The following is a 144,179-nucleotide window of genomic DNA, read 5'->3' as shown; positions in this document are numbered from 1 at the left end:
CCAGCCTCCTTTTTCATCCCAAGTATCACTGCATGTTAATCCTACCCAAATTAGTTGTACATGTTGATTTCCAGTACTCTCCTACACCCGCTAAATTTCCATAGGAATTCATAACTTTTGTTGTCTTATGTAATCTTGTCATTATTTATGCTTAGAATACCCTCCCATGATCAGTAGCTCTCAGAGTCCTTTAAGATCTGCATCCATGAAATCATCCCCAGTCAGAGGTGATCTTCTCCTTCCCTAAACTGCCTAAGAATTTCCAGAGAATCATTATCAGATCTTGAATTATAATTATTCATGTACATGGACTCAAAGCTTGAGTTGAGAGGACTATCAGAGCCTGTCTAGGACAAGCCTCTCACTTCCAAGATGTGGGCACTTATACCTACAGAGGTGAAGTGATCATTGAAATACCAAATTAGAAGTATACCTTCTCTAACCCTCCATGCAAAGGATAATACCTACTGTCAAGATGGTCCTATGTCACAAAGACAGTAATGGAATAGAGCCCTGGTTCATGTTTACCCTTGGCCCACAATGTGTTTTCTCATTATTAATCAATTGGAGAATGCTTTCTCATGTCCTGTGCAAAGTTGGAGCATAATGCAACATTTACCTCTAAGCTTAATGAAAATGTGTACAGTTCTGTGATGGTTAGGTTCTGGTGTCAGCTTGGCCAAGTGATTATGTCCAGTTGTCTGTTCAGGGCAAGCACTGGCCTGAGCATTTCTGCAAGGATATTTTGTGGCTGGTTGATTAAATCATCAATCAGTTGATTGCATCTATCTGTGATTTACTAAGGCATGTCTCCCACAGTGAGATAATACAATCAGTTGAGGGCTTTTAAGGAAGAAGAGAGACTCACTGTTTCTTCAGCTGGTGAGTCTCTACCATGGAATTTGTCCAGACCCTTCATCAGCAATGCCAACTTCCCAGCCTGCCCTATGGATTATGGATTCTTCGATTCCCACAGTTGCAAGAGACACCTTCATGAATTTCATATTTAGAGATCTCTCCTGTTGGTTCTGTTTCTCTAGAGAACCCTGACTAACACAGCTTACTACCAGGAGTGGTCCTTGAGAAACAGATTCTTAAAAATGGGTTTTACATTTGGTTTTCTACTCTGACTGAACCCAGAGGCACTAATGACTCTGTTTCCAATAATCAGCATGGCACTCACAGTCCATGGGGTGAGCTGGCAAAAGAGAGCATCAAAATATCACCACTAGATTCTGCTAATTGTACGCTTATACAAGGCAAAGCTCTGGATGAGAATGTTATTGACACATTTACAGAGTTTTGTGGAATTAAGAGGCATAATTATGTTGGCTGGTTGTTGCTAGATGCTCTGGATACAGTGATGAGGAAAGGAGATGAGCTGAAAGCTTCAAATTTACACGTTAAGTCCCATATGAATGATGTAAAAGTTTTCATGTGTGCCCTGAAAGAAAATCTTATTTCATGTGGTTGTAGACTTGAGATCACTGAAAAACGGACACAGAGACTCATTGTGAGAGGACAGATTTACAACATAAACTAAACTCTCAAACTTGCAGAGTGTCCACTGTTAAAGTAAGGGCTTTGATTGGAAAAGAATGGGATTCTGAAATGTGGGATGGTGATATATATGGCTTGAAAATGATGGTGGTTGACAGATGGAATCCCTAGAAGCTGCTGAGCCTTTGCTAGATAGACCTGAGAAAAGAGCTTAGTGACTTCCAGACTGCCTTGAGGAAACAGCCTCCCAGCCTTCAGTCTCCCCAGAGGAGTCTGCCACCAACCTCCACCTAACAAGATTACCCTCCAGTATTCGCTCTCCTAGAGAAACAGCCCTCACTCCTCTGTCTGGAGCAACTAATCCTGTTTCACCAGATGAAACTGCAATTTTCCGAGTGAGGTACTTGTCTTGAAAGACACCTCTATTTCTTTTTATGACCTATCCCCATCACCCCTTGTTTCTTCAAGTACTATAACTAGACTGAAGTCCCAACAAGGCCTGAAAGGTGAGGTACAAAGTGCAACCCAGGAGGAGGTATATTATTCTCCAAAAGAACTGTGTGAGTCTTCCAATTTATATAATCAGAAACAAGGGGAATGTGTGTAGAAATGGATGTTAAGTGTGTGGGATAATGATGGAAAGAACATAAAGTTTGATCAAAATGAATCTATTGATATGGGCCCACTAAACAGAGGTTCTGCCTTCAATGTTGTAGCTCATGGGGTTCAAAAGAGCATTAACGGTTGGTTTGGATGGTTGGATGAAACATGGATCAAAAGATGGATTACCTGAGAAAACTGCCCTGGTAAAATGCAGGTGAGGGGATCCAGAGACTTAGAGGGATTGGAATATTGGAGAGGATTTATCATGGAAGACCTGGTCACACACACCAGGAATATCCAGAGGACACATTTTTCACCTTAACCTTGAGAAATAAATTCATGAGATTAGCTCCATCATCCCTGAAGAACTCTATAATCAACCTTCTCTGTAGGTCAGATATTACTGTGGAAACTGCTGTCACTGAGCTGGAACCCTTAAACACAATAGGAATGATTGGATCCTGAGTTGGCAAAAGCCATATGACAACAGTTAATCAACATAAACAAGGTTGGCATGGCCACCATAATGGAGAGCAATAGCAGTCAAAATAATCTGACTCACAGAGACTTGTTGCATCACAAGTAGTATAGATCAAACAGGTTACTAAATTCTTATTTGAGCTGTATAAGCAGAAGAATTCTACGTCAAGTGAACAGAAGTCTAACTCGAATTACAAAAACAGAGTCGGGGCCTCTTAATCAACTCCCAGACTTGAAGCAGTTTACAGACCCAGAATCCCTCAAATGAGGGGAAGTGTGAGTATCCTTGGGGAAAGACCCTTTCACACTGCTCAAAATTTACATTGTTATCCATCCTCCCAGGCTTTCTCAAGGACACCTATGGCCTTTTGCCAGGGTGACCATGCACTGGGGAAAAGGAAATGGTTAGCTATTTCAGGGATTATTGGTCACTGACTCAGAAGTGACATAATTCAGGAGACCCACAGTGTCACTCTGGTCCACCACTCAGAGTAGGGGTTTACAGAGGTCAGGTGATTGATGGAGTTTTAGGCCAGGTCCATCTCACAGTGGGCCTAGTAGGTCACTAGACTCATTCTGTGGTCATTTCCCCAGTTCCAGAATGTATAATTGGAATCAACATGCTCAGCAAACGGCAGAATCCTCACATTGACTCTATGACTCATGGAGTGAGGGCTATTATGGTAGGAAAGACCAAGTGGAAGCCACTAGAACTGCTTCTACTTAGCAAAATGGTCTTACCATGTCCCCCATCATCCAGAGGCAGCTGGGTTGATAGAACAGTGAAATGGTCTTTTGAAGACCCAATTATGTTGTCAATTAGGTGTCAAATTTGCAGGGCTGGGGCAACGTTCTCCAGGAGGTTGTGTATGGTCTGAATCAGTGTCCACTGTATGGTGCTGTTTCTCCCATAGCCAGGATTCATGGCTCCAGGAAATCTAGGAATGTAAATGGGAATGATACCACTCACCATCACCCCTAGTGATTCACTAGGAAAATTTTTGCTTCCTGGCCCAGAAACCCTAAACTCTACTGGTTTACAGGTCTTAGTTCCAAAAGAAGGAATGCTCCTGTCAGGAGACACAACAATGATTCCATTGAACTGGAAGTTAGAACTGCCATCTGGTTGCTTTGGGCTGCCCATGCCACTGAATCAAAAGGCATGAAAGGGAATTACTGTTCTCTCTGGGGTGGTTGATCCTGACTATCAAGGGGAAATATGACTGCAACTACACAATGGGGGTAAAGAGGAATTTTCCTGGAATACAGGAGATCTCCTCGGGCGTCTCTTAGTACTAACAGGTCCTGTGGTTAAAGTCAATAGAAAACTGTAACAACCCAGTACAGTAGGACTACGAATGGCCCAGAAACTTCAGGAATGAAGGTTTAGATTACCCCAGCTGGAGAAGAAGCATGGCCAGCTAAAGTACTTGGTGAGGGTAAAGGAAACACGGAATGGGTAGTAGAAGAAAGTAGTGATAAATATGAACTATGACCACGTGACCAGCAACAGAAAATGAGGACTGTAATTATACAAATATTTCCTCCCTGTTTTGTTATGAGTATATTTGCATTTGTACATAATCAGGTTACATCTGCAATCAACTGGGCCTGCCTCCCACTGCAAGATAATCCAATCAGATGAGGCTTTTAAGGAAAAAAGAGAGATTCATTGTTTCTTCGACCAACAAGCCTCTCCTGTGGAGTTCATCCAGACCTTTCTTTGGAGCCGCCAGCTTCACAGCCTGTCCTACAGATTTTGTGTTCTTCCATTCCCACGGTTGCACGAGACCCTTTTATAGATCTCATATTTAGAGATTTCTCCTGTTGGTTCTCATTCTGTAGAGAACACTAGCACAAGTTCTACTCCTCTAAATTAAAAAAACAAACACACAAACAGAAATTGAGTTTCATAGACAGTGCAGCTAAATAAAGTATTCCTTCTTTCTACAACAGCTTTGAAGTCAAATATTGCATTACTATCTTCTTGAAAAAATTCATGCTTCACTTATAAACCAAGATCCCTGGTTGATAAATCCACTTTAACTTCTATTATATATGCTGCTCTTATGTAAGTCCATGTTACATTCATTTTTTAGTCCTCTGTTACATGTAACATTATTCCTTAAAAAAAACAGGTACACTAAAATATTTATTAAACATACATTATGTGCCATAATAAGTGATAAGTGATACTTTCTGGATCTATATAAACACATTGATACATTTAAATATGAAATTACTAGTTCATATATGATTGACCCTGAGTGGGTAGATTCATTCTCATGAAATATTGTAAATTAAAGGAAGATGATGATCAGCATTCATTTAATTAAATACTGTTTCAGACAATGAGATATTTTAGCAAGACTAAGAAGAGTATGAGGCTGTTTCCACATTCCAGGAATGTAGTTGAACTGTAAAGTTTTGCAAGAAAGGAGAGGGTGTCACAGGGGCCAGAAAATGAAAGGTGACATTCTATACCCAGAATAGATTAGGTTGCCTTATGCAGATTTATAAGCTATATACATGAATCGTATAATTACCGAAATTTAGAGCTGGAAGGAATCCATAAACCAACTAAAACAGAACGTACCAGAGACCTCTGAAACTCTAAAAGTAAAAGTTTATAGGTCTGCCTTTTCTTAGGAGAACATTCTTCAGCTAGTCAAGTGATGTGTGTACAAAAAAGAAGGAACAGAGACTAGTTCAATATAATCATTTTATGCGGAACAGAATTGAGATTTGAAGTGAATTGTCTAACTATGTGTGTGTATGTGTGTTTGTGTATGTATGTACACATGTACACACACATATACACAATTCGATCACATTGATGTCATATCCAGGAATCTTCATAAGTTCGTTTATTATAAGCGCTTATTTGAACTCTATCTTAGATTTTCTACATATACAAGTTTGTTATCTGCAAATAAATTGCATTTATTTATTACTCTTCAAGTCATATTTTTAAAATGTCTCTTTTTCTCCACTTTATAATCCTATCATGCATTTCCTAAGAAAATATTACATGAAAGTGGAAATATTGGACCTTTTTGTCCATTCTTGATTTCAGGGAAAAAGTTATAAAATTTACCTGCTGATAGAATGTTCATGTATCTTGTAGATACTATTTTTCAGATTCAAAAGGTAGATTTTACTTGTAGTTGAATAAATGAATTTTTTTATCATTAATGGGGCTAGAGTTTAGCATATGCTTTTTCTGCATCTATTGAAATTATATATATATTTAATCTTATATTTTGTTGTGTTAGTTATATTATTTGCTTTGTGAATGTCAAACCCTTCTTGCCTTTGAAAAAAAGCTCTATAATCATGATATACTTTTCATATAACACTGGAACTATTTTCTTAATATTTTGGTCTATAGTTTATATATATATTCATATATTGATTAGACATGTCAATTTTCCTCATCATAATGCCCTTTTGAATTTTTTTTGGAAAGGTTGTCCTTGAAAAGGCTGGGAAGTAGTCCATGTTTTCCTGTTTTATGGGAGAAATTGTTTATGATTTTGTTATCACCTTCCTAACTATTTGTAAGAATTCATTGGTAAAGGCATCTGGGACTGAGATATTCTTTGTAGGAAGATTTTAATTGATTGCAGTTCTATTTTTACCAATATATATAGGACTATTCAGATTTTCTCTGGTGTTTTTTTTGTTTTTTTTTTTTTAGGTCAATTTTAGATTTACTTTCCTAAACTTTTTTTTTCCTTCTTCATAATGATGCTCTTAGTATCCTCTTATTAACGTTCTAATATTTCAGGATATATTGTGCTTTTTTAAAATTTTTTGACACTAAAAATTTGTGCCTCTTCTCCATCTTTTTCAAGCTCCTTTTTGATATTGATAGTGTGTTTAATTTTTTAATTGCATAATATATTTATGCTCTATCTTATTAACTTCAGCGTTGTATAATTTCCTTCTACACTTGGATTTACTTCGCTCTTCCTTTTCATGAAATATGTTTTTCAGTCTTATTCTGTGTTACTCTAAGGCTTTGTGAGCACTTAAAGAATGTAAATAGTAGCTTTTTTGGTTATAGATTTTTATGAATAACTATAAAATATCAAATTGGAAGATACCAGTTTTGAGTTTCCTTGAATGTAGAGTGTATTTCAAAGAGGTATTTTCCTTGCAGGGACCTAGAAACTAGGACCAAGACTTCTTATATGGAGTCTATGGCCTCTAAGATGAAGTTGTTCCCATATTATTTATGTTGCCTTATACCTAATATCTCACTTGATAGGCTAAAAAATTGGCCTAAATTTTTACGAGAGCTCACTGAACAGACAGGTCTGAATATTCCCTGCTGGCTTGTTATGTCGCCAATGATATATCTTCCTTCATAGCTGAGTAAACTATGCTAGGGTGGCCTATTCATACCTAGAGTATAAATTGTCTTGCGAATCATGTTTCTGCACAGTGGCCATTGCAGGTGTTACCCCATATATTATAAGGGTCCTTGCCTTAAAATACTTAATAACACCACATCTCAGATAACACTATGTCCACGGAACACTTTAACTCCATTGACGCTGTCTATCCTTTTGCTGATATTTAATGCATTTTAATTATGCGTTTATTTTAAACCATAAAAACATTGTTATATTGTTACTTAAAGCCAGTATTATTTTTTACTCATTATTACTTCCCACATTTCCATGTTTCTCTCTTGATTGTTGTCCCTTTGTTTCTTAAGATCTTGATTCAGTATTAGTCAATTTTCCAAAAAATTGAATTCTCTCAATTTTTTGCTTATCTGAAAACATTTTCGTTTATTTTTTTACTTCTTAAGAATATTTTTTTGCTGAATATAGAATTGTATGCTTGCCATGATTTTATTTTAGCCTATTAAAGTTACCATTCCATTGTTTTCTGGATTTATTTCCCTTAATAAGTCACCCATAAGTCTAATTTTGCATCCTGGTTCTGGATCATAGCCCTTAGTCTTTCTTTGCATAAAGAATCTTCAAATGCTGAGAGGACTTGTGGTAAGTAGAATATTTGCTCACTTCTCTACGGTTTCTTTCTCTCTTGGATCTTGGCTGGTCATTCCTGATGGCCTCGACTCTCTAAAGCCTTGAAACAGATGTTTCTTTTTGTTTCATCAGTTTCTTTTTATTTATTTTAGATGATAGTAGTAGTCTGATGTAAGATAATTCTTCATTCATCATACCTGAAAGTGAAAATCTGTTTTCAATGATATTTGACTTATGAGCAAATTCTACCCCAATTTTTTTTTTTTTTTGTAACTTGGCCACTTAAAGTCATGGTTGGCTAATGAAATATTTAAATTAAATTAAAGGAAAAGAAAGAGCCACCAGCATAACCTTTGCCTTGCTTCAGTTGCTATTTTCAGATAAATAATTTTTGTGTCAAATCATTTGTAATATTTCCTTAGTAGATACACACTCACAAATGTATATATGGGTCTAGTACTATTAGTTTTGTGACACTGGCCAATTTTTCTTACTAACCCTGTGTTTCAATTTGTTCAAATGTAAATTAAGGATGCTAATAATTTTTATATCATACAGTTTTTATGAGAGTTAAATGATACAATCCTTACTATTAGCTATGCTGATGATATTATCATAATTCAAATATTAACACCCCTTGACATTACATACATAACATTCAAGTTAATTTTATCATACATAACATATTTATCATATATATAGTGCAAATACATACACTTGTTCAAGCACATATATTGTAGCAGCTAATGTCTATAAATAATTTTGTAATGAACCTACAAAGAATACACTTTCACCCCAACCAAAGATTAGAACTAATATTTCTATATATCATGCTTTCCTGTATTTTCAGTCTATTTAGCACTACTGTTGTGTAATGTTACTTTTGGGTTGGTTATTAATTCTACATTTCCAGGAGAAGAAATTTCTGTGTGTCTGAACTTTATATCTTAAGTCAAAAGCACCCATTTTAGTGTTTATTGTATATTTTCACTAACAGATTTCTCTGTTATCTGTTTTAGCTGTTTTCTTCACTCAATATTTGATATTTAAGTAGAATTGCTGAGTTATGAATTATAGTCTCTGGTATCATTATGAAGTTCGGTGGTATAAAAATATCAATTCAGTGCAGCAGTTAAGCAATTTCTATGCATTGAGCATGAAGTAGCAGCTTTCATTAGCAGGTTTTCACAGTCAAAACTGTTATTTCTCTACCAACATCTCTAATTCAAAATGCAAGCTGCTTGTTTCCAAACAGAGAAAAAAGAACTTGCCAATTATGTTAATCATCAGTTATAAAAATCTCTTGAATGTCTCATAATCTAAGAACAATTGAAAACTCATTTTTTTGCCTTGTCAACAACCATCTATCTGATCTATCCTACTTTTTCAATCATTTTGATTTAATTATGAAGACAATTTTTAAAGTAATTCTTTTCAGTCAATTAAGTGAGTATAACTTTAGCTATTTGGTGCCCCTGAATCAAATCACTTTAAAAGCTCTACATATGAGGATAAGTGATAGATTATTCTGCACAAACTTAGGTTACTTTGTACCATAGTCTGCAACGTTTGGTCTAGAAATTCTGGAAGCACATTTATTTCATTAGCAATTCTCCAGAATCCTTTAAGTGGTTTAAAGTTCAAGTCACCAATATTGTGGAAGTTTTTTATTAATTTTCTTTTATATAGGGTCAATACAACTTAATAGTTTACTAATTTGTTCACATTAATGATGTCAATTCTTACCTTAAAGGTTGCTATACATAAAATATCAGTATAGAAATATATTACTTTTATCATTTCATAGCAATGAATTTTATAGTTTTGTTGTTGTATATAGTTTTTATACAAAGTTTCAAAAAGCTTTGTCAAAGCAACATTTATATATGCACATGTGATATTTTATTATAGCTCAATGCTGGTTTTAATTCTTTATGAAAAAATAAATTATTAAAATATGAATTCAAGGGAGACTATTACATTTTGCTGCTTTCCTAGAAAATAAACATAACCAGAAAAACAATGCAGGTTTGAAAATAAAACCTTTTTGTAAATTACTCCCTATTTCTTTGTATTAAAAATACTGTCATCTACCTTTTTTATTTTCTATAAAGTTTGTATTGTTGGGATGATCTTTAAAGGTACTATCAATAAACCCTGCTTCTTGTATAGCATTCAAAATTGCACCTTCCACATACCATTTTAAGGGAAACAGAAAGTTGCTGTATCACTGAATATGGTGCAGTGAAGGGATATTAATATTTGCGCAAGTCCACTTCCTCCAGACCATTGAGTCTCAGTGCTCTTTTAAGAGCTTTGTTGAAATATTAGTACACCCCCCAAATATCACATAAATGAAACCCTATATTTCAGTGCTAATGTATAATATATTTGCTATAACTGGGGATATATCACTTCTCAATACATATAGGATTCTGGTCCACAGTCCCCTGGAAGGCAGGACTTAAATGCAGCAGCCATATTTTTATGCAGCAGCCATATTCAGCCTTGCATGCCCTGTACCAAACAGAAGCACATTTAGAAGCTGGTGCACATACTAGTAAAGGGATATGCTGATCTATATTTTCATTGCACGGAGAGTCTCCACATGTTTTTGGCCTCTATTTTGTAGTTTCTGCACATCTAGAAAAAATATCCTTACAAATGGTCCGAGGGTCTGTGCACATATTTTTTGTCCCTAGCAAAGAAGGAGAAGTAGTGAAAGATGACATCACAAAGCAAGGTAAAGCTAGAGATTGGCAGTTTTCATTTACCCACTCATGGCATGGAAAATAAGCAAGGATTGTAGATGAGTTAAGTTACAAAAGAAAAGATCTAGGAGGATGATTCATCCTATTTCCTTATTACCTGTTTAGATATTTCCTAAATATTTATATAGGCTGAGCACCAGATAGAGGTTAAAAAGGCAAACTAGATGTGCCTTTACTAGAAATTGGAGAGTGCTGCACTAGAATTCTATGATTTGGCTCAATTAACAGTAAGGATGGATTGTCCTACATAAGAAAATTTCTGTTGCACTGTTGACAAATAATAATGTCTAGAAAAGTCCTTCAATCTTACTATGCTTCAATTACTCCATTTTGAAAATGTCAGTGTAGCATACACATGTAAAACACTTACTTCCACAGTGTGACAAAATTTATAGGAGACAAACATGGAGATAATTGTAAAGAAAAATAAGACATTTAAGAAGTGAGAAAACCTCTTTGAATTCCTTGAGATCTTTTTTTTTCTTTTTAAAGTAAAGGAAGGTCAGAAAAAAAAATGCAATCATGACTCCTTCTGCAAATATGTAATGTCAGTTGATAACTTTCAACTAACATAAAAGAATGTTTTCACTAAAAATAAACATTGCAGGATTAAACTTCCTTATCTTCTGTAAGGACAGAAATGGGGAAAGGAAGAAAAATTACGATACTCTTTTCTGCTTTCAGTTTAGAAGTAATGGCCTGAGATGAGAAAGCATGATATCAGACCCTCATAATGTATATATTTAGGTTCAGTAAAGTGTCATAAAGACCAGTGGTACAATAGATGTGTTAATTAGTTGATAATCAAAAATCACAAGACAAAGGGTTGCCACATAAAGGGACAGTTCTCTTAAGGCTGAATAGTGCCAAGATTGGATAAAAAATTAGGCCCATTTCTATTAAAATTATTAATACATTCAAAGAAAGAATATGCCTATCAATTAAAAAGCTGATGTTTTATAAAATCAGAAAAAAGAAATGTTCAAAAAGCAACTTTATGAATGCTTTCCCACCACTGCCCATCATGGATGATCCTATGTCCGAAGAGCCAGTTATATTTTACATTAGCAATATATATTCCATGTCATTGGTGTAGGCAAACCAATGCAAGCATTAAAAAATCAGTTCCCCATATTCTGGTATATATTCTATACCAAGGAATGAACAGATTATGATCTGGCTCCCCTTATGTCTTGTCTGAAATCAGTGTTAGTTTTCTCTCACTCTGGAAGTTAGATTTTAAAGCATACATCAGTATTATTATACATTTGAGCCTCTGATTATTGTAATTATAATCAATATTACTCAATATTCAAATAATAGTCACATCTGGAGCTTGATCACATGAAGTCCATGGACAAGTTGAAGTGAAGTGAATCAATTCATACTAGGTATTCTGTATTCTGTTTGTAAGGCACTGGGGTAAAAGATGAGAGGAAATATTCAGGGAAGTTGATATTGTGTGCACCTGTATTACTACTTTGTCTTTAGAATCCTTCTAATAATTAATGTTAAAACTTTAATCTAGGGTGGTGTGATGGTAACTCAGTGGCAAGAATTCTCGCCTTCTGAGCTGGAGACCCGGGTTCAATTTCCAGAGCCTGCCCATGCAAAAAAAAAAAAGCAAAACAAAAAAAACAACTTTAATCTAATCTTATCATCATGGATTTATATTCTTATTCATACTGTGAGTTGTACTGAGGCAACCCCATTACATTCAGTAAGAACACCTGTAAGAAAGGAAGATAGGACATACCACAGTGAGTTTAAATAAGTGACATTGTGTTCCAAACCATCAAACTTGTTAATTCTCTAGAAGAGTCTTAGAGTTCATAGGTCATAATGAATACTTATATTGATGAGAAAGATTTACAGAAAATCACTACCTGAGCACGGGGACTCCAGTATTACATAAAACAGAACATATTTTATGTTACCGCAAATCAGATTCACTGGGATTCTTTCTTGTTATTTTGCTTGCTTTTGAGGTATACATCAATTTGATCCTGTTCAGAAAGGAAATCAAATCTCTCAGTACTTACATAGGAAAGAAGAGGCACTAGAAGTTCTCCAGAGAAATTAAATGACAAGTAAATATCAATAAATCTCCTTCAAAAGAAAATGTTCTGAATGTAATAACTTTATTAAGATACAGTCCGTTTACCATGCCTTCTCATGTTTACATGAACTTATATATAATATCACTAAACACTTTATTGACCTGGTTCTATCTTTGTTTGAAGATTATTCATGTCCTCTCTTTATAATCTGTCATCAAAATGAATTGATTTCATTTCAAAACGTAAAGAAAAAAACATGGATAACAAATCACTATTGAAATTTATATGTTAATAGACCTTTTCATTTTGGTTTTGTTAATAACAACTAAAGACATTAAATTCCATGAAAATGTCTTCTCAGAAACGCTTTCACATAAGCTTATAGTATAGAGTGTATGTTTGCATAGATAAGACACATGCCATTTTCACACTCAGCCATTTTTTATTGATTTTGTATTTTTAGCTTAAATGACAGTTCGTCATGCCTTGAAACTGTAATGTGTGTCAGAAGACATATTAATATTTTGACAACACTTACCAGGCCAGTAGGGAAGGTGACAAGATAAACAGGACTAGGCAAAACCCCACTCAATAAATACATGATGAGTTTGAGGCCTTTTAACCCCATTACCGAGGCTGGTAATGGCTTGAATCCTTGAGGATTTATCCAGTACAGAATAGAGGCAAATCCCTGATGCTTTCAAATATTGAACAATAAGATGGGCATTAATCTGGATTCGGAGAGATCTTTGCAGAAGACAAATTAGGAACAGATGCCAGTGTGGGGTATGCTGGAGCCACCACTGGAAGAACTAGTAGTTTATTAGTGTCTGGTCAAGTATTCTGATGTTAAGGTAACTGCGTATACCATGGTGGGTACTGGGGCATTAGCATAGGAAATTAGGACAGTTGCAGACCAAGTACCAAGGTACAGCGTGGGAGCATCTGCAGTTAGCCTTAGACTCGTGCACAAATACTGAGGTAAAGCACATTGTCTCTCCTGATGTCACCATCCTTTTCCATGGTGCTCTGTTGGCAATTGCCCTGATGGATCTTACTCTTGCTTCAGCTCTAACTGGCAAAAGAAAAGTTAAGGAGTATTTATGTTACTGATAAGAACAGCAGCACTGGATACAATCAATTTGCAGTGACATTGCACTTCTTTTGTCTGACTTTTCTATAGCGTATACAATAAAAGGCTGATGGTAGGATTGATACAGCACAATGTATGCTTGGTCCAGTAGATATAACAAAAGGGGACATAATTGATGGTACATTTGTTAGTGGAAGGTCTCACCTCCTGTTCAACCAATATCAGGCTCTGGTGAAAAGGTAGATTGTTAATAGACTTCTACCAGAAAGCATATAACTAAATTGTTAAGATATATTGAAGACATTTGGTGTCTCTCTGTAATGTATGACAATTTAGGCGATGCAGGAGGATAACTTTCCTCTTTTTAGAACTTCTAAAATTTGGTAAAAGTGGACACCATCAGGGAAAAACAATTGCAAAAGTCTCTGCTGTACATATTTTTTTCTATTTTGTTTTGTAAACTGTTAATACTACAGAGTTTGGAATTTAGTCTTGAAAATGTTTAAATTAACTTTTATAATATGTTCTGAACAATGCTGGGATGGCAAAATTCCAAGTGATGAATAGGTTTTTTCAAAGGTAAAAAATTAAAACAATTAAGTGTATCCTTGGGATGAGCTATTTAGATAGGAAATTACTTTTTAATCTACCTTCCCTTCTTAATAGTTTATTACTTTAAATCTCTTGTACATCACTTAAGAAAAATACTGCTTTCCAAAATTGTCATGATAAAATTAATACTATTTTAAATGTTTCCAATGTACCATGTTTCTCTTTCGAGGAGTAAATATAATTCAATTTACAAAAAAAAAAAATAATTTAAAGGTCACAGATTCAGCTTTTTTTTTCTCTTTGACACCTTTGTGCATTCATCTCATTGTCTGAGACTGTTTACCTCTTGCATTCAGTAATATAAATTCCTTGGCATTTAGCTGGATCTTTTTTCCCCTTGTGGTTTGAAGTTCTTTCCAGCTTTTAATTAGATTGACCTTTTGGTTCACTTGAATGCCCTCAGCCTGACAAAGAATAACTGTTCTTTTCTAAGGCAACTAGAAATGAACAGAGAAGGAGTGAAAACACTGACATAAAATGAAAATTTTGATACATTTTGATCTGGGAAATATAACTACATAATCGTTATTGTTTCATAGTCACTAACAGACAGAAATATTCAGGCCCGCACAATTCTCAGAGATTTAATGTGATGAGCCGGTTCTTATTTTTTGGAATGAACTCTTTTATAGTGCTCTGTAAGACTAATGTCTTCAAAGCAGTTTTGAGATGTCCAGCTAACAACTGACCTGTCTTATCTTTCTAAGGCCCAGTGAGAAAAATTGAAGTAATAAAAATGTGAACCCCCTTCAGGGTCATTCTGTCATTGTGTATATGCACATATGAAACGAATCCATACAAACACATTTATGTCTATGTATGTGTGTACAAATAAACTAATTTGTGTCTTCGTAAAAGTGGACTTTGGAGAATATCTGGTACTACTGTTGTTAGGGTTGAAAATACACTGCCCAACTCATCCAACAAACACTATAAGTTTAAAACCTATATTATATATTCTTCTACACGCAGATATACATGAATCACAATAGGCAAACTTTTCTTTTTATTAGAGAAGTTGTGGATTTGCAGAGCAATAATGCATAAATACAGGATTCCTATATACCTCCCTATTATTACACTTTGCATTAGTGGAGTATATTTTTTACAATTGATGAAAATGCATTTTACTAATTGTACTATTAACTGTGGTCCATTGTTTAATTTAGGATACACTAATTATGTTGCACAGTTCCATGAATTTTTTTTAGTTAAACAGTGATATGACTGTGACGTGATAATAACCAACTGATTTTGACTAGCATACTTTTGGGGCAGAGTTTGAGTTGTAGTGTAGGCAAAAAACTTTGACTGAAAATTCATGTTGAATACAACAGAGCCATAGTTATTTTTCTATAACAACCTACATAACTGTCCTTAGCCAGTTACTTCTAATTTTTCTAAGCCGCCACTTTTGTTTTCCCAAGAGAGAGAAAACATCATTTAAAAATATCTAAGATTGGAAAGAAATGACTGATACACATAACAGTTGTTTCTGAGCCATCAAATGACAATTTAAATGGATGCTTGGTCAATACTGGCATGAATACAGTGAAATATTATAATGTCTAACAGTGAAATTTGAATATGATACTAGCTAAAACAATTATAAGAGAACACCAAGGTAAAGGTATCCTGTTCAAATTTCTTTGTTTGAGCAAATTTTCTGGAATTTGAAATGAAGTTAGAAGATATATCAGGAAACCAAGGAAATAATCTAATCATTTTCTAAGCCACCACTTTTGTAATCTAATTATTTTTAAAGGTATGCAGGTTTGAAGCTATTTGGTACCCCAGAAAAGCCATGTCCCTTAATCCTCATTCAGTATTGCTGGGTGGGATCTTTTTGACTGTTTCCGTGGAGACAACTCAATTGTGAATGGTAACTTCTGATTAGACAGTTTCCATGGAGATGTTTCTCTACACATTCAAGGTGGGGTTGCTTCCTGCATCCCTTTGGGTGAGGACAATTTTGGAAAAAGCTTCAGAACCAACAGAGCCCATATAGCCAGAGAACTTTTGGAGATGCAGAAGAAAAACGTTCCCAGAGGAGCGTCACGAAACTGGAAGCTGGAAGAGTAAGCTAGCAGAGCTTGCTGTGCACCTTTCCAGCTGAGACAGAAACTCTGAATGTCATTGGCCTTCTTGAGTCAAAGTATTTTTCTTGGATGCCTTAGTTTGGATATTTTTATAGCCTTGCTTTAATTTGGACATTTTCATGGCCTTACAGCTGCAAACTTGCAACTTAATAAATTCCCTTTTTAAAAGCAATTCCATTTCTGGTATATTGCATTCCAGCAACTTACAAACTATAAGAGGGGGTATCTAGACACTGGTGCCAGAAAAAAAATTTTCTGTAATAGAAAATTAATAAGATCTTATTGCAAGTGCCACATTGTGCAGCACAGTGCTGCCACAAAAGTAATTTTCATGAAGACTAGTGACAAGTACTTATAAGTGAAAAGAATGTAAACAGGATACAGGATACATGACAATATGAGATGGTCCCTGTATGGGTGTGTAAATAGGTATAGACTCAATGCAGGCATTTATTCTACCATTACTCATAATTTAAATAGATAAAATGAGTTTAAACACTTAGGTAACATTGTATCATATGGACAGCTTTTGATTATAAAAGAATAATAAACCAAAACTTACTTTGAGTTTGGAAAATATTTTTGAATTGCTTTGTTGGTGGCAAACAAAAATAATTGGTGATGAAATTAATGAGTCCGTATAAGATCTCTGCAATAAGTTAAGATGCTGAAGAGTAATAAAAGTTAGGTATAATAAAATTAATCGCAAAGCAGCAATACAATGACAAAATAATGATAATATATGCCTGCTTATTTAATGGTTTTTAGGAATATTTAGTTTTCTGCTTAACAATTTTATGACCTATATAATTTATTCTTCTTAAGATAGTACCAGAAAAATGTTTTGTCATTGATAGTCAGAACTCTTTAGTTTCTATCCATTTAATCTTCTTGTAATAATATTTAATAAAAATATCTCTACTGATATAAGTAACATGATAAAATAGAAATAAATGAAGAATGTGATAATTTGGGAATAGAGGGATTCCAGCTAAGAGAAAGATATACCTCTGCTTTAGTTTGACAAGGCTGCTGGAATGCAGTACACCAGAGTTGGATTGTCTTATACAGGGGATTTATTTAGTTATAAATTTACAGTTTCTGCAGGAAAGCAGTTTTCTTTCCTCTGGGCTTCTCTGTCACATGGACATTGTCCATGGCAATGTCTTCTGGTCCTCTCGCCTGGCCTCTGGGTTCAAATGACTTTCCCTGGGGTGATTTCTTTCTGCAACTCTAAACTTCTGGGTCTGTGCTGACTCTGAGCTTTGAGCTGAATTGCACTGTGCTGTGCTGAACTGTGCTGAGCTACCTCTCTCTCCTCTAACTCTTCCTTTTAAGCATCCAGATGATCAAATTAAAACATTATTCATTGCAGAAGGCACTCCCCTTAGCCAACCACAGATGTAATTGGCCATAGAAGAATTTCACATGCTGATAATTTAAGTCCACAGTCACAGAACAACTGGGCACCAACACCTGGCTAAGTTGACACCTGAAAATAACTTCTACAACCTTCTATTGCAATGAATAGGAAAGAAATTTGTTGGAGATTTTCCAATTGTACGTCACTTCTGGGATTTCATGTAAATATTTGAGGTTATGTTCTCACAAATAGTCATAGCCTTTATATGGGAAGTATTTTATTGATATCTATTTAATTAAGTTAGCCAAATTTTTATATTTACTATTTTTATATTTTATTTTAATTGCATTTAATTATATTAATCAAAAATATTAATAAAGGGAAACAGACTTAATTTGATTATCCAGGAGCAGCACATGTTCAATAAGAATGAATTCCAAGGAAAATCATAGTTTCTATGTGCCATACATGGTAAGATGCTCTTTATATGCATGGTCACACATAAACTATGTACGACCTTTAAGATAAATACATTTCTTTTTTTACATTTTGCCGATGACTTCTTAAAGTCATCGGCAAAATGTGAAAATTTAAAACTTGTACTTCTAAAGATGTTAGTGAGAAAATGAAAATACAAATCAGAGACTGGGAAAATAGTCACAAATATTATATCTGCTAAAGGACTTGCATCTAGGATATATAAAGAACTCATAAATTAAGATGAAGATGAGTAACCACATTTAAAAATGGGGAAAAGATTTTAAATGACATTTCACCAAAAAAACTCATATTTTCAATAAAGAAATAGAAAAGCTCAAAATCATTGGTCATTCAGGAAATGTAAATGAAAATCAGAATGAGATAACACTTCACTCTGACTAAAATTGCTATAATTAAAAAGATAGACAAAAACAAATATTGGTCATAATGTGAGAAATGTTCTAAAATTGGAATACAGTTATTATTGCACACTTTGAAAAACTTATTACAAATAATTGCATTATACAACTTAATGTGAATTTCATAGTTTGGAAATTATACCTAAAAATAGTTGTTAAAAAAGAGTAATTTAAATTTTTCTGTGCGCTTATCTGATAATGATAACTGTAATCACCACTTTCATAACCGCATTGCAATAGAAGTTATAGCCTTTGCAATGAGGCAAGAAAAATTAATAAGATAAGATTAAAGACTAAAAAGGAAGTAATAAAATATAATATTAAAAATGGCATGATTGGAATGACATCAGAGAAAATGGAGGAGTAGAGAAGTACAGACTCAGTCCCTCCACAGAAGCAATGGATACTCTGGAGAAAACTTTCAGAATTACTTTTTCTTTTAACACTGGAAACTAATTTAAAAATGACAACAACCAGGAGACTGTTCAATGAAGAAAATAATAGCTGTGGTGTTTTAACTTACCTTATTATCAGAGCTCATTCCTCAACTTGGGAGTACCCATGACTATAACAGCCCACATTCCTATTACAGATTGCTGGTACCAGAGAAAGCAATATAAACTTTTTCTCATAGAGCTGTGGTTTTGCATTTTGAACTCTCTGATTAATTCCTGAAGGAACCTTGAAGGTTTTGCCTTTGTTTTACCACCTTAAAGCTTTGCCTAGGCTGAGGCTTATTCTTGTAGGGCATAGGTTAGTAGCATTTACAGGCAAACATACTGGCCAGTGCAGCCTGGGGTTAGGGGAAAATTGTGGAATAAGAAATAGATGCACCAAAATCTTTGGAATGAAGATTCTGGAGAGATCATACTTGGAAGAATAAAGATTTTACAAAACTACTGCATATTATGAGAAATCTAGAACCCCATGCACATGTCCAGGGCTGGATAAATGTTCAAAAAATACCTGAAAAGACCTTCAGCCACCATCTCTAACTGTCCATCAGTTCAATGTAGCAAAAAAAGATTAACTCAGGATTGCAAACTGCCTAGATAAGCATTGAAGGAGTGCCACAACATAGAATCCATTTTCAAATACTGGGAGAATTTTTGTTGTTCATCTAGTTGGTTCCAGACATTAAGGAAATCTGAATCATATGACTTCTTGACCAATAAACTAGCAGAATATGACATCAGTGGCCATACATGCCAAAGGCTGCAGATTTTAAAAACCAGCTCAGAAAAGGCACTAAACAAACAAAGAAACAACCACAAAAAGCAGTCACAGCAAACTCTGGTGAGTTGGAATAATCTGATTTCCAGAATTTCCACATTATATTATTAAAAATATCCAGATTTCTGGTGCTGCACTAATGGTATACTCACATGGAAAAAGAATGAAAGGTGACCCCATCATACAGCATACAAAAAAAAATCCAGATTTCTACAAAAAAATTGTGAAATATGCAATGAAACAAAAATGGGTGAGCCAATTCACAATAAAAAAAACAATTAATAAAAACTTTTCTTAAGGAAATCCAAACATTGGACTTAACAGACAAATATTTTAAGAGAGCTGTTTCAAATATGTTCAAATATCTAAAGGAAACCATAAACAAAGAACTAAAGGAAATCAGGAGAAAGATGTTTCACCAACTACAGAATATCAATAAAGAGTTAAAAAATATGAAAAGGCACCAAATAGTCATGGTAGAATTAAAAGTACAGTAATTACAATGAAAAACTCACTGAAGGGTTCAATAACGAATTTGAGCACCAATTAACTTGAAAATAAATCAATTGAGAGCATCCTGTCTGAGTAACAGAAAGAAAAACAAATAAAAAATGTATAAAAAGAAAAAACCTATACCTCTCAAATCCCTTATTATTGACACTTAACATTGGTGTGGTACTGTTGTTATAACTGATCAAAAATATTAAAATATTACTACCTATAGTCCATAGTTTATATTAGGTCTATTTTTCCCATACAGCACCTGTCATTAACACCTTGTAATTGTGTTGTATACTTGTTTTAGTTCATGAAAGAACATACTTATATTTTTACTACGAATCATAGTCATCATCCAATACAAGGTTCACTAGGGACTAATGAAAATTTCCTAAAATTGATTGTAGTGATGAATATATAGCTCTGTGAATATCCTGTGAGCCATTGATTGTAAACTTTGGATGAAATGCATGGTGTGTGAATGTGAATATTTCTCAAAAAAATATTGCTTTTAAAAAATGTACAAAACTTAAGAGACCTGGGAGTACCAACGAGAGCACCGACATGTTCTGGGAACATCATAGATGTACTTAGCTGCCATAACCCAGACCTCATCTACTCCTTTTTCTATCATTTCTGTATGTTTCCTTTACAACCTAGGGGAGATGTTAGGTCAAATTGAATGGCCTGGCCATACCTTCACACTAAAACTGAGGACAATAAACTCCAGCTGCATATCTAAGTGGGAACTCTCAGTGCCAGGGTCCCCTCCCCCTGGGGCTGTATAAATACTCTGCCTTCTGGAAGCACATATTTGGCTCTCATTCTCAAACCCAAATTGGGCATGAATATCTGCCAACAACTGACCCTGACCTAAGCAGTTGGCCTTTCCAGGAGAATAGACATGATAGGATCTTTTCCTCCACTCTTTGGGAACCTTTATGCAGTAGGAATACTAAAACAGTGAATTCATTTTAACCAGGACCTTTTGATGAGGTTACCTCAGTTAAGGTGTGGCCTACGATGGGTCTTACTCCTATTACTGTGGTCGTTTTTAAGAGAATATAATTCAGAACAAGTGAAAGAAAAGCCACAGAAGCAAGAAGTTGAAATCAATGAAAACTGGAAGAGAAGGGAAAGACCAGAAGATGCTGTCATGTTGCTGTCCTGTGGCAGAGAAGTCAAGGATTGCCAGGAGCTGATCTTTAAGAAGAAAGTATTGCCTTGATGATACCTTCATTTGGACATTTTCTCAGCCTCAAAACTCTACAGGCAAATAAATTCCCATTGTTCAAGTTGAACCATTTCATGCATTTGCTTAAAGAAGCCTAGGGAATTAAGAAATCATAATAGATTCAGATAAAGCAAAGGCACAAAAATCAGCACTCATTCATAATTAAAACTCCCAGCAAACTAGCATTTTCCTAAATGCATAAATAACGTCTGAAAAATTGCTACAGGTAACATATTACTGAATGAGGAAACATTGCTAATTGTTCCTTAAAATTAACTTTTCTCAACATTTCTACTTAAATGCATGGTATAATCAAAGCAAAAGAAATGATACATGCAATTTGGGAAGGAAAGAAATGTGAAACAGTCTCATTCTTATACTATATGACCACATACCAAGAAAATTCTAATGAAACTATTTAAAACTTATTAAAACTATTAAATGATTTTAGCAACCCCAAAGCATGTTCTTAGACTTGGTCCATCCCTTTGGTCTGTACTCTTGTAAATGAGACCTATTGTTAAGGTTACTTGGATTAAGGTATGGCCTAGGTGAGATGGGACGGAGCTTGCTCCTATGACTGAAGGCTTTACAGGGAAGTTCATAGAAAGAGAAAGAGAGTGTCAGAGTGACCAATGAGAAGGTGACAGCCAATGGTGTCTGGAAGAGAAAGGAGAAGCCACCAGGTCCATTGCCATATGACCCAGAAAAGCCAAAGAGCAAAGATTGCTGGCAGCCAGTCCCAGAATACCCCAGTTTTCTGGGAGAAAGCACTGTCATTATGACATTTGATTTGGACTTCTGCTATCCTTAAAAGTGTGAGCTAACAAATTCCCATTGCTTAAGCTAACTCATTGCATGGTATTTGCTTTAGGGAAACTAAAAAAAATTTATAAGATCAATACAATAATAATTAATTGATTTATTGACAGCAATATGAAAATTAAATAATAATTCTCTTTACAATTGCCTAGAAAGTACCAAATAATCAGAGTTAAATTTGACATAAACTGTATAAAGACATCTCTCCTGAAGGCTAGGAAACATTTCTGACAAATATTTAATCATATCTATTTAAGTGGATAGATATGCCATATTCATGGATTGGAAGACAAAATTGTTAACGCATCAATTCTCCCAAACTTTTTCTAAAAGGTGTATTATAATTCCAAACAAAAATCAGGCAGACTGTTTGCAGGAGCTGAAGAAGTATTTTGCAAATTTTTTATGTTAATACAAAGGACAAACAGTCTTGATAATTAAGAACAAAGTTGGATAACATGCATTATTTGATCTCAAGATTTGCAATTCAATAAATACAGTTATTGACCAACAGACTATATCAAGCATTTCCAAACATTAGCAAAGCTGCGGCTAACTGAAACTCTAATATAACTCTAGTATCTCTGCAAGTCTGTACGACTACTTTGGAAAGCTATTTGGTGGTATCTTTCAAAGATGAACACATTTATATCCTGTGACCCAAAAATTGAATGCCAACAGAATCCAACAGAAATGCATACATATTCTTATAAAAGACAAGTACACAAATATCTGGTTGTTCCAGCAATATTTGCTGAAAAGACAATTCTTTCTCAATGGAATTGCTTTTGCACCTTTACTGAAAACCACTTGATTTCATGGTACTTATTCTGGTTTGCTAATGCTACTGGAAATGCAATATACTAGAAATGAGTTGGCTTGTATAAAGGGAACTGATTAAGGTACAAGTTTGCATTCCAAGACCATAAAAATGTTCAAATTAAAGCATCCAGAGAAATGTACCTTGACTCAAGAAAGGGCAGATGATATTTGAGGTTTCTCTGTCAGCCGGGAACGCACATGGCAACATCTGCCAGCTTTCTCTCCCAGCTTCTCCTTCAAACAGCTTCTCCAGGGGCATTTACTTTCTGCATCTCCAAAGGTCTCTGGCTGTGTGGGCTCTGAAGTTTCTTCCAAAATGGTTCCCTCTTAAAGGACTCTAGCAGATGCATTTCAGACCCACTGTGAATGGGCAGAGATGCATCTCCATGGAAACCACCTATTCAAAAGGTCCCACCCACAATTGGAAACAACTTAATCAAAAAGATCCCACCCAACAATATTGAATTAGGATTAAATAGCATGGCTTTTCTGGGGTACATAACAGTTTCAAACCGGCATAGTAGTATTGTTCATAACAGCTCCAATCTAAAAACTATATAAATAATTTAAAATGGATATATAAATCAAAGTATTTGCAAAATGGAATAATGTGGAACATTGAAAATAAGTAATATAATCAGGGTTGTCTACCATTTTCTGCAAATTGTCAGACAGTACAGATTTTAGATTTTGTAGGACATACAGTCTCCATTGCAACTGCTTAACTTTGCAAAAGCCTGAAAGCAACCATAAACAATATGTAAACTTGTGAACATAAGTGTTCTCTACTATATCTTTACAAATGATGTGTTGGGCTATAGTTGGTTGACCCTTGATCCAAACTAAATGGGTAAGTTCAAGCTAAGAACTAATAACTAAAGACCATACAATCAACTCAATTGATGCGTAAAAAAGTATTTGACACAATTCAACATTCATCTCTGATGAAAATTCTCAGGAAAATAGATACAGAATGGAACTTCTACAACCTCATAAAGGACAGCTGTGTAAAACTTACAACTGACATCATACTCAACTGGGAACACTGAATCTTTTTCCCCTAAGATTGGAGAGAAGACAGAGATGACCGGTGGTTACATCTATTCAATACCATACTGGAGTTTCTGCTCAGCAAACAAAAAACTAGAAAAAGAAATAAAATGCAACAGATTATAAAGAAATGAGTAAAAATGTCTTTATTCACAGGTGATGTGATTTACTACATGGACAATCCTAAGGAATTTACAAAAAGAAAAAACTGTATTAAGTGAGTCTAGCAGAGTTGCAGTATATAAGATGAATACAAAATTGTCAATTGCATTTTATGTACTACAATGAACAAAGAGAGATTGAAATTAAAATATAATTGCAATAGCACCAAAAATGCTAAATACTTAGGAATAAGTATGACAGAAGTTGAACACTGAAAACTAAAAAACATTGCTCAGAGAAATTAATATCTAAATAAATGGAGAAATAAAATATATCCATGTATTGAAAATTCAACTTTATTAAAATGATCATTCTCTCCAAATTTATTTATAGCTTCAATGCAAACCCGATGAAAATCTCATTAGTATTTATGTGGAAATTGACAAACAGATTCTAAAATCTATCTTGAAATTCACAGTGCCCAGAATAGCCATAGCAATTATAAGATATTTGTAAAGTTAAAGCAATAAAATCTTCAAGATAGGGAAATAGATCAATTACCTTAATAATGTGTCCAGAAATAAACTCACACGTGTATAATCAAGTGGTTTTCAATAAAGGTGCAAAAAACAATTCCATTGAGAAAGATGAATCCCAGAGTGATTTGATCAGTGAGTGGAAAAGTATTTGCAAACCTCTTTCGGGGAATGGTGAGAGCGGGGAGAAATTCAACCTCCCCAAGTCAAATTCTTGATATTCTCACAAGCAGTGTGGACAACCAAAGCTACAGGCTGAGCCCCCGGTCTTGGGTTTGTTCATATGAAACTTAACCCCACAAAGGATAGATCAAGTCTACTTAAAATTTAGGCCTAAGAGTCACCCCCAAGAGAGCCTCTTTTGTTCCTCAGATGTGGCCTCTCTCTCCAGCCAACATGACGAGCAGTCTCACCGCCCTCCCCCTCTCTGCGTGGGACATGATTCCCAGGGGTGTGGACCTTCCTGGCAACATGGGACAGAGATCCTGGAATGAGCTGAGACTCAGCATCAAGGGACTGAGAAAAACCCTAGAATGAGCTGAGAATTAACATCAAGGGATTGAGAGAAACTTCTCGACCAAAGGGGGAAGAGTGAAATGAGACAAAGTGTCAATGGCTGAGAGATTCCAAACAGAGTCGAGAGGTTATCCTGAAGGTTATTCTTACGCATTAAATAGATATCACCTTGTTGTTCAAGATGTAGTGGAGTGGCTGGAGGGAACTGCCTGAAAATGTAGAGCTGTGTTCCAGTAGCCATGTTTCTTAAAAAAAAAAAGAATTGTCTTTTCAATAACTATTGCTGGAACAACTAGGTACCCATATACAAAAATATAAAAATGAACATTTTGTACTTCACACCATTTACGAAATGAACTCAATGGATATTAAATCTAAATGTAAATCTTAAAACTATCAAAAGTCTGAAGAAAACGTCTGACATTGGATTAAGCAAACATTTCTTAAATAAAACACCAAAAGCACAATGATAAAAGAAAAAATCTCACAGTTTTGGACTTCCTCAATTTAGGACTTTCTGATCTTTTAAAGATACTTCTAAGAGAATGAAAAGACAAGCCATGGATTGGGAGAACATTTAAATATCACTTAACTGATAATTTACTTTTATCCAGATTTATATAGAACTCTCAAATACAGCATAAAATAAAATTCAAACAATCAGATTAAACATAGGCAAAATATTTGAACAACTACTTCATCAAAAGTGACATAAGAACTGCAAATAATCATAAGAAAGGATGGTCAACATTATCTTTATTCATTAAAGTAATACAAAATAAACACAATGAGATACCACTATATTACTACTAGAAGGACTAAAATTAAAAAGGTTTGATATATATGGAAAATGTGACTTAATTTCGCATCTAGTTTGACAACTTCTTAAAGAGTTAAACCTAGACCTACCATGTGACCCAATCATTCTGCCCCTAGGTATTTACCCAACAGAAATAAGATATATATTCACGTGAAAACCTGTACACAAATATTTGTACAAACATTTTTTTTACTAACTCCAAGCTGGAAACAATCCAGAAGACCACCAGGAGGTGAATGAATCAACACTGTAGTATATATATCCGTATAATAGAATACTACTTAGCAATAAGAGAGAATAAACCATTGATATGAATAAATCTCAAACTAATCATATTGAATGAAAGAACACAGAAACAGTTTATACTATATGATTACACTTTTAGAAATTATAGAAAATGCAAACTAACCTATTATGACAAGAAGCAAATGAGTAGTGTACGGGTATGAGGGAGATGGAAAGAAGGGATTATAAATTCCATGAGGAAATTGGGGTGAAGGATATATTAATTATCTTCATTATGGTAATAGAATGCAGGTGAAAACTTATTAAATTGTATAATGTTAACATATTCAATTTATATTTTGTCAGTTGTGTCTCAATAAAACTGTTAAAGAATCAATGTAACATTGTTTTATTGCGCGTCCTAAAATATAGGGATAACTTGATTACAGCCCTAACTTGAGGATCAAGATATCATTCTTAGAGCAATCTCATCTGAATTCTTTTAATATAGTGTTCCTGTTACTTTATTTTCTTTTAAATTCCCTAAGCCTTTCAGGTGAAATATACCAGTCAAATAGTTTATGATTGAATTTATTGATAGCTTTAAAAGTTTAACTCTTGCAATGATATATTCCAAGTGTTATGCTACAATCAATAGTTGATATTCAACAAAGGCCTTCAGTCTTTTCCTCTACTTAAAGTTACATTGACCCATTTGTATTAGGCCTCATTGAGTCACAATCTAGTGGAGATACTAATGATCTAAAGTTAGGCAAGTAGAGAGTGATAAAGGCAAAGGAGCCCAGACGGAACCCATGATGGATGCACTGTGGTTAAACTATTATTATATTGATCAGCTGCATTCATATTAGATGATTAATTTCCTCTCCTGAGGGTAAAGATACAAGCAAAGCTGCAAGAAAGACTGCATATTTCAGAACACAGCTGAAAGGAACACCAAAGTCAGTTACAGAAATAAAAATTTCTACATTTCTACCTATGCTCAAACTAGTAGGCAATGCTTTTACTTCATCAGAAAAAATAAAGGTGGATAGAAATTGTAATACTAGTATAGCACAGGTTACTTCTATCCAACGTAAGCATGGTTAGTTTTTTGAAATCTCTTTCACTGTGATAAAGCTCATATTACTTGGCAAATGTTTATTTTATTCTTTTTTTTTTTTTACACAAACAAGGAACCATTAAGTCTAGTCTAGTTCTGATATCGCGTACTGTATTTTAGGTTCTCTGCTGAATGAAATATGGTTGCATTTCCCTTTTTATGACATCTATGTAATTCACTGCTGCAATACTTAGCAGTTATCAGAATGAGGTATAAATGGAAATGACAGTGATTAACTTCCTTGCTTGGCTACACTGAGGCTTTGGTATCATGCTAGGATGCTTTCCATGATATTCTTGACTACCAGGAACACATGTTAATTGAACTTCATATCCAATCCCAACTACATGCATTAGGAGAGCATTAGCTTATTAAAAATCTGAAAATAATTTTTTTAAAGGTAGAACCCTTATTTGGAGATTACATAAAAATACAATTATTTTTAAAGTCATTTTAGAAAAAAATAGAGAAATATATGCCCACTACTTTTTCATTTCAAAACTTTTCTTGGCATTCATGATCTATACATCATTTTACCTAAGACACAAGAAATCTATTTGACATTAAAATAGACAGAAAACATTGCCTGGGAAAGACTTGTTCATTTAATATATGTATGTCTATATAAATTCCTTTTCACTTTTGCAATTTTGTAATTTTACAGACTTGTCTTTCCTTTCTTAGTTTTTTCTGTGTCTCTCCTTCTCCCCAGGAATAATTTCCTGCTTATATTATCAATCACACAAATTACAAAGTGAAAATTGTGCAATGTTTTGGGGAAAATAATACACATTATGTGCATGTTTAATTAGTGCTTCCCTTGGCTAGACTATAAAATGTTACAAGAAAGTAAGTTTTATTATTCTTTTTAGTCTTATTTACCTCATTACCTTACATTTTTACATCACTAAATCTGATGCTGCCAGATGCCTTTCTAATTTTCATCCTCAGAAACCTTTTCCTACTTTCTAAAAGGAAACCCATTTGTTTGAATGCTCCTCTTCCTCCTTATAGCCTATGCCTCAGGGGAAGCTGGCACAATCCCCACTCCAGGGGTATGTCCTTAGTGGTTTAAAGTAATCATGGTGGGCCCTGCCTCCTGCTACTGATTGGCATATAATAGTCTAGCTGATGAGACATGTTTGGCATACCACTCCAAAGACAAATATACAGAAACCATTGTTTCTCTAGTTTTGTTTTGTTTTTTTCCCTGTACAGGACAAATAGAAATTGCCAAGTTTGTTCAGTCTGAGAACACACATACGAGTCTAAAAACATACCAAATGGGGAGTCTCCATGATATTTTTGAGCACTAGTTACCCTGGAATAGTATGTTTGCTGAAAAAGTAGAGCCCTAATGGGTGAAGAAAAAAAGCATGAATTTATATTCCAATAATTTTATAAGTGTCTCTGGGTTATTTGAATAGATTCTTGACAATACTTATGGGATATCTCCATTTATCGGTAATAATGTGATGAAACATAGACTTGGATTTAGTCTTTTTTGGTGTATATGGAGAAGCAAATGTTAAAAAAGCCAAAAAAAGTAAAACTATAAATTATCATAGTTGTGAAAATTGCTGTGAAGAAACAGCTTATTGCACTTCGAAAGCATCCAACCAAAAGAATATGGAGTGAACAGTGGATCAAGAGGCTGTCCGTGAAAATTGAATCAAAATCCACCTCGTAGTGGAATGGGTGGGGTTGAACTGAACAATTACAGCTTAAGGGAACAGACTTCATGAAGGTCTTGGGACAAGAAGGAACAAGGTATACTCAAGAAACTAAAAGCAAGATTGCCAGGTTTTAGTTTGGCGATGATGTGGTCACAGGATGTCAGAGAAGGAACCACATAAATTGCCTTCAAAAGCAGTGGAGTCTGCCCAGAACAGCCTACCACTTTCATGCATTCATGTGGTTCCAATCTTATCCCTCATCCAGACATGAAATAAGTTTATATTCTTTTCTATCAGAACTATCACAGGTCTACATAATACACGGTAAGACTGGTTTGATTGTACCTTGCCAAAAGCCAGTGCATGTTTGTCTGCAAAACAGGGAAAAAGAATCTGAAACAAAGATGAATCCCAGCAACTGATTGGACAGCAGCTCATATAGATGCACTGCTCATGACAAAGATATTTTTATTTTTACCCTCATATTGATAGAATATTGCCTAATTTCTTAGAATTAGAGATAGGGTGGGAGTAAGTTAGGTGTTTCAATGAGATAATTATCAAAATTAAAGTTACTTTTAAAATATCCAATATTAATAACACCACATTCATTTTTTTCATCCTAAACAACTTAATCATTCATTAGAATTGAACTTTGATCAAAATATTGAATTCTTTGATGAATATTAGTTTAAAAATTATTTCACTGAAATGATATTTTAACTGGACTGTTTCCTCATTTCAACTAAAATGACTTTGTGAGTTATCATTGGATTGAGAAACATAGGAACTCCAGCGTGGAGAGTTATAAATTTGTCTTAGAGACAAAAATGTATAATAGAAATCATATCTGTATGTTGTATTACGTGTTTTTGAAGGTAAAACACAGGCAAAACAGCTGGTTTAAGGGGAGACAATCTGAGTGGCAACAGCTACAATTAGATAACTTCATGTTTTCAAGGTGGCTTATCCTTGCTTAATTCCAAGGCTCCTACCCGTGATCTAGGTAAAACAATGGCATGTGAGAAGTCCGTAGATTGGATGTGGATCTTGAAAGGAATTCTGTGAAATTAAATTGGGAAAGCATTTGCATATAGCTTCTCATACAGCATAGTTAGGGGTGTGTCATTTATCAAATGCATAAAGGAGGTTCAAACATGAGGTATATAGTTGAGCAGGATCTTTTCTGAGCTTATTAAATATAATAATCCATTGAGAGAATAGAAAATAAATTAAGTAATGTCATGAATTTTTAATTTGAGGATGCATTTTTCCCTTACAATTAGGAACATTACTGGAAGGATGACAGTAATGGTATTTGATAGGTATCAACTATGTACTATAGATACATCAGAGAATCTGAAAGAAGGATGAAAAGATGTTCTCTGTACTCTGGCCATAAGAATGGAAATCATGGAATCTTTGCACTAAACTGTTCAGAGATGAGAGGCTGAGTGCTTTTCAAAAGTATTCTGTGTGTGTGTGTGTGTGTGTGTGTGTGTGAATTAAAACAGTAATACAATTGTTTTCCTTTTTCACTGATATCTGAAATATCAACATAATATCTGGAGAATTTTCCATTTCAGTTAAATCAAGGTAAGAATTACAAGACTGCAGTGATATTTCTTTGAAGAACACTATCAAAGGGCAGCTAACATGAGTTTATCCATTTATTTTGAAAATTAATTTAAGTAACATGAAAAAGTTCCTTGATAGTATTTGCAGGAGAGGTTGAGTGTTATGGGAGAATATGAATGATAGGAATAGATGATACGGCTTTCAACTGATAATTTTGGAAATGAAAGTACAAATTCACTTAAAAATAACCAGTACATAAAAGAGATCAAATGTATTCTCCAAAGAAGACTAGTAAATAAAGCTCTGATGGAAAATATAATATATTTTTCTGTAAAGTGATCATTTGAAATGAAAAAAGTAGCATGTCTGAATCCATTAGTTTATTCTTAATTATGTCTGGAATGCAATCACCTCAAAAGCTTGCAGAATGATATCAGAGAAACACTATTTTATAAATTGTGACAGACTGAACACCCAGCAGAATGCTGAGTAAAACAATGTAGAACTAATTTTGCTCTAGATCCTTTGCAAAAGTGGTGGAAATTGTTCTTTCTTTTAAAAGAACAATCCCCCAACCTTAGGTTCTATTTTCTCTTTTAAGTACAGAAACATTTCACATCTTGCTTTTACCTTATCTGATATAATGAGAGTACAGCAAATGCTCAGTGGAATGCATCATTGCTTAGAGAGTTTAAAATTCATGGAAGAGAATGTGACAGATAGTTGTGATTCCTCTATGAAATATATTTGTGCAACTTTCTGAGTGGAGAAATAAATGTTTTAAATATGTCTTTTAGAACCATTGAGGTTGGGTTTTTAATTTTAAAATGGAGTCATTTCATCAGAGAGAAATAGAATCATTCCAAAATTCAGGTTCCTAGAATGTATGTATTATGCATATGTATAAATTTGAATTAGTTTCCAAAAAGATCCAGAAAAACTTTGTCATATAAGACTATGCACTAAACAGTTCAAAGATCTCAGTTATTAACCATTTATAATAAAGTTAATAAATCTTTGAAAATGTTTCAGCAAGGGAAGAACATTTTTGAAAAACTAAAATCAATGAAATAATTCATTTCAAGTAAGAAATATCACAATGCTAATCTCTAAAGATGAGGAAATGAATTTACAACATGGATGAATTTAGTACTGCTTTTAAAATGGCATCTGAATATTTGAGTAATTGTAATTATTATGCTTAAGGAAGCATCAATATTTAAAAGATTAATATCAATGCATCATTAACACAAAAGCATGACAAAGGAAATCAAATGCTAATAAAATTTTAAAACATATTAGAAATGAAATCCAAGTTCCCTAAAATAATCTAATGATATAGGTTTATATCATGAATACCCATTAAAATAATGATGGTAGTTTTGTTTCTTAAAATTTTCATTTCATTTTTATGTTTTAATCTAGGCCCCAAAGAGTCCTTTTCTTAAAGAATATTGTTTTATTTTATTAACATATCTATGAAAAAGCCCATAAGGCTAAACTTTAATTGGGTTTTATATGCCCTATTCACAGTATATCAGAACAGAAATGAGGAAAATGAAAATATGTATTAGAATTGTTTTTAAAGTGTAGAACTCTCTGAGTCTGTTCAGTATTTTAATAAAGCTGACTCCTCTACATGAGAAAAAATTTGTAAACTAATAGTTTTGCATTAAATTTATCTTAGCTTCTTTCTTTTATCAGCAAGTGGCCTTTATTGTATGGTTCTTGGCATCTTCTCTGACATGAATAACCTTACACCGTTTTCTATCCTATTTAATTACCCTCTCTTGCTTAAAGTATAATCAGCATTAAACCAGCTGTGCAACCTTGAATGAACACCATTTCAATAATACATTGATTTAAAAAAAGCACAAGGTGGCTATTAATTTTACTCACAACCCTCCCTCCTGACTATTGCCTGTACACACTTCCATTTGCTGCTAAGTAGTACTATCCCTAGTGCACTCATTAGAGCAATGGATTCTCGCACATTCTGACACTATGATTGGCCAGACAACTATTAACAGGCAGGAAGGTCACCTTTTGGGGAGCAGGCATCCTTATTATTATGACTGACTGGATCTGTCTAGTAGCAGAAACAGACTAATTTCTTGAAAGAGAGAGGAAGAAAAAAATTCGGAAAATCCTTTCTACTAGGATAATAGTCTATGTTTTCAGACAACCTGCATGTAGAGAACCCGCCATCCTGATTGAGGGGTGTTGATAATTCATTCCATGAATAGCAAGGTTAGAGTGCTAGCACAAAAGCCTGAGACACTCCAAAAAGAAGCACATTAATCGTGAATATGCAATGTCTAGGTCTGAATCTTAGCCAGACATGAAGCACAGGGTTTGCAGTAAATGAAGTACATGGGTTTGGGCATGACTGCTAAATATAAAAGTACACGGTGGATGACCCATGCTGCTTTACAGAATTATTAAGTCCTAAAAAGTAATGTATGTCACTATTCTTTCCAAAAGAGAATGCCATAAAATCACTCACTATTGGTGCTGGAAAGAACTTTCATTGTTCAGTCCAATTATTTAATTAAACAACAAAAAAATGAAGTTGGAGAGCTCAAGGGACTTGCCGACTATGTAAAGTCTATATCTTCTTGTAATATTTTTTCTGTTGTCACTATCATTGTTCCTGTCATTTTTAACCTTGAATAAATCTCATCGTTTGTCACAGTATGGATCATTATCTATTAATATAAATCATGTCCATTGATAGCAAATAACCCTAAATTTCTATGCCTTAACACAAAATGGGCTTCTTTTTCCCTTACAGAATATTCAACTCAGGTATGTCTAGTTATTGCTAGACCTTCAGTTTGGTCATTCAGGAACCAAAGTTCATTTTCTCTACCGTCTGTTGTATCAACTGCAAGAGGCGATATGTTTGTAGAGTATGGAGGATCGTGCCAGTCCTGGAAACTGGTATCTACATTGGTCAGAGCTGTCCTGTATATACACCTGACTGGAGGAGTAGCTGGAAAATGTAGAGTTTTCTTTGTGCTTTAAGGTGTTGTGGATGCTGTGGTGTCTTGCTCAGATCCCCCATTAGGACTTAACATCTTGTTTCTCCAGTTGCTTGGAGTACTGGTAGGTAAGGCTTTCTGCTAAATCATTCTCTGGGAATTAAAATCAGGTGAAGAGATCTGACACAGCTAAGGTGTTGCCCCATCCCTAGAGGCAGCTCACTTCCATGACTCGTCAGTGTAAAGTCCTTGTCTGCTTGACACAAGGAAGAACAATTCTGAAGGACCATCCCAGCTCCAGTGCTCCCCAGGAGATGGCCGAGGGCTTGGTTGTAACCTTATGATCATTCAGCAACTCCCTCTGCAGAATTTACTGCCTCCACCTTTGCACAATGGAGAAACAGAAATCGGCCTACAAATCTGCATCTCAGAGTTTGTTTCTTGGGGAACTCAAGTTAAGAAAGAAAGGTAGAAGGAAAAGCAGTCTCTGTGAAGCCTAACTTTTGATCCACAAGCATTTGATTCACATTTCCTCCTGCATATAAGACACACTAACCCCAGAGGACATCCGAACATACTATCAGCCATTACATCCAGCTTAAATTAAAGCTTTTCTGGTGATGCAGTAGCCTGTACAGGAGACCTAGACATATCTGCCTAGTCAGGCAATCAACGAACCAAAAAAGACAAGTTATCTGTCCCTACCGTACATTAAACAGACAATGGTGGCGAAGGTTTAGAATAACAAAAGAATATATGGAAACTTAAAGACAGTCATAAGACAGATATGTTAAAGTTTGATATCCAGTTGGGTATCATGAAGGCTCATATTTGATGTTCAGTTTGGTAGGAAAATTCCTTGATTACAGTATGATTTTAATCTCTGGAAGAAACATCCTTGTTTTCCTTGTCCATTGGGACTTGGCTCCACTGTTTGTGAGACTCCTTCCTATTTATTACTTTGCAAATATGCCCTATTCTGAGCTTCCTTAGCTCGAAGTAATCTCTCAACTTAATGGCAGCTCGCTTGAGGTGGTTTAAAATAAAGACAGATTGGAAAGAGCACCACCAAGATAAGTCACATTTTTTTTTAAACTAAGAAATTTCACAGAGCATTTTTCTTGTCCAAGTATTTTTTTAAATATATTTATCACTTTCTAAAGGATAGTATAGTAATAGTTGCCTTTCCAATCCTCAAAGTCTTTTGACCTCTGGATATGCTCCATTTCCTTTGAAACTCTGTAACATACATATTTTTAAAATTGCTAAAGGCATTCAATGGGAACTAACAAACATTATCACTCTGCTTTTACAGAATCAATTTCCCTAGATCAATAGAATCATTGCTTATATAACTTGACTTCTAAGTTATGGCAGAAGGAAGTTTTGCCACAGCTCAACAGAACTCCTTAGGTTTCCAACTTGCAATATAGGATTTTGTTGTTGTTGTTGTTGATTTCCATTCCCAGTCTGTTAGCAAATGCCACATATTTAATTTCAAAGTGCTTTCTTTACTACCACCTCAAAGTTCTGTTTTCTGTATTATTTAGAGTAAGGAATGTTGTGCATTTTAGCAAATACAACCCCCACAGCCACGCCCTGAATTTCAGTGTCTTAATACAATAAAAGTTTATTGCTTGTCCCAAAGTCTAATGTGAATATTTCTAGTCTTTGGGCACTCTTGACTTTGGTCATTCAGACACATAGGTTCCTTTCATCTTTTGTCTCTGCTATGCCTAGGACATTAGAGACTTCCAATGGATCACCTGCATCTTCTTGGCAGTTAGGAGAAGAGAGATTATGGAGAGAACTTGGAGGAGTTCTTTTGGGCCAGGCCTGGCACTTTAAACAAAACCTTTGGCCAATATGCATCATGTGAAACTGGTCACATCCTGCCAAAAAATCATTCTGAATCAATGGTGCAACTTTATCAATTGGTTAAGGAGAAGGACAAGCAATGCACTCATCTAAAGAAAATGACTTTGGGAAAATAACTATTAACTCCAAGAATATATAGATATGCAAAATCAAATTTCACTTTGTTTCCATTCTCCTAAAATGCACCCTATAATTACATTTAATAGTCCCTAAGGAAATATCATGTAAACTGGAGTCTTCTTTAAAAGAGAGAAGCAATCACATATTCGCACTGTAATGATGGGGTATTTACATGGCAATTACTAAGCCATTATATTGTCTTTCCCTTAATTTAGTAAACTCTATCTCCTAAATCTTGCTCAGTCAGAGTGGTTGAGCTAAATAACTTCTAACTACCAAAGTGTATATTTCTAGAATCATTTGTCATTGGTATTTTTGCAATTATTCTTATATGTGGTTTATAAGTTTTAGTAATTTTGGAAAAAGATGTTTAAGAGAACAGTTAAATATATATGTAAATAGTTGCCTAAACTGGCTGTTTTTAAATATTCTTATTAAAATATTATGCCCATTCACCATATAAAAAATTGAATAATAATTACAAATAAAGAATGCAATAAGATTATTTCAAAACACAAGCTTATATGAGAGTGAAATTCAAGATTAAATTATAAAATGATTCTTTTAGTTCTTATTTTTGAAAGCATTGTGAATATATTTGCTTCACTTCTTGCTTTGGAAAGTACCAGTGTCTGTATGTCATGTTACTTTTTAAAGTAAATTTATAATTGAAATATAATATATATTCAAAATGCACAATTTTGAACTTTACATTTTGAGGACTTTTCATCAATTGGATTTGCCTTTGTAATTAATTACTCTTCAGATCACAAAATGAAACTTTACCAACATCACACAAGCTCCTTTTCTACCCTATCTCAGTTATTTCCTCCTGAAAGTTAACTATCCTGATTTCTATTACCATAGATTAGTTTTGCCTCCTTTAAAGTTGCATAAAATTTGTATTATATAAACTATAATACAGGGAAATCTGGATTATGCTACTTGATCCCCTTCTCAAGACTAAGGCATTTATTCTCCCTGCTGCTAGGAATGTTGGCAGCTGACAGTTCACAGATGTGTCCTTCTCACTTGATCATGCGCCAGGAAACTTCGTTCATGAAAATCTTAACCTCAGAGACTGTTCCAGAGAACCAACCAAATACAAAGTGTTACTGGGAGTGTTCCTAGAAAGAATGCTCTAAAAATGTTGTGTGTTTTTTTTTTTTTTTTTTTTTTTTTTAATTTGGATTACCTGCAGCAGGCTGACAATGAGAACCATTATGAAAGGTGTATAGAATAGGGATAGCTCCTGGGATGCTGTAATCGTGCAATTGTGAAAGTTTTCGCCAGGCTTGAACAGAGATGGCAGAGAATGCAGTGGGTAACCAAACTTGAGATGTTAGAAAAATATGGGGGAAGATCTAATTTAAAGTACTATGAAATTGAATCACAATTGTTGGGTTTTATCAAGGTTTGAATGAAGACAATAGAAGTATGAGTTTGATTATCAATCACCAATTAAAGGTGGAGTACAAAAAGCCAGAAGGCCTCTTTGACAGCATAAAAAGAAATTCATGGCGGGCAACCGTGGCTCAGTGGCAGAGTTCTCACTTGCAGTTCCAGAGACCCGGGGTCGATTCCCATGGCTGCCCATATGAAAAATAAAAGAAAGAAAAGAAATTCATTTCTTGCAGTTGAGTGCAGAAAGAACTGAGGGTAAACATAGGGCTTAATTATAAGGGAAGCAGAGATCCCTATAGGGTGAATTCTCAACCCCCTAAAAGTCATCTCTTATTGGGAAGTATAGGGACCCTGAAACCTGGCATAAAATTTCTGGGTGAATTTAACTGGGAAACTTTAAAATAAGGAGCTCATTAACTTTATCAGTTAGCAGAAATAGCCTAATCTTTTCTCTTAAAGGAAACCACTTCTCCTCTTTAGAATACTGATGAAATCTGGAGTCAAAAGACAAGACCCATATATCTCAGTATCTATTCTTGGCCTGAACCTTATATTCAGAACAATAACAGGGTTCAACTCATAACCTTTCATTGGCCTGAAAAGGGAGGAAAAGAACTATATTCTAAATTAGCTACATGATTTAGATAAATTTATTTGCATTTGTGGCTGTTTTCAATGTTCTCATAAAAATAAATATATTCTTGTGGTGAGAGAGAGAGAAAGAACACAAAGCCATCAATCCTGATATCAATATAGATAATTAGACTTTAACCCCACAATGAAACTCTGGAAAATGGTGTCAAATGCTAGTCTGAGATTAATCATACTTGAGAGTAATTAAGTGAGGCATTTATTTACCAATCCAATATCATTGGTTATGAGTGTCAGAGAAGTGTTAATTATCTGGCACTTTGGCATGCTATCATATTGGTAGAACTTCCTTCCATGATTTTGAATGTTTCTACTCAAATACTTGTAGATACTGGCAGTTGGAGGTTAGCCAGAGGACCTTAAAGTTATAACTTATGGAAGACATGAGTCAGTTGCCAAGAAAGCCTGCTACAATGATTTCTTTCCTTGTTGTTCTAAAATAGTATTCCTGAAGAACTGTATTGAGTATGGGCATGTGCGTGAGTGTGTGCAGATGAAGGATAGGCAGATACGCACAGATAAAGTACAAAGCCATTGGTGACAAACTATCTAATTTTTTTAATCTAAATTTCACCATTGAAAGATATGATTGTTGAGAGCAGATTATGATTTGGCAACTCTTTTCTATAAGTGCTTTAAAGATATCAATCCATTCCACTCTGCTGAGAAATCATTTTTCACACTCTTTCACTGTTTTGAATTTTATGTATTTTGTCACGTTTTTAAAGATTCTCTCCCATTCTCCATCCTTTCTCTCTCTCTCTCTCTCTCTCTCCACTCCCCTTACTGTGATTTTCTGTACATGCATTTTTGTTTTTCTTGGTTTTTATTTTGCATGCTTTCTATTTTAGGATCAAGATTCCTCTTGAATCTGTGGCCCATAAGCTTTTATCAGTTTTGGACAATTTTTGGCCTTTTTTTCTTCAAATATTATTCCAGCTTTGTGCTCACTCCAATTTCATGTAAGTTGTATTATTTCACTTTAGCTCATATGCTACCCAGGCTTTTTAACATGTTTTTGCTACCTTTTTGTAATCCATGTCTCAGATTGAATTTTTTTTATTGGCCTTTCTTCTGCTTTTATCAAAAATACTAAATTAATCTATTGAGCCCTCAATTTCAGTCATTATATTTTCAATTACTAGAATCTTCATGTGTGTATTATAAATTATTTTCTGATGAAATTCTCCTTTGTCATATGTTGGAAATAAATCACATATTGAGTTTTTCAGTTGGTCATTTGTCATTTTTAATCTCCATATTAAATAATACCAATAACTAGGTTGCTTGTGGGTCATTAGTTAACTTTACATTCCATGACCTGCCTGCAGTCTTCGTGCAATCTTGCCAATGTCTGTTTTGCCCAGTAAAACAATATACCCTTAGAGGTTTTCCAACTTTCTCTGTGGTATTTTTAAGGATTGCTTTTGTATTCCAATTTTTGACTCCTAAGAATGGTGAAACTGCTGAAATGTTCCCTGGTTTTAATTATACAGATCTAATAAGAAACTAAAGCTCTGCTGGCTGTGATTTCCTTAGCAGTAGCCTTCTGCCGAGGTTTGCCAAAAAGAGGCAAGATTAAAGGTAAATCAACTTATTCTTATTTAATTCTCTTTTCTCTAAGATCTTATCCTTTTAATTTTTTTTTTTTTACCTCACCAGCTCCACAAGGCTTTTATTATGTCTACAATTATCTATATCTATATACTTAAGACTATATATCTGGTGTTTCAGAATGTGTTGGATTTCTGCAATTTATGCTATTTTCATTAGAAAATCAAGTCTCTTATTGGAATTTTGACATTAAAATTTCTCATTAAACCCTAGATATGGAGAGAGATACGAGAAGAAATAGTAATGGTATAAAATACGAGTAAACACATATAATATTTACATTAGGTATGATTATGTCTGGGAGATTGTGAATTTTTATGTCATATTATTTCTCCATTTTGATCATGGTGCTAGATATTGCAGTTTTACCCATTTTGTAAAAAAATTCAATTTAATCCCGAACTAAGTGATTTTTAGATAACAGCACGATGCTTCTATTGCTTGAAATCAGTTCAAATTTGCACTCTATGTTTTGTATTTTAGCATTATTTACAGTTAGAGGAATCATCATATTTAAGATATTTTTGCCCTACACTTTTTCATCATGAGAATTAATGAATATGTTTGTCTAATTTTGTAATTCCAGTGGGTTTGTCAACTCTACAACTCATTTTGTTTACCATGTTGTAAAACATTTGAACTTATAATCTTCTCATGTCTTAATTGGAAATAAATTTTATATTGGAACTAAAGGATTTGCCTTTTTTACTGGGAGAAACAGATCTGCTAATTTTTACAAACTTTCATTTCAAGTAAAGTTTGTCATATGTTCCTTTAAAGAACATTAGATCTAAATCAGTAGAATCAGCTCCTCCTTAATATTTAGTTATTTGCACCAGAAAGCTATTTTGCTGGGATCCTCTTTTATATTTAAAATAGAAACAACAATAGAGCACTAACTGTTAGTATATAGGAATTTTAGAAGTACTTTCTGGATCTTCTGCTTTGAGGTGAAAACTTGCCAAAAATTCTCTGATATTTTTAAGCTTACAGCTTTTTTTTTTTTGACTGATTTTATACACTGAGAACGTGACATTATTTTAAGATCTACATTTCTGCAATTTGCAAATTTTATAAATTTATACTAAATATTATCAATGTTTAGAAAAACCCAATAAGACCAGCGAGTGAAATCCAAGAAATTGGTAGAAGGTTTGATTTTTTTGTTTATGTTTTTCCCCTTTCATTATTTTTACTTATTTACTTTTATTATTATTTCCATTTTTGGAATTGAGATCGAGGCATAGGTATTCCATCCTGTTGTTCCACCTAGAAAATCAAGCTTTGTTTTTAAGCCTTGAAAATAAAGTGGGAAGAATAAATTTAAAAGCTGCAGGGTACTATTAGAAACAAACAGAGGAATACGGAATGTTGATTAAAGATCAAAGAATAGTAGCAGAATTAATTATCTAGAAGCTGTGAAATTACTTACAAACTGCATAAAGCCAAGGCAAGGGAACTGAAAACTTATTACTAATTAATTCTTATAAATACCTTAATAAAAAAGATGAGGTATATCTTAATATTTTAGTGGAAATGTGGCTGTCATGACCAAAATGCCTCTGGAAGGTGTATGTTTCAATTGGTCCTGTGTTAACAAATTGACTTCAGATATAGGCATATATGTGCACGTGGAAGATGGGTTGCAATATAACTATTAAGTGCTACAGAGTCATTAGGTTTAGGACACAGAGATCATGAGGGCCTTAAAGTACATGACTGTAATAGTACAGTTTTAATAAAGTGCGCCTAGTCAAAATAACTCTGTAGAGAAAGTGAAATAATTCTAATGCAACTAACAATTACACAGAAAGTGATATAGAGCAAAATGCAATGCGCTTTCAAATATATACAGCTATTATAATACCATGTATTTAGACGATTTACATGTCTCTTTTTATTACATAAGCTCCAAACACATATTTACCATGTAGTTATAAATTATGTTTTATGTTAGGTGAAAAATTTGCAGAAGCACAAAAATTATCTATACAGTTTACAAGTTTCTGATTCCAGGACTTTAATGAATGGGTTATAATTGGTCATTGTGGTGATTTGAAGCTGTATGTACCCGACAAAACATGCTCTTAAATTTAATCCTTTTGATGAGGTTATTTGAGTTAAGATGTGACCCACCTCTTTAAGGATACGTCTCAATCTCTTAACTGGGGTCCTTTATAAATGGAATGAATACAGAGAGTGGAAGAGAGGAAACTATGGAGGCAAGACCCTGAAATCAATGAAACTTGGTAGAGAAGAGAGAGATCAGCAGATGCTACCATGTACCTTGTCATATGGGAGAGGAGCCAAGAATCTCCGGCAATGAGTTTTTGGACAGAAAAGCATTGCTTGATGATGTCTTGATTTGGACATATTCTTGGCCTCAATTGTAAGCCAATAAATTGCCGTTATTTAAGCCAACCCATTTTATAGCATTGATTTGAGCAGCCTAGGAAACTAAAAAAGTCATGTCATATTTATTACTTATCATTTAAAATTTATTCTGAAGAAATTGTAGAATATTAAACTTTACTCTTCTGGAATGCTTTCAAACTATACTTCAATGGCACCACTTAAATTATATAGCTGGGGGCGGGCCGCGGTGGCTCAGCGGGCAAGAGTGCTTGCCTGCCATGCCGGAGGACCCCGGTTCGATTCCCGGCCCCAGCCCATGTAAAAAAAACAAACAAACAAACAAAATATAATAAAACAAGAAAATGTTTAAAGATGTTTCCCTTTCTTCCTCCCTTCCTTCCTTCCATCCTTCCTTCCTTCTCTCTGTCTTTCCTTCCCTTCCTCCCTCTCTCTTTAAAAAAAAAAAAAAAAAAAAAAAATTATATAGCTGGACCTCAGCAAATTTATAAAAACCAAGAGCCCTGTAGTATGGGCTTTTACTTTATAAATATAATATTTTAATACACATATAAACATTTCTTGTGAAGTTAGAAGAACTAAATAACAATAATAGTAAAAATGCTATTGAAAGGATTACACATAAAACTAATATTTATAAAAATACTATCAATAATAATTATAAGCACTATCAATTAACTATAATTTTAAAGAGTCACAAAAGTGTAATAGCCATCAATCATCTGTGGTATGGTTGATTGTGCCAGAAGTGTGAGCAAATCATGTGCAGGATACCTTGTAGATTGAATCTACTGCAGACCACATGGATCCAAGTCTCTGTCTAGTTGCCACGTATTAAGAATCTGGTTTCTCTGGAAGACAATGGAATGGTGGTATGGGAAGTAGATTCCTTTTCTTTGTTTGAGTTGTGAAAACTGTGGAGTGACTATTAAGGGGCTGTCTACCAGGATGTATCTTATAGCAAAGTGGAGGTTACTTAGGAAAATGACAAAGTAAAATTTTCATATCCTGAAATGGAAAATCAGTGTCAAAGCAAAATGTATGCCAAGTACATAGGAGTAGTCAATATCCAGGGAATAATTTTAAATCAACTATGTCATAATAACCAGTAAAGTTTTAATTTATGCCTCCTGGATTAATGAAATGTGATTATGAACACATTTAAACTCATTGAGCTTTTCTTATGGCACATGGGAATGTAAAAAAAAAAAAAATTACTTTCAATTTTTTTCTGCAAGTTGAAGTATCTAAATTCTTTCATTCAATGAATATTTATTGAGCTATTCTATACCAGACATTGTTCTAGGTTCTGAGTTATAGTGGTGGAAATATATGGACAATAGAATCTAGTAGGGAGGCAGATATTAAAGACATAAAAATAAATTTTAAAAAAACATTTAAATTTTGACAGGTGCTAGCAGAACATAAAATAGTGAGATGTGACAGAGGACAGCATATTCTTGCCAAATAGGCCCTAACTTAGAGATGCTTATAAAATAGTAGCTGTCTTCCCCCAGAGCCTGTGATGAGAAAGAGAGAGGGAGAGGGAGAGGGAGAAAATTAGAACAATGTAAGTCTCAGTTTTCTTCATAACACATCATTTCAGGAGTGGTGCACCATCACTTCTGCTACATTCTGTTGGTCACCAAGGCTAATCCGGGGTAGGTTTAGGAAGGGGCTACACAAAGCTATGAATACCAAAAGAAGGAGGTCATCAAGGACCATATTGCAATAAGATGTTAAGGATAATGGAAAGTGTTAAAAAAAAGTAGGGATTTTTTTGAAAACTGAAATTGATTCTGAAATGCAAATCAGAAGCAAGACTAAATTACCACAGGGGCTGAATATGTCATCAAGACATGGCAACTACATATAAATTGTGAAATGTGAGGGAGAAGGGCCAAGTGGAAAGCTAATGGAAACTTGCAGATAAAGAAAAAAAAACAAAACATGAGGAATCTGTCTACAAATATCTGAAACCACAAGTGAAAAGTATATGGGAAGCAAAAGATTAAAGATGTTTATGAGAATGGGGAAGATGAGGGAATGAAGTCCCTTAAAGGAGGTGTGGCACATTTCAGAGAACACAGAGGTAAAAGATTTAGACAGGGATGGAAAGGTCAGTACTACTCCTTGTGAGACAGCAGGGATAGTTTAAAAGGCAGACAAAAAGACTAAAGTGTTTCAATACAGAAAATGTGATTTATGCAGGAAATCATACACTGTGGTATTTAAGTGAATAATAGCTCTCTGATTAAGTACTGTCCAATCTGGCCACTATGCTTAATTCCTACAGAAATACTTTTTCATAAGACTATCAATTGTTTCAACCTAAAGTTTTTTTTTTTTTTTTTGATGTGGTTGACAGTCCAAACACTGAAAGAAACAAATCATTCACTTTTATCTTTATTGTTTCAACACAGCTTGATATTGCTGAAAAACAAGTGTGCAGCATTGAAGACTGGAGCAAAAACCCATACTTTGCAGGCTGATCTAGGTTCTAACACTTCCTAAAGCTCCTCAGACAGCAAAACCAGTTCCCTAATAAAACCCGTAGCAATCATTTTTAATCTATAGAAACCTGACTTCTTATGAAGGCAATATTAATTGCTCATATTTCAGAAATAAAGAATAATGGTACAGAAAAATCCGCAACTTTTGTGCCCTTTAGTAACTAAATATATTGATGCTCTTTCTTCATTCTGCTATAAAGATTGAATTTTGATTTTTCAAACCTCATGTCTATACATGGGAAAGGAATACACCTTTTTTTTTTTTCCTTTGCCTCCTACACTCTTTGTCAGGAATCTTACACGCCTTAGTATCCTTATGCCTTATCATCTCATTTTTCAAATTTCTTCCTATCTCATTCCCTCTCCCTTTATTTTCCCTCCATTGCTTTCCTTTGTCTCTCTGATCTCACTCTTTCTTTCCACCAATTTCTGTCTAGAAATATTCTCGTATCTCCATAATTAAAGCAACCAAAAACCAACCAAGAAAAATACTATTTTAATCCTAATCAGAAAATTATTCTCCCCTTTATCCATATCATCTTGAAATAAGGCTTTGTGCTTTTCTTTCTTTCAGTTTTCTCAATATCATACATTTCTTAAGGCATTGCTCTCTGGCTCTTAAGTTCTTTTATTCAATCTTCTTTTATTATGTTCAATATCACCTCAGGATTTGGGGCTTATATAACATTATACTTCTTGGCTTAACCATATTTTATCACTTTGCAGTATCTGGTAACGGTGACCATCCTTTAAGTTTCAAAATATGTCTTTTTTGACTTCTATGTATTTCTTCTGGTAGCACTGTTTTCTCCAACTATATTTGTGACAAACTAAGCTTTTGTTTGACTAGGTCTTTCTCAACTACCCACACACTAACACTGAGCTTCCTAACAGTTCAATTTCATTATCTTATATATTTTACTTAAATTTTTGCTGGAATTTTATAAGCTTCCATAATTTTATGTATCATTTCCAAGTTGGGGACTATCAGATCCGTATATCTATCTCTAAACTTTCTACTTAATTTCAGGCTGACATTTCTGAAAGTTCATGCAAATATTTTCATTTAGAATTTCCATGTTGAAATAATTCAACCCAAATATATTGTGTGGGACCTATGATCTACCTTCCCCCAAATATTATATAATAGTGAGTTACCCTGTCAACAAATTTCATTTTCATTTATTCTTTCTCATCTTTACTTTATTGCCAGAATACAACTTAATACACATGTATAGTCTTGTTACAATATCTGCTGAGAATTTGCTCTTAAATCAAGAATCTTCTCTGTATTTCACTGCCACTGCTTCATTGAATATAGGAATTAACCTGCCCTTGGACCATTCCAAGAGAATTATCTGTTCTCTCTATGAATAATCTCTCTTCAAACTCGTTCCCATTTCTGTATGGGCAGTTTCATCTTTAAAGTCCAGATGTGTTCATACCAGTCTTGCATTTATAAACTTATCTATACCATAAAAGTTTCATTCTTTCTCTAACCCTTTGTACTTTTACTATTTTAAACTATTTCTGAGATGCAAATGGCCCTTTAATAACTATGTTGTTTCTGGTTTCTATTCCAGAATGCTCTTCTAGATTTTGCTTTTCAACTTGGAAAACTTGGGTGTGTCCAAAAGTCTTATTCAAATTTTTCTCTTCTGCTTTTTTCTCCAAACATATTACCTTCTCCTATCCTTTCTACTCCCATTGCACTTTGCTTTTCCTTGCCTTGTAAGAAACGTGATTGAGAATCAAGACATGCTTTCAAATGAATTCACCTGGGGATGTCTGAATAACTGATGGTTCATATTTAGTCAGTATCAATTTATATGAGTATTAAGGGCTTCCAAACGAATAATCCATTTAAAAAGAGAAAAAAAAAGCAGCACACATTTAGAATGCTGCATAAGATCATTTTCCAATCCAATCTTAAACCTGAGCTATTGCTCTGGTTAAAAATCTATGTAGCAGAAAACAAGGATGATCTATCTGTTTGATAAATTCCTTAATTACCTCTGTCCTAAAGTTCTAAAATGCAGCATTATGTTTTTATATGCCAGCTCTGTATTTCCATGACTGTTTCCTTTGTCATATTATTCTTTGGAAAATCACTACTCTGGATAGACTGAGTTTATCTAAATATTATTAATAATGAAAGCATAAAATAAAATTCATCCACTGATAAGTCAGTAGGGAAAACAAATATAAATGAATAATTGAACAAAGTTAGGTAAATTATAAAAATAATAAATGAATTTTATATAATAAAATCAGTTAAATTACAGAAATAGAGAGTATGGCACTTAGGAAAATCAATGAACTGAAAAGTATTTGATAAACAATACAAAGAAATATGATAATAGAAAGTGACAGAAACTTTCAGCTACAATGAAAGAAACCTGTTTTAAACAAAGACATGAAGGATATGAAACAAATGAGAAGTAGTAAGGATTATCATCGATATAGCTGAGAAGAGTATTAGGGAAGTGGATGTCAAGTTTGAAAAAAATACATGCAATTTGCAATAGATGTGAATATGTTTACAAATAAATAAATGCAACCGCCAAGATAGTGGCAGATTGAAGTTAGGCAAAGTAGTTCCAACATATGCTTGACTGATGCACCTAAAAATACCAAACAATCTAAAAAAGACATTAGACAGAAACCCAAATATCTGAGAGAAATGCCATATTACAAGAGAAATTAATAGTTTCTTGCAAATATTAACTGGTATCCTTGAATAGTGATAGAATTGGTATGGTTAAGAAAGTATCCTATGGGAATTTTGGAGATTTTTGTTTTTAGTTATAACCAAGATAGAGAGTTCTATGGGTAGTAATGCAAAGAGGTGTGTTTCAGTTTGTAAGCTGCTGGAATTCAATATCACAGAAATGGAATGGCTTTTTAATTTACTAAGTTGCAAGTTTACAGTTTTAAGGCTGTGAAAATGTCCAAACTAAGGCATCCAGGGAAGGATACCTTGCCTCAAGAAAGCCGATGATATTCAGGGTTTCTATCTCAGCTGGAAAGGCACAAGGCAATGTCTGCTAGCTTTCCCTCAAGGCTTCTTCAGCAGCTTCCCTGGGGGTGTTTTATTTCTGCAAAGGTCTCTGGCTATGTGCGCTCTGTTGGTTCTAAAGCTTTTCCCCAAATGGTTCCCTTTTAAAGGGCTCTAGCACACAACCCCACCTGGAATAGGTGAAGATTCATCTCCATGGAAACCAACTAATCAGAAGTTACCACCCACAATTGGGTGCCTCATATCTCCATGGAAACAATAAAAAGATCCACCCAGCAATATTGAATGAGGATTAAAGGACATGGCTTTTCTGGAGTACATAATACCTTCAAATCAACACAATGTATTAAACAAATAGAAAAAATATGATTTGTTTAGATTTTGTAAACCGTAACATACAGAATATGACTGAGGAGCAATGTCTTCTGGTCTTAAGGGGAAATGAGTTTTCATCACTAATTTTTGATCCAGCCAAGTTCTTGTTCAAGTATAAAGAAAACAAAGAAAAATCTCAAATGTATAAAATACTCAGAGAATATTATATCTAATGAATCTTTAAAAAATGAATTAATAAAAAAACTCGATGTCAAAATTCAGCCAACCAATGACATATGAGTGAATATAAAACTGAAATGATTTAAACCTTCAGAAAATTATTTTGTTAAGCATTGATTAAATTTATTTAAATATATAATAAAATGAAATATAATATGTCCTGTCAATGGGAAATTGGTGAAATAAAATATGACAAAATGAAATATTATGCAGTCATTTAAACACTTAAAGAATTTTTTTAGTCATTAAAAATTACTTAAAAACAATTAAGTAAATGTTTTCATGCCAATGTGCAAAGATGCCTAGGATTTATTGCTAAATAAATTTTCCTCTGTCTATAACTGAGGATATCTGAGATTCCACCTTAGATTTATCTTCTCTATAAGCATCTATGTTAGATAAAGTGACATTATCTGCTGAAACATAGAGACCAGAATGTGGATAATAGATCAAACAGAATATAATTTTATGTTTTGCTGTGTAACTATATATAGCAGTAAGGGTTCTTCAAAGGAATGTGTGTGTATGTGTGTGTGTGTGTGTGTGTAAATATCATGAAATTCATTATAGAAAATAGCCTATGTGATTGTGGGTTTGAGAAGTCCAAATTCTACAGAGTAGGTTGCAATTTGGGAACTCCAATGAAGGATTCAATGAATTCCCCAGAACAAGCTGGCTGGCTGAAGCAGAGAAGAAAATTCTTTCTGACAGCTAAAATAATCTCTCTTCCTTAACAACTTTCAGCTGATTGGACAAAACTTCTCTCACTGCTGAAGACAATTTCCTTTGTAGATTGTAAATGTAATCTGCCATAGAGGCATTCAACTGGCTAATTGTTTAAATCCAAAAAATACCGTATTCATACCAATCAGGCCAGTGGCTCCTTGACCAAACAGCTGGACACCATAATCTAGTCAAGTTGACACATGAACTGAACCATCACATTCTCCAGAGTAGAAGTTCTAGCTCAGCTGCATGTATCCTTCTTCACTAGTCATCCAGGGAGGCAAGCTGATAGAGTCTCTGCCTTCATTAAAGTGTTCCCTCCAAGGTCACTATGAGCATTTCTATCTGCTCTTCCAGACAGCAGAAGAGCACAAAAGAAATCAAATGCACTTCCACTAAGTAAACAGTTTGTAATAAGGCACATGGCTACACTTAACTACTGAACACAGTGGACCCTGTGAATTTCTTCTATGTTATTCATTTAGATGGAAATGAGTTAATAACTTGAGGATTAAAATATTAGTTATGGAAATCTCATTTGAACGCATTTAACAGATTTTCCTTTCATGATTAGAGGGGAAGAGTAATGGATAGAAGAAATAAAGGGGTAGAATTCTGGAGACTCTGATAGAGTAGATGGGAGTGAGAACTTGAATGAAGAGCTCAATGAAAAAAATATATGTATTCTGAAGGATTGCTCATAGCTTATCAAAGGAACTTTCAAATGCCTTAGACCATTATATAAATAATTATTGTATATGTATAATTGTATGAATTATTTCAATCATTTTACTAAGTGAGAAGGGGAATTATTTCATCATTTGTATATTACAAACAAAAATTCTGAAATAAAAACATTAAAATGTATCCAAATCTGCGTTGATCTTCAGAACGACAAATGTCACTTTTCCCTTCCACTTGAGGAGTTCCTTCTTTTGTATTGATTTTCCCAAATGCAATGATCATATATCAGGTTTGGCTCCTCACTACACTGAGAACATCGCCGTGTAGGGTGATAATTCTGTCTCTTCAGCTCATCTTATGATAGTATTGCATAATTGCAGGCAGTATGCCTAATGTTTGACCTCCCCATTTCTTTAGTCTTTTCTTTGTCTTTTAGTCCACATTTCCAGAAAAGTAATATTATTAAATAAAGTTCAAGTCCTATTTGTTTAAATGCAAGATACCTGTTTGAAAATTTTAGTTTAAGGTGGAGCATCATCTCAAGATTTTTTAAAAAGGCAGTAATGCATTTTACATTTCATCTTGTTTTATCACTGCCAGTACCTTAGTTACAATAAAAATAATGAGTTGTAGGGATATCTATTAAGGGATTTCATAAGAAATGACTTCATTCTCACTGTGAGACTAAATGTAGGCAGCAGCACGGCATTGTTCAGGATAAATGACTGTTTGATAGGATGATTATACCTGAAGGGATAACCTTCTCTGTGGTGTAAAAGATTCTCAAACTCAGAAATCCAGCCAAGTACAAGGAGGGATATCCCTGAGAGACCTTTTCTAAAAATGCATGAGAGTTTTCTTTTCTTTTAGGACGTTCAGAGGTCAGTGCTTTCAGTGTCAGTGGTAACCAATGTCTATTTAAAATGTCCCTTGTCAGAGAAATGATGGGGATATAGATTCCTCACAAATTGAATTCCAAAGCACTGTCAAGAACAAGCTAAAAGAATGTGGAAACTATATATATGAAAGCATAAAACTGAGCACTAGTTATTCTTCTATATACCTAAAAGTGAAGTTTTTGCAAATAAAAATGAATATGGTTGTTAAGTGGAAATCACGACACAAAGCTTAATGCTAGATAATATACTGCATGCTGAGAAACATCTTCCACCTTTCATTTCCAAAAGTAACCCTACACGTTGCATACCCCTGAAGGATTATTTTTCAAGTTTCTCTGTAAATTCTCTTAATCTCAGACATTGGAGTATTAATAAACAGCAGAGCTGAGGATGAATAGGAGAATGCATACAGTGGCAAATTTAGGCACAATAAACTGTACTATGATAATAATAATTTTGAAAAACTTTACTATCAAAATCCACGTGCGTGTAATTCCAGATCATTTTAAAAGTCGAATTTAGCTTGCTTATACCTTAGGGGAACTATGGGACAAACAGGTTTTTGGTTTTTTTTTCCCCTGAAACTTCTTAGGAGATACATTTATGCATATTTTGAGGATTGAAGAAGAGCAGTAAGGGAATTTGCAAAGGCTTGTTAATACTCAAGAGCTACTGCACAATGCATTATAAATGGGGTGGCTTCAAACAACGGAAATTCATTCTCTCAGTTCTGGAAGATAGAAGTCTGAAATCAAGGTGTCTTGGATCCATGCGCCCTCCAAATCTTCTAGGGGACGATCCTTCCTTGTTTCTTCCAGCTTCTGATAATCCCACACATTCCTTGGCTTGTGGCAGAGTCACACAAATATCTGCGTCCCTCCTTACATTCCCTCTGTTGCTGTGTGGCTGTGTCTGCATTCCCCTCCTCTTACAGGGACACCAGTCGTATCGGACTGGGGTCTTTTCTAATCCAGTTTGGCCCCATTAGATTAATTCCAGCTTCAAAGCCTGTAGGGACTAGGGCTTCAATGTGGCTTATTGGGAGCGACAATCAATCATAATAGATGGAACCGAGGTTAGTAATATGAAAAGGATTTGGCCGTGTTTCGAGGGCTTAAGGATCTTACTTCGTGCAGTATTGAGTTCAAGGGCTGTGCTACAGAGAATTGGGATAGTCTCCTTGGGTAACATGAAATTATTTTAATTATAGGTTTCCCTTTTTCTTGGTGTCATATAAGGAACAGATAGAGTGTGTATACATAAAATACAAAGTAATATTAATTTCCAAGTGAATGGTGATTGGAAAAGCTAAAGGTAACAAATATATCCTGTGAGTGTTTGGCAGTAAGTGTCTCCAATGTCGTTAATAATAAAGACTTTCTGAATTAAATATAGGTATCTACCTTACTTGGTGGCAGTGTAGTTTCTGAATGATGATTCTTCAAACCCACATATTCTTTAATGCTGTGACTATTACGATGAGATATTTTACATTGTCTTCCTCTTGCTCCCATGCTGGGAACTGAATGAACGTTTGCCAAGTAGCAGCAGAATATTACATTATAAATGTCTATAAGAATACATAAAATCTTTTACTACAGGGTTATGCATATTCTCTCTCTCTCCTTACACACACACACTTTGTCTGTCTGTCTGCCTCTCTGTCTATGTCTCTCTGTCTCTCCTTTCCTCTCTCCTTTTGTCTCTTTCTCTCTGGACTTCCTCTATGCCCTCTACATCCAAGTGAATCTATTTTAAATAATTGGGCCAGGCACATTTTCAAGCTGCTTATTCTCTCTCTCTGTGTATTCTTTATTTAGTAGAGTAAAATAGACTTTTGTCTACCCTTGCAAAACAGGTTTAAATTAGAATGTTCTCTCTGTTTATATGAGGAATGGCCCAAATTGCTCAGAAAAAAATCCAGAAATTTCACAAAATAGCTAATTCTTTAGAGCATTTCAAACTGTATTATCCCTCATCACATACATGCAGTCAGGAATACATGAACCTCTAGTTCAGATTGCTAAGACTTCTCTGAATTTTGTGAGACATCTCACAATAAACACAGGAAAATGAAAATTTTTTCTCTTTTAATAAATAGAAATTTCCTGCTTCACAAAACTAAATTCATATACTCAAGAGATGCTCTTTTTATAGAGAAATTTGACTCAGTAAGTCTCCATTTTTTTTTTTTTAGTTTTCATAGGTAGCTGTTTTAAATGCATATTCGCCTTCCAAACTTTAAATATTTTACAATCTTGATACAGTTTCATTACAGATTTTCTTTTTCCCTTGTAACAAGTTTGAGAATTAGAAAGGCAAATAGCATTCTCTCCACTTTTCAGATTAAAAACTAGAAGACTTAGCTCGAGAAGATTGTTCCTAATCACATAGCTAGAAAGCATTTGTCCTGCTATCTATCATTTCATATTGGGGATCCTAATTATTCAGGCTCAACCACAGATAATTTTTTGGAAAAATATTTAAAATACTTTGAGTCATTGAAAAGTAAATGTGTCTCCTGTGTGTGGTGAACTGTGAAGAAATAAATACAAGACAAAGTAGGATATAGATTGATTCTGGTTAAGATATCTTTCAATTAAACAGAAGACATGGAGGCCCTTTAGGAAATTTCTATCATCCTCTTTGTCCATATCCCCTTATTATAGTATTCAACACTCACACTGTGTAGACACCTTGTTTGAGGGCTCTGGTAAAGTTAAACAGCAGAAGAGGGAGTGACAGATGCCAGTTTAGCCTTAAACTAAATGTCCTTGCTGAGCAAAATTCATTTTATCTGTTATTTTGTTTTTGTTTTATAGACTCTTTACAGTTTCTTTTTACCATTTAAATTTTTCAAAGTTGAGATATATGTTAGCCCATTTTGTACATTTCAGCATTATACATGCTCTGAGGCTTTCAGTCATGTCATGTTGTCCATGAAATGCTTGATAGATGTGCTCTTTCCTTGGGCATCCTATTTGCTTCTACAAACATATCTCAAAGTATAAAGAATTTGTAATTTTCAAAATAACTCACAGGCATGGCAAACACTTCTCTCAATTGACTAGAATGTTTTGATGTACGTAAATTATGAGTGCATCTTTTTTTTAAAAAAAAAAGTAATTTTACTTTTCAAAGCTGCACAATGGATTATAGCGTGGACTTCTTCAAAATTAAATTATAAGATTAGTTTAGAGTGAAACACTTCACATTTTATTCTAGGAAGTTGAATTTTATTTGAAGCAACAAAAAACGACGCAGGTTACAAAAAATAGCTGGTTAACACAGTATGTTTAATTAACGATTTGTGTCAATAGTCAGTGAACACACTGCCTTCTACAGCCATTTCTGTGCTGCCTTACAAACCAAAGAGTGTTCTGCTTTGCAGATCCAATGTACTAAATCACTTTGTGTTTTAAATTTCACATTGTGCGAATTGAATTAGCCAAGTTGCAAAATAAACTTTATAACAGAAGTGATAACTGACCACTAACTACTATGCAACAGTGTAAACATGACCCTATTATGTACTACAAGGCTGCCTGCTCTGGAACATGACAAACTGTTAGGAGCAACAGGAGAAGTCAGTGTATGTGCCACTAGGAAGCAGAAAGATAAAAAGAACATGATCTTTTGCTGTTTCATTGTTTTCTTCACAATTTTAAGACATGCACTATGCTTTTAATGGCAAATGCCTAGAGGTATGGTGCCTTCATTCTAAATTACAGCTTTGTATGTTTAAGAGATTGTATCGGCATTTTCAAGGAGTTGCTTCTCTATATTAGATATTTTGTTTTAAGTGCAGCAAAAGGCCAGGCTCAAATTCATTCCTAATGAGCCATGTGTTAATGTCAAAGTCTCTGCTGTCCACTCAAATGCCAAAGAACACATCTGACTTTATAATGAGCCAAACAGTTGTCTCTTCATAATCTCAGTTAGCCTTCTGTTAGATAGCTGCATCCAAAATTTATAACACAGTGGTGGAGGTTGTCGCTATGATGGCTGAAATCCAGTCAAAGATGTAAAACTTCTCATATTTTGTCAATATTATTGCCAACTCTTTACCATCCTATCTCCATGTAGAATAAACTGACCCAAATTTCAGATGGCAATTTGCCCGATTTTGATCTCCTCTCTACGGTAATGGGAGAGAGATCAAAACCAGATGACAGGTTTCAAGGCAATCAGCCAGTCGCGGGGTGGTTGGAATGCAGGCAAAACTCTGAAATGGTACTGGCAAAACTTTCTTTGCTTCAGAAGACAGTGTTTCTTATTAACCATTTATTTTCTTATATTTCAAGTATATTCTACCTTTTGTTTTCTAATTTAACACTTGTTAACATTCAAAAATCTCAACATTTGTCATTTCTGTTCTTTAGGTAATATATTATACGTGATTGACATGAAAATGAATGCTTTCACGTAGCCATGATAAATGAAAAAGCTATCTAGAACTAAGGGGATTCTAGAATATTTTGAAGCATTATACATCCATCTTAAAGCTGTAAGTTGCTTACATTTTTGTTCCATTTCCTAGTGAGTCAATCTTTACTAAACTCAGTTCTAAGATACATTTTTCAAGTATTTACTCTTAAGTGTAATAGAGGAATTGGAATATTCATATGTTAATTTGAAAAAAATTAATGTTACTTTAGTGAAATACATAAAAACATATCAAATAAAAATAAATGATATTTAGAAAAAGTAAAATTAAAAATATAATTGACTGTTAAGTGGTTGTTTTTGATTGATGAGACTATGAGGCTGTTTATCTACTTTATTTGATTTTTCAAATTATCTACAAACAGGCTGCTTTTTTCTTTAAAATTTTCAATTGAAACAGATGAATACTCCATTTTTAGCATCAGAGAAATGAGGTTCTGCTCGCTTAAAGAAGAGGGAGCAAGTACATTAAAAATATCATTCTCTGAATAACTTTGCTACATTCTTCATGGTCTATTTTAACTTTTGCTTTTAACCAACACCTTCCAGTAACAGATTTAACAACTAAAGCAGTATCTTAAAAATATTCAGGATCACTTAATATTATTGGCAAAATATGATTTAAAATGACATCAAATGCCTCAAATATTGGGAACTAATACAACAAAAGATTTATAAAACTTGCACAGGGAATTTGTAGAAACTCAGAAGCTAATTCTAAAATTAGTATGAAAATTAAATAGCAAGGGTGGTTTTGAAGAAACAGACTTAAACTAGAGGACTTACATTATCAGGTAGAATCAATTACACTATAATAATTCGACATTGTTGGCAAAGTATAGAATATAATGAATCGACAGATCAATTTACCTCAAAGTGAAAAGTAAGTTGTGAGTCGTGATCAACTGGGAATAAGAACAAAAGATTAAGAGAACAAGAGAAAGAGGAGGATGAGGAGAAGGCAGAGGAAGTGAAGAAAGGTGATGAGGAAAAATGAGGAGAGGCAAAAGGAGAGGAAGGAGAAAGAAAACGCAGTACAAAGTGGGATAACGTCCTAGTCTTTTCAGAATGCGTTTGTTTCTGAGTTTTAGAAACGAATATTTGTGTGGGTCACTACTTGGGGACTTGTTCTCTTCTCTACAGATGTGCCAAGTTGATCCCAAACCCTCCTTGGTGTTAAAGGAAGCCCATGTGTCAGTGCCTCGCAAATTTCTATCTCTGGCTTTGACCTCTCGCTGAAATTCAGGTAACCAATTTTATAATAGCATATGCTCTTTGTTTGCTAATATTTATCTCAAATTTATTGTGCTCTGAAGAGAAATCTTGATTTTGTATAGCCCTCTTAACTGTATTTATCTTTCACTCAGTAGATGGTTTCTCCATCTCAATCACCAAAAAATATGGGTATTATTCTGATCTCTTCTGTCTTCCTAGTCCATTTCATATCTATTTCTCTTTTCTCCACCATTGCCACTGTAGACCAAATTACTTTTTTTTTTTTTTAATTTTTTATCTTTTTACTGGCATGACAGGTGGAAATCCAGCCACTGAGACACCGTCGCACTGCCCTAGACCAAACTACTTTTACCTCTTGCATAATGCAAAGCAATAGTTCCTTCCTGGCTCTCTGATTCCATTCTTGCCTACTTCTTTACAATCAGTCCTCAGGACAAAAGACTCACCTTTAAAAACATAAAAAATGTCATACCTTTGCTGAAACAGAAAACAAGAAAACAAAGGCTTTCTCACCAGTCAAGTCTCCCAACCTTCCCAGCTCGCATCACCCTTCCCCTTATTGACTGAGTTGTCCTAGGTTCTCTGAACACATTCAGCTTTTGCTCTCATCTTAGAAGCTTTAGAACAAGGAATAACTTTTGCCTGGATTATCCTTTCACTTGATCTTTGTTTGGCTGTCCCCTTATCATTCTGACCACAGATTTCATGTTACTTCCTCTACCTGGCCAATCACTTTAAAATAAGGTCTCAGTATGCTTAGGCAATTTAAGTTTTTGTTTGTTTGTTTGTTTGTTTGCACAGGCAGGCACTTGGAATCAAGCCCAGGTCTCCAGCATGGCAGGCGAGAACTCTGCCTGCTGAGCCACTGTGGCCTGCATTAGGCAATTTAATTTTTAACATAATACTTTTCTATGGTTTAGTTATTTTGTTATTTACATAACACTCAGCAGTATAAAAACTCTTCATTAGAAGAAAAGCCTTGTTCTTAGCTGTATCCCCAACAATTTAAGTAGTTCTAGCCTTTGTAAGTGATTAATATTTTTTGCAAATGATAGGCAAGGATGAAAAGGCATTTGAGAAAATCAATGAGCTCAGGGCTGGAACTTTTGTCCTGGGATAAACAAGAAAATGGACCACACCAGACAAAATATTGGATTAGCCCCATTGAGAAGAATTAATAAAAAACCCTAAGCCAGAAGTGGTATATAACAAAGATACACAGTAAGAACATCTTTCTTGAAACTGTGAAAGGAGGCACTTTAATTGAATCTCCTTTAAAACTTTGGTAATGAAAATTGTATTCCTAAGAAGGCACTACTTATTTATTTTATTTTCATTGCGAAAACCATGGCCGGTTTAAACAATATGGCATCACTTATTGCCTGTGTTGTTTCTAGTACTAATATGAAAACTTAAAGAGTATGGATATTATATTTCAAACCACTTGCACCCGCATATCTATCTTCTAAACCACTAAGGTTGCTGGAAAATTAAATTAAGGGATATCAAACTGGACTTGGTCTCACTGGTGTACTGGATGATTTCTTGGATAAGGAGAGAAGTATTGATAAATATATTACTTATAGAACAAGTTATTTAAGACCCTTATTTTTAAATAATGTTTAAATTGAAGACCTCAGTACTTAGTAGGCCCTAATACTTCTAAATGTCAGGTAAGATGTCCCAACTCTTAAGTTTGAGCCTTAGTCTTATAGAATGTGAATGGAGGTAAAAAAAATAATCTAAGTGGAGACAAGTCTATTGTGAAATTGGTTTGATTGGTTGATTACCAGCTGATTCACAAAAGCATACATGGAATTGTATTTTAGTATTTTGATCAGGGTAATTTTAACATTTTTGTGAAATCCATCAAATATATATTTGACAAACTATATAGAATTCACAATGACTTCTCTGCTGACTGATATTTTTTCTGTGAAGAGAATTTTTGCATCTGCCAAAGGGAGAGTTCATTTATAATATTTTTCCTCCTTTAGAAATGTGTCTGAGATTGGAATAAAAATAATTGCAAGTTTTTCACGTATATTGATAAATGCATTGGTATAAGGCCTTAATGCCTGTACAATTTTACCACCAGCTTAATTTGAGTCCCTTGTATTAGGATCCTGAATTGTTCTCTTGTATAAACCTAAAGAGGTATAAGAAGTACCGGCTGTTCATTCTCACTGGATTTCAGAGAGTCAGGACACTTTGCCTATGTTGCCACTAAGTAAGTAATTCTAAGAATTTCTGATGAACCAATATTTCAGCAATAGAAAAACAAATGTTTTAAGATAAGCATCATTCTAGTTATAATTCAAAATTACAATTCATTTCCATAAATAATAATTTTCCCTCTAGTAAAAAAAGAGTTCTGTTGTATAATAATTATACAAATGTAAATCAAATTAAATATGTAGCTTAGATTTAGATCTAATGAATGACTTTTGATAGAAGATAATTGGATAACCCAAATGAATGTTTACCTTCAGTGATGAAAGTGGAAGAAAGGATAACAGTTTAATCCACAGTTTATCTCTTTCCTGTCTCACTTCACTATAAACTCCAGGGAGAAAGAAGGCTGTACTTCTACACTTAGCTTGGAAATGTCCTCAGCTAAATATGCAAGTTCATTTTTTTCAAGCTCTACCTTCCATCCAATATCATAATTCAATTTCAGTTTCTCTTCCACTTTATTACAGGATCACTTTCTTCCAATTTCCAAGAACCTTTCCTTCTAAGACCTCACCAGAAGTTCCTTTAACATCCACATTTCTGCCAACGTTCTGTTCATGATGAATTTACACCCTCTAAGACAATACAAATTTTCTCTACAGCTCTCACTTATTTTTAAGCCCTCACAATTTTTCCAGCCTCCTTCTATTACCCAATTAAAAAGCCATTTCTACATTTTTTAGGCATTTGTAATAACATTATCTCACTCTCTGGTACCAAGAATTGTGTTAGTTTTCTAACTGCTAAAACAAATACCAAAGGGTTGCTTGAGAGCAGGAATTCATTGGCTGTTGGTTTCAGCAGTAGGAAGCTTGCTTTCTCCCAGAATCGTATCTTTTAGCTAGCAGGCAATCTTTCGGGTTCCTTGTTCCATGGCTTTTCAATTACATGGCAACACACATAGCATAACAGTAATTTCTCTTTCCTCTTCTCAATTCCAAGGACCTCCAGCTTCTGGTTGCTCTCTGTGTCTTACTTCCTTTCCTTATAAAGATTTCAGAATTATTGGATTGAACGTCACCCTCATTTACTTTGGGCACACTTTATCGAATAAGATCTTCAAAGTTCCTACTTGCCAATGGGTTCACATCTACAGTACCAGTGGTTGAGAACTGAACATGCTTTTGGAGGATATAATTCAGTTCCCAATACTGGGCCTCTGTGATATAATCATCATAAGAAAGCCATAAATTCTAGCTATCATATCAATTCAGCAACTATCATTGAAGCTATGACACTTAACTCCCATGTCTTTATCAACTGGTACCTAGAATTGGTATGACAATGTTCTGGAACTAACCCACTAGTGTCAAAGAAATGAAATACTACCATATCCACCAAATGACTTTTAGAACTAGCAAACATATGACAACAGCAAGGAATAATTTACCTCATTGTCTTGATGCCAACAAAGCAAAACAAAGCTGGCAAATAAACAAAACAACAACAGAAACACAAACATATATTTTAAACACCATGTCATTCATTTTTATGAAGAAGCAAACATTCAGTCATTAATTTGTTAACTCTTTAAATATTTATTCTGCCAAGTATATTATACACACATTTCTCACTGTTAACGAAAGAAGTGCCAAATAAGGACAGGAATAAGGACGTATTTTACCCCTGTAGATTCCGACAGAATCTAAGGAATCTGTAGGAACCCATAGCTTTAAGTTACATATTGTGCAAAAGATAGACACCAAGCTATAGTTAGTGTTTGGGTTAATATTCATATATTCTCTAACTCTGTTCATTGAGAGGGATGAGGAACAATGACAACCCAGTAATACACATTGATCTAGTGTACACATCTTACTCTCTAAACACCATTTTCAAATAAAAGGTACTTAATTGCAGTGAATAGAAAATACAAGATGAACCTGATAACAACTTGGGATGTCAAAAAGTAAAGGAGAGGGTGGTGAGGCAAGATAGTGGCGTAGTGAGTTGTGGAATTTAGTTTGTCCTCCAGAGCAGCTAGTACATAGCCAGGTATAAGAACAAACAACTTCTGGGGGGAAATCAGTGACCAGACACAGATCATACATCAGTCTAGAATGGGGGGAACATATGAGATCCCACACAGAACTGAATCTCTTCCAAGCTGTGTAAGCTGGCACCCATTCCCCATGGGCAGGACAAGCTTGTTCCCTAGGGGAAAGGAAACAGACTTTATTAGTAGCAAGGAGTTAGGGAAACTAAGCTCCAATTTGTGAATGTTAATTAATAAATTCTAACACTGAAAACAGGCCCCAAGTACAAGAAACCTGGAGTAAGCACTAAAAGAACCAGGAGTTTTCACCCTGGTGAAGAGGGGGTGGGGTTGATAGGGAAAAAAAAGGTTTTTGAAGTTGGGGAGCAAAAATACTAGAAAAAAGCTGGACACCAAGAAAAAGGAGCACATACAATCTGGGGACACACAGCCCTATACCAACTCCAGCTTTGATTGGCAAACCCAGGGAGCAGGTGTCTGGTTCTGAAAAGGCTTTTTATTTCAACTTCTTACATAGCTCATAAGGTAGAACTGCTGATCACTCTCAGCCTCCAGCATTGCCCCAGGTAAAGGCAGAATTAAGTAAATAGTCAGGTGGATGGGGACAATTTCGTAAAGGGAGTATATTCCCCAAGAAAAGGAGGTCTGGCTCAAGTGGAGGCCCTTTCTCAGTGAATTCAGGCCCCAGGGGCTGGAAAACAGAAGCAATCAAAGCTCACCTACTACCTAGCCTCTGTCTCAACCATACCACTGACAGGGAAAGGCTACTGAAATTAAAGTCACCACATGACTTTACACTGGTGTGAAACTGTGGCCAGACAAGTGTCACATGATGGGTAGGATAGGAAAACACAGAGTCTAGTGACTCCTTAGGACTGTCTGACAATCTGCTGGGCTTCACCTTAGGGAGGCTTGATGCTGGCTACTCTTTCCCCCGAAGACATGGGCCTATCTGGTCTAGAAAAATCTGAACTGGAGTCTTTCATATTTAAGGAGAAGCTCCTCAAAAAATAAGCTTCAGATAGGCATGACAAGAAATAGAAAAGAAAGAACTGAAAAATTCTGATCAATTAAAGGGAACTTATGTTAGAGTCTAGAATAAGTTGAACTGAATGTCAAAGAAGAGGTAGAGAACAAATCCATCCAATAAGAAAACCCTAGGTAAAAGTGTGAAAACAGCCTCCAGAATAAACTAATTAAGGAAACCGATTTCTAGGTGCCAGCAAAAAATAACGAGCCATACTAGGAAAATAGAAGATATAGCCCATTCAAAGGAAAAAAAAAAAAAAAAACAACAGTCCAAATGAGATACAGGAGTTGAAACAACTAATTCAGAATGTTTGAACAGATATCCAAAATCTTATGAAAAATCAAATAAGATTTCAGGTAGGATACAAAGACACTGAAAGAACATAAAGAACTCAAAAATTTTAAAAGAAAATTATAGAACTTATGGAATGAAAGGCAGAATAGAAGAGATTAATAAACAATGGGGACTTAAAACAATAGACTTGAAGAAGCAGAAGAAAGGATTAGCGAACTAGAGAATAGAACATCTGAAATCCTACACTAAAAAGAACATATAGTGAAATGAATGGAAAAATATGAGCAGGGTCTCAGGGAACTGAAGGACAACAAAGAAGTGCATGAAAATATATGTTATGGGTGTACCAGAAGAAGAAAAGAAGGGAAAAAGAGCAGAAATAATAATGGAAGGAATATTCCCATCTCTTATGAAAGAAATAAAATTACAGATCCAAAAATGTAGCATATCACAAAAACAATAGAGCCAAACAGTTGTAGTATAAGTCACTTACTAATTAGACTGTCAACTGCCTAAGAAAATGAAAGAATTTTGAAAGCAGCAAGAAAAAACCAATTCATCAAGGGAAGCTCAATAGGACTGTGTTGATTTCTCAGCAGAAACCAGGGAGGTGAGAGGCAGTAGAATGATATATTTAAGATTCTGCAAGATAAAAACTGCCAAGCAAGAATTCTATACCCAGCAAAACTGTCCTTCAAAATCAAGGGGGTTATTAAAATATTTTCAGATAGTCACTGAGAGAATTTGTGACTAAAAGACTGGCTCTACAAAAAAATGCTAAATGGAGCACTATATGCAGATAGGAAAGACAGGAGAGAGAGGTCTGGAGAAGAGTGTAGAAATGAATACTATCAGTAAAGGTAAAAAGAGAAAAAAAATAGATTTGACATATAAAATCCAAAAGACAAAATGATAGAGGACAGTACTGCCTTTACAGTAATAACATTAAATGTTAATGGATTAAATTCCCCAACCCAAAGACATAGACTGACAGAATGGATTAAAAAATAGGGCTTATTTATATATATAGGGGTAGTTATACTAATATCCAATAAATTAGACTTTAAATGTAAAACAATTAAAAGAGACAGAGAAGGATGCTATATATTAATAAAAGGAATAATTCAACAAGATGAAACAACAATCATAAATATGTATGCACTGAACCAGAGTGCTTCAAAATATATGAGGCAAACACTGACAATACCAAAGAGAGAAGTTGACACCTCTACCATAATAGTGAAGACTTCAATTCCCCACTTTCATCAATGGATAGAATATCTAGACACGGGATCAATACAGACACAGATATTTTGATAATATAAATTAATTAGACTTAGCAGACATTTAAAGAACATTGCATACCACAGCAGCATGATACACTGCTTTCTCACATGCTCATGGATAATTTTCAAGGATAAATCATATGCTGGATCACAAAGCATTTCTCAACAAATTTAAAAAGATTGAAATTATACAAAAAAATTTCTTGGATCATAATGTAATGAAGTTGGAAATCAATATGACATTAACAGACACTGTTCAGAAGAGGAAATACAAATTACCAAAAGTCATAGGAAAAGATATTCAACTTCACTAGCTATTAGGGAAATGCAAACCAAAACCACTATGAGATATCATCTGATATCCACAAAAATGGTATCAAAAAAAACCAAATCAAACCAAACAAACAAAAAAGCAGAAAAAGACAAGTGCTGGAAAAGATGTGCAGAAAAAGGCACATTTATCCACTGTTGGTAGGAATGTAAACTGTTATAACTGCTCTGGAAGGCAGTTTGGTGATTCCTCAGAAATCTAAGTATAGAATTGTCATATGATTCAGCAATCCCTTTACTAGGCTTATATTCAGAGCAACTGAAGGCCAGGGCATAAACGGACATTTGCACACCAAAGCACCATTGTTTATGACTAACAAGAAATGGAAAAAGCCCAAAAATTCATCAATGGATGAGTGGCTAACAAGATGTGTTACATACAGATACTGAAATACTACACAGCTGTAATGCAGAATAAAGTCATGAGCATGTAACAACAAGAATGAATCTTAAGGACATTATGTTGAGTGAAATTAGTCAGAAAAAAAGGACAAAAACTGTATGGTGTCACTAGTATGAATTAACATTAATGAATGATCTTTGAGAGTTAAAGTTAAGAACACATTTTATGAGGGGATAGAAAGAGGGCAGAGATTGGGCATTTGGTGTTGAAGGAATACTGAATGTTCAACAGGACTGTTTGTAAAAATTTAGAAATGGATAGCACAATTCTATCTAACAGCAACATAATAATATAAGTACAATGAATGAAGGTGAATGTGAAAAGGGTTGAGGAAGAAAAGCTGGGATGGACAGTGGTGGTGATTAAATGTACAAATATAAAACACTTTTTCCATGATGGAGAGCATCTTTTTCCAGATGGAAAAAATGAAGTCGATGCAATAGTCAATAGTAACATTATAATGTGCTTCCACTGAATGTAAGAAAGGCATTATGCCAAAACTAAATACCAACAAGTGGGGGATATGGAGGACAGGTATGGATTCTATGAGGGAAAAAGGAAATGTCTTCATAGAGATTATGTCAGTGAGGGCATGGCTATTTTCTTAGCTTGCATGGTATGATATGTGAATAAAGCTGTTTAAAAATGAACAAGGAGAAATAAGTGCTAGGGAAAATGTGGTGAAAGGATGAACCTATTCACTGTTGGTATGGAAGAAAAGTGATACAGTCACTCTGGAGAACAGTCTGGTGGTTCCACAGGAGGCTGGTGGTGAGTATATAACTGGCAGAACTGTAAGTCCAGACATGAATGGACATTTGCACACCAGTGTTTATGGAGGAAGTGTTCATGATTCACAAATGTCTGGAAGTGTCCTGTGATGGTTAGGTTCTGGTGTCCAACTTTGCCAAATGATGATGCCTAGTTGTCTTGTCAGGCAAAGCACTGGCCTGACCATTGCTGCAAAGATATTTCATGGCTGGTTGATAAACTGGAAGGCTGGTTTAAGTCATCAGTCAGTTGATTGCATCTGTGGCTTATCACATCTGCAACAAATTAAGGCCTGTCTCCCACAATGAGATAATCTAATCAATTGAAGGTTTTTAAGAAGAAAGACTCTCACTGCTTCATCAGCCAGTGAGTATCTCCTGTGGCGTTAATCCAGACCCCTCATTGGAGCTGCCAGCTTTACAGTATCCAACAGATTTTGGACTCTTCCATTCCAAAGGTTGCATGAGACACCTTATAAATCTTATATTTACAGATCTCTCCTGTTGGTTCTGTTTCTCTAGAGAATCTGACTGACACATGGCCTAATAGAATGGGACAACAACTGAGGAATGAAAGAAGGAACTCTGTTGCATACATACAAAGAACTACTGAGCAACTGCATGAAGAATGAAGTTGCATGGCATGGGACTAGTAGAAAGAAACTTGAGGACAGTATGTTGAATGAAATGTCAGAAGTAAAAGGACAAATACTGTCATACCTAACTCATATGGACTAACCATGATATGCAAACTTGAAGAATTGAAGTCGCAAGCATGTGTTATCAGGTGGTGCCTATTGTAAAGGGTACTAGGTTGTAAGCTGTTATAGTAGTCACATGTATTCTGGGGTTGCAACTATTATTTTAAATTCTGAGATACTGAGATATTCACCTTCAACATGTTCATTCTCTGAAACTTTGGGCATTTATGTGACACCTCAAACTCAGAATTCAAGCACTGATTCTATTGAAGTCAGCATTACCCCATACAGCAACTGTTTAAAATGTTGCAGAAGTGATCAGACTTTGAGTAGAGATATAAATGAAGTTGATCTGGACAGGACTTAGGTAAATCCAAATATAGGGCAAACAGATGATGTGGCCCATATCTTAAAACTTCAACTTCTATGTGAGACCAACGGGAGAGATGTTTAACGGGTGCAAAATTGTATTTTGGGTGGTGCATTATCTAATTTAATTTGTATGTTCAGTTTATTCAAACACCATTACTACATGGAATCTTGAATTTGGAATGAGAGCTTGTTGGTTTGTATGGGTTAGTATGATGCCCTAATATAACCAACAGTAATGTGGGCAGAGAATAAAAAAGTATTTGTAATGCTACCTTGGGGAAATAGAGAGAAAGAAAGAAATATTCAACTTCTCCATATAGAGGATTTCTGATATTCTTGCAAGCAGTGGGAATAGCCAATTCAGTAGGCTGATCCCTCAATCTTGGTTTTCACCCCCATTAAATATTCCTAAAAAGTAGAAGCTAAGCCTGTTTATAGGGAGTCACCCCAAGAGAACCTCCTTTGTTGCTCAGATGTAGCTGCTCTCTCTTAGCCAACTTGGCTGGTGAGGTCTCTGCCCTCCCTTCTACCTGGGACATGATTTCCAGGGGTATGAATCTCCCTGGCAATGTGGTACATGATTCCTGGGATGAGCCAGGATGCACCATCATGGAATTGAGGAAGCATTCTTGAACAAAAGGGGTAAGAGAGAAATGAGACAAGATAAAGTTCCAGTGAATAAGAGATTTCAGAGTCAAGAGCTTATCCTGGATGTCATTCTTAGGCATTATATATTCATTTTGTTTATCATGTAGAGGAAAGCACCTGAAACTGTTGAACTGTATTCCAGTAGACTTGATTTCTGAAAAGGATTGTATAAGTATATAGCTTTTACAATGTGACCATGTGATTGTGAAAATCTTGTGTCTAATGCTTCTTTTATCCTAGATATGGACAGATGAGTGAAAAATAAAGATAAAAATAAATAAATAATGGGAGGAATAAGCAGTAACAAATGTGTAGATTGACATACTAGTGGTCAATGAAAGGGAGGGGTAGTTGGGATGTAACATATGAGTTTTTTTTCCTTCTTTTTATTTCTTTTTCTGGAATGATGCAGATCTTCTAAAAATGATCATGGTGATGAATACATAACTATGTAATATTATTGTAAGCCAGTGATTGTATACTTTGGATGATACATTGTATGTGTGTGAAGATATCTCAATGCATGTTTTAAGAAAGTAAAAGAATATTTCTAAAAGAGATGGGAAGTTGTCAAAAGAAGACTGGAGTCAACTTAGTAGCCAAAGGTGGAAAAAAATGAGGAAGAAAATAAGTAATCGCACTACTGAATTATGTCATAGTATAAACAATCTATAAGTCCATATTGATATTCATAAATAATCAGATTAATAAGTAATGTGTGATAAAGGAGCGCTCTTCCTAACAGGCACTTTAAGTTGATAAATGTATTATTAAAGAAAGCGAGAAAAATCACCAGTAGGCAAAAACTACAGTGATAATGACCTTCTTTGTCCCTTGTAACTGTCTTTGCATAAGGTCTATTTTGATCCACTAATAGATGCTAAAATTAGTTGGTGAAAATTTGAGAACAAGGAAGATTTACAGTCTAAAACTTTATTCCCCCAAGTAATGATTAACTACAAAGGGAAAAATAGTAACTTTGCAGTGGAAAAATCTGGCTGAAACCATCAACCAAAAGATCAATGTTAGAACACCAGCATTAATTGGACAAATTAGCATCATAAAGTTGATAATACGATTCATTGAGAAGAACACAATATAATTTCTGTGAATTAATTGCCAAAATGCATAATTCAGTTGAATGATGAGAAAACCAGATAAATCCAAATTAATGGACATCCTACATTATGACTAAAATATTCTTCAAAAATGTCAAGGTCATTAAAAAGAAGGAATTACAGAATGCGGGAGTCTAAGGTGAAATTAACACCTAAATGCAATGTGGGATATTAGATAGAATTCTGGAAAAGTAAAATAACTTAGTGAAAAAAAGAAAAGGTAGAGGGGAGATTTGAATAAATTCTAAACTTAAGTTAATAGTAGTGCAGTGAAGTTAAAATTGTCTTGTTCTGATCATTGCAGTACGTTTTTTAAGATGTTACCATTAGGGAAAGCTGGGAAAGAGTATGCAGTAATTATCTGTCTTATTTTTAAAGTTTCTTATTTATCTAAAATTAATCAAAATAAATGTTTAAAAAGTTTTATTTTTTTTTAATAGATGAGTGGTCATTAATTATAGAATTGAGGGAATGTTAGGTTCCATATCATGTTTGATTTTGATTAATCAGCATAGACTGGGATATATGCTTCACAAATCACCCCAAATTATTAGTGGGTTAATGCAATTAAGTTTTAGTATTCACTTATAGTCTATTGCAGACCTTACCAATTGTCTAAGGAAGTTGCCATGAGGTAATACAGATATTTAGGCTGGTGGAGTGCCCACCATTCTGTAGGCACACTATTTGGAATACATTACTTCTTTTGTCAACATGATTTCATGTTAACATGTTGAATAGAGAAATTGGATTACTAATAACTGATGAATAAAATTCTTCAGATCAGAAACTATAGTTGTCGCATTTCCTTGGTCTTATAGGCAAATTGAAAATCAAAAAAAGATACGGAAGTGTGTCCTTTAATTAATCTGAAAGTTAAAGAGAAACAATTTTTATTTCAAGCCCAAATAACTCATGAACTAGTACTCAGAGTTCTTCGATGAAGACCACCTCCGATAGTGGAAAGAGCAGCAGCTTTTAGTAAGAGACAACTTTCAATCCTATTTTCTATCAATAATATAGGCAGGCTTGTTCAAGTTATGTAACCTTTTGTAGCCATGGTCCTCCAAACGGTGATGATGTTCTCTGCCTTGCAGTGCTCTTATGAGGATTAGATGAATTAATATATATATTTATAGTGTTAGTGTTCTAAGATGAGCATGGAAGCGAACAAAATGTTCAAGACCTTGAGAGTACTAATAATTTAGAAATTATCCTCAATCTAATTCAAAGCCATTGCTCATATCAAACACAATCAAAAGGACACTTTGCTCATTTTACTTTGCAGACTTTTCAGATTTCTTTTTTGGCAGTTAATCACTTTAAGGGAGCATTTATGCCCCAAGAACATTATATAAGAAAGCTCTCACTACTACAGAAATATTGTATAGTGTATATATCAACAAAACTGTAGCTGACAGAATTTGCCTTTATTTTCTAATCTCCTCATTCGATATCTCTCCTCCCCAGGCACTTTTCTTTCTGGTACTTTTTCTTTCTAATAAACTCATTTACAATAAGATGTGAGATGGCATATGCTACCCAACCCAGGGGCATTTCTATTAAAAAAAAAAATTCAATAGTAAGTGATTGTTCCAAACAGCTTAAATTTCAGAGCAAAATTACTGCTTCAGTTTCTTGTTGTCCAAATTTCCTCAAGTTTCTCTCATCCCAATTTTTGAAGTAACCCAACTGAGTCTTCCTCCCAAGTAAGCTTAATCAATGTCTGAACAAATCACTAAAGGTGGCTGTAAAAAACAAGCATGGAGAAAGGCTCTTCCTAAAATCCCTCAAATTAAACTTCTGAAAGACAGCCTAATCAGAGTTCAAACCTATCAGAAGAGTAGTTAGAGGAGAATGGAATGAAAATGACAATGTGTCTTTAATACTCAATTTTTCCATACATTGAGGTTCACATACATTTACTATTTTGATTAGATAATGATTGCACTGCAGCAGAGTGTGAGAGTGGTGGCAGAAGAAGGATGAATTTAGATCAGAAAGGTATCATAAAACAATCTCCCAATGCTTCCTGTGTAATACATCCATTCCCTAGTGAAAAATCACAGTCGCACTGGAGTGAAAGAGAAAATTCACTAATACACATGATTATCTTTTAGACAGGTAGGAATAATCAGATCAAATATTTACAATTCTACCTTCCAACTGTTTTCTCAAAAAAAGAATATATATATATATATATATATATATATATATATATATATATATATCATAGTAATGAATGATTTCATATTAGCTCCAAGTAGCTAATTTTTTTTCTAAGTTCATGCATAAATTTAGCCTTTTTTATACAAGTCAATAGCCCTGTGTGTATAGAGCTCACTATGACAGATAGATGGAGACAGAACAATTGATAGATACATAGATAATGTGCTGGCATCACGCAGTCAGCACCATGGAGCACACCTCAGAAGGTGCATAGCTTGTAAGTGGGGCATAGAGATAAATACAATGTAATTTCTGTTATCATCAGCTCCTGGTTTAATTCTAGCAAGAGAGGTATACAAACATGAAAGAAATTGAAGTATTGGAGGGATGATACAGTTGAATTTTAAGAACATAACTGAACAACCATAAGAATAAAGATTGGAACAATAGCTTCACAGGTTTTAAAATATAGCATTTCATGTTTTTATGTGGACAGTGTATATAATAAATATTTCATATATACATACACACATGTATGTATATACTCAATTTTACTAGTTATTGAGGAAATACAAAACAAAACCACAAGATAACTTTTCATAACTACTAGAATGGTCATTATAAAAAAAAAAAGACAGAAAACTCCAAGTGCTGGACAGGAGGTGGAGAAATAGTTACACCTACTCATTGTTGGTGAGAATGTAGAATGGTGTAACCACTCTGGAAGGTACTTTGGTAGTTCCTCAGGAGTCAAAGTATAGAATTGCCATATTATCCAGCAATACTGTTAATAGGTATATACCCAGAAGAACCTAAAGCAGTGACACAAATAGATATTTACATACTGACGGTTACTGTGGCATTATTCACGATGGCCAAAAGATGGAAACAACCCAACTACCCATCAGCCAATGAGTGGATAAACAAACTTTGGTATATACATGCAATGAAATATTATGCAACCATAAGAAGGGATGAAGTCATGATGCATGGAACAAAGTTGATGAACCTTAAGGACATTACTCTGAGCAAAATAAGCTAGATACAAAAGCACAAATATTTTTGGTCTCACTAATAAGAACAAATTATAATGAGCATAGGAGTAAAGAGACCAGGTTATCAAGAGATAGAAAGAGGTTAGAAAATGGGTAGATGGTGTATAAGGTGTACAGAATATTTAAGAAGTTTGATTTTAAATGTTCAGAAGTGAATAGCACAACACTTTGCGATAGTACCACTATACTGCAATTAACAATGCTGAATATGAGTATGATTGAAAGGGGAAGGCCAGGATCACGTGTTACTAGAAGGAAAGCTAGAGTATAAAACCTGGGACTGTATAAGATAGCGAAACCTGGGCAGGCCATGGTGGCTCAGTAGGTAAGAATGCTTGCCTGCCATGCCCGAGGACCCGGTTTCGATTCCCGGTGCTTGCCCATGCAAAAAAAAAAAAAAAAAAAGATAGTGAAAACTTTAGTGAAAGATGACTGTGGTTAATTGTACTAATTTACAATTACATTAGCTAGAACAAACTAGGTCTAATAACTATTACAGCATATTGATAATAGGGTGATATATGGGAAAAATACAATGAAGGAAAACTAAGGATGATAGGTAAGAGTATCTTTGCAATATTCATTCATTAATTGTAACAAAGGTGCCATACCAAAGATAAGTGTCAATAGCAGGGTGATTAAGAGGTTTAGTAGTAAGATTCAGGTGTCAACTTAGCCAGGTGATGGTGCCCTGTTCTGTTGCTGCAGACTCATCAGCATGTGAAATTCACATATGGCTGATGACATCTGTGGTTGACTAAATGAGTGACATTTAACTTATTTAGTTGAAAAGAGAGATATCAGAAGACTGCTTAACCGTGCACAGTTCAGCTCAGAGCTCAGAGTCAACTCAGACCGAGATGTCTGGAAATACAGAAAGGACATACCCTGGGGAATGCCACTGGAACCCAATATCCAGAAGAGAAGGCCAGCAAACATCACTGTGTGCCTTCCCATGTGACAGAGAAACTCAGATGAAAGCTAGATGCTTTTGTTCCGAGGAACTGAAAATTTGTAACTAAATAAATCTCCTTATTAAAAACTGACCCATCTCTGGTGTGCTGCATTCTGGCAGCCTTAGTGCCCTAAAAAAAGGGACATGGGATTTTTTTTTTCAGAATGAATGAAAATGTTCTCATATTGACTGTGGTGAATGCATAACTATGTGAATATACTGAGAGCCATTGATTATACATTTAGGATGGACTGTATGGTCTGTGAATATGACCTTCATACTTTCATCTTAGTTTTCCAGGTCTCCTATGAGAGCTATCACACCCTAGTTGACTTAAACAACAGGAATTCATTGTCTCAGTGTTGGAGGCTAGAAGTCCAGCATCAAGGTATCTCCTGGCCACGTTTTCTTCCAGAGTCTGTAGCGTTCTGGTGGTGGCTTACAAAAATTCTTCATGGCTCATAACTTGCAGAGGCATTTTTGTCTCCATTAAAAGGTGATCTCTCTTTCTATCTCTGGCTTCTAACTGACTGTGCCCAAATTTCCTCTGGTCACAAGAACTCCAGCTGTATTGGAATAAGGTCTACCCTGATTCAATTTGTCCTCATCCAATAGGATCTTTGAAGGTCCTATTTATAGATTAGTTCACATCCATAGGACCAGGGGTTAGGACTTGAACATGCCGTAGTGGGGGACATGATTCAATCTACCACAACATACTACATATTTTATGCATATATTATATGCATACTTACATATATTTATACACATGCCTACATTAAATATGCATAATCACTGCATACATATTTCTGAGTCAAGATATAGGGAAAAACCATCAAAGAGGAAGCCTAATTTAGGGAATATATAGTCATTCTGGAAAACTGTAGTTGATTGATTTCGAAAATTGTTGATTGATTTTGAAAAGATAGATTAGAAAGCCAGAGAGGAAAAAAAAGGGTTTTGCTGCTCCCTTCATCAATGAGCCCTCATTATATACTTAAAGCAAAATAGAACTTTAAAACCTATAGCTTGTTACTTGTGATCAGTTGAGCCCCATAAAAACTTCCTTTGAGAATTGTTACATCACTCCTCCCATTTCACAAAACAATGTATTAGAAAAATAAGGCTAGAATCTCTACCCAAGTCATTAGACTGTGATATAATGTGCATTAAATGCAATTCCAGGGAAATAAGAAGTTAAAATGTTGAAGGTGGTTTACCTCTCCATAAGAATTGCAATCATGTCCTTGTCACAGTATAAGATACTTGCCATTGTATATGCCTTTGGTGTGTCTTTTCCAGATTAATGGAATGTTTTGAGGATTTTAGAATATAGTGCCAATTAGAAAGAAGGAAAAAGCATAGACTCTCTTCCCTTAAAACATACATTTTTAATAATGACCACATTTCCCTAGTGTACCACAGCTTCAAAGTTTCTAAGGCCTGTTTTCACCTCAACTTGGTCTACATCTGAAAGGCAATCTTTTTTTCTTTAAATGAACTAAACTAACGTAATTGTGCATGTGTGTTTGCGTCTGTGCATCTATAGTTTATGTGTGTGTGTGCATGTTCCCACGAGCATGTATGTTGGTGCCCTTACTTCAGAATAAAAGAAAACAATTTGTGGAAGAGAATAACTAACTGGTGACAATTTTTTTGCAACTTTATATAAATCCAGAACTGCTCAGACATAGACATAATATTGAAAAATACGTAACTGCTAATAGCCAATGCCCAAAATGTAGACAGATAGATGGTGTTCTAGTTTGCTAGCTGCCGGAATGCAATATACCAGAAAAGGAATGGCTTTTAAAAGGGGGAATTTAATAAGTTGCTAGTTTACAGTTCTAAGGCCGAGAAAATGTCCCAGTTAAAACTAGTCTATAGAAATGTCCAATCAAAGGCAGTCAGGGAAAGATACCTTGGTTCAAGAAGGCCGATGAAGTTCAGGGTTTCTCTCTCATCTGGAAAGGCCCATGGTGAACACAGTCAGGGCTCCTCTCTCATCTGGAAGGGCACATGGTGAACACAGCATCATCTGCGAACTTCTTCTCCTGGCTTCCTGTTTCATGAAGCTCCCCGGGATGCATTTTCCTTCTTTATCTCCAAAGGTCACTGGCTGGTGGACTCTGCTTCTTGTAGCTATGTCATTCTGCTCTGCTCTCCCTGAATCTCTTTTATTCTCCAAAATGTTTCCTCTTTTATAGGACACCAGAAACTTATCAAGACCTACCCAAATGAATGGAGACATGTCATCACCTAAGCCAGCTTAACAACTACTCATGATTAAATCACATCTCCAGGGAGATGATCTGATTACATTTTCAAACATACAGTATTGAATAAGGATTATTCTGCCTTTATGAAATGGGATTTAAATTAAAACATGGCTTTTCTAGGGGACATACATCTTTTCAAACCAGCACAGATGGTAGATATAAATATTGATACATTCTTCAGTGGTAAAATGCCTGCCTTCCATGTGGGAAACCCAGGTTTGATTCCTGGACCATGCACCCCCACCAAAAAAATTGACATATTCCTTCATGTTCAAAAAATTTATACCAATTTATAGGGTTTTAGCCAATATTAAAATATAGAATGCTTCATTACATAGCCAAAGAACATCATTTAAAAATTTAAAATAAAAAATAAATTATATGTACTAATGGAGAGGCATTTAATCTGATTTGTAAAAACTTATATGTACACATTTTAAAAACTTGGAAATGGATTTTTTTTCAGCCCTTTTAAGTGTCTTTCAAATGAAGTCTTCCAGCTGGTTTTGAACCCATTTGTTAAAAATATTAAAAAACAACACCTTTCAGTCAGTTTGCAAGAATGGCTGGCATCATAAAAAATGGAAATTTACTGGCTGCATTTCAACAACATTTGTTGCATAATACATAAATGGGATTGAAAAAGTGAGAATAATAATTTAGTAAGGATCACTAGCTAAAACTTCTTTCACTTGGATCTACATATTTTTTGAGTTACTTTTTCAGCTCTTGAAACCAGGAATATACGGATTTGACATTTGAATTATTACATCACAAAGTATTAAGTCAAGGTTTTGAAAAAAGTCAAACGTATTCACTAACACTATTCTCATTGAAAATATGACTACTAATATGTTTTAATGAAATATAAAAATTTTCTGTGCTATTAAATGAAATACAATGAAACAAAGGAAAAATCACATAAATGAAAATTATTTAAGGTTTCAAGTGTGTAAGGAAAATTATTGAAAAAGATACTATGTAATGCTTTTTTGGGGAAATAGATAAATACAATGAGCCCTGAACATCACTGTTTCCATTCTAGAGAAATAATGTTATAATGTCTTAGTATATACACATAGCCCCTCTCATGTAACTCAACTTCAACATTAATTGCTGATTTGTTAATCTATTCTCATAAAATTCAAAGTCTGTATCTTGTATGTGAACATTACGTATAAGCTAAATTGGGATAAATGGAAGTGGAGGAAGCAAACCTATGGGGAAAGTGAGAATTGTTGTTGTAGACTTTGTAACTGAAAAAAACAAAGCCTATGTTTGATGTCGTATTTAAATTACCCATTTGCTCTGTATCTTTTAACTTTTATCATAATTGCTTGTTCCACCTTTACTACCTATCTGTGGGAATTTTGGAAAGTTCACTTAATCTCTCTAAACCTCAGTTTTCACATCACTAAACTGGGATAGGAATGGTTTAAATATTATAGGTCTGTCTTGTAGAGCTGGGAAGATAATATCTAACAGGCAATACAAAAATGTATTGAGAAAGATATGTGGCACAAGCACATTATATCTCCCTTGCTTCTCAACTAAAACACACACACACACAGTAAATGTGTGCATGCACACACACACACACACACATATCTACAACCCACGTTGCATTCAGATCCTTAAATTTATAATTATACTAAGTGATTACTTTTTATTTCTATTAATGCATATCATTTGAAAACATTACTTTCAATCCATATTCATCCTCCTGTAGAAATGATCAAATGAATGAAATAATTATGCCTGGTTGGAAAAAAAAAAAAAGACCTCAGATTTCTTTTGGATTCCAGACTCAAAGAAAACACTAATTATAGGATTGGGAAAAATAAAAACATTATGCGAGTAGGCATTATCTTTAATGAATTAATTGCTTGAACACTAAGTGCAGTATCCAACTTTGTTACATTGGCAGATGATTTGAATAAAAGCACTGAGAAAACTAAATGGAAGGCAACCTGAAAAGAATATAGGAACTCAAAGCCACAACAAACACCTGTTCACTATTCTGAGCATCTTCAATGCTGATTATGTCATTTGGTTTGGCACCCTTTGAATACATGGCATTGAAATTGTTCCCTACCAAAAGATCCAGTTAAATGAGTGTACTGTGTTTTTTTATGGCAATTAAAAATGAAGGGTTGGTGGCATTTCTACATCCTAATGGAGCATTTCCTTTTTTACTTAAAACACCTAAAATTGAAAGCTGTCTTTCTTCAAGCAACAAAAGCATCAAACACAGCATCTCAGGCCAACACCTTTGCTTCCTTTTCTCCTCTGACCACCTGCCTGACCTATTTTCTTATTATTGACTACTTGCTATTCAGTTAAGGAGGATTGTTAGCACTGCTGCCCAGGAACACTTGGTTCTATTTAAAACAAAAGCCTACTGTTGAATTCAATGTCACAGGTTTTATAGCACTGAAGAATTGCCTTGATAAATGGCCCTGACATTACAGTTTCTAGGACTCCACCTTCAATGTCATCACAACATAGTGTAAGTGTTAAAGTATGGCCCTTGCTGCCTCCCCAAAACATATTAACTTGAAGCTTACTCTATCTCTGGATCCCATAGGCACAATAAATGGAGAAAATAACACATTTACAAACGGATAAAACCCAGCAAAGCTAATAAAATCAGACACTTTATAGCTCGGCTAATCATGTCCTTTGAAGGGCATCAAATAACACATCATGTACTGCTCAGGGGGAAATCAAATTAGGTGCAGCCTTGTCCCTTCAGAACTAAGGCATTTGAATAGGCAGGGGCTGTTGTAACTAACAACTTGTTTTCCAGTTGTTTTATCATTAAAACAATGTTGATGATAACTGGGCTTTATGAAGTTTTGGTCAGAAAAGGAAGAAAATTATTTCTAAACCTGTTGCTCAGTTTGCATTTTGAATCTGCTCCTTTTAATAAATGTGTATGTTGTGGTGCAGTGTACAACCCTGAAAATTAGATTCAAAAATCATTTTGTTTTCAAGGACTTGACTGAATCACTCAATTTTCAGAGATAGCTTCCCTTCCGTTTGCCCCTTTTCGCATCCCCAGCTCCAAATGATCACCGTTTTATTGGCTTGGGAATAGATGAAGGGATGTTTGTGGCTAATCAAACTAAGAATCTTGTTCTGGAATATTCAGCTCTGTTTAAATGGAAGTCTTTGCAAGAAAACTGCTGTATTTTTTCCCATTCAAATTATTGAGTTCAGAGTTAGTTAGTATTCTTTTAGATATGTGCCGTTGTTCATTCCATTGAAGCTACCCATTTTTTTTAAAAAGCACCTATTTTCAGGGAAGACAATAAAGAACTCACAAGACTAGAAGTCACTACTGCAAAATGATAATTAAAGAAGGCTAGAGGGTGGGCCATGGTGGCTCAACACGCAGAGTTCTTGACTGCCCTGCTGGATAGGAAGAGAGTCAAGAGTAAAATTCTTATTGAGTAATCAAGGCACAGAGTTAATATTCTAAGGCAAGGGCAAGTCACCCATGGCCCATGAGCCAAAGCTGTCCTCTCTGCTTTCTTTCTTCCTTTTTTTTTCCCCTTGCCATATGGTGGGGTCACAAGTGATTTTTTATCCATGTGACTATCCCATTATTGCAGCACCATTTGTTGAATTTTTTTTTTTTTGCGGGGGAGGTTCGTGCAAGGGCTGGGAATTAAACCCATCTGCTTTTGTAAATAAAGTTTTATTGGAAAACAATCAGTGTTATCATTATGTTTAGCCTTTTGTCTGTGGTTGCTTTCATATAGTTGTAACACAGACTATATAACTTCAAAAGTAGACATATTTACCATTAGATCCTTACAGAAAACATTTGCCAACCTCTGTTCTAAGGGACATGGCTTTTTTTTAAAGGAAAATATATGAAAGAAGATGATCTAAATATTTTAGTGCAATCAAAATCTTTGGAACAAAAAGTCTATGAAATAATTAGCCCATTCAGATATTAATAAAGGATTGAATAAATAAATGAATTGGGAGAATAGCCAAATCTCCCATTCAGAAGAATTCAAGTAATGTTAGTAGATAGTTTGCCATTAAGGAGATAGAATGCTGACTTCCCACCCCTTAAATATGGGTTGCATATAAAGACTTCCTTCTAAAGATTATAATATGGAAAAGAGCTAAAAAAAAAAAAAAAAAAAAAAGGAGATACTTGATAGTCCTTAAATGCCTGTCTGTGCTAGCAGAAACGTAGTTGCTTTCTTTATTTTTTTTCCTGGAAATTAAGTAAAACATATTATTTCAAGTAATAGACAACCTTCTTTGAATAATTTTGTTTCTATACACTGAAATTTTTTTTCTGCTATAACTGTTTCTAGTTGCTAGTTGGTAACATAAGATAAAATTCTAAATTATTCAAAGGCAAAGGTTGACCATTATTATTTCAAACCTAGTTGACCACTTAGGGAAGAAATAGGAGAAAGGAAAGACAGGTAGTCCTTGAAACATATCTAAAAATTTCTGTTGTGCGTAAAAAGAAACATGTGAACTAATTTGTAGAAAGTTTCAACCGGTTTCTGTAACTCTGAAGTAGCAATCAGATCTAGACATGTAAACAGCAATAATAATAATAACATTTTACCTGTGATCAATCATATTATGTCACTAAGAATTTTGCCTTTGCTAGCTTTACCACTGAGCATATACTGGTATGAAATATTGGTATGTTTAGTACATGCATAATTAGTCTAAGCAAGGATGTTTGTCCAGAAAGGGAAATAATTGTTTTTGGCATCAATGATGCAGTAATTTCCCAAATTTATATAAATCCCTGTTCCCTAGAAGTGTCATCCAATTCTTACCATGGAGTACAAGAAAAAGCAGAAAATACTATAGATATCTCAAGAGCAGATTCTTGAAATGATCATTTCTCCCTAAAGTAAATGGGGTTTTACCACTCCACTATAAGGGCCATTGATTTTGCTGAAGTCTGCTGAGAGCCAGACAGAAAAGAATCTATAAAATAGAAAGAATTATTAACACTAATATTCTTACATAAGCTGCTAAAATGAATTAGGCTTATTTTCCACACAACAGGTAATGGTTTTTACCTCTCCCCTTGTAACTAAGGTTCATTGTCATCTCATCTCTTTTAGCAACTCAGTGGACATTATTTGAAGTTAAAATCAAGTCTATTAACCAGGAGATTCAGCTGGTTATAGAGAATTGGAGATTTCTGCTTGCCAGAACACCTGTGATCTTCAAATGGCCCTGGTGCCTAATTGTTTCCAGGTGCAGTGTGCTAATTCAGAAGAATTGTACATTTCTGCTGCCAGAGAACACACTTTGGAAGTGGGAGTTAACTAGCACGATAACTAAACCTTGGTTAAAAGAGGTATGCGTATTACTAGTCATCAAAATGGAAATTTTCAGACTACTCTTTGATCTTCAATTCAGGAACAGACTTTTCATGTTTAGATAACAGTTTCCAACATTACGAACCTCAAAGAAATATTTATATGTGTTGGTGATGATTTTGTGCAGTTCACTGAATAAATATTTATAAGGCACCTATTATATGTCAGGAACTTGAAGTAGAACAGTGAGCAAAACAAAGATCTTTCATGGAATTTATAATCTATAGGGAGATATTTCTTTTTTTCTTTTCTTTTGTCTTTTATTTCTATCTTTGGTATATCCTGAGGAAGGTTACATATTTGTTTCCAGTTCTGTCCTCCATGAGAAAACCATATCTGGATTTATTCCAGCTTTGGAGTTTGGGAATGAGAGGTAATGTTAAAAGAAAAAAATTTCATGCAATTTAGGGTTTCACAGCTTTACTGAGTAATTTATGAATCAGGCAGCATCCTACTTAGAAAGTAAAAAGGATTTCCACCCAGAGGGTGGAAAGGAGAAGCTCATAATACAAAAGGGTGGAAAAGAGAAGCTCATGTAGGGCTAATGAGGAAACAAGTGAGGAAATGTTCTGATTGGCTGACCTTCAGCTTCCATTTTATTAAGAGAGAAAGGGTCATACAAAGTGGGGAGGTGTTTACTTAGGAATGAGGAAGTCAGCTAGTGATAATTGAAAAGACCTATTTGAAATTGGTCTTGGTGAATCTGGCATTTACAGAAATAGAAACTTGCCATGGGTCTTAGCACAGGAGCCTCCATGTTTGGCCTACTCTGAAGTTTAATTTGTCTTCAGTTCAGGGTACCAAAGAATAAGAAACTACTTTGAAATGTGGTCCCTGTCCACCTTTTCTTGTGTGATTTTACCAGAAATAATGTTTATACTCTGTGTTAATAGCCATCATATATTTATTTCCCAATTGAGTAAGACACTGAAAGAAGAATAAAGATCACTACCTACTCTAGCCCTCTGCCATCCATGCTCTATTTTCTTCTGAAAGTAGTTGCCTACATACATACACATATACATGAGAGTCTCATATATGTATATGAGAATCATGATTTGTATTCTTCTCCAATGAACAAGATGTGATTCCTACAACAAAGCCACAGATCCCCAACAGACCCTTTGGAGAAATTTTGAGATCAGGCTCCTATATTTCAGCGTTTGCTCTGCCGGCTGTTATTACTGCCCTCATATCATCTGAGGATCTGGAAGGCAAGTAGAGGGAAGTGTCAGTGATGTAGGCAGCCGGGGAGTCCACATGACCACGATTCATGGGGAGGATTTCTGATAAAACGTTGTTGCGCTCTGCTCACTTATATTTCTTTATTGCTAAGTGAGTGTGTGGTATATCTTGATTAGAGCCAGGAAAAAGTCAGAAACCTGGAAGGAAATCTTACTTCTGATTAAGTCAGAAACAGACATCCTAGGAGCATTTTCCTGTTGCTTACAGATTAGTTTTGCTGTCGATGCTCTTCCCTAACAAATAGCTCCGTAGGAATCAGGACATGAGTCAGTATGAAGTTGCAGGCGAATCGTATTTCCTTGTAAGATTAAAAATAACATAATCAGTAAGTATATTGTTTTGAATCAATTATCAATTCAACCAGTATTTTAAATACCCCAAGACAATAGTACTTATTATTATTATTATTATTATTATTATTATTATTTTAAGTGACCTGTCAGTGCTCACAGAAAGGTTATAAATTACTTTCTAAAGGGCATGACATTGTTTCTCAGGCATATTAGATTCTGTTATTTTTCTAATGTATTTTTTGTCCCTAGGATACCTTATTTGTTTTTGAATGTTATTTGCATTTTCAATTCTGAAATACGTTCATATTCAACTTATACTGATCATTCATTTGGGGATTTAGCCGAGTCATTTATAGCTCATCCTCTTTCCATGCCTTTTTCTCAATACTGGTGCTCTCTAAATTGCATTTCACAGAACACCAGTGTCATGTATGATATTAATTATTGTTACTCCAGAAAGGAAACAATGATTTACCAGAAATAATATCCATACTGTGTTTTAACAGCCATCTCTATTTTCCAATTGACTAGGACATTAGAAGGAAAACAGGTGACACAAACTCTGCTGATTTTCTACTCAATATCTGTCTTTCTTTCTTCACTTACAGAACTCTGATAATTTTCCCAAATGTCCACTCTTTTCACTCTAGCCATATGTTTCAGGAGAGGCTCACCCCAGATTCATCTAACGCACTTAGGGCAGTCTCTTTCCCCTTGTTTTGATTGATTCAATCATGTGATCAACTTCTGGCAATGATTAATGAAGAGAATAGTATCCTTACCTCTAAGATACAGAAATAAAGACAACCTCTTTCTGCCTTGAATTTCGACAAAGCTGCCTTATCATTTTTAACAATTGCTGCAACTTTATTTCAATCAACAGAGTTATAGTGAATTACAAAGCTAATGTATGAGTATAGGAGACTCTTTCAAGGGCTGTTGCCTGCAAAAGGGGAACAAATGAGTGGGCTAGAAGCTTGCAAGAACAGTGAGGAAAATAGAAGACAAAATTTGGGTGCTGTTTTAGTTTGCTACAGCTGCCAGAATGCAACACACCAAAGATGAATCAGCTTTTAATAAGGGGATTTATTTAGTTAAAAATTTATGGTTCTTCAGAGGAAAAGTAGTTAGGTTTCATCGGAGTTTTTCTGTCACATGGGAATGTCTACTGGCCATCTCTCCTGGCTTTTGGGGTCCAACAGCTTTCCCCAGGGCATTTCCTTTCTGCATCTTCAAACATCTGGGCTGAACTAAAGTATGCTGAGCTACTGAGCTCTCCTCTGACCTGTCCTTTTTAAACCTCCAGCTAATTAAGTTAAACCTCACTCATTGTGGAAGGCACTCCCTCAGCTGGCTGCAGATGTAATTAGCCTTAGATAAATTTCACATACTGATGATTTAAGTTCACAGAAACCAAATAATGGGGCATCATCTCCTGACCAAGCTGACACCTGAATCTAATCGCCACAGATGCTAATGAGAAAGAAACATTAGAGCAGAAGAAAGTTGGGGGAGAATTGCTAGAGTGATATTTTCCCATAGGTAAGAAGGTCTGAGAACTAGTAAACAAGTAGAGAAATGGGTTTAGATAGAACACAGATAATCCACTTATGGTGTCAGGTGCATGAGAATATACTGTGGTGTGAGTCTTGCGAGCTTTCTTCTAATTATTTCAGTTTCTGTAGTATTCAGTTATTGATGTAAGTTGTTCAAGATCAGATAACTAAGAAAAGGACAGAGACAGATACAAACTCGGGAGTTTATTCATATAATCTTCCCTTAGCATCACAGCATCTGAAAATTAGGCATGTGTTGCAGACAATGTTATCCAGTGAAAATCCAAAAATATAACCCTTTTAAAAGAATGTCATTTTTTTTTGTGTGTGGAAGAAACATGACCAACTCCAGGCATTGGATCATAATTGATTTAAGGCAATTATAACAATTATTTTCCTTACTTTCTCAGCATTGCTTGCGTATATGTATGGTCTAATTATGGACAATGAGGAATAAAGCAAAACTTTTTTTAAAGTATTTATTTCTTGAAAAGCATTTCCTTTCCTGATTAAAACAAACAGAGGCATGGATAGCAGTATCATACCCCCTGCCCGTTCCCCCCCCCACCACCAACTTTCTCCTTATTTCTAATTTGAACACTCTAATGATGCCTGGGCCTACAGTAATCATTTTACCACCACTATAAACAAATAAGTGATAAATAAATAGGCTGCAATTCAAGGTTCTTAGATTGGAAAGGTGGATAGAACCTGATCCCCAATGAGATCATAGAGCTGAGAATCCCTGCAAGAAAACAGATCCCTTATTTTATTGTTACTATGATGTCTGCTAATTGATACGTTTCTAAATGATAAAGCTGGAATCCCATCATACTCTAAATTTTATGATGGAAAAAAGGAACCTAAAATATAAGATACAATAGACTTTTCAAAATACAGATATATTAAGTATGAGACTACTCATCGGATCATTCTGCTGTTTTGTAAGAAATGCAAAATTAGCTGTACATTTTTAATCAAGATATAAAATAAATCCTGACATTTAATATTTAAGGAATGCTTGCCCCCTGGCAATTTAGAAATGCTAAGCCTTTGATGTATTGACAACACAGTAAAATTTAAATTCTTAAAGAATATTAACTTTATATTTGCTTGAATTAGGAGAAATTAAACATCACATTTAAATGAAAAGTTTAACAATTAGGCCTTGAGTCTAAATGAACACATTTTAAAAATTTCCCTTAATAACACATTACAGAATTTCATAGGCCAATCAGTATGTAGAGAAAAAATGTATTTCTAAGAATTTTCAGAGAGCTAAAAAGTTGATGCTGACAAAGCGGAAAAAATTAAGATCCTGAGTGTTTACCAACTGGATAGCTATTCACTGGACTATCTCTGTATTATGGAAGCTATTCTACTTATGATTTCTTGTTTCGGAAGATAATACATGGCTTGATGGTTTAACCCACATTGAGTTGGTTATTTACTGTTATTTCCAGTCAAAGTACCCTGATGGACAGAATGTAATGTTGGGAAACACTAGATTTGACAATATTAAAAATGCTTATTGAGTTAGAGTTAGATATAGTTTATTTTATGTTTTTTGTTGGTTTGTTTGTTTACTACAGAACATCACTAAAGCTTTGAAATATTAAGGTATATTTTGAATTCCCTATGCAAAGAATAGAGTAGGCAGCATCTTGCAAAGTTATTTAATCATGGAAGTCCTTATCTTAGAAGATATTCTTCCTACTGCCATGTCCCCAAAACACATATGAAATGGATACTAGCATGGATAGAATCAGCACTTTAACCCTAGAACACAAGAAGGAAAAAAGTCATTTCAGGTAAGAACCCAGATATGGGTTGGAAACTGATTTCCACTTGATAGCAGTTGCAGCTTTAGCCAGTGACCTCACTATTCTGAGGTATGTATATAAAACAGTTCACCTTTCTGTTTGGCAGATGATGTACATGTAACCACGTACATCCTTTGCAAACTGTTACTAATGCTGCCATAAACACCACTGTACAAAGGTCTATCTATGTCCCTGCTTTCAGGATCATGTGGCAACCCTTTTCTTAGCCTCCTATGGAAACACCACCCTGCCCTATAAGGGGGCTGCATATTGCATATTGTATTTCCCTACAAACAGTGAATGCATCTCTCTTTCTTCACATCTTCTCCAGCACTTGTATCCTCCTGTTTATATTTTAAATGACTTTATTTACAAACAACACAATGCATGCCAGTGCCATGCTTTTTTGATCACAGTACCTTTTTAATATGTTTTAAAGTCAGATCACCCACTGCATTCCTCTGTCTCAACATATTTTTAGTTATTTGAGGCACACTGCCCTTCCAAATAAATTTTGTCATTGCTTTTTTATTTTTTTGAAAGTTAAACTTTTTTAGGATTTTTATTGATATTGTATTGAATCTATAGATCAATTTGGATAGAATTGTCATCTTAACTATATTTAGTCTTCCAATCCATGAACAAGATATCTCCTTTCATTTATTGAGGTCTCCATGATTTCTTTTATCAAATTTTTGTAGTTTTTGACGTATAGGGCTTTTATGTCCTAGGTTAAATTTATTCATAAATATTTTATTCTTTTGATGGCTATTGTAAATGGATTTTTTTTTCTTGAATTCCTCCTCATATTGCTCATTACTAGTGTATAGAAGCACCAGTTTTTTGTGTGTTGATCTTGTATCCTGCCATGTTGCTGTCACTATTTATTAGCTCTAGTAGTTTTGTGGTATATATTTTCAGGATTTTCTAAATATAGGATCATGACATCTGCAAAAGGTGAAAGTTTTAATTCATTTTTTTCAAATTTGGATGACTTTCATTTCTTTTTCTCCCCTAATTGTTCTAGTTAGACTTTCAGCACAGTGTTGAATAACAATGGGGACAGTGGGCACACTTGTCTTGTGTCTGATCTTGCGGGGAAAGCTTTCAGTCTTTTCCTATTGAGTATGATGTTAGCTGTGGGTTTTCATATATTCCCTCCATAATGTTGAAGAATTTTCCTTCTACTCCTAAAGTGTCTTCAGTAAGAAAGGATGTCGAATTTTGTCAAATGCCCTTGCTGCATCAATTGAGATGATCATGGAGTTTTTCCACTTTGGATTTATTAATATGGTGCATTACACCAATTGATTTTCTTTTCTGAACCAGCCTTGCCTACCTGGAATATATCTCGCTTGGCCATGGTGCTTAATTCTTTTAATGTGGTAGTATATTCGCTTTGTAAGTTTTTGTTGAAGACTTTTGCCTGCAGAGGAGAGTGACCTCTGAAGTGCTTATTGATGCAAGTGCCTCTCTCCCCAGCAGTCTTGATGACCTAGGTGGATGACATGTCTTCTGGGCTTCCCTGTGGAACATACTCCTCTGGTGGATCTTCTCGCATCACATAATATATCCTTTCAAGTTTTCCCACCTCCCTGAATTTTGTATCTCCTTTTCTACCATCTTAAAAGACCAATGGGCCATGCTTACTCCAGACTTCTCACAGTCCTCCGTATAGCCAGTTTGTCCTATTCCCTGGGGCTCTGCTGGATAGTAAATCTTGTATCCTAGGAAAGTGGCATCCCCAAAATAAAATTGTAATTATTCAGTCTGACGTTCTGTTCTCCTTGATGAAATGCTCAAAAATCAATCCTACAAATACTCTCCAGGCTCCCATCATAACACACTAGCTAATTCTTGTGTCATCTTCAGAGTGTGATCTCCCTCCCCCCTTATCATACCCAGAATATCCCCCACTTGAGTCTCTGGGATTGGATCTACTTACTGGCCTGACAGCCATGAGTGTATTTGAGGGAAACCACTAAAGGAAGTACCTATTGCCTTGCCAAGCATTGTCCTCTACAATGTCATTCTGTACAAAGGAAGTGATAGCTCCTAATAAGGGGGGTGAACTATCTTCAAGCTTTCAGATTTCAGAGGAGTCTGCCTAACCACCATCCTTGGGAACATCCAATTCAGATATTCCCACCCCATTCATTAGGACCAAGGATTTTCCTACTAGGAACCGAACCTTCCTATAGCAGCCTTAGCTGTTGGCTTTACAACTCTAGCTATTAAGTTCTAATATTTCTCCAAAGCTATAGCTTTGCCCCCTGTTTCACTGCAAGAGATAAAGATCTTTTTAATATAGCTACTAAAGAGGCCCTCTGGCTTTAACATCTAGTCTTAACTTTTGTTAATCTCCCTGAATTTCTCATTAGTTCTTCGTAGGATGACAATACATCTTGGTAATAATCGGCCAATTCCACCGTCCTTGTGGGCATTCTTTCCCCACATCTTTCAAATACCTGGATCATTGCACTAGTAAAGAACATTTCCCTCCATGGATACTTTTTCCCATCACCATCAGTGAAATCTTTAGCAATTGGGTCACCATATCTTCCCAGATGCTATCCATCCTTCACCCTCCACTTGGGATGGGATTCTTCTTGTCCATCAGGGAATGAGTAATCCAGTTTCCAAATCTGCAATGTATTGTTCGCTTTCTCAGAACGCTTCTGAAACTGGGTCTGTCAGTTAAGGACCTCAGAAAAGCATATCCAAATGGGAATTACATATGCAAGAGATCTGCAGGAGGAATACAGGGAAAGGGCTAAGGAGTAGGTAAAAAAGCCTAAAAATGGCAACACAGGTCTGACGCTTGTGAAAAAAGACAGAGATCTTCAATCTGTAGTTTTCTATTGTGTATTTATCTCCTGTTTTCCATTCTCTTTTATTGATTTCTGGATCTTGATATTAATTACATCTTGTATTTTGTTTAATTTTGTCTCTATTTCTGTCTTTGAAGTAGATGGTGGGGTTTATATTATAAACTTACAGCATTATCTTAACCAGATTTATCCATGTAAGATTATTGAACGAGTAGGTTTTCAAATAGGAATTTAGCTTCAGAATGTTTAAACTGGAAGAAGTATGCAAGAGAAATCACAAAAGGGATTCAAATAAATAAAGATTATTATAATAATATAAAATACACAATTGATAGATTTACCGAGAGTAGAGACAAGGAGAAATAAATGAGCTAGAACCAGCAGGCCTAGGCCAGAGCAATGGTGGCTCAGTTGCAAAATTCTCACCTGCCACGCCAGAGACTTGGGTTCGATGGTGCCTGCTGATATGAAAAAACAAAAAACAGAACCAGCAGACCTAGGTAATTGCTAAGATATAAAAATCAGGGAAAATATGAATGCCTTTTAGTTACTGTTTTCAGCTTTCCTTCTATGTTTAATGATATTGCTAAGCTTATTCATTCTTCTTTTTTCTTTAGTTTTATTTTTATATTTATTTTTTGCATTTACTTCCAAAAAAATGGAGCTCGCTTTTTTATTTATATTTTCTAAAAGCTATCATGCTGTGAAAAAAGGAATTTAATTTGGATAAAACAAGAAAATCCAGTGTAAATATCTGAAAGAAAAAAATGAACCGTAGTGTATTGTAAGTGATGGTATAATACACCTTCCTTATTGTTGAAACATGATTGATTCTGAGGGAATCAGATTCTATTGAGTATAGTTTGGGGGCTCTGGAGTCAGTGTGGACTCAAATACTGAATTTACTGCTCATTAGCTCTGTGACTTAGACACCTTATAAAAGTTCTAACACATTTCCACATCCATGAAAAAAGAAATATTTAAGCTATCTATCTCATAGGGCTGATGTGATAATTTATATACTAATACCTTGAAAACATTTAGCATAGGGATTGGCATGGAGAAAGTGTTCAAACAATAGTAGTTACCACTTATGAGGATTATAATGAGATAACACATCCTTTCTTACTTATCCCCATTTCATCATCTATTTTACCAAATTTCAGCTCGTATATTAACTCATTCATAAAACTATCTCATATAACCATGCCTAAAAGAATCCTTTCTTTGCTGAATTCCAGAGATATTTTTCTGTATCGTACTTAGGTTGCTTGTATACTTATTCCTCATATTTTGGTATTCATCTAATATCTTGAATGCTAGTATATTTTAGGCACTTATTGGAACACACATGTTTTGAATACTATCTTATCCTCCCTACCCTTTCCACATAGTGCCTTACAAAGAGCAGGTTTTCAAAATATGTATGTTCTAAAAGAATGAAATAAAGAACACTAAATACTAAGTTATGTTTCTTTTCTTGACAATAAGAGAGTTATGATCACTATTTCCTCACAAAGGGCTTATAATGACCAAGAGAGATATAAATTATAAATGTGAGTTGGGGAACATTTTTAAATGAATTTACAAGTTAAAATAGAGTAATTATCTGCATTTGTTTCAATGTCTCACATTTTCGCTTTATTAGTAATGATGAAATGAGTTTCATAAATTTCAAGGACATAGATATAGCAGGAACATGGTGTTGAATAATGATGTGGTCAGACCTCAAATACAAGTGTAATATCCATAGCGAATCCCTAAGCCTTTGCTTGAATCAGGAAAAAGACAATTTTTCAGCTTCTTCCCTCTCTCTTTCATCATCTCTTCTCATTTTTGTCTTATTTCATAGTCTAAGTGAATTGAAAAAAGAAATGTGTATTTTATCCTTCTCATTATGGGTCCTTTATAAATCCCTTAATTACCCTCTCCTTCTAAATAGGGCATTTGAATCTATAAAATATATGATTCTTTACTCATCTAACTTTAAGTAGACAATGTGAATGGAATAAAGTGGCTTCATTACTGCTCTTGTCGTCTGCAAAACCCAATAAATACATATGAAAGCTTAAATATAAAATTCAAAAAAATTTAAATTATGTATAAAAAGAGGTTGAAAATTATTATTTTAGACTTTCTTGGACGATTTTCCTTTCCAGAAACAATTATTCCTTTCTTTTAATCTGTACAAACTACTTATAAACTGGAATGAGAAAATATTATTGACACCACCTCCATTATTTTTTTTTTCAAAGGAGCATCAGACACAAGTCTTTCACAATCACACGGTTACATTGCAAAAGTTATATCATTATACAATCATCTTCAAGAAACACGGCTACTGGAACACAGCTCTACATTTTAAAGTATCTGGGAAAACAACTTATTTGGTATCTTGGGAGTAAAATATAGCATATTCACACGATCAGTGAAATCAACCAAGCACTACCATTTCTGGTTGCACACATACATACATAAAGTCATGCCAAAGATTCAGTTTGGTGCAATATTTTAATGTAAGGTTAATGGTAATTTTTCTCATAAATTAGCAGTAGTCAAGTTTGGATTTAGCACTTTGTTGGTGGCCAGTTTTTCAAAACATATTCCTGTTAACTGTTTCCCCCATCTCTATTCTGATAATAATTTCAGAAATATTTTTACCAAGGTTTCCAATGAGTTACTTCTAAATATTTTAGAGTAAACGGGTTTTGGAATTACGTTATCAGCATTGCATTGATCATCTCCTTATCATCATACTTCAGTGTTTCAAGATGTACTAGAAAACTACAATAATTATAACAGTGTGGTATTGATGTAAATATAGACACTTTCATCAATGAAAAATAATACAAAGTCCACTAATAGACCCATACAAACATGGTCAATTGATTTTTGACAAAGATGCCAAGGGCATTCAATATGGGAAAGTATATAGAGTTTGAGAAACCCAGGTCTGGTGGTGGCTGGATGCCTACAGGTTGATCCCCATGAAATATCTAGTCACAAACACTTGGGTGAACTTCCCTGGTTAATACTGAACACGTATTCATGTGCATTGGTACTGGGAGAATTATGTGCATGCCCATGTGACTCGATGGGGGTGGAGACACCTGGAAGTTGCACCTGGTCTCTCTGGAACTTTGTCTCATGCACATTTTCCCTTTGCTTGTTTTAAGTCTGCATCCTTCACTGTAATAAGCTGTAAGAATGAGTAAACAGCTTTACTGTGTCTTGTGAGTCTTCTAGTGAATCACTGAGCCTAAGACTGATTTTAGGAACACCCAACCCTATAGTCTTTTCAACAAAAGATACTGGAATGTTTGGAAATGTATGTGAAACAGTAGCAGTAGGCAAAGAAGGTTGACTTTTGACTCACCTCATAATCAAAAATAATTTGGGGATGGATCACAGTCATAAATATTTATACTAAAACTGAAACTTCAAAGAAGTAATCTTAACAGAAAATCATCATTAATTAAAGACAGGCAGAGATTTCTCATAAAGGATATAAAAAGAAAAATCTGGAAGGAAAATTGATAAATTTTATGTTATCCAAATTTAGAATTCTGCTCTAAAAAATAAAAAACACAAGTAAGGATTAAGGTAAAATATTTTCAACACATATAAAAATGCAAGAGTTTATATTCAGAATATACAAAGAGCATTTGCAACTCAATACTACAGACAAACAACCATCCTAAAATCTGCAAAAACGGGCATAGATTTCATAAAAGAAGAAATATGAATGGCCAATGGGCAGACTATAATATATTCAAAATCATTAGTCAATGAATGGCAAATTAATACCAGAATGAGACAGCAATAAGTGATCATTCTAATGACTCAAATATATTAATAATAATACATAATGGAGAGAGTGCAGAAAAATTTTAGTCTCATTCATTGCTTCTTTGATTTTTAAATGATATGACCACTTTGGATGGTGTTTGGCTGTATCTTATAGAATTTATTATATACTTATTGTGTAACTAATTCTACTTCTAGGAATTTATCTAAGGTAGATGAATACATATGTCTGTACAAAGAGTTGTATGTAACTGCTTATAACAACTTTATTTGTAATAGCCCCAAATTAGGTACTGTAACCTTGTATCAAAGGTTATTAAATGAATAAAATGCACTATTCTCATGCAATGGAATATTAATTAGCAATACAAAAGGAATAAACTACCTACCAATGCATGAAAACTACGTGGATGAAACTGCAAAACATTAATGGAGGAAAAAGATTGACATAGAAGGGCACATACTGTATGATTACAGTCATTTGAAATTATAGAAATAGTAAATCTAATTTGTTGAATCAGAATAAAAGATAAGTGGTTTCTTGGTACTATGTGAGGGTAGGGATGCTGACTGGAAAAGTTCATGGAAGAAATGGTGATAAAGGAAATATTATACATCTTGATTTTGATGGTGTTCACACTGTCTATATATTTTTTCAAATTTCATTGAACTTTTTTGAGTGAGTCCTTTTGAATTTTGAATGAAATGAATAAGATATCTATTCAAAATTCAAAAAATTGTATTTTTTAAAAAACAAGAGAAAAAATAATTTTATGTGAAAAGGCTTTATACAGATGTCTCTAGCTCTTCCTCAAAATAGAAATACTTGGGCGGGCCGCGGTGGCTCAGCGGGCAAAGTGCTTGCCTGCTATGCCGGAGGACCTCGGTTCGATTCCCGGCCCCAGCCCATGTAACAAAAAACGGAAAAACAAAATACAATAAAACAAGAAAATGTTTAAAGATGTTTCCCTTTCTTCCTTCTATCCTTCCTTCCTTCTCTCTGTCTTTCCTTTAAAAAAAAAAAAAAAAAAAAAAAAAAAAAAAAAAAAAATAGAAATACTTCATTTACGTTCCATATCTCTAATCTTTATCCTCTTCTACCTTTTAATTTGCCTCTAAATTGTCTCCTCATTGATTCTCAGATACATCATGATGACTTTTTTCAGTTCATTGTTTTGCTCAAACCATCATCTCTGCTTGGAATGTTTTCTAGTCTTTCCCCTCTCACAGACCATTCTCTTCTACCAAGGAAAAGACTTGTGGTTTTTTTTTTTTTTTTTTAAGTTTCTGATGCAGTTATGGTAATATTTAAATTACTATTTACATTAGGGTTCTAATATTTTATCATGCTTTTGATACTTAATCTGTTAAATGGATCTGATAATATTGTTTATCTCACAGGTGAGCATTATATGAATTACTACATGTAAAACATTTTTTTTTTAAAAACAAGAGTACCTGGTACATATGAATATCAATGCACACACGGTATCATTATACTGTTACCTTGTATTACATTGATTTGGATTTCATCGATTAGTGAATTATTACATGTGCTCCAAGAACAACTAAACAGCTTTGTTTCATTTTCTTTATATTTCTTTGTATAGTGCTTTGATCCTTTCCCATAGAATTCATAGAATGCTTAGTTTTTTAATATGTATTCCTAGAGCATTTAATATTTAATAAAATGTTAGCCTTTATAAGCTCTTCTTAAAATTGCATAAAATTTAACTAACTATAACCATAACCATAATTATTACAATTGTAACGATAATGTTATTCTTATAGATTATAATTGTTCTATCACTGTAGATTCCAGAATCTATTCCACAATAGATACCCAGTGAATGTATGTTTAATGAAAACTAAGACTGTGGACTGAATCATGACTCAGATTTTACCACGTATTTGACCTGTTTAACAGAGAACACTTATAAAATATTTCAGAAGATAATGATCTATTAGCACTTCAAACAAGTAAAATTTTTGGATAATAAAGGAAGGAATTTTAGTCAAAAATAATTTGCTCTTCTGGTATGCTAAAACCGGTTCCTGTTGCTAGTATTAAAGAATGGGAAGACTGAAAATGTTGAAATAGTGATGTGACATCTAATTAGACAAATGCTCTTAGAATCAATAAAACAGAACAGCTACTGAAGTCAAGCCTACAAAAGGCATAATGGTATCGTTCTTTTCATAGGTATTTGTAATAAAATTAAAAAGCAATATTGTACAAATTTTGACAGGGTTGTTTTAGGGCTAGTGGATTCACTTCTTCAATGAACATTTATTTTATTTAGTATTATTTTATTTTCATTTTATTTTAAAATTGTAGATAAAATTTTAGAATACCTACGATGCACTAGGGTATTTTTACATCAATGTAAAGTTGTTTTGCACCAATGATTGCAGTTGTCAATAAATAAAATAGCACTAGAAAGAAATTTAGTAGTCAGCTTTATTTGAGATTTAAAATTATAATTTGGGGGGATATATTTCAATATTATAAAGCTGACTTTATAAAACATGATTTTTAGAGAATCTAGGGGGATCATTTACAAATACTTAACCTGTTGATTATTTGCTATTTTTGTGCTTGTACCACATTTTCATATTGTGGTATTTTCTTGGCATGTATTTTATAAGGGACACTGATAAATTGGAATGTGTGTAAATTAGAGTGACACGTATAGTTAGTAGTCAGGAACTTCTGTTGCTGATGGTTAATTTTCTTAAAGATCATTGGAAAAACTTCTGAATCAAGTGGTAAACCCATCTTGAGAGCATCTTAATTGTGTCTCAAAATGGAAAAATGTGTAGTATTTTAAGACTAGGTCTCAGTGATTTTAAGATGGAGAATAGAGTGGAGTTGAGTAAAATGTATGACAATAATTTGTGGAAGGGTAAAGTGAGGGTCTTACAAGAGCCTTGATCAGCAAACGTTTGCCTTAACAACTGAGCTATTTTGGATCACAGTCTTGTTTAGTATGGAAAAGGGAAATATAGTTATTATCAGATTTGTTTACTACTAGAATAGAGAGCATGTTCATTTTAATTCTCTACGTCAGTTGACACAGAGTTGAAAAAAGTGGGACTGTTTAGTATACAGTAAAAAAGAGAATTCGCCGCTGATGGTGATCATTAGTCTCTTAAAAAAAATCTATTGTAAAAATTTCTAGAGCAGGGATGGTGTTAGTGTTCTGTAGTTTCATAGTACATTTATAATAGCAATCCTAAAGTAATAGTACTATCTTAATTTCTTGGTATCCTAGAGAAAAGAAAAATTCTAACTTGTGGAAATATGATAAACATAAATATAATAAATATAAAAAAAACAGCTACATAAATCTTAAATGAGAACTATATATATATATTTTATTCACAATTTTCAGGCAATTGTTTTTCTTTCCCACAGAACTAAATATGGTATTAGATATTTACAGCATTCAGTATTTATTTGGTTGATTGGCCAGAATTTTTTTTTCCAAAGAAATTTTGTTCCCCATGGGAAAAGATAACCTCCGTATCTTTTTATATTGGAATTTTTTTACTTGCTATATGATATCTCCTCAGTGACTCTCTAGTCTTCTTTGGTGAATAAGAAAGAGCACTTGTTTGAAGTAAAAATCTCTGATTCTGATCCCTGCTTTGCCAATTAATTCTAGCTGTGTGAACTGGAAGAAACTATTAACATCACTAAACCTCAGTGGCTCACTATTAAAATTTTTCTATTAATAAGGGAAAGAAATTGCAAAGTATATTTGAAAGAATATTATGCACTAAATCACAAAATTGCACGTGATTTGATTTCATCCCTTTCCTTCAGACTTATAAGAAGTGTGCTCTGAAGATGTTTTATTTTTTGTGATAGCATATTATTTTAGGCATTGCTCAGATTTTCTACATTCCAGTCTTCAGGGAGGAAAACAGATTAGTTGATCTTCTTTTGTAAATAAATTAAATCTTGCATTTAAAATTCAAGACCATGGAGAAATCTGGGATTCAAGCAAAAAGTTTATCAAAATTGTTTCTGATTTTGTCCTTCTCTGCTGCTCACCCCCAAATATGTGCTACTGAATGTGATAAAAAGCCTTTTGAATTTAACCCCAAAGTGTTTCAGCATACGCAAAGGAGGGAATGTTTTCTACCCAGTGGCTAACTGGGGCTGCACACCTTACATTATAAATATCATAATCCTTGATATTTGTTAATGAGTTCTACAAATGCTGTTTTGTTCTCATCAGAAATTCACTGACAAATATATTACTAACTCTACATTTATTATTTGAGTATTTTTTTCCATCACAACTAGAAGATTGCTTTGCCCCATATAGCATTGTTTTTAAGTTTACATTTTAATTACAGATTTCTACAAGGAAACACTTATTTACCTTCCTACTGAATGGAAAAGTGAGGGAAAAGAGTGCTAAGCAACTATTAATAAAAAGCGCATTTACCTTTGTTATTGAAATGCAACAACAAATGAGTTAATTATAAGCAAATGGGCTCTAAATTAGGTTACCTGGGTTTGAATCTCTTACTCCATTATGTGACTGACACTGGGCATTATTTACCTTGCTTTAACTCGGTTTCCTTATTTGTAAACTGAAATAATGATAATACCTACTCTTTAAGTTTGTAGGAAGATTAAATGATATAATTGATAAAGATTATCTCATGGAACCTAACATACAAAGAATATGGGATATGTATAAATATTATTATTATTGAAAATCCTCTCTCCTTTTCTGCCCCAAATAACTATGCACACTTAGAAAAACAAATATGCTGGGCGGGCCGCGGTGGCTCAGCGGGCAAAGTGCTTGCCTGCTATGCCGGAGGACCTCGGTTCGATTCCCGGCCCCAGCCCATGTAACAAAAACGGAGAAACAGAATACAATAAAACAAGAAAATGTTTAAAAATGTTTCCCTTTCTTCCTTCCTTCCTTCCTTCTCTCTGTCTTTCCTTAAAAAAAAAAAAAAAAAAAAATATGCTCATGTAAATGTGCACAATTTTATCATCCACATTTAGCTTTTTGGACAGTAAAGCTGTAACTATGTAACCCAGATATAATTTGGTGGCTGGAGGAAGATTTTTTCCATAGACTTCAAAAACTGACTTGTTCGAGGACTTATTTAAAGCTTTCTTCTTGGGATTGCTGTCACATATAACTTAGAAATGCATAGCAGAAAAGTTAAATGTGGTAGTCTAGAGAAATGATTCATCACACCCTCTGGAAATGTAGTATACATATTTAACGGAGAATTAGAATTTTTGTTTAGTTAGGAGTTTGCTGCCTGTGAAGTTAGAAACCTGTGCTTAAAGTCTTCTCTAAGGAGACATAACTTTAATTCTTCGGAGTGCAATATAGAAAGAAATTAAAAAGCTTAAAGTGAAAAGTAGAGTAAATAAAGACTTCTCCTCTACAAGTTGTCTGCCTGGCATTTTAAGTTTAGAAATGGGAGGTCTAAAATCCAAAATAGAAGAAATGTCATTTTTCAGATCAAATCAAATGTTGATTAATATAAAAATTAAATGTGAGATATAATGTGTGCATTCTTCTTTTCACAGAACGCACTTTGTTCACTAAAGGGCATATCCAACTAGAAATAAAATAATTTTAGTGCTCATGAAAAAAATTTGCAAATCCCTTATGTGCTTATATCAATCCTCATAATTGTTCCCTAATTTCTAGTGTAGGCTCCCTCTATTTCTGATGTAAATGTCATTATTCGCTCTTCAACAAGTCAGGAGCAAATATTTAGGGGAAAATAAATTTTGAACAATAATCTATATAAATATGAAAATTTTGAAGCCTGAGAATCTGATTTCCCCTTACTCCCTCAGGAAGATTCCCAGATAAGAGTTAAACAGTCAAAATTAATATCATGTTATCATTTCCTCAATATCTAATAATATACTTTGCTGAAAATTAATACTTAAGCTTCTTGAATTGGATAGGATTTTATAGTTCCTATGACATATCTATTTAGAAAGTTCTTGAGACATTTTGAACCAAATCACAATAGGTCAATAAATAGGATTTTTATAACCTGCATATTGCCAAAAGTTTACCCTTAAAGACATGACTACCAATGATAGATTTCAGTAAATTGAATAACAGTTTGTGATTAGAGAAGCCGAATTCTTCAAATAATGCCTTTTCCTCAAAGTCAATTAATTTGGCAGGAAATAGCAGCTTCTTTAGTTAGGGGGTTTGCAACTCCTCCATTGAGATTCTTGGAGTCTTTTTTTTAACTAAATAGTATAGCTAAACAGTAATTCAAGTCTGGGACCATGTGTGTGTGCATGCGTGTTTTATGCCATGTGTAATTACAAGGGAAATTTATTCATGTTATTAAGATTTCTTTTGATTTCTATAATATCTCATTGGTTTAATTTGTATATCATATTTCCTTTCTTTCAGAAGAGAAAAAAATATATCTATACATATATATATATGCACAGAACTATTTCAATCTTTTGTCCCTTATTTAGTAACCAACTGTCCCATCTTGAAGAAAAATAGGACTTTCTTCTAGCATGCAGTTAAATTTTTCATGAATTGCTCTGTTCCATTTGGAATCTACCTTTCTTTCCTTGAGAGGGTAGGGACAGAGCGCCATTTAGTCTAGGCCAAGAGACTTCTGAACACTCCACCCAATATACTGAGCCCCATGAAATCTTTCCAGTTTGGCTGGTGTGGGTTCTGTGAGGTTCGGGCTACTTTTCTTTGTTTTTTTCTTTAGCCTTGCTGTGTTTCACTCCATGTATCAGAAATTAGAATTCTGTTGAGGACTCAAGGTAGTTCTGCTGCAGCTCTTAGCAGCTCCCATCTGTGAGCTCCCTCTCTGCAATTCTATCCCACAAATTCTAGCAACTCAGCCTCCCTGAACTCTAATCTCTGCCTCCTCAATTCAGCAAAAGAGCCAGTCTTTGAGAGCCCATTTCCTGCACTGAAACTTGGATACTCTCCCATGGCAGCAACTGGCACAATCTTAGGGTTTATCTCATTTGTTTCCCCTCTCTCAGAAATCACAGTGCTGGGCTCCCTGTTATCCAACGTCAGAAAGCTATCCTTTTGTTTTTTCCATGGTTTTATACTTGCTTGAGCAGGATTCATTTCCCTTAGTGGATATTCCTTCATGGCCTGAATCTGACAGATTGGCCGTTTCTTATGAAATTAAATACATGTTAAGATTTGAAAAAGTGCTTTCGCTGTAGATATTTATGAAGGAAAGATGAAATCACAAATGCAGAAAACAACTTATATATTAATATTCATAGCCACTCTATTTATAATAGGAATTATTATATATAACCCCAAACTCCTAAAATTTGAGTTGATCCACAAATTTGAATTGTCAAGTTGTCATACATTTATACAATGGAATATCATGCCGCAATGTAAAGAAACTACAACCTATACACATAATATGGATGAACCTCACACACATTGCACTAAACAAAAGAGGTCAGTCATGAAAGAGTATATGCTCTATCATTCTATCCACATGAAATTCCAGAGCAAGCAATGTTAGCCTATATTAATGGAAATCAGATTGGTGGTTGACTGGGGTGTAGTGTGGAGAAATTGAATGCTAAGTCTTACAAGGGAACTTGTGATGGTGATGTTTCCTTGTTTTGATTAAGGCAGTGATCATATGAATACATGCAAAGGCACTTTACACATATATATGCATATATAATGGGAACTTAAGCCTTAAAATGTCCAGGGTTCATATTTGGAATGTTGGAAATATTTTGATAATGGATAGTGGTAATATTAGAACAACATGGCAAATATAATTGACAGCACTGAAATATATATCTGAATGTGGTCAAAAAAGGGAAATGTTAGATTTTATATATAAGGTAAAGAAATAAAATTTTTAAAAAAATCCATGGAACTGCACTACACAAACTGTGAACCCTAAATTGATCTATAGACTACAGTTACTGGGACAACTGTTAAGATGTGTTTTCATCAATTGTAACAAACGTTTCACATCAATGCAAAGTGTTAGCAATAAGACGGTATATGAGAGTCCAGTATTTTATGAATAATGTTCCATAAATCCAAAACTTTTCTAATAAAGCAAAAAATAAAGAAAGGTAGTTTGGACTGCAGTGGCTGCAGTAGAGATCGAACACAGAATATGAATTTGGACAATTTTAATTGGTTAAAATAGACAGAATTTGGTGCTGGAAGTGACAATGAATTAAGCCATAGGAACTTTTCAAGAGTGAATCTAAGGTTTCTGGCCTGGGTAGGGGGTCCTTTCACTGGCAGCAAGCTCTGAAAACGAAACAGACAAGAAAACTGAAGTGTAGCAGGTTCAGGGTAATACATTGGATTCTTTAGGTAGGAAGTGTAATGTACTAGTTTGAAAGGATGTATACCCCCTAGAAAAGCCATGTTTTAATCAAAATCCCATTTCATAAAGGTAGAATAATCCCTATTCAATACTGTATGTTTGAAACTGTAATCAGATCATTTCCCTGGATGATGTTATTTAATCAAGAGTTGTTGTTAAGCTGGATTAGGTGACAACATGTCTCCACCCATTTGGGTGGATCTTGATTGTTTTATTGGAGTCCTATAAAAGAGGAAGCATTTTGGAGAACTGAGTCAGAGAGAGATTCAGAGAGATTAGAGAATGCTGCAGCACCAAGAAGTAGAGCGTTCATGAGCCAGCAACCTTTGAAGATGAAGAAGGAAAATGCTTCCTGGGGAGCTTCATGAAACAGGAAGCCAGGAGAAGAAGCTAGCAGATGATGCCATGTTTGCCATGTGCCCTTCCAGATGAGAGAGTAACCCTGACCGTTTTCACCATGTGCTTTTCCAGATGAGGGAGAAACTCTGACTGTGTTCGCCATGTGCCCTTCCACTTGAGAAAGAAACCCTGAACTTCATTGTCCTTCTTGAACAAAGGTATCTTTCCCTGGATGCCTTAGATTGGACATTTCTATAGACTTGTTTTAATTCATACCTTTTCTCGGACTTAGAACTGTAAACTAGCCACTTATTATATTCCCCTTTTAAAAGCCATTCTGTTTCTGGTATATTGCATTCCAGCAGTTAGCAAACTAGAACATGTAATGTAATAAATGGTATATGGTATTGGAATTCAGAATTGGAGAGATCTGGGGGGGGGGTATTATCATTGTAAGGGTAATTAAATCCTGGGTATAGATCAAACTATATGAAAGAATGAGAAGTAAGTTTCGAGGAATTGTAACTTTTACTGATTTTTTAGAGGATACAAAAAGAAAAATTATAAGGTATAGGGCACATCTGGTGCTTAATAATTGATTCAACAAATAATTTGATATGCCTTCTATTTGCAAGATATTATTTTCTGGAATCACTAGGTATAAACAATAAGTAAGGTAGAGAAAGGATCCTACATGTATCATCTTGAATTTAGAATGAAACTGGTTTGACCCACTGTGCAATTTTTCCAACAAGGCACTCACAACTTGGGGCAGGATCAATAAGTTCAAATATTCATGTTGATTCACAATTGGGTTTTTTACAGTCATATTCTAACCAACAACAACAATAGTTAACATATTGGCAAGATGACACTGATGACCATGGAATGTGAGATGGATAAGAAGAAATTTAAAATAAAAAGGGAAATGGTATGTTTAATACCTCATCATGCTTTCAGAAAGCAAAAAAATGTGAAAGGTTAATGATGGTGACCTCTGTTGGACATGCAGCATGATTGCTCATTTCACTATGCATTGCACTGAACTTTATGACCCATCCATGTGCTAAGGCTCTTTTTGTAGCCATTCATGTTTTCATACCAGAAGCTGACTACATGCACACACACACACTGGCACAGTGGGCAGACATGTCAAACCTTTTCTTATTGTGCTCTCATTCACTTTTCCTGAACTCCCTTAAATTGATGGATAAGACAATCACCAGCCATTCAAATAAAATCTTCTTTCCACCGAGATGAAATATTTTTCAGGAAGTTGAGATTGAAATAGGGATTAGGCAAGCCATTCTCTCTTATAGAAGTAGGACAGAAATATAAAACAGAGAAAATTTCAAAATACAACTTAAAAGCACAACAGTATTATTACAGTATTTAAGCATAGCATTTACCTGTAAAACAGATACATTATCTTTTCTGAGACAATGTACGTACGACTCAGAAACTTAAAAATATATCAAATTTTTCAATTACATTTAAGAAAATAAATGTTGGTTATAACATTAAATTAAGGTTGAGTCTACTGAAGTGGCATATGCTTCTGCAACCAGGGAAATGGTCAATGGAAAAGACACACACGTGCAGACTAGGCTCTGGCATCAGGGAGCTGTGCTCCATTGACAAACACCTCTTGCCAGTTTCCTGACATATTTACAATTTTAGTTTAATAAGAATACTTCCACAACTGTTCCAAGGGATAATTACTACATTCAATTTGTAAGAAAAGTAGTAATAATTCTTAATGTAGTTGCTACAAAGAAACATTTTCTAATAGTCAATTGGAAACTCTCTTAGTTTGTATTTGTCCTATAAGTAAAATTTGCCATATCATGATTACTCTATTTGCATCACTTGCAACACTCTGCCAATGCACTGATTGTACACACACATATTGATATTGATCCTTTCCATAATGAGTATATTGATATTGTTCTTCCTGTGTTTGATAGAAAATATCACTGATCATATCTTCTCTGAGTCTATGTCTAGGTTTTCACTCGCAGCTGCCATTATTTGCAACTTGTTTTGCCAAATGTAAGATGATGGCTGCCCAATGTAGAAATTAAGATTAGAGGGTTTGGAGCTAGATTTTTTGCATTTAGTCATGGTTCCAGTGTCTTGTAAATTCATGACCTTCAATTATTTTTTCTTGACCTGTCTAGCCTCAGTTTCCTTATTTGCAAAATGGAGAGAAACATAGTAAGATAATTTTACTAAGTACATACAATATGCTAGACAAAAGTCTAAAAGCTTTTTCTGTATTAGCTCTTTAATCCCTCATTATTATCATCAGTATTTCATTTGAAATGGAGAATATGAAAACTGAGGTATGAAATGATGTATCCATCATTACCTCTTTGAATAGGGTAAACCTGAAGTTGTTAGCATAAATACTTGATGATGCTGATTCCCTCCATTTCAGCATGAGATCCACCATTTTTTAGAGGGCTTAGTTCTTGGTATGTACTCCAAAAACAGCTGTTTACAATGGTGGCAAGGGGTTGACTCAGCTTAGCTAGCTAGCTAGCTATTAGGTATTCCCTTTTTTCTTTGCCATCGTATAGGTAACCTTGCTAAAGCTGTGCTTACGTTGAAAATGTGACTATTGTAGATGCAGAGACACCATTTTTACCTAAAGGTACACAGATCACAGTGACCCACTCCTGTTTTGGTTTGCTAAAGTTACCCAGTAAGCAATCCACCAGAAATGGATTGGCTTTTAAAAAGGAGATTTACTACATTACAAATTTACAGTTCTATTGCCATGAAAATGCCTAAAATAAGTCATCAACAAGGATACCTTCACTGAAGGACAATGGAAATGTCCAGCCTCCTCTGTCACATGGAAAGGCACATGACAGCCCTTCTCTCCTAGATTGGTCTCAAATGGTTCATTAGCACCTGTGAGTCCTTCTGGCTTCTGCCGGGGTGTTTTCTTTCTTCAAGTATCTGTGTTTACTCCAAAATATCTCCCTCTGAAAGGACTCCAGTAAGTGGATTAAGATCCACCATGAGTTGTGGGGATCACATCTCTATGGAAACAGCCTAATCAAAAGGTCTGCCCAACATGATTAGATTAAAAGAGCATAGCTTTTCTGGGGTACCTAACAGTTTCAAACTACCACACCCCTCCAAGATAAACTTGAGTTAATATTAAATAGGAGGTTACCACATTCAATATTTGGGGCCAAATCATCTAGCAGAAAGAGATGTGTGGTTAAATATTCAAATATGAAACCTACAATACCTCTTTCAAGGATTACTAACATAGAAAGTGTCCTTTTGGCACTTCTCTGGTTCTGCACACTATATCCTAGGCTTATCTCTGAGGAGTCCCATAAAACCACAGAAACACTTTGAGTCAGTAAGAGGTTTGATTGACAATGTAGCTTGTGATGAACTTGAAGCTGAAGGTGAATTTCCTTTAGTCCTTCCTTTGTGCGTCTTTTCTACTTTTATTTTTTTAAGCAATTACAAAATTCCCAAAATACAGAATCATAAAGAGTAAAGTATTTAAGTCCATTTATGCCCTTCTCCCAATTTCAACCCAAATAGAATCTACAGTGATCATTTTTAGTATCTTTTAAAAAGTTAATACAATTTTATTGAAATATCTTATATATTCACATACCATGTAATCATCCAAAGTATATAATCAATGATTCACAGTATCGTCTTGTAGCTAGTTGTGCATTTATCATCACAAGCGACTTCTTTTTTTGTGTGTGAAAAATAACGTATATACCAAAGGACAATAAATGTGAAAGCTTAACACAACAGTTAGTTGTAGAAAAGATTTCAGAGTTTGGTATCAGTTACAATTCTACAATTTTAGGTTTTTACTAACAGCTGCTTTGAGATAAGAGACTAAAAGAAATATCAATATAATGATTCAACAATAATACTCATTCTTTAAACCTACTTTCTCTGTGTAATTCCACCATCTCCTTCGATCTTTCTCCCAATGTTAGGCGTATTTGGCCTATGCTTATTATAACTTTTTTCATGTTGGAAGGGGCTGCCAATAAAATGGGATAGGCGGATGGAACTAGTTGATGTTCTGGAGAAGCTGGCCCCTTTGAATTTCAGGATTTATCTTGTCTAGGGACACATCTGGAGGTTCTAGCTTTCTGGAAAGCAACCCTAGTGCATGGAAACATCATAGAATCTTATATAACACCCTAGATATTCTTTAGCATTGGCAGGAATGATTATGGTTGGGTTTCTCAAGCTATAATAGGTAGCAATATCTAACTGAAGCTTGAATAAGAGTGACCTCCAGAGTAGTCTCATTACACTATTTGAACTCTCTTGGCCACTGATATCTTATTTTTTATACTTCTTTTTCCTCATTTGGCTGGGATGGCATTGTTGATTCCTGGGAGTCAACTCCCATACTGCCAGGAAGACATTCAGCCCTATATATCATGTCCCACCTTGGGGGAGGGCAATGATTTCACTTCCAGAGATGGCCTTAGAGAGAATGAGACCACATCTGAGCAACAAAAGAGGTCCTCTGAAAGTAACTCTTAGGCATGTCTATAGGTAGGCTAAGCTTCTCTACTATATAAGTAAGCTTCACAAGAGCAAGACTCAAGACTAAGGGCTTGGGCTATTGATTTGGGAGTCACTGATGCTTGACCCAATATCAGGGGTTCCCTGGTGGTAAAGTTTAATAGTTCCATATTTTTTCTCCCATCCCTCAAGGGACTTTGTCAATACTTTCTTATGATCTGCTTAATGTACTCTGGGATATATCCAGGAACTACATTAAGCTATACAGGATTAAAGGCCATTATCCTTATTCTGAGATCCTGTGTTTGAATTATTATAATGATCTATCCAAACAGGTTGAGTTAGATTATGTACTACCTAAAATTTAGGTTCTGGACAAAATAAACCTTTCTTCCTTTTGTCTCATAGAGTAAGTGAAGTTCTAAAAGCAGATAATGTCTTCCTTACCCCTGTATTCTGAGTTATCTTAATCCTGATCTGATCAGTGTCATTTTTATCTCTAAATACAGGTATACATATTTAACACAGCCTCCTTAAATCCAGAAATAACAATTATCCTTATGAACTAAATGTGACTGTTATAAGAGTTTACATTCTAGGCCCCAATATTCTTATAAGTATTTTCCAAATGACGTCATTGCTCTTTTATTTCTGGCTTATTTGCCTCACCAAATTCATTCACAATGTTGCACGCATCACAACTTTTTCTTCTGTAGCAGCACAATATTTAATTATATATATATATATATTCACCATTCTACTTTTCAAACAGTGTATCCTTCAGCCACCTCCATTCATTGGGCATCATGTATAATACCTAAAGCCAACAGTCAATTAACACTCTCAATTTTGGACAATTTCATTGTTCACAAGAGAAATATAATCAATAAACACACCCTCAGCAAACAGAAAATCCAAATTCCCCCTTAACTCTTGTCCCTTTCCCCAGTATTTACCCATGATATTGCTGTGGTGTTGGTGGTGTTTCCTACTGAACATAGCCCACAGCAAGCAATAGGAGATTTCCCCTATACTCTGAAATTATACACTCCTTGTACAAGATTCATATTTTTGAAGTAGTTCATGCAAGCACTTATTTATATTTGTAGTGTTAATCGGGATACGTGGGTCCATACAGCCCCTTTCACTCATGTTTACCTTCAATATGGCAATATTACTTATAGACCCACTAATGAACTGCCTTCACTTCTATCTATTCCCTTACATTTAAATTCAACCTCATTAGGTAACCATTCACCCATCTCTAGTTTCCTGTACCTCTAGTCCCTTATATTTTGTACTATAAGCCTCTGACTTTACCTTTACCGTGGTCATGAAAGTGGAAATTTCATTCTTTTGGCTATTGATATCAAGTTCCCCAATGACCATTTATTATCCCAGTTCATTGGATTTGGTGGTCTTATCAAAGATCAGTTTACCATAGATTTGTTGGTCTATTTCTGTGATCTCAGTCTATTCCATTGGTCAATACTTCTTCCTTTCCAGTTTGGATGCCCTTATTTCTTTTTCCTGATTGATCTCTCTAGCTAGAATTTCTAGTACAATATTGAATAATAGTGGTGACAGAGGGCATCTTTGTTTTGTTCCTGATGTTAGGGAGAAAGCTTTTAGTCTCTCATCATGAGTACGATGCTGACTATGGGTTCTCTTGTGTGCCCTTTATCTTACTGATACCTTTGATGCCTAACTTTTGAAATGTTTTTTTATCAGAAAAGGATGTTGAATTTTATCAAATGCTTTTTCAGCATCAATTGAGATGATCATGTGGTTTTTCCCTTTCAATTTGTTAATGTGCTGTATTAAATGAATTGATTTTCTTGTGTTGGACTATCCTTGCATTTCTGGTATAAAACCCATTTGACTGTGGTCTATAATACTTTTATGTGTTGTTGGATTCAACTTTCTAGTATTTTGTTCAGAATTTTTGTACCTATGTTCATTAGGAAGATTGGCCTGTAGTTTTCCTTTTTAGTAGCATCTTTATCCATTTTTGATATTAAAGTAATGTTGGCCTCATAAAATGAGTTAGGTAGTGTTCCTTTTGCCTCAACTTTTTGGAAAAGTTTGATCAGGATTGGGGTTAGCTCTTTTTGGAATGTTGATAAAATTCTTATGTGAAACCATCTGGCCTGGGCTTTGCTTTGTAGGAAGATTTTTACTTTTTTTTTTTTTTTCATAGGCAGACTCCAGGAATTGAACCCAGTCTCCAGCTCAGCGGTTGAGAATTCTTGCCGCTGAACCACGTTGCACTGCCCTGTAGGAAGATTTTTGATGACTGATTGAATCTCTTTACTTATGGATGGTTTGTTGAGATCTTTATTTCTTCTTGAATCAGTATAGCGTGACTCAAGCAACCATGTGAGCTGGGAATGGGTGTGGCCTGAATATGCAGGAGAGTACCCACAGGGGCCAGTGAGGGGAAGATGAGGAAAGTGATTGGTGAGCGGTCCTGGGAGGGGTGGGTTGAGAGTGTGCTCTTTCTTGGGAGATGTAGGTCAGGTTGAGGCAGGTGGGTGTGTGGGTGTGCTAAGCAGGGATGTGTGGGTGGAGGGATCAGGGTGGGCATGCTTGGTGCGTGGTAGGCACTTGGCAGGGGGGTTCAGGTTTGTGGAGCATGGGGTAGCATCATGGGTTGGAGGCTCAGTGAGGGTGGGTGTGGTGTACTCGAGGAACATGGCTTGGCTTACTTCCTAGTCCCTGTCTCCCTGTTTGTGCACCCTAAGGGCTCCTGGCCTCTGTTTGCTGTTTGCAGTAGCTGGGTGGTCTTCATTTCTCTGAATCTCGATTCCTCAGCTTTTGCAACCAGAGGCTTCGTATGTAGTGTAGAAGACTTTCTCAGGTCACTTACAACCTGGAATCACTGTTCCAGTCATTTTTCTTTCATGTCTCTAGCTGTTCCTTGGAGCAGGGGTGAACTAGACCCATCCTATTCTGTGGTCTTACCGAAGTCCCCCAATCTTTAATGATAATTTATTGTTTTTTTTTTTCTTTAAGTGTGTTTCAATAGACATATTGATTAAAGAAAGCTAGGTACTTTTATATATCTCCACATGTTTATATATCTAACATGTGGAGATATATAAAAGTACCTAGCTTTCTTTAATCAATTTGCTCCTTGCACAAAGATGAAATTGTACTGTATACTATTGCAAATTTTAGATCTCTGGAAAAATCAAAGTACCTATTTAAAGGAAATATTCCGATACCTACTCAGAAACCTTTGACAATTCCAACATGTGATTCATCTTAGTGTCTGTGTCTGTGGTTTGACGTAGCTCATTAAGCTGTATTTTCCCTGGTTCTGGTGTGATGAGTGAATTTCTAGTCTATGTGTCCTGGATATCTTGGATATTCTGATAGAAGGGTCTTGATCTTACAGCTTCTGGTTTGACAGGTAGGTTCACCTGCTTTGGTTTAGCCTTTAGGCTCCAGTAGCTCTTCCAGGCTCCCTAGAAGCCCCGGCTGTGGGCGGGTGTGCATCAGGGGATGGCTGCTGGAAATGCTGCCATGGAAAACTGGATGCTGGTGTCACTAGGTATGGATCTTGGGCAAGTCTCTGCTACTTCCCCCTCCAGGTCTTTTGGTCAGAGAGACCAGGCTTTTCTTATTGCTTACCTTTTATATTTTTATTTTTTCTTTGTTTGTTTTGGTCATTGTTTTCTGTCTATGCCTGGCTATTCTTGGCTGGGGTATTCTCCAGTGTCCATCCTGGCATGTGTGGGAGATAAAGGTAAAACCCAAGGAACTCACCAGTAACCTTCCAGTCTTGAGGTCTCTAGCCATTCCACCTTCCTCTTTCCATCATTGAGTCTTTTTATGATTCTCTGAAGAATATTTTTAGTTAGTTGTATTTAGAGAAGAGAAGAAAAATTAATTTCCTGCCATTGTATCCCAGAACCAGATGCTCAAGCATCTATTTTTTAATTGCTTATTTTCTGATACTTATTTCTGGTGGTGTACTCTTCTTTTCAGTTATTAATATTTGGTATATCAGTTTCATCTTCTTTGTTTTCTAATACAGTTGACATAATGTTTTAAAATTTTTGCACAGAATATAAATGGGGCCCCATCCCAGAAACTTTTCTGTAGTGTTTTCACTCTTTTGAAAAATACAGAGATAATTTATCAAGAAAAATGTAGACCCATATTCCACAGGAGTTGACCCAGGAGAAGTGCAGCCAATCAGGAACTGCTTTTGCAGATTTTCTTGCATCCAGACTCCCATGTGATTACTTGTGGTCAGGGAAGTGTGCACAAAGGTTTCTGTGCCACTACCAAAAGAACAATTTGTTATTTAAAATGGTGCTTCTAAAAGGACGTATGGACATGAGTACATCATAGCTTATGATAAAATTCACCAATATATTTTGTTGTATGTATGATGACATACAGCAACAAAATACATTGTATAATAACAGTATACCAATTACATAATTAAGAAAAATTGGAAATTATGAAATGTTATTTGTGTGGCAATTTTACTTTCACAAATATCCATCTGTTAATCTTCTTGTTTATTTCCAGGCCTTGGTATTTGTCCTTTCTGTAAGAAATAATCTTTTTGAAGTTTTTTTTAATCATCAGATTTCAACTCAAATATAGATACGTTCAAGATTTTAGAGCAGCAATTTATATTGTAAAACTTTTTAAAGTTTTCTTAAATTAAAGATACTTATCTCAGAATATTTTCATTTAAACTTATTTGAAAATGTTGATTGGAACCAGATCCCTTTTTAATACTTTTCCAGCTCACTGATATCGAAGGCATATTGGAGTTTAAAATCCATTTATTAAAATTTGGACTGTCTATTGATAATGTTGACAATGTTAATATAGTTATTATGCAACTGGGCCTCTTTCCATAGCCAAATGATTTAACAGTATCAAAAGAATTAGTTAACTATAATGGCCTGGAACATTAATTAACTGCCTGGCAGAATTTAGATTCTGAAATGTGATTATCCAAAAATAGATCTTGTTTTGGTGATGTGCAATTGTGTTTTGGTTTAATTTTGCATTGCAAATATTTTTGCCAAATCTGCATTGCTCAACATAAGTTCTTCTCACTCAAATATCAAAGCAATTCTAGCTCTTAATTCAGAAATGTGCAGTTTTGTTTCAAATAGTGTTTTGTGAATAAAGATAATATAAACTCATAGGAAAAATATTAAAGCTGATTTTTAACCTTGCATAATATTTAATTCAACATGATAAATAACTGCAGAAAAATGGAGGCAAGTCTTCCCCATACAAGATTACAAATTAGCATGTAAATACATGATAAAACAAACAAAAGAGTATCTTATTGTTTTTTGTTCAGTTAATTTGTGTGATTTTCTAACTCAAAATGTTTTATAACCTGTGGTCCTCAATTACAATACATGTTAACTGGATAGAAATTATAGATGTGACACAAAATGCTATTTGGCTCGATTTCATAGATTGGCTACTATAATGTTCCTTGGAGACACATTTTATGGGCTTTTTATCCTTATGAAACCTAACATGAATGGATCATAAACTATGACAAATTTTATCACTTGATAAAATTTCAAAGATAAAAGACTGTTTATCTTTGAAACAGTCTATGTTTCCAAAAGGCCACAAAAACTAGTGTAGTTACATAACCCTGATAGTCAATCAGATCTTATTTCTGCTATTGCTATTTGAAACGTTCTATTAGCCCAAGGGACCAAATGAATGAAGTGGGATTTATCTGGCTTATGTTTTTGTTTCTTATATTAATTTTAGAATATGTATTATGGATATAGAAGATAAAGTTCTTTCCTCTCCTTCCCTCTCCCATGCTATTTCCTTCCCTGAAACTTTTGATGATGAAAGTACTATTTTTAAAATGAAAAGTCGTTTCAAATACTCATTTATGGGTGGGCCACAGTGGCTCAGCAGGCAAGAATGCTTGCCTGCCATGCCAGAGGACCCGGGTTTGATTTCTGGTTCCTGCCCATGCAAAAATAAAAAACAAATACTTGTTTGTTTTACCAAAACAAAGTCCTTAAGTCAGAGCAGCAATTTTTAAAAACCCTTATAGGAAGAGAAAAGTAGATTAAAAATTTCATAGTCAAATTTACAAAAGTGACTGAAAGCTTTATTATTTTTAAGTTCTATTGAATATGAAAAACATTTCATAAGTATTGATGAATTTAATAGTTACTCTGAGCAGAGAATCAATACCTTTTTCTGAAGACGGATCCTGTAAATCTTTAAAATAGAAAAAACAATCTAGGAAAAAAATCCATGACTTCAGATATGCAAGGAAGAAGCAAAGATGAATAAGATAAGGAAATAAAAATGGGACTGGGAAGAGGAGGTTCAAGATTACTGTTGACTAAGCAGGTGGTTTCAGAACAAAAATTCTGTGTCATAAATTCATAATTACATCAACAGCAGCCATCCATTTATGATAGACTATATTATTTCCCCTTAATTAGGATTTCTTGGAGAAATATTAACCAGCCCTTAAAAGCTAAAGATTACATTTGAAAATACATGTCAAGAACTCTGCTATATCTAATTTGGGGTAGGAAACACATACTTTGTTCTTTGTAAATTTTTAACATTTTATAATGATGTTGAGGCAATATAGAAAGCAAAATATTCATTCCAATTCTTCAATTTAATAAATAAATTTGAGTGATGTGAATGATATTTCCAGAGTGCTCCAGTTTCAGAAGAAAAAAAGGACACTTTTATTAGCCTGATAAAATGTTAATCAGCATTGCAAAATAAATGTTTTCATTCATTGTAGTACTCTGTAACCCAGTTAAGCACCATGTCTTGGATTCCTATTGTGTAAAAGTCCTATTCCAGTCATTACGGCATATACCAAATTTACTAGATGTGTTTAAAACCCTCAATTATATAAAGTCAAGTAATGAAGACAAACACAAATACCTGTATTATATAGTACAGGTACAGATTATATAGATTAATTGTATGTATTAATTAGGAGTTAATCTATAGAAAATGCTATCAAACTACAGAGAAAAGAAAACCATTCTATTAGACTGCAGAAGTTCAGAAAGAATAACTGAGACAGAGGTAATAGGATCAGCAAAAGTACAGAGATGTGAAAATATATGTATGCTATTTCATATAGAAAAAGATAAGCAAATAAAAAAATTATAGGGTGAAAATATGATTAAAAAATAGTATGATGCCATATGTCAAGATAATATGAATACCTTACTAAGGAATTTACATTATAACTTGCAAGCAAGAGGGGACTCCTTGAGATTTTTATATCTTTTTATTTTTTCTACAAAACAGCTTTCTCAGTTTTGTGCTTTGTATTCTATGATGTTTCAGTTTGGAAACAACCTTTCCAGTGAAAGCAGTTACCATTTATTAAGCACTGATTATAAAAATATATTCTTTAATCAATAATCAGCTAATTATTTATTCCATATAAAAACCGATTTTCAAGTGCCATTTTTCAAGTTTGATAAATACTCTTTGTAATCACACAAAAAAGCTAGAAACAATGCAAATATCCATCAACAAAAAAATGATAAATTGAGGGGTTATTTATTCAATGAAAATATGATTCAGCAATGATCATTTTAAATGGCGGCAATTGAAATACAACTACCAATGAATATAGATATATATTTGTTTTGTAATTTCATGACCATAATATGTGCATGTGTTCATCTTCACAAGATAACCATACATTGTTATCAGAGTGCATATATTTAATTATTCTCTTACTTGTGTGTATGATTTCTGTTTCTCCTTTAGTTCCCCAAACCTTGATATTGTCAGTCTTTTTATCTATTGTCTGTCTTGAAATAGAAGGCTGTTTGTTTTGGTTTATTTTGTTTTCCTCAATTATTGTGAAGTTGAGCATTATTTATTATTTTGCTTAACAAAATACGTAGTGACTAAAGTCTGTGAGGTACTTTGGAAATTAGCTGTGAGCAATATAGATAAAAATTTCTGCTTCAGGAAACTTACGTTAAAAACTTTGTTTAATATTTTGCTTCTTTTCTGTTGGCTTGTTTCTGTTTTTAGTCTAGTCGTCCCAGTGAGTGGAAAGTGGTACCTTTGCTGAATATCTTGAAATTTACGGCAACTTGCTGGCTGGCCATTTCTTTATCTTCTTTGGAGAAATGACTGTTTGAGTCATTTGCCCAATTTTAATAATTAGTTGTCATTTTTTTTTCCTGTTTAGTAATGGTACACTTCTGATTTGAACATTTGTCAATATGTACATTATAATTTACTAACAAATTAACTTAATTTTAAATGTAGCCCCATTTTTTTATTTTTTAGGCAACCTAAAGGGCTAAGAGAAAACAATGATATTTCTGATATTAAAATGGAAATAATTAACTGTACATTGCCTTTTTGTTTGTTTGCTTGGAGATGGGTCTCTTCAGTTTTGAAAAACTATTGTAAACTTATAAATTTTATTTTCTTTTTCTTTAACTTTTCTTATTATATAATATAACATATATACAAAGCAAAGAAAGAAAAAAGCGATAATTTTCAAAGCACTCATCAACAAGTAATTACAGGACAGATCCCAGAGTTTGTCACAGGCTACCATTTCATCATCTCAGATTTGTAAACTTAAATTTTTATTCATCAGGTAAATCAAGATACTTCTTAAAAGGCAGTCTGCTTTTAGACAATATTTACATTCATTTTAGTAAGTGGCAACTATTGTTTTAAATAAAATATGTGCACTTTATTTTTTCACATAGGCTTCTTAATAACTTCATTTCCATAACTCTTCTAAACATACATATATAGCCCAGAAACCGAGGTCAAAGGTGACTGCATAACATACCCACGGTTCTACAGTCAGGCCAGCTTCATGGGGATGCACGCTGCGCAGTCACCCAGTGTCCCACGCTCAGAAGTGTCCTGCGCTTGGTATAATGCTACACTATTGTCATCCTGAAAGCCTGAGCACTATTTTAACAAGGGACCTCATATTTTCATTTTGCACTAGGGCTCACAGATTATGTAGAAGCCGTTCCCACAATAAATAAAAGAACTAATTTTCGAGTTCGTATGATTTAAAATAAGCCACACAAAACAAAGCATCTATGCACTTTCTGGAACATGCATAGTGATTTTGGCATAGACTGGATTTAATTTACACTAGACTTTATTTGATATTGGAAGTTTTGCTTCTATTAAATGTAGGGCATTTGATATCGTTATGAGTTTTTTAAAATCCATGTTTAGCTTTACTCTGGAAGAGAACCATCATCATAGTAACACATTTAAAAGTTAAGGAATTTGATTTTTTCTTTGAACTAAAATACTGATGTTTGCTTACCTTCTAAGTGATTTTGATATTAGATAATGAAATCCGTTTTTTCATTGAACATACTACAACAAGAGTTTTTTTTTTCATTTGGGAGTCACTTTAATAAAAATATCATATCATAAAATTACACTTTGAAAGACTACTCGGATACACAATTAAAGAGGGTTTATATGGAAGCTTTAAAGACTCCTGAAATCTTATTCGATAGGTTTATTTATAACCAAGCTTCCCAGAGATTCATGCCTTATTTCAGTAAGTTTGACTTGGATCATGATCTTTTGGCCAAATATGATGCAGTAATAAAATATATAATGAAATTTTACCTTGCAACTTACTGCATTTTTTTCTTCCTACTTGTGTAATGACTGGCCTTATTACAGTTTCTGTATATTTTCAACTTATTGATATACTTTAGATAGTAGAATTGATTTTCAGCAGCCAGTCTTTTTCCTCTTACATTATTTATTAGTTCACAAATTCAGTCGAGATGAGAGAAAGCCTTTGCACTCAACTCGTACATAGACTAACCTCATTTTCATGACATTGTACAGTATAATTTTGCTATTTATTCAGACGACTAAAATATTGAACATGAAGATTACTCATAATGAAAATGATGAATAAATAAAAACCCTATTTAATGGTACACAATATTGAAACTCTGGGTGCATCTCATCATGAGAAATGAAATCTATCAAGAGTCCAGGCTAAAAAATTCATTAATTTTCTAAATGAGAAATATAAAGGTAATTCCTGCTAGCACAGAAAACATGAATAAATGTTTTCAAAACCTTTTCTAATAAAAGAAGTATTTCTACAACTGAAATGATTAGCAAGAAATGAGGTAGGTGAGAACAAACTTTATGGCTCTAGAAAAAAATTGCTAGTTAAAAAAAAAACCTCTGCATAAGCAGTCACCTTATGCTATAACAGGTTAAGACTGTAGTTTAATAACTCCATTAACATTTTTACACTGGCAATATCATCCATGAATTCTTACATAGCCAATCTTTCTGGAAAGCCTCTTGTAACAGAAAGGTCAATTTGAGATATATAGGGCACATTTTTATTCAGTTGCTGTCCATCTGTGTGACAGCGGGCAGCTCCTAGATCATAGGTCATGGTTTTCCATCTGTAAATTGGGGTAGGAAAATTCTTTAAACATTGAGTCCCAGGCCATTATTTCATGTTATATACTTTTGGGATATATCTCCTAATTTCTGGTATCTCAGTTTCCTGGAGAAATCATTAAGGACATGAGATAAATTATAAACCAAACATTGTAAACAAAACATAAAAAAATCAAAGAGTAGTCTGGAAAATAATTTAAATTCAATCTTGGTGTGTTTCTTCGTATGTTATTTAAAACCTTGAGCTAATGATTTTTTTTTTATATTTATAAAATGCAAATAATATCTATTAGCACTTCCTGGATTTTGTTCTTACAACAACATCTAATAATCCTCTTTGTAGAAAAGATAACTTGAATAAAAAAAAATATTTAGAATCAACTCATTCAAAGAAGATCACATCTATAGTACTGTTATTTTTGATCCTACCAAATTCACATATCATAATGAGTGAAAGCATCGTGGACTTGCAATGATTTAGAAGCTTCTCATTGATAAGCTATTTTTTGAGCAAGAGTATATGGTAGTCACAACAGAGAAATGTCCAAGGCTTCTGAAATTTTGGCATTGCTAATTTCTACATTTGGGCACAGCTAAAAGTAGGCCCAAAGATAAGAACTTAGGTGTGGGTAGTTTTTTTATGAGAAGAATCCAGAAAGTTGGAAAGAGGAAATGGGGACAATGAGACAGGGAAGGAGTTAAAAATAGAGGCAAGATGATTTAGACACAAACCTGTACATTACCATTCCTCAATTTATTGAAGATTCTCATGATATAAACAATTTTTCCACCTTGATACTTTTTTTTACCTAGCAATGTTCCCAAGAGATCACTGCATATTTGTTTCTATAAATTCTGCCCCATTCATTTTTATACCACGCATGCTTCCACTATGTTTATGTACCAAATCATATTTAAACAGGTCAGTCAATATTGATGGGACTTTGGGTTGTTTTCTTCATCTTCTGTTTATAAATGATATCATAATAAATAATCTTGAATATTTGTCATTTTGAATTCTTGACAAGGTATATTTGGCATATATTTCTCAAAGTGGGATTGTTAGGTAAAAGAATAAATATACATGCAATTTTTCTAAATAATTCCATGGCATTCAGAGGGATTGCTCCAATTTGTATTTCCACTAACAGTGTATGAAGTATGTTTCCCTACAGCCTTACCAACAGAAAAGATTGTTCCGCTTTTCAGTTTTTGCCATTATGAAAGCTAATTTGTATTCTCTGCTACTGAAATAGACAAATATCCATATAGTTTATTTGATTTCTTTCTATGAATTGTTTAAATATTTTGTCTATTTTACAGATGCTTATGGTCTTTTATTTCTTAATATTTTAGAATATCCTTGTATATTAGAAATATAAGATGTTTATCTGATATATGTTGCAAATTATCCACATTTGGTCATTTGTCTTTTTAATTTGTTTATTTAATATATGAGGATGTTTTTGCCATTCATGAAGGTATTTTACCATTCTCCCCCTCTTAATTATACATAATCAAACTGAAAAATTTTTACTTCATTGCTTCTGAAATTCTAATTCTTAGTTAAGAAAGTTTTACCTAATCCAAGCTATTAAAGGAGTCCAGGAATTTATTCACTTCTAAAAGATCCCAATTATTTTAAGTATTGTAAAACTTAGAACTCTGATCCAACTGAATTTATACTGTGATATCAAAGGGGGAATGTATCCATTTTAATCTTTCTTCATTTTATCTGTTCAAGTGCTACAATGCCATTTATTAAAATTTTTGTGTTCTGAAATATTTTAGAAAATAATTTTTAATGCAAATTAAATTTCCATGACTTTTTGTGAAATTTTGATTTCTATTTGTCTCCATTGGTCTGTCTGTTCATTCGTGCACTGTTTTAACAGTTCATTAGAAAGATTTTGCAATCTGATAGGGTTATTATCTCCACCAGCACAAGCTTTGTTTTCAGGATTTTCCTTCCTATTCTTACTCATTTGCACTTTTGTATGTACTATAATATTGAGCTGATATAACTCCAGGAAAAAAAATGATAAAAGAAACACGGTTGCACTTTGATGAGGATTACATTAAATCTACACATGAATTTAGAAAACATTAACATATTTGTGATATTGAATATCCCTAATTAATTACACAGTGTTTAGATTTGTTCCAGTCTTCTTTTATCTTTCCTCAAAATTTTATATTTTCACATAGTTTTTAGACATGTCCTTAGATTGATGAATGAGTACGCAATTTTAAATATTGTGAATTACTGTTATCTTCCAGTATACCTTTAAATGTGAAAATGTTATACAAATCTAGATTTTCATTATCAATGTTAGGAATAGACAACTTAGTTGACATGTCTGTCTAGTTATCATGTTTTCGTTTCGTCATTGTTAAAGCAACTACCGTGCAATAGATTGACGTAAACATTGGAGTTTATTGGCTTACAGTTTTGAGACTAAATGAAGACAACACCAAGGCAATTCTTTCTTCTCAAAGACTGTTGCTGTGGAGCTGGCTATCAGAGATCCTTGTCTTGGCTCCTCAGTTGCATGGCATGTGTACTTTTGGACTTCTCCTAGCCTTTCCCTTCCCTTCCAGGCTCCATTGACATCCAACTTGTTACTGGTTCCTTTGTCTCTCTCTTTCTGTGACTTTCCCATATGAGGCCTTCAGTAATAAGATTAAGACCCACCTTGATTAGTTGGTTTTACATCTTAACTGAAGTAACCTCATCAAAAAATCCTGTTTACAAGAGCTCACACCCACAGGAATAGATTAAGTTTAAGAAAAGTTCTTCTGGGGTACAATTCATCACATTATGTCATTAATGTGAAGTACTTCAGTTTTTCCCCATAGAATAAGGTGCTGGATTTTAAACTAGCATAGATAGATGGAGGACTAGATAGATGCTGCTGCTGCTGAAAGATAGATAGATAGATAGATAGATAGATAGATAGATAGATAGATAGATAGATAGATAGTTAGATAAACAGACAGATAGACAGACAGACAGACAGACAGACAGACAGACAGATAGATAGATAGATAGATAGATAGATAGATAGACAGACAGATAGATAGAAAGATAGATAGAGATATAGAGAAGTCATATATTATAATTTCTGTTTTGAGTTTTTTAAGATTTTTTTTAACATGAGTGAATATTGGATTTTATTAAATGCCTTTTGAGCATCCATGGGGGCAATTATCTTGTGTCAACTGTTATGATGGAATAGAAAAAAATTAATTTTTTAGTAGTCAATCACTGTTACAACACGTGATGTGTTATTTTTTTATGTGCTTTTAAATTCTGCTTGCTCTATTTCAACCTAAAATTCTGCATTAATATCTAAGAGGTGAAATCTTTGTCAATTTTTTTGCCTCAACATTACCCCTGCTTCATAATTGGAAGTTTTACTCTTTTTAATGCTCCTGGATAGTGTAAGTAGAATTAAGTTAAACTTACATCCAAATGCAGGTAAAAGACCCTTCTGAAACCATCTTGTCCTGTTCTTTTTCATCTTCATATATTTATTAATTTCTTCTATGGGAATTATACCATTTAGACTTCCTAGGTCTACTCATGTTAATGTTTTAGTTTTACAAAGTTATTTGCCTCCTCTAGACTTTGAAAAATATATTACACACCAATGCTCACCGCAGAATTCTTCACATTGAATTGTGAAGATGGAAGAAAACAAGTGTCCATCCACTTGCAGAATGGGTAAATCAAATGTGGCAACAACATGCAATGATATATTATTCAACTGTGAAATAATATATGTGCCAACATGGATGATCCTTGAAAACAACATGTTGAGTGACATATGCCAGAAACAAAAGGACGGATGTTCTATAATCTCATTGATATGAAATAATTAGAATAAGTAAATTCATATTGTCACAATCTAGAATATAGGCTACCAGGGCCCAGGGCGGTGGTAAGGAATAAGGAGTTAATGCTTAAAATGTATAGAGTTTCTCTGTTTGGGAGGATGGAAATTTTTTTAATCAATGGTGGTGATGGTAGCATAGCACTGGAAATATAAATAGCAGCACCAAATTATATATTTGAAAATAGTTAAAAGGGAAAATTTTAGGTTGCATATATGTTATTAGAATGAAAATTTTAAAAGAATCTATGGGACTGTACAATGCAAATGGTGAACACTAAGGTACACCATGGAGTATAATTAATATTACAATTATGAAAACGTACTTTCATCAATTGTAACAAATGTACTCCATAATGGAAGGTGTTAATAATAGGGTGATGTTTTGGTTGCTAATGCTACCAGAATGCAATACGCCAGAAATTGGATGGATTTTATAATGGGGATTTATTAAGTTACTAGTTTATGGTTCTAAGGCCTTAAAAATTTCCAAACTAAGGCATCCAAAGATAAGTTGACTCTGAAGAAAGGCTGTATGGTGTGAGGGTTTTTTCAACCATGTGGGAAGACACATAGCTGTGTCTGCTGCTCCTCTTTTAGTTGCTCTGTAGCAGCTCTGTATTTATTCTTAGCTTCACTCGGGTCTCTCCAGGTCTGCCTTACTTAACATCTCATTGAAAGGCACATGGTGATGTCTATTGGGCACTGGTTCCTGCCTAGCTTCTGTCAGCTTTCTCAGCTCCTGGCATCTCCGGGGGCTTCTGCATTTCCAAACATCTGTACCTCTGTTGGCTCTGGCCTATCTCTCTCTCTCTCTCTCTCTCTCTCTCTCTCTCTCTCTGCACTCTTTTAAACACTCCAGTAAATTAATCAAGGACCTCTTTGAATGGGTGGAGTCACATCTCCATCTAATCAAAAGGTCACGTCCACAATGTGTCCCATCTCTATGGAACAATATAATCAAAGGTTCCACCCCAAACAATAGGTCTGCCCCAACAAGTTTGGGTTAGGATTGAAAAAACAAGGTTTTTCTGGGGCACATAACAGTTTCAAACTAGCACAAGTAGTATATGGGAATCTTGTATTTTATGCATAATTTTTCTGTAAAGACACAATTCCCCTGATTGAAAAATAATGAAGACCGTAGTGCAAGGCAGTATATTTATGTGTTTTTAATTTTTGTTTTGGTAGTTATTTCCTTTATCAGTTCCTACTTTATGGCTATTCTTACCATGCTTTTGCATACTAGAATATTTGAAAGCAAATAAAGAGGTTATAAAACTCAAATAAATGAAAAATGTTATCAATAATTGCAAAATGATTTATACATTATTACTATGTCTCAAGTACTTATACAAATATTGATAATATTGCATTTATTCAAATATCTATTTTATCACACTCTTCATTTGCTTCTTCTTAAACAATAACTTCATGAATGGTCTCTTTTTTCCATTATTGTTCCTCTATATTTATTTCTCATAAATGAACCATACTAAGGATTTAAAGTATATTCTGGCTAACCCTCCAATGGTTTCTTATCAAATTCCTGTTATTAGAATAAAATAAGAATCATCATCACCTAAATTAAGATAATACCAAACATCTCATTATAAACAGTACTTCTTTTCACTTTCAAAATTTCTGTTTTTATAAAATAAGTGTTATGGTCTTCCTAGCTAGGTTTTCTCTTGCTTTAACTGACTTATGGATATCTCTAAAAACATATCTAATGCTTTTCTATTTGTTCACTCTGTTCCAGGACACTGGTTTCTTTGTTATTCCTGATCAAGCAATTTTTTTACATCAGGCCTTTTGCCCTTACTCACCTGCTATTCCTTTACATAGAATGCTCTTCTCAGATTTTCTGCATTTACACTAATGTCCCTGATCCAGTATTACCCATTTAAAGAAGGTTTAAATGACCTCAGGTTTTAATTCACTTATTTAAATAACAGACCCCTCTCCCATCCATCACACACCATCAACTGCACAAGTTTATTTTCAAAGGCATAGTGCAGCCATGGAGATGCATTTTTCAGATCTCCCTTTAAGAAAGAACTCCCATTTAGTTTCAAGTGAAGTTGACAGACAAACTCAAGCAGAACCACCTTCAGTGTCAGCCTCGACTTTTGAGCTAAAGCTAAAATTCTTTCCATGCAGATTCCAGTCAATAATTGAGAATGCCAGTTTGCAGTAGAGTGTGTATGTGTGTGTGTGTAATAGGACTAAGTCATCTCTGCCCAACAGGATCTGCTCTAAAATAATCCTTCTTCTGAAGATTACCATTCATTGGTCAAGTCTTTGTCAGACCTGCATTATAGCCTGAAGTTCTTCCTTTCCAGTGTTGATTCTTTCCCCACATTCTTTTCACAGATGTCAGATCTGCAATGCTGCAATCTGAAAGCTTCCCTATCCAGTTGTGCTACTTCCATCTTTTATCTTTCACAGGCATTATTCCACCATACTGGTTGAACTCCTAACTCCATCTCAGCATGTGCTTCCTGGAAGACCCAAGTGGCATGGCAATCACTGACGATTTTGTTTGTTTATTTGTTTACTGTCTGTGTCTCTTCGCTAGAATGTAACTTCTATTAGAATTTTAATGTGCTGATTGCCTACAATAGTATCTGACATGTAGTAGTCAATGTCTTGTGTTATATGACAATCACTTCTAAATATTAGGAAATCTTGTTTGCATAGCTGATGAGTTACTGTCTTATCTCCCCGTGCCCTAACACATGCACCATACATTTAGAGATTTATTCAGAGAACTCAAGAAATTCTGACCATCTGAGTTAGCCTTGACAACAATAGAAAAGCACAATTTAACATTTATTAGTCAACGATTAACTTATATCCTTTGAACAAGCTAAGCAAGAATTAAAATGACAATACAATAGCTTCCTTTTTCCGCTATAGATAAACTTCTGGCATCCTCCCTGGTAGGAAGCAGATGAAAAAGCAAATAAAAATATGAGGGATATTTCACCCTTCTATTTATTCATTAGTTCCAGTTTCACACTAACTTACTCACTGAATGCATATCTAAAATAGAAGCCACCTGCGAAAGGATTGGAAATGAATCAAGGAGAAGAGAGCCCATTTGCAGTGATATGAAAATCAGTTTTATAAATTAGACATAGATACATTTCTCTATTATTCACTAAAGAATGCATATGGTCCCATTGACCGTGGACTATATTTAACTGGAAGTTGTGTCTGTCAGAATCACTGGGTACTAGACAAATCCTTCTATTATCTGAGCATGCTAAAAACGTGACAATATTGAGATCAAATTATGAAATAGTGTCAAAGGTATTTCTATAAAGCTCATGCTTGTAGGCCATAAAAGCTGAAAATACATAAACACTTTGCACCAGAATCCCAGCACTAAACCTTACGAAACAGTTATGTACTTTATTATGAACAAAATACAGTTATTTGTGAGTATAAATAAATAAATAGCTAAGAAAATAACTTAAATGTTAATAAATTCTGACTAAATGAATTGTAGTACATACTTACAATGTCATACAAAATAAGATATATCAATCAAATGCAATAAAATTAAAATTTTCCCACATGGGAAATGATCAAGTTGAACAACTGTTTGAATAATATATTTGTGAATGAAAACAACTTTTATTACTTTATCTGTATTAACTCCTTCAATTTACTTTATACAATGAAGTAAGTACTGTTATCATTTTTATTTTTTGAAGGAGGAAGAAACAGAGGAGTAGAAATATTTAGAAAATGTCTTAGAGTATGTCTGGCATCTTTAAGTGCACCCTGTCAAATAAGTAGATTGCAAGTAAATAAACGTGACTGAGTAGGTATGTGGGATGTATTATTTTATGCAATGAAGAAAGTTAATTTTTTTCCAAAAGTCCAACTTTTCTTAGTGCTTATGTTGAAAACTAGGAGATTAAATTATGATATCAATCTTCTGGAAGAATGAGTAAGTTATAGGCAAAAATCATGTTTAACAATTTATGTGATGATTATGTGAAAGAGAACTGTTGAGTTGGAATAGCTTCAGCGCCCTTAATAATGATCAGTAGGTATTATGAGAAATTGTGATCCATGGACGTCTATGCATTCATATTGCCTACTTATCTTAGAAGATAATTCTGCCCTTAGAGACAGAGTTTTAAATAAAGGAAGTATAACATCTACCCCAGTGGAACAGAACAAGAAGATTCATCTTTATCAGCAGAAATCATTAGGAATAAGATGTATTATTTTGCTAAGAGAAATGCAGGATTTGACTGAAAGATTGTCAGTGTAATCCACCCAGGCAAAGATCGACTATCATTCCTCCTCTACCTCCTCTCTCCTACTACCCCAGCTCCCTTCTCTCTCTCTCTCTCTCTCTCTCTCTCTCTCTCTCTCTCTCTCTCTCTCTGTCCCCCACTCTCTGTCTTTCTCTTCTATTTTCTCTCCCTCACTCCTTCTCCCTCTCTCTCCTTCGCTCCTCTTTCTTCCTTTTTTGACCTAAATACCAAGTTTGGCTAATTTACCTACCTTTCCTAGGTATCCAAGGAAATTCTGACCAACTGGGTTAATAGAGCAGCAAACTTGGTTTCTGGGGGCTTTCCATCCTTCTACGTACCCTTCTCACACAGAAATGCACAGAACTCTAGAAGTGGTGTTAGAGAACTGCTTGGTACCTGCTTTCATACAGTCATTAAAGGAATCCTACCCAAATCAATTCCATCCAAACTTGCATTTTCTAGAACTTCCGAGGTATTTATATTAATTGTCTTCATTCCACTTCTCTGCATTGACCGCAAATCTCAAAAATTTCCTAATGAAGAACCACAGATCCTTTCATATGTTTCAAACTGTGGAATTATAAAGTGCAGTATAAAAGCTTATACAAGGTGTCCCAGTTTGTTACGAAAGAAGATATCAAAGACAAAAATCCTGCACAGAGGCCAAACTGGCTCTCTGGTCCCATGAATACTTTGCCCATATGGTGCACGTGAAAATAGTGTTTTGTGCTGATAAGGGAACTGAAATGAGACAACAGGGTATTGATTAGCTGATTAATCAATTTGAAGGTATGGTCCCCAAAGACTACATTTACTGTGTCATGCCCTATATTTCAAATGCAGAATTCCTCCTTTGCAATTGATTTCCGTTAAGTGTAAAAAATCAAGATAATCAAGTTGTTAAATCTTTCTATTTATCCTACTAGAGCAACTTAAACTTCTACAATATAAACTTTAACCTTTAAATTAAAATGATTGCCTGCAATGATAATTTTTATATGTGTTTGAATAAGAAATAGTATGAATTCATATAATAAAGCTATTACTTTTCACTTATATTCAAAATAATATCACCAATAAATCTTTATTATATTTTTCTTATATATATTTTTCAATTGTATATTAATTCTGTACAAAAGTTTTACCTGTGGTAGAAAATGTGTCCCTTACAACAGCTGATAGTTTTCAGAATAAGAAATTAATTTTAATTTTAAAATAAAAATGTTTTAAATTTTTGTTTATATGCCTATTTTGTTTCAAGCAAGTAAACATGTTATAGTATCATAAAATTTTCTGGAGTAGTAGAATGAAAAAAAAAATAAGTTCAAGATCATAATTGATGTAAAATTCCCAATGTTAAATAAAACCTTGTTCCTGTATCATTTTAAAATGGAGCATAGTATCAGATTTCTATGATATACAAATTTCATTAGATCCATCTAAAACAATGATATACCTATTTTAATTTAAAATTCAATATTTAAAGTATACTGAAAATTCCACCCTGTGCAATTAATTCAACTAAAACTGGAAAATTATAGATGCCAAGTTTTATATGAGGGAGTACGTACAGTTCAAAATGATTTTAGGATTTATGTAACAATATGTTCAGTAACACCACACTGATGACCTTACATCTGAGCAATTATATTATAGAGTCAATTTTTCATTTTTGAACACCCATTTGAAAGAAACATTTTATATAATTTTTAAAAATCAGTAAAGCTTAAGTTTTCTCATCTTATTGTTATAAGATTTTATTTGCTTTCTTTTTTCTTCTTTTTTTTTAGAGAGAGAAAAAGTTTGTGGCCGTGAATAATTCAGTGTGCTGAGAGCAAATCTAATTTTCATGGGTCCCACAGATGACTCCCATGGGTCCCACGGAGGAGATGCCCATGGTCCTGGAAGGACTCAGGCCATGTCTACGTAGGTAAAAGGACTTGAAAAACAAGCAATGATATCCATGCACAAAGGACATATCCAGCATCATATCAATAATGCTTTCAAAAGCAAGCAAGCCAGGACATCATCAACATGGTGATGTAAATGACTACTGAAAATCTGTGCCCAGATTAAACATGAAAAAGGCCAGTTCTGAATTGTTCAGAACTCTGGAGGAAGACAGAGTCTGGAGGAGGACCCTACAAAACCTGAATTGAAGACAGAGAAAATTATAAGGTAGGAGACTTCGATCCCAGACTGGCTTGTCCTCTCCTCATTCTCTCACCCCTCACTCAATCATACACAGTATGGGGGGGGGGGGTGGCACAGAAACAACAGTCAGGATCCCTCCCCACAGGGACACAGAATATAAAATCTCTCAGCAGTGAGATAGACTCCCACTATTTTAGAAACCTGGGAGCTAGGAGAGGACATTTCAAGGTCCAGATCAGTGAAGGGAAAAAGAGTCTGAGAAAATGTGGATAGAGACTGTTTACAGCCCTAGATCTGAAAGCCCCTCCTCCACCACTGAGGGAAACAGCAGCAGGCAGTCTAACCCCTGCTTGGGGGCTGAACAACTGGAAGAGTTCTCTGCCATGGGTAAGGTAGGGGACATAACTCTACATTGACCAGATTTTGGTCAGAAAAAAGAAGGCACAGGAACCCTGTAGTCAGAAGTAGACTGGGCTCTGAAGGCAAAGAATTTCTGAGGATGATTAAATAACTGAATACCACCATTTGCTGGGCAGATCAGAAAGTGAAATAGAACTGAAGGGCTCTGCAGAGACTTTCCAGGACATATCCCAGGCCTATAGGAGCTGGTTTGCATCCATGGCATGGAACCTGCTTCTGTTTTGGCTAGGCAATCCAGATAACCCACTGTTAAAGCAATGCCCTAAAACAAATCCAAGACTTGCAGGCCAGCAAAAAGAACAGAGATCCACTGGGAAACAACAGACTTGTTTTATCCACAAACAAGAGACCTTACTATGGTGCCCAGCGTTTACCCCCACCCCTAAGGCAGGCAGCTGTGAGCATCTGGGTTTTGGGGGGAAACTGGGGGACAGAGCCAATCTCACAACTGGCTGGTAAGAGAGATGAAAAGATAGAGAACAAAGCCAACCAACAAGAAGATCTTAGGCAGAAGAGATAAAATGACCTGCAGAATAAACTAAATAAGAAAATCAGCTGCATCAACACCAACAAAAAATCATGATTCATACCAGGAAGTATGAAGATATGGTCCAACTAAAAGAATAAACTAATACCTCAACTGAGATACAGGAGTTAAAATAATTAATTAAAAATGTTCAAACTACTCTTCTAAATAAATTTAATGAGTTGAAGGAAAAAAAGATGAATGATATACAAAAGACAGAAGAACTCAAAAGCTTGAAAAAAACAAATGGCAGAATTTCTGGGAATGAATAGCAAAATAGAAGAGTTTAAAAACACAATAGAGACAAATAACAGCATATTTGAAGAAGAAGAAGAAAGAATGAGTGACCTAGAAGACAGGACATCTGAAATTCTAAACACAAAAGGACAGATAGGGAAAAGAATAGAAAAATTTGAGGAGGGTCTCAGAAAACTGAATGACAGCAGGAAGCACGCAAATATATACGTTATAGATGTCCCAGAAGGAGAAGAAAGGGGAAAAGGACAATAGAGTAGTTAGGTTCAGGTGTCGACTTGGCAAGGTGATGGTGCCCAATTGTTCTGTTGCTGTGGACTTAAATCATCAGTATGTGAATCTCATCTGTGGCTGATTATATCTGTGGTTGGCTAAGGGGAGTGCCTTCCACAATATTTGACATTTAATTTAATTAACTGAAGGCTTAAAAGGGAAAGAAGAGAGCTCAGAATAGCACAGCAAACCTTGGTTCAGATCTCAGAACCAGCTAAGAACCAAATGTTTGGAGATGCAAAAAGAAACTGCCACAAGGAAATTCACTTGAAACTGGAAGCCTGAAGAATCTCAGAAGATATTGCCTTGTCTGTCCTTCCCAAATTAGTAAATTTGTAACTAAATAAATTCCCTTTGTATAAGCTAGTCCATTTCTAGAGTATTGCCTTCTGGCAACATTAACAAATTAAAACAGATTTTGGTACCAGAGATGTGGGGAATTGCTATAGTTGCAAATCCAAATATGTTGGAATGGATTTTTCAACAGATAAAGGGAGGATTGTGGAAGAACTTTGAGAGCTTTAGAGATAAAGCCTAGATTGCTTTGAAGAGACTGTTGGTAGAAATATGGACTCTAAAGATACTTCTGTTGAGGCCTTAAAGGAATGGGTTGTTGAAACTTGCAAGGAAGGCTATCCTTCTATTGCAGTGGCAGAATGTTTGGCAAAATTGAATCCTAGTGCTAGATGGAAGGGAAGATTTGTATCCAGCAATCTGAGACACTTGGCTGAGACTTCTAAACTGAATGTGGAGGATGTGGCCTGGGTTTCCCTTGTAGCTTATAGTAAAATGCAGCAAAAGAGGTATAAATTAAGAACTCAACTTTGAGTAAAAATAAACAGAAACTTATGGCCTTGAAAATTGTGGGCTTACAGAAAGTGAGACTCCAGAGAATAGTATCCCACATGAAGATTTAACCAAATGTGGAACCAGTTAGTTATTACAGGACAAGGGAGGACTGGAGATGGAGTTATCCAGAAAGGATTTGCATCCCATTGTTTGATGGCTTTGATTCCTGTATGCTCATGCCAAGTCAACAAAATTTTTGTGAGACTTGTATAAACAGAACCACAGCCAGTCTGGACTAAAAGGGACAGAAAAGGAAAAACTGAAAGAAAAATGGCCTTAGAGGCAGAACCATGGAAGATACGGGATGAAGACAACACACAACAGACCATGAGAGCAGTTTCACCTGTGCATGTGGAAGGGGTAAATTTGTCCTGGAGGCAGAGGGTGGGCCTTCCTCCTCAATGTTCAGAAAGAGGTCTGGTACCTGAGGCCTCAGAGGGAATGAGTGCATTCTCCAGAGATTGTGAAAAGCATGGCTGACATCCCAGTTTTCTGAAGGGGTTTAAGATGTGCCTCAGAGATGGCAAAGAATCCAGATATCATCCAGATGCTTAAGGAAAGTGGGTCCAAGTAAGAGATGATCTCCCCAATATTCCTCAATGTTTCAACCTCTGTCCCAGTGTTTGGAGAGAACAGGGCCACTTCATAGGCCCTTGGAAATGGTGGGACTGCCACTTTCTAAAGCCCCAGGGATGAATGACACTCAGACTTTGAAATCTAATGGAGTTTACCCTGCAGGTTTTTGGAATTGTTTAGTTCTGGTGACCCTTGTTTGCCTTCCAATTTCTCCTTATGGCAGTGGGATTCATTTATCCTTCTTTGTATATTGGAAACATAATTTGCGCCAAGTTGACAAGTTCACAGCCAGAGAATAATTTTCTCTTAAGACAGATCATGCCTATAACTGACTTTGATGAGATTGTGTAGTATTTTTGAGGTGATATTGTATTTCTATTGTTACTGAAATGGGTTAAGGCTTTTGTGATATCATGATGATATGAAAGTATTTTACATATGGAAAGATTTAGTGTGTTGTATGCAGGGCAGATTAGCATAATTAAGTGAAAAAAAGTCTATTATTGTTTCCTATTTAGAGATTCTGAAAAAATATGTCTGATATTATTTTCTATTTAGAGAGTAAGTACGATTCAGGTGATATGTATAATTATCAAGCTAACAAGAGGTGGGCTCTGTAGTAGTTAGGTTCAGCTGTCAACTTGGCCAGGAGATGGTGCCCAGTTGTTCTGTTGCTGTGGATAAAAATCATCAGCATGTAAATTTCATCTATGGCTGATTACATCTGCGGCCAGCTAAGGGGAATGCCATCTGCAATTAGTAATGTTTAATCTATTTAGCTGGATGGTTAAAAGAGAGAGATAAGAAGAGAGCATGGTATGAGTAGCTCATACCAAGATGTTTGAAGATGCAGAAAGAAATGACCCTGGGGAAAGCCGTTTGAACCCAGAAGCCAGGAGGGAAGGCCAGCAGAGGTTGCCACGTACCTTCCCATGTGACAGAGGAACTCAGATAAAAGCTGCCAGTTTTTCCTCCAAAAAACTGAAAAATTTTAGCTAAATAAATCACCTTTATATACACTAGGTCCATTTCTGGTGTATTGCATTCCAGCAGCAAGAGCAAACTAAAATACAAATAATAATGGAGGGTAATCACTGAAAATTTTCCAACTCTTAAGAAAGATATAAAATTACAGGATCAAAAAGCACAATGCACCCCAAACAGAATATACCCAAATAGACTTATTCCAAGACAACTTTTTAATCATATTGTAAAATGTCAAAGACGAAGAGAGAATTCTTAAAGCAGCAAGAGGAAAGTGATCCATCACATCTAAGGGAAACTCAGTAAGCCTAAGTATGGGTATCTCAGCAGAAACCATGGAGGTGAGAAGGCAGTGGGATGATATGCCTTAAGATACTGAAAGAAAAAATACTGTCAACCAAGAATTCTATATCCAGCAAAATGTCCTCCAAAATGAGGAAGAGTTAAAAAATTATTTACAGTTAAACAGATACTGAATTTGTGAACAAGAGGTATGCTCTACAATAAATATTAAAGGGAGTACTATAGGCAGATAGGAAAAGACAGAACAGAGGTTTGGAAAAGAGTGTAGAAGTGAAGATGAGCAGTAAGGTAACTAATAGAGGGGGAAAAAAGATATGACAGGTAAAATCCAAAAGAAACAGTAATCGAAGAAAATACTACCATTACAGGAATAACATTAAATGTTAGTGGATTAAACTCCCCAATTAAAAGATATAAATTGGCAGAAGGATTAAAAAATCGAAATCCATCTATATGCTGTCTTTGAGAGACTCACTTAAGACCCAAGGACAAAAAAGTTGAATAACATGATAAGTGAACTAGACTTAGCAGACATTTACAGAACATTGCACCCAACATCAAAAAAAAAGCTATAGGTTATTGTTTGGTTTTGTTTTGTTTTTTCTGTTTTTTTTTTACTATTATTATTACTTTAATTTTTTTCTCTATATTAACATTCTATATCTTTTTCTGTTGTGTTGCTAGTTCTTCTAAACCAATGCAAATGTACTAAGCAACGATGATCATGCATCTATGTGATGATGTTAAGAATTACTGAATGCACATGTAGAATGGTATGATTTCTAAATTGTGGGTTAATTTCTTTTTTTCCGTTAATTAATAAAAAAAAGATATCTTCTTGGTATATTAGAAGCTAAATAACACACTCTTAAGCAAGCATTGGTTCAAGAAAGAATTTTTACAAGAGAAATCAGTAAATATCTATAGGCAAATGAAAATAAGAACACAACATATTAAAATTTATGGGATGCAGAAAGGGCAGTGCTGAGAGGGAAATTTATTACCCTAAACTGCGCATATTTAAAAAGCAGAACGTGCAAAAATTGAGGAATTGACTACTCATCTAGAAGAACTGGAGTGAGAATAACAAACTAACCCCAAAGCAAACAGAAGGAAAGAAATAACAAAGATTAGAGCAGAAATCAATGAAATTGAAGACATCAAAACAATACAGAGAATCAGTAAAACCAAAAGCTGGTTCTATGAGAAAATTAATAAAATCGATGGACTCTTAGCTAAGTTGACCAAAGAGAGAGAGGAGGTGATGCAAATAAATATATCAGAAATTGGAAGAGAGACATAATGACTGATCCCGTGGAAATAGAGGACATAATGAGAGATATTATGAACAAATATAAGCTAACAAGCTAGAAAACTTAGATGAAATGGACAACTTCCTCAAAAAGCATTGCTTCTAGAAGAAATAGAAAACCTCAATAAACTAATCAAAGTAAAGAGATTAAATTAATCATCATATACCTCCCCAGAAAGAAAAGTCCAAGACCAGAGGGTTTCATATGTAATTATATCGAGCTTTCATTAAAGAATTGGTACCAATCTTGCTCAAATTCTTCAAAAAATTCAAGAAGAGGGAAAGACACTGTTGCTAGTTGAAACAATTATGCACCCCCAGAAAAGCCATATTTTAATCCTGATCCAAACTTCTGAGGCCAGATCTATTGTTTAACATGGAAAACTTTGATTGGATGGTTTTCATGGAGATGTGACACACCCAATTGTGGGTATGGCTTTTTCATTAGAAGATGTGACTCTACCCAATCATGGTGGGTCTTGGGTAGTTTACTAGAGTCCTTTAAAATGGGAACATTTTGAGAAGAACCTTAAATGCAGACACTTGGAGAAAAGCTGCTTCAGAGCAAACAGAGATACCTTTGTTTGGAGATTCTTTGAGTACCAACAGACAAAGCAGACTCTTGGACACAGGCTGAGCCCAAAAGATGTTATCATGTGCTTTCCCATGAGATGCAAAGCAATCTTTAATCTTTAGTTGAGTCCCAGAGGAGCTAAGTGAAAGCTCACAGGTGCTTAGAGAGGAAACCACTGACATCAGAATCTGGAAGCTGTTTGAAATCAGAAGCCAAAGACCACAGCTGATGTTAGCCACATACCTTCCCATGTAACAGACATCAGCCTTTCTTGAGTTGAGTTATCTGTTCCCAGATACATTAATTTGTATATTTTTCTGGACTTAGAACTGTAAACTTGTAACATAATAAATTCCCTTTATAAAAGCTGTTCCATTTCTGATATATTGCATTTCAGCAGCTTTATCAAACCAATATAGATACATAACTCATTCTATGAAGCCAGCATCAGCTTAATATCAAATCTAGGCAATGATACTAAAAGAAAATTACAGGTGAATCTCTTTAATAAATACAGATGCAAATATCCTCTAGAAAATACTTGCAAATTGAATCTAGTAGCACATTAAAAGAATCATACAACATGACCAAGTGTGTTTTTTTCCAGTTACGCTAACATGGTTCAATACAAGAAAATTAATTAATATAATGCACAACATCAATAAATTAAAGAGGAACAAACACCTGATCATCTTAATTGATGCAAAAAATGCATTTGACAAAATTCTATATCTTTTCTTGATGAAAATGCTTCAAAGTATAGGAATAAAAGGAAACTTCCAGAACATGATAAAAGGAATATTGAAAAATCCACAACTAACATTATACTCAATGTGGAAAGACTGAAAGCTTTCCCTCTAAAATCAGGAACAAGACAAGGATGCTTAATGTCACCATTGTTATGTGACATTGTGCTGGAATTTCTAAGCAGGGCAAAGAAAGAAATAAAAGGCATCTAAACTGGAAAGGAAGAATTAAAACTTCTGCTGTTTGCAAATGACATGATCTCATAAGTAGAAAATCCTGAAGTATCTACTCTAAAGTTACTAGAGCTAATAAATGAGTACAGCAAAGTGGCAGGCTACAAGAGCAACTTGAAAAATCAGTATTGTTTTTAAACACTGGTTGTGAGCAGTCTGAGGAGGAAATCAAGAAAATATATTCTATTTACAATAGCAGTCAAAAAACCCCAAATATTTAGGTATAAATTTAAACAAGGACATAAAAGACCTATACACAGAAAACTATAAAACAGTGCTAAAAGAAATCAAGGAAGACCTAAATAAATCAAAGCATTTGCTGTTTTCATAGATTGGAAGACTAAATATAGTTAAAACTTCAATTGTTCCTAAATTGATTTGAATCAATGAAATACCAATTAAATTCTCAACAACTTACTTTGAAGAAATAGAAAAAAACAATAATCAAATTTATTTGGAAGGGGCCAGTGCCCCAATAGCCAAAATTATTTTGAGAAGGAAAAATGAAGTGGGAGGTCTTGTACTATCTGGCTTTAAAGCATATTACAAAGCTACACTGGTCAAAACAGCATGGCACTAGCTAAAGCTAGATGTACTGACCAATGGAATTGAAAGGGGTGTTCAGAAATAGATTCTCTCATCTAGAGCCAATTGATCTTTGATAAGACATTCAAACAGACTCAACTGGGACATAACAGCCTCTTGAAAAAAAATGGTACTTGAAGAACTAGATATCCATATCCAAAAGAATTAGAGAGGACCTGATCTCATACCGTATAAAAATTAACTCAAAATGGATCAAATGCCTAGACATTAGGGCCAAGAATATAAAATGTTTTGAAGAAAATGTACAAAAATATCTTAAGGATCTCGTGATAGGAGGTGGTTTCCTAGACCTTACACCCAAACCATGAGTAATGAAAGAAGAAATAGAGAAACAGGATCTCCTTAAAACTGAATATTTTTTCACATCAGAGGACTTTGTCAAGAAAGAAAAAAGGCAGCATATGTAATGGGAGAAAATATTTGGAAGCCATATATTATACATGTTTAATGTACAGAATATATAAAGAGATAATGCAACCCAATAACAAAAACACAAACAACTCAATTAAAAAAATAGGAAAAAGATATGTTTAGACACTTTTCAAAAAGGGAATATAAATCACTCAAAAACATATGAAAAGATGCTCAACTTCACTTGTGATTACAGAAATGCAAATAAAAATCCACAATGAGATATCAGCTGACACATACTAGAATGGCCATTAAATATTAAAAAGAAAAAAACAAAAACAGAAAACTACAAGTTCTGGAGTTGATATAGACAAAGAGGTACACTCATTCACTGTTAGTGGAATGTAGAAAAGTGCAACCACTCTGGAAGGCAGTTTGGTAGTTCAAGAAGCTAAATATAAAATTACTGCATATTCCAACAATCCCATTACTAGGCGTTTCAGTTTGCTAATGCTGCCAGGATGCAATATGCCAGAAATGGATTTGCTTTTATAAAGAGGATTTATTAAGTTACAAATTAGATTTCTAAGGCCATGAAAATGTCCAAATTAAGGCATTAAGAGGATACCTTCTCTCAAGTAAGGTTGATCGTGTTCCAGGTTTCTCTGTCACATGGGAAGGCACATGGTGATGTCTGCTGTCCTCTTTCAGCTTCTGGTTTCAAATGGTTCTCTCAGCTCCTGTTTCCAGTGATCTTCACTCTAAGCATCTGTGGTTCCTCACTTAGCTTTTTCAAGGCAGACTCTAGGTTTCAACTCTTAGCTTAGCATCTCCAAACATCTGTGACTTGGGTTTATCTCTCTCTTCTCTCTGTCAGCTCTGAGCTCTCTCTCTGTGAGTACTTTTAAGAAATCCAATAAATCAATTAAGACCTACCTATATTGGACTGGGACACATGTCCATGGAAATAATCTAATCAAGCAGTCCCACCCACTGTGAGTCATATATCCATGGAAACAATCTAATCAAAAGTTCCCACCCACAATAATTCTGTCCCCTCAGGATTGGATTAGAAGAACATGGCTTTTCTGTGGGATACATAACAGTTTCAAACCAGCACACTAGGTGTATATTCAGAGGAACTGAAAATGAGAACACAGATGCACAGCGGCACACCGATGTTTATAGTGGTATTATTCAGAAAGGTCAAAAGATAGAAACAGCCCATGTAGCCATTAATGGATGAGTGAATATATGAAGTTTGGTACATTTGTATGATGGAAGTTTATGCAGCTATAAAACAGAATAAAGTCATGAAGCATGCAAAAAAGTGGATGAACTTTGAGGCCCTTATGTTGAGAAAAATAAGCCAGAATCAAAAACACAAAAACTGCATCATTTCACTAATATAACTAACTATAATGAGCAAATTTTGAGAGTTAAAATGAAGAATACAGGTTATCAGGATATGTAAAGTGGGTAAAGTTTGACTACTTGATGCTGAAGGAGAACAGAACATTAAAGAGGATTGATTGTAAAGATCTAAAAAATGGATAGCAGGATATTATATGATGGTTGCACAATATTTTAAGTATAATGAATAAAGCTGAAGGCGAGTATGGTTGAAAGAGAAAAGCTAGGGGCATATATGATACCAGAAGGAAAGAGAGGATAAAAACTGGAACTGTATAATATAGCAAAACCTTGAGTGGACAAAGATGGTGATTAAATGTACAAACATAAACAGTTTTTACTTGAGGGAGAACAATTGAATGTCACAATTTTAAGGCATAAAAAATGTGATCATATATGGAAAAATACAATTAATGCAAATAAGGTTGATGGTTAGCAGTACATTGTAGTGTTCTTTCATTAATTTAACAAAGGCAATATACCAAAGCTAAATGTCAATAATAGGTGGATATAATAGTGGGGTGTGAGATTTTTGTTGTTGTTGTTTCTCCTTTTTTTCTTTTCTTCTCTTCTTTTCTCTTTGTGGAAGAAATGGGAATGTTCTCATAAGGATTGTGGTGGTAAATGCATAACTTTGTGAGTATACCAGGAAGCTTTAATTGTACACTTATGATGGACTGTATGGTGGGTGAATAAAACTGTCCAAAACATAAACTGGAGGATAAAGAGCTGGAGATGTTGTAAAGAGAGAGCTATACCTATTCACTGTTTGTAGGGAAGTAGAATGGTGCAGGCATCTTGGAAGTCAGTATGGTGGTTCCACAGGAGCTAAGGATAGGATTTCCACATGATCCTGCAACCCTGTTATTAGACAAAGATTGGAAGAACTGAAAGTGGGGACATGAATAGGCATTTGAACACTGGTGTTTATTGTAGCATTATTCACAATTTGTAATGGATGGAGGTGGCCTAAGAGTACATTGGCTGATGACTGGAAGGGAAAAATATGAGAATATTGAATAGCTGAAGGAAGGAATGAATTGCAAAGATGCCACTAGGTGAATGAAACTTGAGGACATTATGTTGAATGAATTAAGCAAGAAACAAAGGTTAAATAATGTAGGGTTTTGCTAATAGGAGCTAACTATAATTCGCAATGCTGAGAACTGAATTTGAGTCCATAGGTTATCAGGGAATAGAAAGTAGGCAAAGATTTTGCAATCAATGATCAATGAGTACAGAATGTTCAAATAAGGCTTATTGTAAAGTTTCCTCGATTGTAAACTCTTACAGTAGTCACATATCTGCCTGACTTTAACTGTTCTTTCTCAATTCTAAGATGCTGTGCTGTTTCTGTATAATCTGATAGTTACCTGGAATTTTGGGTAGCTGTTTGACATCTGAGACTCAGAGTTAGAGTTCTGCATCTCTGAGAGTCTGCATCATTCCATATAGCAACTGTTAAATAAGCTGAAAAAGACATCAGAATCTAACTAGATGTATGAATGAAAAGGACCTGGTTAGGACTAAGGTAAATCAGATTACAGGGTAGAAGATATTGTCTATAATTTAAAACTTCAACTTCTATGTGAGACCAAAGGCTAAGATGTTTATTTGGTCCAAAACTTAAATTTCCCATAGCATACTATCTAATTTAACCCATCTGTTCAGCATATTTAAACAACGTAACTACATAGAAGCTAGAATAGAGAATTAGCTCTTACTATTCTGGACTTGTTAATATAATACCTAGATACATTCCAGAGTATTTGGGGCAAAAAATAAGAATGTATTTGCAAAGTCACTTTCAGGGGCTTGGGGAAAAGGTGGAACTATTAAACTTCCCCACCTGGGTAATTCCTGATATTCTCCCAGGCAGTAAGAATTCCTAATTTAAGGCATTAGAGATTCTTTATTTAATACCTCAATCTTAAGGCTTGCCTGTATGAAACATTTTTCTGCAATGCCAAAGCTAGGCCTGCATGTAATTATGCCTAGAAGTCATCCCCAGAGAGCCTCTTTTGTTGCTCATATGTGGCTTCTCTCTTTAAATCAACTCTGCAAATAAACTCACTGCATTTCTTCCTTTGTAGGACATTACTCTCATGGGTATAAGTTACCCTGGCAACATGGGACATGACTCCCAGGATGAGTCTGGCCCTGGCATCATGGGACTGATGCAAGCTTTAACCAGATATTTCAAACTATACAGTATGCCATGCCCAGTGAACAATATCTCTGAGAAGCTTAGGGAGTTCCCTGAATTCTACCCAAGTCTGTATAAAAGTTTTTCTTTAGTAAGTTTATTCCTTAAGAAACTTGAGGCCTCCAGATTAATCCTAGGCCAGATAAGTTCCAAAACCAAGAGGTACCAGTGTCCCTGAGAACGTCAAGCAATTTCATTCTTCTACCCCAAAAAGTCATCACTCCTTTCCAGCAATGAGTTATTCAAATGGTCGTTGCCCAGATATCCCTGAAGATTGAGAGAAAGATCAAATGAGAGGGAGGAGGTGTAACTGAGAAATTAAGATTTAACTAATGACTGTGACAACTACTGACTCATTATATAGATTTTTTTTTTAGTGTCCAGTATTTTAGAATAGTCAGAAAATACCTGAGGTTGTTGAATTGTAATTCAATATTTTTACAAGTATATTGCAAAAAAAAAAGGTCAATTGAGCATGTTGGTATGTCTACTTCTGGATGGTTTGTTTTTGTTCCAGTGATAAAATCTATCTCTGACAATATTATGCTTTCATAGCTAACCTATCTCTATCATAAGCCTTTAAATTGGGTAAACTGTAATACTAGTGGTCAATAAAAGTAAGGTAAGGGGTACTGGAATTTTTTTTTTCTGAAGTAATGCAAGTGTTCTAAAAATAATCATTTGGATGAGTGCACAATTATCTGAGGATTCTGTGAACTGTTGATTGTATATTTTAAATGGTGTGTGAATGTATTTCAAAAAAATACATTAAAAAAAAAGAACAAACCAAAAAAAAGAGCAAATCTTCTGAATCCAACTGATTGGCCTGAACATACGAAGGTGCTAAGTTTGGGTTACAGGTGGGGCAAAATATTGACCCCCTCATGCCTGAGGACTTATGGAGAACTGAAAGAACCACAACTTCTCGGCTGATTGTGCCTGGCTAGGAAGAGCCACTTTCCTTTTTTGAGGCAGAATGACTATTTCATATTTCTCCATCTGTCAGCAAATGAAAAGTGTTGGTAAGTACTAGTACAAAATATGTTATATATAAAAGAAAAAAGAGATAATGCTGTTCCAAGGGTAAGTTATAGCCACCTGACAGCAAGTTTTTACACTGAACCTTACTTTCTAGGAAGAGATAAATATTCATGTAAGGAATTGTCTTTCCTTCCCATAAGCCCTCAGAGAATAGTACTGAAGGAGAACTTAAAGGATATTGGATCCAGTGGCAGGGAGGGGGGAGGGATCCTGAGGAAACTGCACTTTACAGCAAAGGAGGTGCAATGATGGGCCAGGTTCATGGGCTGCACTAGCCCTATCACATACTAAACTTCACAGAGACTATCAGTTTGACGAAGCAGTGCAATGACCTTTTTTTTACTTCTCTTTATTGTATAATATGACATATATACAAACCAAAGAAAGAAAAAAAGCAATAGTTTTCAAAGCACTCTCCAACAAATAGTTACAGGACAGATCCCAGAGTTTGTCATGGACTACTGTACCATCATCTCAGATTTTTCCTTCTAGCTCCTCCAGAATATAGAGGGCTAGAAGGAATACATATTTTTTATCATCACAATTGACTTTTCTGTTTGTGAATAATAACACATAGATAAAAAAGCTATAAATTTCAAAGCACAGCACAAGAATTAGTTGCAGAAAAGATGTCAGAGTTTGGTATGGGTTACGATTCCACCATTTTAGGTTTTTTCATCTAGCTTCTCTAAGGTACTGGAGACTAAAAGAAATATCAAGTTAATGATTCAGCAATTGCATTTTTTGTTAAACCCTACATTTTCTGTATAACTCCACCCTCACCTTTGATCTTTCTATCCCACTGTTTAGGAGTATTTGGGCTATGACCATTCTAACTTTTTCATGTTGAAAGGGGCTATCAATAACATGAGGTAAGGAGATGGAATTAGCTGATATTCTGGAGACACTAAGCTAGGTTTAGGACTTATCTGGTCCAGGTACCCATCTGAAGGTTGTAGGTTTCTGAAAAGTTACCCTAGTGCATAGAAATTTTGTAGAATCTAATATATTGCCCTAGGTGTGCTTTAGGATTGGCTAGAATGGTTTGGGTTGGAGTTTGGCAAGTTATGATATATAGAATGTCTAACTGAAGCTTGCATAAGAATGACCTCCAAAGTAGCCTCTTAACTCTATTTGAACTCTTTCAGCCACTGATACTTTATTAGTTACACTTCTTTTCCCCATTTTGGTCAGGATGGAATTGTTGATCCCATAGTGCCAGGGACAGACTCATGCCTGAGAGTCAATACCCATGCCACCAGGGAGACTTTCATCCCTGAATGAAAGTCCCAATGTATGGGGGAGGCCAAGTATTTCACTTGCAGAGTTGGGCTTAGGGGAAGTGAGGCCCCATCTGTGCCACCAAAGAGGTCCTCTGGAAGTAACACTTAGGCATACCTATAGTAGGCTAAGCATCTCTTCTACATAAATAAGCTTCACAAGAGCAAGCCTCAAGACTAAGGGCTTGGCCTATTGATTTGAGTGTCACTGATGTTTGACATAATATCAGGGATTCCCTGGTGGTAAAGTTGAATAGTTCCATATTTTTTCTTCCGTCCCTCAAGGGACTTTGCCAATACTTTTTGATGATCTGCTTAATATATTCTAGGATGTATCAAGGCTTTACATTAAACTGTACAGGACTAAAAGCCCTTATTATATTCTAGGCTTCCTGTGTTTCAGTTGTTCAAATGAATTATTCAGTTGTTCAAATGAATTATCCAGACAGGTTGAGTTAGATTATGTGCTACAGAAAGTTTAGGTTCTGGATAAAATAAACCTTACTTTCTTTGGTCTCAAAGAGTACGTGTGGTTCTAAGATATAGACAGTCTTCATTACACCTTAATCCCAATCTGATCAATTTCATTCTTATCTCTAAATACCAGGTTATACATATATAAAATAGCCTCTCAAAATCCAGAAATAATAATTACCACTCCAGAATAAATTTGTCTGCTGAAAGAGCTTACAACTAAGGTCCCTGTTTCCTAATAAGTGTTTTCTAAAGGAGACCATACAATAATTGTTCTTTCATTTCTAGCATATTTTCCTCACTAAATATCCTACAGGTTCATTCACATCATTGTGTGCCTCATGACTTTCTTCCTTTTAGTAGCAGCACAATATTCAATCATATGTATACACCATTGTTCGCCAATCTACCTCTCAGTCAGTGCCTCCTTCAGCCACCTGCATTCATTAAGGATAATGTATAATGCCCAAGATCCACAGTCCATGAAACACTCACAATTTTAGATAATTTCATTGTTTTCATGGGAAATATAACCAGTAAAACATACCCTCACCAAATAGAAAATTTAAACCTCCCCTAACTCTTGTCCCTCCCCTCACTATTTACCCCTGCTGTTGCTGTGGTAGTGCTGATGTTTTCCTGTTGAACATAGCCCATCACATGCAATAGCAGTTTTCCTCATGTACCCTGGACTTACACATTCTTTGTACACAAATATTACTTTGAAGTAGTTCTTGCAAGAATTTATTTATATTTCTACTGTTAATCAATGGTATGCATAGGTCTAGACAACCCCTTTAAATCATGTTCACCTTCAATATGGTAATATTAATTATAGACCCACTAGAGAACCATCTTCACTTCTATCTGTTCCCTTACATTTGAGCTCAACCTCATTAGCTAACCGTTCACCCATCTCTAGCTTCTATGTGTTTCTAAATCCCCTATATTCTGTATTATAAGCCTCTGATTTTACCTTTACCATAGTCATAAAAGTGGGGTCATACAGTATCCTTTTGTGGCTGGCTTATATTGACTCAGCATTATGTACTCAAGACTCATCCATCTTGTCATGTGCTTCAGAGCATCATTTCATTTTACTGCATTTTGTTAATCCACTTATCTGTTGATGGGCATCTGGATTATTTCCATCTTTTGGTGATTGTGAATAATGCTGCTATGGACATCAGTGTGCAAGTGTCTGCTTGTGTCACTGCTTTCAGCTCTTTGGGTATATACCAAGTAGTGCTATTGCTGGATCATAGGGTAACTCAATATTTAATTTCTTAAGGAACTGCTAAACTGTTTTCCATAGTGGCTGTACCATTATACATTCCCACCAGCGGTATGTAAGTGTCTCAGTTTCTCTACATCCTCTTCAACATTTGTAGTTTCTTGTTGTTCAACAGCAGCCATTCTAATAGGTGTGAGGTGGTATCTCATTGCAGTCTTGATTTCCATTTCCTCCAAAGACAATGAAAATGAACATTTCTTCATATGCTTTTGAGTCATCTGATTTGCTCTTCAGAAAAATGCCTATTCATAACCTTAGGGTAATTTATAATTGGGTTGTTTTGTTCTTCTATTGTTGAGTTGTATGATTTCTTCATGTGTACAGGATATCAAATCTTTGTATCTGTTTTTTCTTTAGCTGCTTGTGCTTTGCATATAAAATTTAGGATGCTACCTTCTATTACTAGGTCTTAAAGATATTTCTTTAAGTTTTCTTCTAGAAGCTTTATGGTGCTAGTTCTTATATTTATGTTTTTGAATCACTTTAAGTTAATTTTTGTATAGGGTGTAAGGTAAGGGTCCTCTTTCAGTCTTCAAAGTAGGTTGTTGGAATTCTGATTGGTACTGCATTGAATCTTTAGATCATTTTGGGTAGAACTGACATCTTAGCTATATTTAACTTCCTAGCCATGAGTAGGGAATATCTTTCCACCTACCTACATCTTTGATTTCTTTCAGCAATGTTATGTAGTTTTCTATGTACAAGTCTTTTACATTTCTAGTTAAGCTGATTTCTAGATACTCGATTCTTTTAGTTGCTATCTTGAGTGGAATTTTTTCCTTAAACTGACTCCTCAGTTAGATCATTGCTTATCTAGAAATGTTACTGATTTTTGCACATTTATTTTATATCCTGCCAGCTTCTTGAATTTGTTTATTAACTCAAGTAACTTTGTTGTAGATTTCTAATGATTTCCAAGCATAGTATTATGTCATCTGCAAATAATGAAAGTTTCACTTCTTCCTTTCCAATTTGGACACTTTTTATTTCTTTTTCCTGCCTGATTGTTCTAGCTCGAACTTCTAGTACAATGTTGATAATAATGGTGACAGAGGGCATCTTTGTCTCTTTCCTGATCTTAGGGGGAACGCTTTCAGTCTCTCTCCATTGAGTATAATGCTGGTTATGGGTTTTTCATATATGCCTTTTATCATATTGAGGAAGTTGCCTTTGATTCCTATCTTTCAAAGTGTTTTTATCAGAAAAGGATGTTGAAGTTTGTCAAATGTTTTCAGCATCAATCAAGATGATCATGTGATTTTTCCCTTTTGATTTGTTAATGTGCTGTATTACATTAATTGATTTTCTTGTGTTCAGCCATCCTTTCATTCCTTGTATAAATCCCATTTGGTCATGGTGTATGATTCTTTTAATGTGATGCTGGATTTCAACGTGCTAGTATTTTGTTGAGAATTTTTGCATCTATGTTTATTAAGGAGATTGGCCTGTAGTTTTCCTTTCTTATAGCATATTTACCTGGTTTTGTTGTTACAATGATATTAGCTTCATAAAATGAATTAGGCAGTGTTCATTTTTTCCTCATCTTTTTTTTGGGAAAAGTTTGAGCAGGATTGGTGTTAGTTTTTTTTTTTGGAATGTTTGATAAAATTCCCCTGTGAAGCCATCTTGCCCTGGACATTTCTTTGTAGGAAGATTTTTGATGCATGACTGAATCTCTTTACCTGTGATTGGTTTGTTGATATCTTCTATTTTCTTCCTGACTCAATGCAGTTTGTGTGTTTCCAGGAATTTTTCCATTTCATCTAAGTTGCCTAATTTGTTGGCATACAGTTGTTCATAGTATCCTCTTATGATTTCTTTTATTTCTTCAGGGTCTATGATAATGCAGTCCTTCTCATTTCTGATTTTGTTTATTTGCATCCTCTCTCTTTTTTTCTTTGTCAGCCTTACTAGTAGCCCATAAATTTTATTTCTTTTCTAAAATAACTAACTTTTGGTTTTATTGATTCTTTCTGTTGTTCTTTTGTTCTCCCACCCACTTAACTCTGTTTCAATCTTTATTATTTCTCTTCTTCTATTTGCTTTGGGGTTAGTTTGCTGTTCTTTCTCAAGTTCCTCCAGATGAGCAGTTTTGTCTTTGATTTTTGCTCTTTCTTGTTTTTTTAATATAGGCATTTAGGGAATAAATTTCCCTCTTAGTACAGCCCTGCCACATCCTGTAAGTTCTGATGTGTTGTATTCTCATTTCATTCATCTCCAGATATCTACTGATTTTTCTAGCAATTCCTTCTTTGACGTACTGGTTGTTTAAGAATGTGTTCTTTAATCTCTGGATATTTTTGAAAGTCCTTGTTCTTTGGTGTTTACTGAGATTCAGCTTCATTCCATTGTGGTCACAGAAAGTGCTTTGAACAATTTCAATGTTTTTAAATTTATGAAAACCTGTTTTGTGGCCCAGCCTGTGAGCTATCCTAGAGAATGTTCCATGAACCCTAGAGAAGAATATATATCTTGGTGTTTTGGGGTGTAATGACCTATATATGTCTGTTAGGTCTAGTTCATTTATCAAGGTGTTTAACTTCTCTATTTCCTTGTTGATCTCTGTCTGGTTATTCTGTCTATAGAGGAGAGTAGTGTATTGAAGACTCCTATGATTATTGTTGAAACGTCTATCACTTCCTTCAGTTTTGCCAATGTCTAGCTCATGTACTTTGGAGTTCCTTGACTGGGGGTATAAATGCAATGACCTTTTGGAGACTCAGTTGAAAGCTCCAGATTGAAGATGATACCCTGCAGTGATGGAGTGGCATCCTTCAGGATGCAGTATACTTGCTAAATCAATAACCATTATTGACCCTAAAAGGTAGGATTCATGGCTCAGTTAACAAGTTGTATGAGTGGTCCCACGTCCCATCATTCCCAATGACTCACATAGGGAATCTGTGCTTCTCATCCCTATGTGTCTGGACTCTGCAGGACTTGGTGATGGTTTCCAGAAGAAGAATGCTTTAACCAGGGAACACAAGAGTCCCACTGAAGTTCATATATTTTCATCACAGTTCAATTCCACTCTTTGTTCAATCCTTCTTCTTTCACTCCTCTAAATATCTGATCCCTAAATCGTTCCTCAATAAATTTCCCAATTGACCCCACTTCCTTCTGTTTATCACTGAACAACCCCAAAACACTTATGGCTAGTTAAAAGGTTATTATTTTAACATAAATAAATGCATGATGTCATTGAAAACCTCCAAGAAGGCCTCCAATGACCCTTGTTTCCTAGTATCAATGATCTTGTGCAATCTCCCCCTCCTTGTGGCTTGTTTTATTGACTCACTTCTAACAAACAAAATATGGCAGTACTAATGGTATGTCACATTCAAGTCTAAGTTACTAAAAGGCCCTGCCTTCCATATTGTGTGAATATCTATCTATCTATCTATCTATCTATCTATCTATCTATCTATCTATCGTCATCTATCTTTATCTATCTGTTTTCTTTTCTTCTCTTGGATTGCTCACCTTTGCAGAAGTCAGAAGCCGTTTCATGAAGTAGGCCCATTGAGAAGTCCACAACAAATCTAGGCTCTGATTGGAAATCTCAGCTAAGTGATAAAGAGACCAAAGCCCCACAACAATTATAAATCATGTTGGAAATTCAGGCCCTCTCCCCAGCCAAGTTTTCAGTTGGGACTACACTCCGGACTATAGTTAAATAGAAACACCATGAGATACCATGAGCCAGATACACCAACTAAGCAGAGCTTAGATTCCTGATCCTCAGAAACTCTGTGATAAGGAATGTTTATTGTTCTAAATGCTAGGTTTTGGGAGTAATTGGCTATACAGCAATGGAAAACTAATACAACACACATAGCCACAGTGGATTTGGAGAGATGATTACACTGAGAGATTCCGACAATATAAAAAATTAGAGTGGACTATTGGATGGTACATGAAGGAGGAAAGAAATGTAGGATGACTATAATGTTTCTTGTTTATGTGTTTGGATGAATAGTGTTGCCAACTTCTTTGACAGAGGTTTTATGATGTGACATTCACTTGGCA

This window comes from Tamandua tetradactyla, chromosome 14 (assembly GCF_023851605.1).
Source record: "Tamandua tetradactyla isolate mTamTet1 chromosome 14, mTamTet1.pri, whole genome shotgun sequence".
Taxonomy (NCBI): Eukaryota; Metazoa; Chordata; class Mammalia; order Pilosa; family Myrmecophagidae; genus Tamandua; species Tamandua tetradactyla.
This window is presented reverse-complemented; position numbering follows the sequence as displayed.